General features: G+C 37.9%; 6 protein-coding genes across 6 annotated transcripts; 4 read left to right on the top strand and 2 right to left on the bottom strand.

The window, feature by feature from the left end:
• Positions 1 to 7,785: 7,785 nt before the first annotated feature.
• LOC139734000 (polyamine-transporting ATPase 13A3-like) lies at positions 7,786 to 53,287 on the bottom strand. The gene is made up of 29 exons (XM_071644807.1): positions 52,985 to 53,287; positions 50,959 to 51,060; positions 48,892 to 49,059; positions 47,742 to 47,824; positions 41,248 to 41,506; positions 38,682 to 38,839; positions 37,499 to 37,568; positions 36,879 to 37,013; positions 34,298 to 34,364; positions 33,522 to 33,650; positions 32,338 to 32,514; positions 31,327 to 31,437; positions 28,757 to 28,806; positions 27,862 to 28,050; positions 27,135 to 27,341; positions 26,793 to 26,900; positions 26,148 to 26,301; positions 24,207 to 24,327; positions 23,442 to 23,566; positions 21,485 to 21,660; positions 19,237 to 19,335; positions 16,615 to 16,694; positions 15,558 to 15,710; positions 14,069 to 14,165; positions 13,359 to 13,431; positions 11,850 to 12,000; positions 10,630 to 10,781; positions 8,410 to 8,594; positions 7,786 to 7,965 (listed from the first exon to the last, which is right to left on the bottom strand). Exons 2-29 carry the CDS (start codon positions 51,016 to 51,018, stop codon positions 7,786 to 7,788), a joined length of 3,717 nt encoding a protein of 1,238 aa, XP_071500908.1. The 5' UTR covers positions 51,019 to 51,060; positions 52,985 to 53,287.
• A 2,510-nt stretch (positions 53,288 to 55,797) lies between these two features.
• Positions 55,798 to 66,107, top strand: LOC139733959 (RNA polymerase II subunit A C-terminal domain phosphatase SSU72-like). Its single transcript, XM_071644772.1, has 5 exons — positions 55,798 to 55,893; positions 59,633 to 59,776; positions 61,494 to 61,633; positions 62,838 to 62,956; positions 66,006 to 66,107. Exons 1-5 carry the CDS (start codon positions 55,814 to 55,816, stop codon positions 66,105 to 66,107), a joined length of 585 nt encoding a protein of 194 aa, XP_071500873.1. The 5' UTR covers positions 55,798 to 55,813.
• Positions 66,108 to 74,676: 8,569 nt separating this feature from the next.
• LOC139733960 (echinolectin 1-like) lies at positions 74,677 to 86,083 on the bottom strand. Its single transcript, XM_071644773.1, has 6 exons — positions 85,704 to 86,083; positions 81,987 to 82,178; positions 80,118 to 80,278; positions 78,729 to 78,919; positions 77,518 to 77,645; positions 74,677 to 75,178 (listed from the first exon to the last, which is right to left on the bottom strand). The coding sequence occupies exons 1-6, from the start codon at positions 85,987 to 85,989 to the stop codon at positions 74,964 to 74,966; spliced, it is 1,173 nt and encodes a 390-aa protein (XP_071500874.1). The 5' UTR covers positions 85,990 to 86,083; the 3' UTR covers positions 74,677 to 74,963.
• Positions 86,084 to 108,222: 22,139 nt separating this feature from the next.
• On the top strand, positions 108,223 to 111,998 carry LOC139734001 (echinolectin 1-like). Its single transcript, XM_071644808.1, has 4 exons — positions 108,223 to 108,383; positions 109,809 to 109,930; positions 110,733 to 111,054; positions 111,784 to 111,998. Exons 1-4 carry the CDS (start codon positions 108,284 to 108,286, stop codon positions 111,996 to 111,998), a joined length of 759 nt encoding a protein of 252 aa, XP_071500909.1. The 5' UTR covers positions 108,223 to 108,283.
• A 12,013-nt stretch (positions 111,999 to 124,011) lies between these two features.
• On the top strand, positions 124,012 to 127,937 carry LOC139734002 (echinolectin 1-like). The gene is made up of 4 exons (XM_071644809.1): positions 124,012 to 124,096; positions 124,587 to 124,708; positions 126,747 to 127,068; positions 127,726 to 127,937. The coding sequence occupies exons 1-4, from the start codon at positions 124,012 to 124,014 to the stop codon at positions 127,935 to 127,937; spliced, it is 741 nt and encodes a 246-aa protein (XP_071500910.1).
• A 4,606-nt stretch (positions 127,938 to 132,543) lies between these two features.
• Positions 132,544 to 137,299, top strand: LOC139733962 (echinolectin 1-like). Its single transcript, XM_071644774.1, has 5 exons — positions 132,544 to 132,587; positions 134,955 to 135,058; positions 135,761 to 135,882; positions 136,375 to 136,696; positions 137,047 to 137,299. Exons 2-5 carry the CDS (start codon positions 134,968 to 134,970, stop codon positions 137,259 to 137,261), a joined length of 750 nt encoding a protein of 249 aa, XP_071500875.1. The 5' UTR covers positions 132,544 to 132,587; positions 134,955 to 134,967; the 3' UTR covers positions 137,262 to 137,299.
• The last annotated feature ends 1,045 nt before the right edge of the window (positions 137,300 to 138,344 follow it).

Raw genomic sequence — 138,344 nt, forward strand, 5'->3', positions numbered from 1 at the left:
TCCAATATCAGTCAAATGTCATATTAACCATCATGCTAAGAAGGTTTTCTTTGTGAAATTTGGAGGTCAGTGAAATTCAAAAATTAAACATCCGTTAGCCATTGGAAGAAGTTGAGTGCAAATTCAGACCTCAGGCTTAGTGCTCAGATGTTATCCTATTTGATTTGATCTGTCTTACTGTGCACACTAAGATACATACTGGAATGGTTATTTCTTATTTATTAAAATAATTATAGTAGCATATTTGGTTACTAGCTGTCTCTAAGCATTTTCGAATTTGGGCTGCAAAGAGATCCACTACCTTTAAGTTAGAAGAGAGATAAGTAACTAATGATAAAATAAACAAACAAAAAAGAATGAGTTTCTTTTGTAATACTATCTGACAAACTTTTTACTTTACCATTTTACTTCATAGCTCAGCACTTTCCATTCTCTCTCATACCCTCTTACCCATTACATTTAAATGAAATACAACTAAAATGAGTTTGCGTGCCTGCATAATACTCTTTGGAAATTATAAGTGAGAATGTTCTTAGGTTTTGGCTCACTTCAAAATGAGAACCAATCGAACTGTCACAACATGAGAAAATGTATAACTAATAGAGAACTGGAGTAAGACAGGCCTTTCATTTTGTTTTGTCTCTCCTGATCGTTCGTAAGAAATGCTAATTCATGACCACCTTTTCACAATTTGATTGGAGCATGCATTCATAATGGAAAATAGTTGACATAATAATCTATCCCCAGGCATTATCATGCCAACATGTACTTATATGTACATGTACTATATCTTTGTGAGACGTAGATATAAAATGTTTCAGGTTTTCGATTATAGTAATTTCGAGGAAATTTCTTTAATTTTTATCATATGTGACCGTGCACCTCAAAACGAACATAAAGTCGCACACACTGATTTTGCGTGAGGACTGAAAATAAGTGAAGTGGGTCAACCTAACCGAACTTGACTTTTTCATATTTTCTGAAAGAGAGGGTCTTCCTTTACATTATGCTAAAATTTGGTATCATAAAATGGGCAGGAATTACTGTGTTTTTTAGCAGTTTATCTCGAACATCTTTTGGTAGAATAGTGTGGTTAGGTGTGTCTTTAGAATCCCTTTTTCATTTCTGAAAAACCTTGTCCACACTCTTCACTTTCAACTGATAACTTTTGAAAAGATAGTGTTACCGCTTTGAAAGTTGGCATTGATTATGGACAGAATGTGTTAATGAGGCATGCTTAATTTCAGTTTAATCTGATAATCCCTTCATTGTTGTTACTCTGGTGGTTTACTTCCTGTTTTTTTGTCTCATTCATTGCACAGCCAGCACGGTTTGGTAAAGATTAAAGGGACTGTACAGTACTGGTTGAGGTAGGGATTCATGTTTTGAACATTCCTAAGTGAGATAATGAAAAGCCTCTTATGAAATATGAAAGAGCATGTAATTTCAAGAAGGATTCAACGTTTATTTGAGGAAAATTGGTTTTCAAATGGCTGAGATATCCCAAAAAGTGCTAATAATAAAAGGCGACATGCCACAACTTTATTAGGATCTCTTTGTTTCACCTTGTTTTTGGATATCTCAGCCATTTCAAAACCGATTTTCATCGAATAAACTTTTGATACCCCTTAGAACTGCATTCCCCCTTACATCTCATAGAGTGGTTTCTGAATATCTCACAAAATGTTAAAAGCTAAATCTACACCTCGACCAGAACTGTACACACCCTTTAAGCGCTTGAATAGACACTGTACTTTAATAAGAGCCTCTTTTCTCAGTTCACACTTTTCTTGAGTTTGTGCTTTCTTTCCAATATTTAGATAGGTTAGGAGAGTCCATTTGATTTGAGTTATACATCATTTTAAAGCTTAAAGTGTGCTCTTTCAGAATATGGTCTTAACTAAAAATTCATGTCTGGCGACTTTTTGTTTGTTTTGAGGTGCAGGGTCACATTATATGTAAACTTGAGGCTATTAGATTTTCATCCACTTACCTCTGTTCCTGTGAAAAAATGCAAGTGTCAACCTTAATGTCATCCACGAATCGCACGTACTCGGGCGGCCAGTGGAAAAAAAAAAACACCGGTCACACGCGCCAAGGGCCATGGCATGCAGTGCCAATATAATAATAGCTCGCACAAATTGATACATAACATTTGTGTTTGTGTGCATGGGGACGATCCGATGGTTCATACAACAAAAGGGTTTCGTACAATTATTTTTAACATTGTTAAACGTACTCTTCCACATTTACGTAGCATATAATGTGTCTTTATATTTATTTGGATTGTTATCTTGAGAATTGCTAAAAACCGTTATTATGAAAAAGTGGACCTTTCAGAATTTTTTTTTTTTTTTTGGGGGGGGGGGGTGCGTACGCACCCGACGCACCCCCCCCCCCCCCCCCCCCCCGGCTACGGGCCTGTCTTGTATGCCTAAATATGAATAAATCAGGGTCTAACCACTTGGACCCCACTTTTTCTCTTCTTCTTTTTTTGATACCCCGGAAGCAGCACAAGAAAAATGTGGTTTAAAAGACGTAGGCCTACCCCTTCAATTCTTCTTCTTTCTTTTTTTTACTCTTGTTATTGCTGTGAAGCTGATTAACCCTGAGATTGCAGGCCTATAGGACCCTACTAGGCCTACAAAATTGCCGCCCGCCAAAGGACTGGCTTGTTTTTCGGATCTTTTGTTATTGTTTGTCAAAAAAAAACTTTTTTTTTCTTCTTGTCTGGTGATGAAACCCGCAAGTGGCAGCCAAAAGTGAAGGTAATTTTAGCACCTTTTTTTTTTTTTTTTTAATTTTGTTACCGGCACTTTTTTGGCCTGTTGGTAATAATGGATTTTTTTTTTGCCAGTCAGCTGATATGAAACCCGGAAGAGGCACCAACCATGTAAACTGGGTAAGCGTACTGGTAAACAGGTAGGTTCTCCGCCCTTTTCTGCGTATAGTGGAAATAAGTGGAGGTACAGCAATATTTTTTTCTATGAAAGTATGACTTCATTAACTCCTCAAATACCCATTACCGGTATTGAAAATTATGTGTGTCATGGATTTACAAAATTACAAAACACTGCCCTATTATGAAAAAAAAAAAAAAATCTACGTGTTGTGTTGTTTAACTTGCATTAAAAAAAAAACAAAAATTGCTTTGATTTACACTGTCGTTTGAATGCCTGTGCAATATACAATGTAGTTTTACCAGCTGATACATTTAGGCTCTACCATAGTTCATCGACCCATTTTATAAAACAAATAATGCACAGGTTTAACTCCGTGATGTTAGTGGAAATGAAGAACACTTTCAGTATTAATAAGGTTATGCATGTTGCACCATTGTAAATATCCTCGAACATGATAACATTTCCACTAACGCACTGTAATTTCGAATAGCCAAGACTATTATGTTATTACAACTGAATAGTTTTAATCCACCCCTTCACCTACTAGTGACCCCTAACTATGAGATAAGTTGTCACAATATCTTTGATATTGATGTACATGTTGATCTTGCTGTAACAAGAATAACCTACTCACCTTTATACATGTAGTTGGTCTGTCTTTCGCACAACACTGAAATGGGCAATTTCCATCATTTTTTTTCCAGTTTATTCAAACCAAATCAAACATAACAAAAGTACAAGACATAACTGCAAAAACTCAGAATGATAGGTTTGGGACCCCAGAGAAGCACAGCTTGTGGTCGGGGCCCTTTACACAATACACTACAGTATATGGCAAGGTGTAACATACCGGTACCGGGTATTATACATGGAGTACATGTACAAATTATACAACATAATAAATGCAGACAAGTACATGTATGCCACCTCCCCCATACACAACACAACACACACACACACAGACACAGACACACACAGACACACACACACACGCACACACGCACACACACCCCCACCCCCACACACACATAAGCACACACACATGCATGTAGGCTCCTACACTTCACACATGGCTACCTCATCTCATTTTGTTGTATAGATCAGTAAGAGGACTGAAGGAACACAAGAATACATCTGTGAACACCTGAAATCAGTAGAAAGTTAATGGTACTTTATTGCCAAGCACCTGAAAAGGATTGATTTGTTTTTTTATCTGCACAATACATGATGGCCAAGGAATACAGGAGAATCTAATGACAACAAGCTGCTTCCAGCCATTGAAATGTCCTCATTATATCAAGTATCTCGTTATATCAGCGATAAAAACAAAAGAATTCATAAGGAAAGGGACTTACAAAAATTATGTCACTAGATCAGGTACTTGGTATTAACTCGTTATCAATGAGGTTCCCGTGTATTGTGACACATCCTTATGAAAGGCTACAAGTGTTTCTCCGTGTACATCATACAAAATAGCAATTCTGCTCAGTAAGGAAATGTAAATCCGAGAAATTGATTGACGGAATCTGATTATCTTCGCACGGTCGCACCTGATCTGGATATTAAATTACATGTACATCATTTCTGAACACTGAAGCAGATATCTACTCCACATTCACCATGACTTTAGCAAATACAGATGTACACACAAAATAAATAGAACAAACATAACAACTGCAGTGCATTTGTTAATATGATGATATGTATCATTAATCAAGGCACAAATTTCATGTGCACATGCCACCTAGAGAGCAATTACACAAAACATTGATATTGCAAAGAACATGAAACATAAATCATCAAAATCAGTTTGCAACACCAGTACATGTACTAGCTCAAACCTCAAGATATATTGTAATTTCAATATGACACTTCACAGGTGCTTAACAATCTTCTCAGTTCTACAAACATCATTATATGCAATTGTTTTGATGATTACATTGAAATAAGAATGAAAGAAATGCAATTCTGATACCTACACAGAAGCATTGAACGTGATTTGTTTTTCCTCCAAAAATACACATATATTATTGATATAAAACATTACGTAGAAAATATCTGAATATAGTACATTAACATATAAATTTGAGATGCTAAAGATAAACATTCATCAACAAAATAAATATACAAGGCTTTGAATTTCCATTTATAAGACGTTATAAAGAATTCTTATGTACATCTACAAATAGATATATTTTTCATCTTTGTTTTCAATAATGACTACCCAGTAAATAAAGAGACTTTACTTCAAGGAGATATTTGTTTAAATATTTGTTGAAAGCAAAACAGTAAAATGACAGTGACTGATCAGTGAACACTTACAAATGCAAAAGATATTCATGTACTAGATTTCTGCTTCAACAGCTTCCATAGGGGTAAATTCTCCTCTACACACGTACTTTAGATGATGCGATAGACTTCATACATAGCAAGATATACAGACTTGTGAAATCAAATTGTGCTCAGCCTCTCGATAAGTTTAATGCATTTGTGAAGGGGGGGGGGGGGGCAGAGTTTAACTCTTTCTGTTCTAGGGACTTTGGACAGGGTGCACAACACTGTGGGGTTTTCTGTGCCAATCAGCACTTCAAGCTTGCAAAGGATTTTTTTAGCCACACCTGAATTGCAGGGTTGCAGAGTCACATAATAATGATGATGATGATGATGATGATGATGATGATAAAATAATAACAGTAATAATAATAATGATATTAAAGAACATTTATATCGCGCAGCTATTATAATAATATACAGTGCTGTACTATACTACGCATTACAAAGTAATAATCACAACATACATCATTCAAACACAGAATGCATTGTTCAAAAGATAAGTTTTTAACCTTACCTTACACTCATTAACATGCAGTGAGTGTAAGATTAAAGCATTTATTCAATTTCTTACAATCTCACTTCGAGAAAGTTCATGCTAAGGGGGGGGGGGGGGGGTCAAAAAGTGAACAGATATGGTAAATATAAAACTACTTAGAGCCTAAACTTTCTGTGTAACTACCCGTGAAGGAATAGGCCCTTTCATTGGCGTCTTTGTGCAATTCTGAAAGCCACAGGAATGAGTGTATAAGTCTACCCAAATGAAGTTTTATTGCAAAATGGATTAAGCAACATTTTCAAATAACCAAGAGTAAGTCCATCACCACATAGAGCAAAATAACACCTTTCAAGTGATACTCCACTTACTTCATAACAATATTCTTGAAGTTATAATGAAAAATATATCATATTTTGTTATCACTGTCATTGTTTTTGGCAGCTTTATACTCAAATATCTCAAATTAAAAAGAATGGAGTTACCACCTTTTGTAATAAAACTCTTCACATAAAGTCTCTCTAAAGTAGGGGGTGTTTCATAAAGCTGTTGGTAAAGTTACGAACAACTTACGAGCGACTGGTGATCAGTTCTGATGTGCTATACTTATCAGAATTTCCATAATTCAGCACAAGAACTGATCACCAGTCGCTCGTAAGTTGTTCGTAACTTTACCAACAGCTTTATGAAACAGGGCCCAGGTCTGATTGCACCATTCACGACAAAACATGCAGAAGCTCCTTAAAGGACAAGTTCACCTTCATAGACATGTGGACTGACTGAATGCAACAATATTAGTAAAAAACATACCAATGAGAGTTTGAGGAAAATCGGACAATCCGTTCAAAAGTTATGAATTCTTAAAAAATCTACGCAGTCATTGCTGGATGAACGACTTGTCCGATTTTCCTCAAACTCTCACTGATGTGTTCTACTAATATTGCTGTAGTCATTCAATCCACATGTCTATGAAGGTGAACTTGTCCTTTAACAACCCAATGGTGATCCATGACCGGCGCTTTCCCGGCAGCATCTCGCTTTTATCTCTCTTGACATGATTGCAGCTCTGCGTGTTGGTACATCAAACCTAAACACTGGGCGCAAGTCGTCAATGAAATACAAGTGCAAGAGAAAAATTCTACCTCAAACTCAAAATCAATAAATACTAATTCCTTCATTTGTTTGTTATGGCTGTTAAGTACAGAAATAAGCCACATATTTGGATGAGATTCATGACAGCACACGCAGTATTCAGAAAAGCCACATCACTAGCCCTTCCCACAAAAAGCAATACAAAACTTCTTTTTTCTCTTTTATTTTAATAAGTAGATATTGTGCATTGCAACTATTTTTTATTCAACTTCTTATAATCATATACCATTACTCAGTTTGGGTACTTTATGCAAAAAACATTCTATCATAGAGGTGATGATTCTCATTCTATCATGAGATTGCTTTAACTTTGTGTACATGTTGCACATTCAATACTCATGCTGACACATTTACTATCATGAAATCAGTGAATATATTCATATTATCATTATTACAATGTTATTACTATGATATTCATCATCACCGAATACCACATTCCCCTTGTATTGTATGAAACTGAGCTGGCTCCATTACAAAGCGACCAATTTGCTGGGACTTTTCAATGATGAACATAAGACTCTTAAAGGGTGCCTTTAGTTATGTCATGAAAATCCAACAAGTATAATTGTGACAAGAGACAGTTTCGCTGCTCATGTACAGTTTGGTCGCATTTGACTTACCCTTCTGTCCCCTCCCCGAAAAAGAAGTATATATGAAAATAATGCTACAAATCAATGTTTTTCAAACATAATCTTCAACAAAGACAATGAGATGTGTAATTCACATAAACAGGCCAATAATAATGATTAACACACTGGTGATTTCTTATATTTCTACACACAAATAATCTATCCACAGGTGACATGTATGGCAAGGCCATATAGTAACCTCTGTGTTGAGAAAGACAGTAAGACATAAAGATAAAACAATGCCCAATGTGAGCTGAATGTGCATCAACCTATTTCATGTATTGACACTGCCACTGAAAATTTTGCCGCTTGCTTCGGTGGTGTGCCCGACCGGTGGCCACGTGGGGTCACTTACAATGGCCCTTTCTACCAGCTTGTACCGGTTTTTAGGTTGCCGCTTGCAGCATAAGGGTCGAATGCACTTCTTAAAGGTGGTTGTGTCAAAGACAAAAGTCTGTGGAAGAGACGAAAAGATGAGGCAAAAATATTAAAGACTCATTATCCCAGAAATCTACCAGCTAGAACTTGCCAGAAATCGTAAAATATGTCTCTATGCCACTCTACAGGCATCTTGGGATATTCTGTTGTTATCTCCATGCTTTATTCAACTGTACACGCCAATGCTAGCAATTAGAATTAATCAAAAGATTAAGGCTCAAAGTAATCCATTAATTACCAAGTTGAAGAATGAAGATCAGGAAGAAAAATAAAAATAAAAGAAGAATGCATCATCAACAACAGGAGGACTAAAAGTATGGAAATATTCAAGAACATATCACCTAATCCATTTGTTTTTTATTCTAGTCTGGCACACTCATATCAAGGGGTAAGCTCATTGATGTGCATTCTGTAGGGGTGTTCTAAACTGACACTAAAGTGACTAAAGAGGATGGTGTACCTCAAATACGAAAGCGAAGAGGAAGTTGAAGAGCACGAGAGCAGCCAAGAAGAGGGTGAAGCTGAGGCTGACGGGGGCAATCTGTCGGAGCTGGATGTTGTTCTCCAGGAAACCCCAGTGGACCGGGAGGAACATCATCACTGACGTCATCAGCACCAGGATGATGAGAGCTACCACAAATAACACTGGGTGGGATGAGATAAAACACAGAACACCATGTCATTTTAATGGTAAACACAAGCACCTAAGAGCACGAAAAGCAGGATGATTAAAGACAACACATATAACACTGGGCAGGATGAGATAAAACACAGAACACCATGTCATTTTAATGGTAAACACAAGCACCTAAGAGCACGAAAAGCAGGATGATTAAAGACAACACATATAACACTGGGCAGGATGAGATAAAACACAGAACACCATGTCATTTTAATGGTAAACACAAGCACCTAAGAGCACGAAAAGCAGGATGATTAAAGGACAAGTTCACCTTCATAGACATGTGGGTTGAGTGAATGCAGCAATATTAGTAGAACACATCAGTGCGAGTTTGAGCAAAATCGGACGATCCGTTAAAAAGTTATGAATTTTTGAAGTTTCTGCTCAGTCACGGCTGGATGAAAAGACTACTATAGCTTGTGATGTCACATGAGTACAACGATATAAAGAAAGAATAAAGAAAATTCAACATATTTCCATTTTTCTAGCATAACAAAAGAACACTCGACATCTCTCTTTCAGAAGGCAGGGGAAATAATATTACCCTTAACATACGTTAGTAGCAAGTCGAAGAACTGTGCACTTTATTCAAAAAGTAAAGTTTTGTGAAATTCTCTTTTTATTTTCCTTATGTAGTTGTACGCATGTGACATCATACACTGTAGTAGTCTTCTCTTCCAGCAGTGACTGCGCAGATACTTAAAATATTCGTAATTTTTGAACGGATTGTCCAATTTTCCTCAAACTTTCACTGATGTGTTCTACTAATATTGCTGCATTCTCTCAATCCTTATGTATATGAAGGTGGACTTGTCCTTTAAAGACACCACATATCACACTGGGCAGGACGAGATAAAACACAGGACACCGTGTTCTCTATGGTAAACACAGACGCCTAAAGAGAACCAGTTACACATTCTTTACAGCAGGATGATTAAAGACAACACAAACAACACAGGGCAGGATGAGGTCAAACACAGAACACCAAGTGATTTATGGTTTGAAACACATACACCCAAAGAGAACAAATCATACATTCCTCAAATCAAACCTAACAGCTTTTTTCCAGCTCCTTTTCATCCTCTTTCCTTCTATTTTTTTCTTTTTGTATTTGATTCCCAATGCAGTATCATGATTTTGCAATTTTGTTTTACTTCTACATCAGAAATCTGCACAGAATACACCATTGCACACTTACAACATTACTCTCTGTCACAACTTCTAACTTATAATACTGTAGAGTTTCTCAATCATGATGACTGAACAACTGACATGCACACAAGAACAGTAAAAAAACGGACCCTCTGGAAAATTAATGTTTCAAAGAGGCACAAAATCATAGATTAACACATTGAGGGGACGGGCCGATTTTGCTACAACACACATTTCCAATAGACACTTGCCAGAGTATACTTGGGACTCGTCCTCAATGGGTTAATCTAAACTGTCGCCCCTTTGAAGAATGAAGTTAAAAAAGATACAAATATTTGAGTCTAGTACGTAGCGGTAGATATTCTTCATAAAGTTTAAATATATTTAATTCATCTTCCTATTTTCTCATACATGGCATACTTTATGAAGACTCGGCAGCATGGGGGATACCATATAAGGGAAAGGCTGGCCTGGTATAGACATATTCGAGAATCCTTGTGACGAATTGTGTACAGCTTCATCGAAGCATAGACACAGCTGAAGAATCTAAAATGGATTTGACCATTACCTATGATTGAATGCTCTGATGCATATTTTCACTAATGGATGCTATTTGTCGTTTTTTAGTGTATCTAGTGGGCAGCGAATTCAATCAGGCCACCCGTGTGTTCCCATGGTACCAGGTTTTGAGCATTTTTTCTCATTTTTTTTTTTTTTAAGTGAAGGGCAGGGGACCCTGCAGCATTTCCACTCTTGTCATCTGTCCATTACTTGAGAACTTATTCTAAAAAGAAGTGTTCAATGGACACTTTTGCTGGCACTTTTGTCACCAGATTCCAGACTCACCATTGGACCAAATTGGAAGACGATAGGGGGCGCCCTTGGAGAAGGCCGCAGCCAGTATGATGTACTGGAAGGAGGAGACGAGGAACACGACGGAGTTCTCGTAGCAGAAGATGTTCTTGTCGGGGTCGGAGTGATGCTCCAAGGGGGTGAACCTGAGAAAGGAGACAGAGATTCATGTTTGTTTGTTTGTTCATTTTCCATCTGAGAAGATGGCTGGATAGCCTATATTCAGCTATGTAAGCTGGTCTTCCATGGGGTCCAGTTGGGTGTGAGGCGGGACCACTTCATAGGATTAAACACCCTGCTCTTTGCGATGAATGAATGAAGCGAGATCTTTTACATGCATGAGATGTGACTCTCTCACACACGGGATCTCCATTTTACGTCCTATCCGAGGGACAGAGTGTTTTGCCTCTTGCTAGAGGGGACGGTATGATTACAAACAACATTACTCAGTCCAGACTCGGGTTCGAACCTGGGTTGCATGGGTCAGAGCCAGACGTGCTACCGACTGAGCCAACTCACCGCCCTGAGGCGACACAGCAGAAAGAAAGTAAATGATGTGGTACTATCAATATTTCAACACGTCTTTTGAACTCTGAGCTCCACTACGTCTTACACACAGACATCTCCACGATTTGGTGACCCTTGTTTCAGACATTGTCATTAAAGGAATGGTAAATTTTCGTTGAGATGGGGATTCAGATTTTAATATTTGGCAAGATAATTAGAAACCACTTACATGAAATATTAAAAATTCTACGAGGAATGAAAGAATTATTTGATGAAAATCGGTTTTGAAATGGATGACATATCCAAAAACGATGAAAAACAATGTGGTCCTTTACCCACCTTTTATTTAGGACTTGTTTGTTTCCGGATATCTCAGTTATTTCAAAACCTATTTTCATCAAATAAACTTTTAATTGCTCTTAGACTTGCATGCTCTTTCAGATTTCATAACAGGTTTCTCATTATCTCACAAAAAGTTGGAAACCTAAAGCCCCATCTCAACTGAATCTATACCATCCCTTTCACATTTGACCTTTGAGCTTAATCCCATTTCCTAAATTGACTCACCCTGTAACAGAACTTCCCTATATCTTGAAGACTATGCAGCAAAAGGCAAAATGAAAGTAAAAATGAAGAACTTACAAAGAAAAGACAAGCCGCAACTATAACTAAAATCAAAATCTAGAAAAAGATAGCATATATCTTACCATGGCTGAGAAAAGAGGAGAAAGTATGCGGTGGTCTGAACGGCACACACCATCGCCATCTCACAAATGATAGAGAGGAGGATGGTTGGATTCGTGATGCTCCCTGGAGGGCGCTGTTTAACAAGCTTCGGGGAGGCCTTGTTCCGTCCCACTGAAAGGTACATCAAACAAAATGGAGTGTTTTAGTTGTAGCAGCTAACAACTGCAACAAAAATTGCAGCTTCAAGAATTAACTGTTAGTTCAAATTATACATGTACAAAAGTTGCCCTAATTCAGTGAGTTAGTAAGAATTGGTGAGTGTGTGTTTGCTATAAGTTTTCTCTGCAATGTTCTTGACTTTTATCTTCAGAATTGCACAGATTTATTCAGCAATTTATAATGAAATATCTCCAGTTATCTTTCTCTCTCTCTCTCTAACATATGGGGGATTTTGTACAGCCAATTAGAACAGGATTGTTCCGCTACAAATAGAACCCGTTCTATTCTTCATCTGTGTTTTATTTCTATGAGATAAGGGAACATTCAGAGCTATACATGTTAAACTAGTAGGATTTGTTTTTTTAATTTGAAGACCTACACAGGGCAAGTTGTCAAAGGGGGAATACTCCCATCACGAATGAACCAACATGTATGCATACACAACATATACAATTTGTACATTCATACAGACTGTAAAAGCTGTGATTTTTTAGTACAGATATTTTTGTGAATGAGGTGATAGACATTTTCTTGAGATGTTGTTTTTGTGATTTGACAACGAGGCTAACGTACGTAAGTGCGGTGTGAGTAATACTAAGTAATACGAACTATGCCATGTTTGTGTAGTATTTCCCACAAGAGCCAACACAATATACATTCACAGAAACTACTAGTAGTGCAAACCCATTTATACTCACAGCATGCACACCCAGCAACCTTGATTACTGCACTCTCTCATGCTTAAGGTTTGTCACTAAAGAGGGATGCGCGTAACATTAGACCTACTAGCATGCACGTTTCTGGCCAACCGTGGCCATGGTTTTGCCCCAGCCCACAAGGTGCCAAATGCCCGCAAAATGGGCTCACTGATATTGTCCTGTCCCAAATTTAATGCAATCAAGATCAGGAGTTGATATTTTCATGTGTTGTTACATTTTTGGCCCAACAGTGAATCGCAAAATTTGAAAAAAATTAAACCCAGGCAAAAATACAGCTTTCACAGTATAAACTCACACATATACATACACACATACAAACGAAATCAGGGGTACTATCGATTATACACCACATATTTAGAGAGTCTAATTTTTCGCGAATCAGAACTTCTAACAACTTTGTGAGTGGTTAAATTTGCGATTGTGGAGGACAGTACTGAACGGAGAAGTGTATGCAGGCACATGACATTCATGTCGGGATCAGAGTTAACTTTCGTGCGTGTTTGAATTTGCGAATAGTATCCGACTCGTAAAATTCACGAAAAAATAAAAACCTCGTGAAATATTCGGTGGATACAAAAAACTCAAACTCACTCAGGATGGCCACTGTAGTTGTAATAACAAGGTCCACGTATAAGAACTGCCAGTCACCGAGGTTGGAGTCAATCTGAGTTTAAAACAATATCAAGTGCATTACACGTTATCTTTCAAACTCTCCCTAAAAGATATATATTTTTACAAAAATTTTGAACCAGCTCAAGACAGTGAGGAATTTCAGAAAGATGGAAAGCATGACAGATTATAGTAAAAAAAAAAATGCATATTACAGACTGAAAGTACTACCTACAATACCCATAGTAACAACACAATGGTAATCCTACGTGTTTACTAGAAGCTGCTTTCATTTACATGAAAATGTACGCATGTACCAACGTAAATTTCATAAAACTTGATATCGATAATTCACATACTTGGAGGGATGCCAAAGTTTCTCAAACATTATCATTATCATGATAGCACTGCCCTTAACAAAAGAAAAAATACACTTCCCTATATAGCCCAGTGCTATTTCTTTTCTACAATTTTTCTACTTTTCTTCTATAATTTTGCATACAAGGTAAATGTGTGGCCTGAGAAAGCAAGTCCTTGAACATTACCTACTTCACACTTTTGACCCAACAAAAAATGGTCTGAACGTTTTGACATCAGCACTGATGCAATATGAGACAAGATGGCTGTATGTGCTCATCTTAAACAGACAAACCAACCAACAAACAAAACAACAGACAGACAAACAAACTCACCCAGTAGAGGATCATGACGGATACAAACTGAATGACGCTGTAAAGAGCCATGTACTTAAACACTCCGAAGGATGTCATGAGGGCAGCTCGACCCTCCCTGGTAAAAAGACAATGTTAAAACATAACAAAATATGGTACAATTAAAGAGACATCACTTTTGTTTATGATGTACTCACATACCCCAGGAGGGTGTTCAATAAACTAAACTAAACTAATCTACACAAAATGTCAAACTAATTTAAAAGCCGATATGAGCAATTTCAACATCTAGATCAAACAAAACTGTTGCATCCTTGAACACCCTATATCCAGATATATGTTGACATATAAATGCAAGTTCTGACTTTCACAAGAGAATTCTGGACAGCATAAAAATATACTTATTTCTGTGTTTGCGTCAAATAACACATCACAAGATTTCTGTTTCTTTGTCTGCTCTGTATATGAAATACATATCCTGTCAAAGGTGAGCTGAAAATAGACAAGTACTTAACATCAATCATGTGATGGATTCTAAAACACAAAACACAAAACAAACAAACAAAACAATCTCTTCTACCAAGGAATGACGGGAGGTACTAGGAGATGTCACATCCTTATAACAGTCAAATTTGTTCACATAGACATTACAGTATTTTGAGCATCATGTTTCGGTCAACAATTTTGCAATTACAAGCCCCTTTGCCCTACAGAGTCATTGCTGTAAAGTTACTACAAGTCTGTAATCACATGATGCAAAGGCTATGATCTGCCTTTTCTTTTCCAAAGAGAAAATTTGCTGAAGAACCTTGCACAGGTCAAGGAAAGAATTGTGAAGCAATAACCGCATCCAAGGTTAAAGGGATTGTATTGTTCTGGTTGAGACCTAATTTCAGGTTTCTAACATTTTTTGGTGAGATAATGAGAAACCTCCTATAAAATATGAAAGAGCATGTCGTTCCATGAGGAATTCAACTTTTATTTGATGAAAATTGGTTTTTAAATGGCTGAGATATCCAAAACGGAGCGATTCTAATAAAGTGTGGGACCCACACTTTATTACGGTTGCTTTGTTTTACTTTGTTTTTAGATGTTTCAGTCATTCCAAACCTGATTTTCTTAAAATAAACTTTGAATTCCTCTTAAAATGGTATGCTCTGTACTATTTCATAAAGGTTTTCTTGGTATCTCGCAAAAAGTTAAAAGCCCAATTTTCATCTCCACCAATACTGTACTATCCCTTTAACCCTTTGTGCGTTTAGAGTCCTGACTGGCACAGAAAACCCCATAGCATTGTACACACTGTCCAAAGACCCTGGCACAGAAAGGGTTAAGATGTAATCCTTACTAATGCTGCCATTTGTGAAGCTTTGCGAAACTTTGCAATTCTATTACTTTCCAACTTTATATAGTGACTCCCCATTGTTCCAGTTGTAAGATATTACTTCAAGTCACACGGAGCATGGAGTAACATTTTAAATGTTAGACAATGATGCCAGTGCAAGCTCACCTGATGACGGTGGGCACACACGATATGTCGGGAACCATGGAAGTGAAAGGTGATGCCACCGAAGCTTCTGCCTCAGAAAGAGAGATGCCGGCATGGGCCGTCTTCAGAGCCCCGCAGTCATTGGCCCCATCCCCACACATACCCACACAGTACCTGCAATAAGTGATCAATCAAAACAGCCGTTTCATGCACTCACACCAACACTCATATACAAATCATGTAAGCACCGTCTATAGGAAAATAAACCCCATTATATGTGTAGCAAGTCATTTTTTATTATGAAGACTAGAATTCAGTTTCTGAATGAGCATCACAATGCGCATGTAAATATTTAAAACTGAAGCCCATATGAACAGGGCTCTCATCATAATGGACACAGCATTATAATTCAGGCCCACATTAGACTTACATGCATATCAGCTGATTGGATTTCAGATAGTCCATGCTTGTATTTAAAGCATTCAAAGATCTGCATATCAATTTTCTTCTAACTACAGTTGAACCTCTATTATCCGGCCTCCCTTTATCCGGATCTCTCTATTATCCGGACGCAATCTCGCCGTGATTTTTAAAAAATAATTACGGGAAGAAAGGGGGATTCCCAACTCCTTGAGAACACCTACCCAAACACACATGAATTACATACAAGCTGTATTACTTCCAATATGATTAACATACATTGCATCAAATTTCCTTCCAAATTGCTTACCTTCAGACATTTCAACATCCCGAAACATCCCCAAATGTAACAATGAAAAGGTTGCAGTATACACATTACTACATGTGGTACTACAATGGGCTACATCAGTACATGTGTATGTATAATGTACATGTATAAAGCATTGAGTCTCCCGTATCCGGCCAAATCCCTTATCCGGATGAGCCCCGGTCCCGACTTGTCCGGATACGAGAGGTTCAACTGTATTTGTTGTTTTCTTCAAAACACTCACAACAAAGACAAAGCAATACTGGGACATTTGCTTATCCACAAGTAGAACACATGAAATAAGAAGGAAACTAAACACAGAGTATGCCTTCCTCTGCTTGGTGTTCTCACCCTAAATTCTGCAGCGCCTCGACGAGTTGTGTTTTCTGATCAGGTGACATCCGTGCATACACCGTCCCTCTCTGGACAATCTTAAAGAAACCATAGTACCAGGAGCAAAGATGATTAAAATCACTGGTTCCAAGACAGGATAATTCCCAATGCATTGCAACATACAATTGTATAACATGTCAGGACTGCATGTGCAAAAGCTTGTTTGGTCATCCAAGGAATAATTTTCCAACTCAAATTTGATTAGCAATTTCAGCTGATGAACAATATTTCAAACAGTATCCTGCACACTTCTATGGAAGAAAACTGCTACACAAAAGTTAGTTTGTATAGCAGTGGTGTAAAAATGCATAGCAAATTGCGATGCGATACCAAGAAAATTATTCCTTATCATCAATCAATCCTTTACTACAATGACTGGCTATGGTGTCTTAAACCCGCCGCACACTATACTATATGTGACCCGCGACAACGGTTTCACGCAAAAGTCGCAAGAGCAAATTCCCTCCTAGGCGAGGTACAAAGATTTTGACCATTATTTTTGTCGATTTAGGTTATTTGCAGAAATCGAATCTTTGATATGTTTTCTACATCTACACTAAATTTCATAGCATAAGACTAAGTTTTTCCTATCGAAAATGGAATTTTAAGCACCCTATGTTGGATCGCAGTCGTCAGTTTCGAGCTTTTTTCGAACGCCGCGCCAATATCCTCAGCGTTGCTACGGCGCAGGGTCTCGCATGCGATTGGCTGGTGCGTCGCATACATTTACATAATTCGGCTTTCGGAGACACCAGTTGCAGCGTTTGGGGAATGCTTTGTCCACGCGTGCACGATTACATGCTCCATGTTCTTGCTATAGTGGTTTACATACGCTCGCTCTGTAGTGCGTGCTCTTCGTTTGGCTTTCTATCCAAACTATTCTACCGCAATCGTTCAACAACGGAAGTGAAACAAAAATCATGTAGCATGACATAATCGTGTGAAAAGAAAACTAAATATACTCAAATTTGTCTACTTGTACATGTAGTAAAAATTATGACAGCAGACTGACTCAATGGAAGGTAGATGAGAGGAAAGGAGCGGTCACATGTAACCAATTATATTCAAATACTACACGTCAAGATCGCACCAAACTAACGAGTCGTGTTTGTTTGTTTGTTTGTTTTAATTTAATTAGCACCACCGAACAAAGCAACATATGCATGTCTTGTAAAAGCAAAACAAATAGGAAGCGTGACCCTTGCCAGCACTAGCAATCTTATGCCTTCAAAAGGCACCACAATGAAAACGCGATTTGTTAATGTATGGATTCGCCACCGCTCCTGTTACATGCACACGGCCATGGCATGTGGATGCCATTGCGTAATGCGTGCACCATACACATGTACACTGTACATGTACACCATACGTGCAATTATCGTATTCGCCATCTTGAAAGACGTACTGGTAAACAAACCCGAGCGAAATGCATTGTTTTTCGGCTCCATACGCTGAGCTCCAGGGAAGGTGCCCGGGAAATTTGACTCTCTCAGTGAGCCAATCAGAAGGCGATGTGGTTGCTAGAGGCGGAGCTTAACATCGATTGGCACCATCGTATGGATGGGTGATTCTCCCCTCTCATCGCCGCTCAGACATTGTCTTTGAGAAAGAGGTGAATCTTCAAAGCCTGTTTTCTCGCAATTTTGTCAGGCTAACAACTTAAAAAGTGCATTTTATTTCTCTTTCTATGCCCACTTATGGTGCCGAAGAATACAAGTGTTTTATATCAATGCAAAGCTTGGGAAATGGGCAATGAGATTCAGTGAAAAAATGAATTTTCAAAATTCCCGACTATTGCCTGAAACCGTTGTCGCCGGTCACATATGTAGTAAGTATTCTATTTAACCCCCAAAAGGCTTGGATTTTTTTAGATGGAAGGGGGAGGGAGGGTTATCTTTGGATCTTTTAAAATGTTGGTTCTGGCAAATGTATGGAGGGGTTGATACATGAGGAATATGATTAGGATTGTTTTCTTTTTATGCTATAATTACACAATGGGTAGTTTGTTAGATATCAATTTGTCATTATGTAATCTGCAAGTTTTTGTAAAATTGCTAAAAATTTTACATCGTGACCTACGACTGCCAGTGTCAATTGTTCTACTTCACAAATTAAAGGGATCGTATAGTTTTGGTTGAGACCTAATTTCAGGTTTCTAACATTTTTTTGGTGAGATAATGAGAAACTTCTTATGAAATATGAAAGAGCATGTAATTCCATGAGGAATTCAACCTTTATTTGATGAAAATTGGTTTTGAAATGGCTGAGATATCCAAACCAGAGCGATTGTAATAAAGTGTGAGACCCACATTTTATTACGATCGCTTTGTTTCATTTTGTATTTGGATGTTTCAGTCATTCCAAACCTGATTTTCATCAAATAAACTTTGAATTCTTCTTAAAATGGTATGCTCTGTACTATTTCCTAAGTGTTTTCTTGGAATCTCACAAAAAAGTTAAAAGCCCAATTCTCTTCTCCACCAATACTGTACCATCCATTTATGATAAGATTTTTCCATGGCAAGATGAGTACTGACTTTCCCCCAAGACTCCATTATTGAAAAGAAAAGCAACACTTACCTTGTCCATGAGGTGAGGGAAGTGAGTCCTGAGAACAGCAAAGGACTTCCCGGAGACGGCAAAGTGGAAGTTCTCTGCCTCGATAGAGACATTAATCTCCTAGCGAAGAAAGAAAGAAGAGGAAGAGGTGCTTCAGACAAGGCTAGTAATATCTCATAGTTGTTGGGGTGACAAAACTTTGTATCTCAAACTTCAGCGAAAATCACTTTTGTGGACTAATTGTCAAATTATCAGTTCAGTGATGTCCTGTCCAAATCCTAGCTGTCTTTCCCTCCAAAATGAAGCCACCATGGCATATTAAAGGAAAGGCCATCCCATTTGCTACAGTGCTCTGGCTGTCATATTTTTTCGCTCTCCAGAACACTTGACAAATTTGAGATATGAGGTTTTGGCACTCCAACAGCAATATTGCTGCTGGGGTGACAAAACTTCATATCTCAAATTTTGGCAATAATCACTTTTTTGGATAAATTGTCAGATGATCAATTCAGTGATGTCCTGTCCAAATTCTAGCTGTCTAATCAGAAAAATGAAGCCACTTTGGCATGTCAAAGGAAAGGCAATCCCATTTGTTACCATGCTCTGGCTGTCATGTTTTTTAGCTCTCCAGAACATTTGACATTTTTGAGATACAAGGTTTTGTCACTCCAGTAGCAATATCGTCGCTGGGGTGAAAAGACCTCGTTTCTCAAATTTTGGTGAAAATGACTTTTTTTGTTTGTATTATGGTCATTTTAATAATAATCAGTCAAGTGATGTCCTGTTCAGATCCGAGCTATCTTACCCCCCAAAGAGGAGCCAACTACAGCCTGTCAAGTCAAAGGCAATCCCATTTGCTATAGTGCTATGGCTGTCACATTTTTGTTTTACTCTCCTGAATATTTGACACTTCCAAGATACAAGATTTTATGGCCCAAACAGCGATATGTGTGTCAATGCATCATATCTTAGGCATGAGATGGCCTCTAGATACAGCAAGCCCTATGAATTTTAGCCAAAACAGTAAAGACTTGCTGCATATGCTACACACATCTTCAGTGGTTTCATTTTCACAAATTTAGCGAGTCAACTGACAACATGAAAAACACAGCAGAATATTACCCCTCCCATTGGATAAAAACATGTAGATCATCTGCAACTTGAGATATTGCTAGCTTTACTTCATAAAATGCGATGATGCATATTTTTTATCCCATTGCATGCTGCAGTTCTTGAAAGTGAAAATTATAATTATTAATTATTAAAGGGGATGGCTAGTAACTGATCAGTGGGAATCAGTGGAGAATGCTGGGGGATGATTGTTCCAATCCTTGTGGGAGTCATTTAAGAGTGCATTATATATCTATTGTGTGAAAATTATTTGCTTCAGAACGATCTCATATTCAAGTAATGTGCAGTTTAATCGCCCCGTCACTGTACAGGCATGCTAACTTGGAAACATTAAACTGCACATTACTTGAATATGAGACCATTCTGAAGAAAATAATTTTCACACAACAGTAGATACATAATATACTCTTAAATGAATCCCACAAGGATTGGAACAATCATCCCCCATGCAGCATTCCCACCGAGCAGTTACTAGCCATCCCCTTTAAGTCGGGATTCACCCAATATCATGTTTGTGACATACATGGTATAAATGGTAATCAAAACTTTTTTAAAGGTTGCTGGTTACAACATGTTACTCCCAGACTGCCTGGACATCCCATTGTGCTGGAGTGACCAGATTAGAAGTAGGAATACAGGATGCTGAGGAACTGGCCAGGGAATAGAGACACATGGAGGAGGGTCACCAAAAGGAGCGCATGGGGACACCACGTCCTGTGCAATTAAGGCCCGACGCACACTATACGATCCGTCCAGTCGTACGACTGGAAGTGTGAGGTCACCAGTCTTGCCAGTTTGCAGTAGTACGACTGGGTCTTAGCACCAGTCGTAGAAATTTGACATATTTAATTTCTATGACCAGTCATCGGGTTTCAGCCAGTCACCATACAGTATTATGCAAAGAGTATAGAAGTGCATGTAATGCGCACTGCATGCGCTTCTATACTCATTGGTAACCTACTGAAGCCAGGATGGTCGTAAGACTAGTTTTAAGGTCAGGTCGTATATTGTGCGTTGCCAGGTCGCACGACCTGGTCGTATGGTTTTAAGGCCGTATAGTTGTGAGTCATACAGTGGGCGGCGGGCTTTAGTCAAGTAATTCAAGGTTACAACATAAAACTTTGAGGAGCTAATTCACCTCCGAGCCAGATGTGACACACTCAGTGCTTGCATCGGGGAGCGTGTCATAGGACCACTCGATGCGAGCTGGCAGCTCGCTCTGGGGCGGGAGGGCATTAATGACAATGACCTTTGACATGGGAGCCACCATCTTGCAGTCCCTGGCCACACTGACGGCTGTAAGCATGTTGTCACCTGCAGGGAGTTAAAATCATCATTACCAGTTGTGAGAAATGAGAAATAATTGGTAAAATTTGCATGACAGAGAATACATGCTTGGTGAGGCAGAGAAAGGTCAATCTTTCACAATGAACCAAACACACACACACACACACACTGTCAAAGTCTTGGGGCAGTAATCTTAAGTTTGCACTCATATCTGTACAGGTGGGACTACTCTTGGAGTGATTGTACCAGGTAGCTTTACAATTTTCTTTACAGTCAACATTAATGGGACTGTACAGTATTGGTTGAGGTGGGAATTCATGTTTTGAACATTCCTAAGTGAGATAATGAGAAACCTCTTATGAAATATGAAAGAGCATAATTGGTTCCAAGACAGGATAACTCACAATACATCGTGATACACAGCATGTCAGGACTGCTTGGCAATGCCATGATACACTGGCTGGCTCTGGTGTCCTAGACTGAAAATTGGTTTTCAAATGGCTGAGATATCCAAAAAAGTGAAAATAATAAAAGGCGACAGACCACGCCTTTTATTAGGATCTCTTAGTTTCACCTTGTTTTTAGATATCTCAGCCATTTCAAAACCGATTTTCATCCAAAAAAAAACTTTTGATACCCCTTAGAATTGCATGCTCTTTGAAATCTCTAATAGAGTGGTTTCTGAATATCTCGCAAAACGTTAAAAGTTAAATCCTCACCTTGACCAGAAGTGTACACACCCTTTAACACCATTTTTTGAAAGTCAGTGATTTTTACTGTGGAAAATTTTAGCCTACTGGCTTCAGCAGACCACTTGCTGAAACATTGCGGACAGGGCAGTGGAAGTCTTGCAGTACTTTTACAATCATTCTTCAAAATGCTGCAACTACTATTTCCCAAATCTTTTCCAAAACACTTTATCCCTTAATAATATCTCAAAGAATATTAAAAAGATATTCTCTCTTTTTTTTCACACTGTCACATCCAAGATCAATCAGTCCCACAGCAACAAGCTCACAAATGCAGCACACATGATGCAACAGTGCAAAAAGCTGGTTTGTAATCAGCTCATGAGCATATCTCCCAAATAACCTTTCTTTTTTCTCAGTTGTTTAGGCACTTCACTTGTTTTCAAAGCAACATAATGCATAAAGCTTTCCTGTCGAAGCAATCTGCAGAATTCATGCTCTAAACAAAGAATGAACTTGCATGGACCATGAAACCAGAACAATCTCACAATTAAAACTTTGGGAAGCATCCATTTCAATGTTTTGCAATGAATGCATTGACACACTTCATCTATATACTCATATTGCCAAATCCTAGACTTTAATGAACACTTTGTCACTGCAAGATGGGTGTACTGGCAATTACCATTTACAAGCATTACAATATGCATGAATAGTCATTACATCAAAGATATTTACCTCGGTGACTTTAAATAGCAATGTGGTTGTTATCACCAGTAACCTTTTTCTGCTCATGTGCAAAGTACAACTACAAACTAGTTTATAGGAGAAACTTTTTTTGTTAAAAATTTTCCTCTATCTCTCCCAGTTTATGATATACACAGCCTTGAAGCTACGGATCTATGAACTACCCTCCAACTGGAGTTGAACTGAATTGAATCCTGATCCCTTTTACATGGCTCTACAATGGAAACAATGGATGTCTGAACACAAGCAACCACAAAACTGACAATACTAAGTTCAATACATGGGACTTCACAAGACATCTACAGAGTCATTGTAATGGTTTTGTTCTATGCATAAGGACCAAACATACAGCACACCAATCCCGCTACTCACCAGTTACCATGACGGTACGGATGTTGGCATTGTTGAGTTGTTTGATGATTTTGGTGGTGACTGGTTTTAGTGCGTTCTGCATGATCAGCAAGCCAAGGAATTGGAGCTGCTTCTCTAGTTCCGTCCTACCGCAAAAAAAGAAAAGAAAAGAAAGACTTTAAAGGGATGGTGTAATTTGGTTGAGACCTGGCTATTGTTTGTTTTTTGGATTTTTTTTTTTTGGAAGGGGGTGACAAAATGAGAAACCTCTTATGAAATATGAAAACGAATGCACGAGGAATTCAACATTAATTTGATGAAAATTGTTTTTGAAATGGCCCAGATATCCAAGACAAAGTGATACTAATAAAAGCCACCTTTTTATTAGGATCGCCTTGTTTTACTTTGTTTTTGGATATCTCAGCCATTTCAGAATCAATTTTCATCAAATAAATTTTGAATTCCTCCAAAAGTGGTATGCTCTATAACTTTTCAAAGGTAGTTTGTTAGCATCTTGCAAAAAAGTTACAAATTAAATCCTCATCTTCACCAATACTAGACCACCTATTCAAAAAATTTCTTATAGAATTGTCTTGTATCCTGACACTACATTAAATGCATCTACGACTAAGTACAATTTTTTTCGAGAACATTTTAAAATTGAAGTTATTTCATAACTCAACTGATGCATCTTGAATTGATCTGGACCCAAAAAATTTGGCACTGATCTTTAATTTGGAACAAGAAGTGGGCTTTTGTAGAGAACCACAGATCTAGTAGACGTACCTCTGAATCTTCTGTGCGTGATGCCAGGAGAGCTTAGGGTCAAGGGGTTTCCAGGCCACAGCGAGAACCCTGAAACCCTGCTGGGTGTACTGCTGTAGAGCCTCCTGGAAGTCTGTAGGGACTACAGACAGACAGACAAAGAGACAGATGGAGACATGCATACATACATATATACATACATACATACATACATACATACATACATGCATACATACAAACATACATACATATATATACATACATATATACATACATACAAACAGACAGACATACAGAGAGGCAGGCAGACAGTAAAATATAGACAGACATAAAGACACATATACATACATACGGAGACACAGAGACATACAGAGATATAGACATACAGAGATATAGACATACAGACAGACACACAGACAGGGAGGTAGGCAGACACACACACACACACACACACACACACACAGAAAGAAAAGTAGACAGTCAGGGAAAGGAAAAAGACAACAAAGTAAAGCAACAGAAAGACAAACGGACAAAGATGAATAGGAGACCAGTCCAGAGCAGACAAAGAATGCATCAAAACATAAGAAGGGATGAAATATAATAGAGAAAGAGTAAATAGAAAGACAGAAGAAGACAAAGGAGGACACAAAGAAACAGACAGAGACGATAAGACAAACATGACAGATGACAGACAGACATTCAAACAGAGAGACAGAGAGACAGAATGAGATCGCTTTTTCAGAAGTTCAGACACTTGCTGAGTTTTGACTTCATTCTTTTGCCTTATTTTCATCTTAAAGGGAACGCAAACCCAAAGAGCACTGTGGATTAAGTGAAAGCAGCAACACTAGTAAAACACATCAGTGAAAGTTTGAAGAAAATCAGACAATTGATGCAAAAGTTACACATTTTTAAAGTTTTGGTGTTGGAACCGCTGGATGAGGAGACTTCTAGAGGTTATGACGTATGAGTGGACAACAATACCAAGAAAATATAAAGGAAATTCCACAAAAAATCATTTTTCGTAAAAATTACAAATTCCATCAACTTGATGCTGACATATGTTAAGGGTAGCAATTATTCCCCCTGCTTTCTGAAAGCGGTTAGTCAAGTGCTCTTTCATAATGCTAGAAAAGTAAATTTTTGTTGAATTTTCTTTACATTTTCTTTGTATTGTTGTCCACTCATACGTTATAACCTCTAGTAATCTCCTCACCCAGCGGTTCCAACACTAAAACTTTAAAAATTCATAACTTTTGCATCGATTGTCCGATTTTCCTCAAACTTTCACTGATGTGTGCTACTAATATTGCTGCTTTCACTCAATCCACATTGCTCTTTGGGTTTGCGTTCCCTTTAATAACCAACCTGTAAAAGTCAGATGAAACTACATTGAAACAACAACAATTTAGAATAATGTTGCGGTGCAGCCTTCACAAATTTTCAACGACTTTTTGTCATTCAAGACATAGCACATCATCATTTGCAAAAGGGTACTAAAACTAACAAATGAAAAGGTACTTGCTTGGAGTTTTGTAAAAAAGCAAACAGATATAAATTCACAGGAAAAGTGATTAATTGCTCAATACACATGCTACGCATATTTATATAAATTCTCTTTATTCACATTTGCTGTATACATACTGTATACATCATATATTCTGCTGATTGGGATTTGCACAATAGACATTTTTGTGAGTGGTTGAATTTGCGAACAAAAGCCCCACTGACAGATTGAGAAAAAGGTATTATCCCTTTTCAAGAGAAAATTCAGTCATTTCCCAACTTGGAGACAATAAATGAAGTGCATTTGTGTTTCTAGGGATGGCAACATTTTCGTGAGCTGTCAATTTCCAGAATATCAACTGACTCTTGCGAATTTGTGAAAATAAAAACACTGAAATATACATCATATACAGTATATTCACATCAACAATTGATATACAGCTTTCACGAGCTTACTTGTAGTTGGATCTGATAACGATGCTACCATCTCTGGCGCCCCCTTCACGTAGACGTCCATGTGTCTCTTGCCCAACGTGCGCGTGATGACGCACATGCGCTGGAGACTGGACGAGAACGGGAACTGGCGAACCACACCGATTTCATACGCCTCCTGAGCGGGGACAAACCACACCAAGAAACTCATGGATTTCAACATCACTGACTTTCACGACGACATTAAAATTCTAGTACACGTTGTAGCACTGGGTATACTATTGTAGAAAAAAAAAACAAAATCTGCTCTGCGTAATAAAGATACACAATAAACATTTATATTAATACAATCATGCATTTGCTTTGGCATTACTATATCTATCAAAAGAGCATTGTGATAAAGCATAATTACGTAGAAATTTTTGTGCATTTCGTGCAACAAGAAATTAATGCAAAAATAGAAGGACACAATTTTCTTTTGTTTTGTTCGTTATATGTAAGACCATTTTATGTTTTGATTCTACGGAATTATATGTAAGACCATTTTATGTTTTGATTCTATGGAATTAAAAACACATGAAATTCATCGTTCCCGGCTGAGCACGAACAATTACTTGCGCGAAAGTGTCGGCTTTTGCAGTATTTTGCAACATGGGCAGAGGTACTCACCTCTCCTTCGATGGTGGCCACTGGAACAGCCTCGTTAGTCTTCGGCTTCACTATGGTGGGGATCAGGGTGTCAAAGCGACTCGTGTCAGGACCTGGCTCTTCTAGTTCCTGCCATGTGGCAAAGATAGGACAAAGAAACAATCAATCAAGTAGGCAAGCAATCCACTCACTGTAATAGCCGTTATTTTCACGAGGGTTTAATTTTCACGAATTTTGCGAATCACTGTTGGGCTGCGACTCTAACACAGAGAATACAAAGACCCTATGAAAGATGAGCAAATGTTTCAGTTAAACTAAAGAATATGACAACTTAAAGGACTTGCGTAGGGGACAAAATCTCACCCATTCCGTTGCTTCAAACATCTTAAGGTCCAGCGGGTCTCCTACCAGCTCTCCCTCGATGCGGGTTAGGGAGTGGCACGTTGCCATGGCGGCAAGGAATGGACCCCGTGGTAAGGTGGAAGCGGTCTTGACCGGTGGGAGAAACATCTTCTCTTCCACAGGCACTACGCCCCACATGTCCAGCGAGTCCTCTGTTAGGGTGCCGGTCTACAGGAGAAAGATAAGATGTTAACTTTTACAAGCTCCACCTGCTCTTAAGTCATGATCATCACATTCTCCTTCTTCATCCTCATGAAATCATCCAAATCATCATTTCATACGCATCATCACATCCCTTGTATAATTCACTTAAACATCATCATTCTTTGAAGTCATTCTCTCGATTCCACAACTTTGATACGCACGGATACATGGTATGAAAGTTATCATTTCATGGTTACGGCTTTAATAGTAAAGCCAAACCTGTCAATAGTGACCACATGATATACGGCATCTATAACAAGTTCCCCCCGAGAGAAAAGCCACGCAACAGACCCAGTCTATAGTGGCCACATGTCTATAATGGCCACTTTTTTTTCTCCCTTGGCTGTTATAGACAGGTTCAACTGTATGCATACACTAGAATTTGGCCACCTGGTGATAGTCGGAGCTGTGAGCAGCGTAAGGGACTTTGATAAAGGCTTATGGCGAGGAAAGCTAAAGGCAATAACCAGAGGACGGGGGCTACCTTGTCGAAACAGACGAGCTTGACCTTCCCACAGATGTTGATCCTCTCGGGGCTGATGCAGAAAACTTTAGCCTTCTTGAGGCGGTGCTGGGCATAGGCTGTTCCCACGGTCATGGCCGCCGGTAGGGAAGGCGGGACCGTCACAGTGATGATGTCCAGGGCCTTGTAGATGATGTCAGATATCTCCGTCTACGCCATCACAACGTTGAGGTAGGCAAAGTTAAAAATTTTGTTAGAAATACAAGCGTAAAGTTCATTTTTCTGGTATTGTAAAAGACTCACCACCTCCTGAAAACTGGAGAAATAATGATGCCCATGACATATGTCAGTAAAAAGTCAAATGAAATGTACTTTTGATAAAACAGAACAAAACATGAAATCTTCCTACTGTTGTGCTATTGTAACATCAAAGAGTGTTGTAGCCTTCTCATGCACCAATGACTTGCACTGCAGCAAAGCAGTCATTTAATTTGGCATCATATTTTTCAATCGCATTATATCATCCTCAAAATTTAACTTCCTAGTTTTTCTTGTGTCATCGATGCTTTTGTTTCAGAATCCATGATTAATGATGTGTTACTCATAAAAGATATAAAATACTGAGATTTCAAGCATAAATTAATGGATAGCTCAACATGATTTAAGAGAGTTGCATATGATACAGAGTCAGGAAGAAATCAAGAAATCAATTCATGTGACCCAAAACCAGACAGATATTTTACTTCCTTTCAATATGTTAATAGAATGAAGATGGTAATGTGTCTGATGAAAAATACTGCCATGACACAATGCTGTATAGAAATAAACTCTATGCTACAGAAGAATCACAAACTAATTTAATATTTTCCCTCTCTGTCAGAGAAAAGTATCGATGGATCTGACGAATCATACTCACGTTCGGGAAGCGGGAAAGGACAATGACAGTGTAGACAATCCCGACGACTCCTGTTGGAAGATGAAGGTCAAAGGTCATGGTAGCAATTATTTGGCACGAGACACAAAATGGTACAAACAGACATTAAAAATGAGAAATGTTGCTATGGCAACTGGCGTGCCTCCGCTGTATCGCATCCTCCTCCCAATAGTTCTACAATACATCTTGCCAATGTAAAGAGGACAGTTTTGCATAATTGGCAAATCATCACTACCTATGTAGTAATACACATACAATAGTTTTTGTGACAATACTTTGCAAAATTTTCAAAATATGGGGAGAAGTGGAATTTTATCATTTTCACCAGACCTCTGACCCCACAGCCCAATCTTTCTCTACAGAATTATTGTGTTGTAATGCATGTCTAATAAAAGTCTAATTAACTGAATACATTAGGTTGTTTACAAGGAAGGGAGAAAAGAGAGTATTTCAGCAATAAAAAGAGTAATTTTAGCATTCTAACCTGACATCTGACCCTTGATCTTTGACCTCATGACCCAAAACTTTCCAAGAGAATCACTGATGGACATACATACATATGTACTAACTTTCATGAAGACATCTTGAGCCACTTCCAAGATATGTCAGACACTTCTCAAATTTATCAATCTAATGGAACTTTGAAATGAATTAATAAAAAATGCAAGGAATTGAATTAAAAGGTTCAGGCATGGTTGACAGAGAAAAACAAAACAAAACTAAATTTGATCACCAAAATTCATGTGAAAGGCCACAACGTTCAGTCAATTTGAGTGAAAACTGAATCAAACACAAACTGAAACTCAGCTTTAAAATCAAACACAAATGCAATCTCAAACTCACACTCAAACTTAGTCAGGTCAAAATACACGCCACATGGCTTTTACAGGATGAGGAAACCAAAACCTACCCACACATGCACAAACAGACACACACACACACACACATACACATGCACACACACACACACACACACACACACACACACACACACATGCACACACACACACACATACACATACACATACACACACACACACACCACACACACATAAACATACACACACACATACACATACACACACACACACACACATGCACACACACACACACATACACATACACATGCACACACACACACACACACACACACATGCACACACACACACACATACACATACACATACACACACACACACACCACACACACATAAATATACACACACACACACACCACACACACACACACACACATGCACACACACACACACACACACACAGACACACACACACACAGACACACACACACACAGACACACACACACACAGACACACACATACACATACACTGAATCAGCAGAAGACAGAGGTTATTGTTCTGGGCTCAAAGCAAATGCTCGGCAAAGTTGACATGAAGGACTTTGGCATCCACGGTGGCGATAACGTCGTCTACCCATCCCCCCAGACTCGCAATTTAGGCGTTATCTTCGATGTCAATATGTCTTTCAATGCCCATGTTTCTCACATATCAAGATCCATAAGATACCAACTCCGCAACCTTAGCTTCATTCGTAGTTATCTGACCAGAAGTGCAACCGAACAGCTTGTCCACGCCCTCATCTCTTCTCGCCTTGACTTTTGTAACTCTCTCCTCCTCAGCCTTTCCCAACGACAGCTCTCCAAACTTCAACGCCTCCAAAACTCTGCAGCTCGACTTGTCACCCTCACTATTAAATCCTGTCACATAACTCCCGTTCTTCAGTCCCTTCACTGGTTACAAGTTGAAAAGCGTATCATCTTCAAAGTTCTCTTACTGGTCTACCACACAGTCCATGGATCCTCGCCACTCTACCTCCAGAACTCCATACATTTATATCAACCCCCTCGTAGACTCCGTTCAGCTGGTACCTCACTTCTCCATGTTCGTCGATCCTCTCACTCTTGGGGAGACCACAGCTTTTCCCACGCCGGTCCTTCTCTCTGGAACAATCTTCCCCTTTCTCTTCGTCAGGCTTCCTCAACCAATTCCTTTAAGCAACTCCTTAAAACACATCTGTTTAATTCCCAATCGTGAATGAACGTGATTGTTATAATTTGAGTCGTTTTGTACACGGTATAAGTTACTGTATAATTTGTACATGAAGGGTTTTTCTTATGTTCTGAGATTGATTTCGTTATGTATAGTAAGCATCTTGTTTTTGTTTGTATTTCATTTGCTATTTCATATGTGAGAGCGCCATGAGCATCATTATTGATGGACTTTCAGCTATTCATAAGAGGCCACTATTATTATTATTATTATTACACACACACACACACACACACACACACACACACACACACACACACACACACAAGGAGTGAATGATGATGATCCCAAGTGGTTCAGATTAGGTGACTAGCAATGGTCAGTAAACAGTATCAACCAGGCACATTGCGCAACACAAGAAGCGGGAGGAAATCATAATGAGAAAGGATCGGTAGAAGAGGAGGTAACACAGTGTCAGGGCTAATATAACAATCATGGATGCTCGGTAACTGTTAAAACTCACCCAGCATGCTTAGAATTCCGATGAATTTCAGTGAGTCTTGATAGAATTTGAATCCAACTGGTTTGGGATACAGAATGGACCGCACGAGGTCACCTTTGAGAGTTGCAAAGCCTGTGAGATGGTAAAAATAAAAAGTAAAGAAAAGAAAAGAAAAGAAAAGAAAAGTTTGATGCAATCTTTACAATGTACAGTTTTCAGTGTAATAAGGTGCATAGCACAACGCAAACAGAGTGTAGTAATCCAACCTTCAGACTATGGTTAAATGAAGGAACTGTCATGGATGTTTTGTTAATGATTTGTTAGATGAAGAAGGAAATGTATTATCATTTACTGCCTTTAAGAGGAAATATGATGTTGAAGTAAGAGAATGGATTAATATTAACACGGGGTTAGAAATAACATTAACGATGGAAAATAAATTATTTGGTTTTGGGGGTATTAACAATTCGGCATTGAATTGTATTACCATGCTTGTGAGATATGAAATTTATGTTTGTAAAATAAGAAAAATAATACCTCGTTTTGATTTATGTAAATATAGTATAAGGGAATATTATGATAGAGAGAAATTTATCGCAAGAAATAATCATAAGTTGCAAGTGTTTCAGAAAAAATGGTGTCTTTTTAGACACCTTTTTTCTTGATGTATATTGTATTGAATTCGAAAAAAAAGCATGATGTTATTTGAAATATGTTGTAATATGTGTATAGATGAAAGAGAATAATAAATATCCCAGTGAGTGAAAAAAAATGAAAAAAAAACAAAAAACTGTCATGGATGTTGATTATATATGGCCATATACCAATATGTGCATTGATTATCAATCTGCATTCCTTACATATCATTTGTGAAGTGATAGTTTTTGTTTATGTCTATCAAACCACCAGTTTATCTTTAATCTTCAGCTGCGAACATGTCAACTGATTATCTGTAATCTTCAGCTGTATACATATCAATTGATCTATCAGTATATCATCATCTTCTTATCTTTCTCTCTTTCTATTCCTCACCTGTCCTAACGACGACGGCTCGGACCCGCTCTGATCCGTAATACCTGGTCTGAATGATCTTGGTGCCACAGAAGAGCGTATGTCTCTTGTGGTCATCCGGGCTGTAGTACTGTGGTTTCTCCCCTTCCATAGGAGGGGGGTGTGGGAGGGGCGTCTTGGTGACTGGCACACTCTCCCCTGGTTAACAGCAATCAACACACAAAAATAAAAATACCAATGATTAATGAAGATTAAAAGACAAGTTCATCCAAATATTTGTGTGACAATCTATTCAAAAGGTATAAATTGCTAATTTTTCCAAGAAAAGCAGATATTATCTCGACTTGTTTCTGACACATGCTAAGGGTAATATTGTAATACTGTTCCCCCTGCTATCTGACGGAAGTAAGTCATGTGCTCTTTAATTCTGCTTGAAATATGAAAACATGCCCAATACCAAAAAATAACAAAGAACTATTTGGCTGAAAATGAAACTGCACATGCCTATAAAATGACCTGAGCGTGACCAGGGGAACCATAGTATGGTGAATTGCATAATGGGACTAAACAAAACTGATGGTTTCTTCACTTGCCATTCATACATGCCATGCGGGGAAAAATCATTGCGATGGATTCCCCCCCCCCAAAAAAAAAACCAACAACAACAAACAGACAAACAAACAAACAAACAAACAAACAAACAAACAAACAAACAAACAAACAAACATCGGGATGGACAGATTTTCACATCGCAAAGCATTATCGGTGATTTGAATAAATATGCAGTACCCCCTGCATGCTATAAGGATAAGAACCAGCACTGGCACTTGGGAGGAAGCTCAGTGGTCTAGTGGACATGATGCTGGTCCTGTAATCAAGAGATCGCTTCCAATCTATTCTGAGTACGTATGCCCATGATTTTTTCTTATTATGGCCACTACTAAAACACTGAATGATCGCTGCTTATTTACGTCAATGATGGACAATTTGTCAATCGGTTGCAATATGAACAAAAAAATAAATAAAGAATTTATTCATGTTATCGTTAGAGTTAACAATCTTTTTTTTGTGCATGTGTCCCCAAAACAAGAATTCACAAGTTTTGCATTGTTTCAAAAATTGATTTTCAAAATTCAAAACTCAAATTTGTCAAACTTGATTTTGGGTGCATGTGAACTGGACCTCTGGCAGTGGGTAACACCTACCTGTCAGCATGCTCTCATTGACGATGCAGTTTCCGCTGATGAGAGCCGCGTCGCAGCTCATGATGCAGCCGTGAGGAGGGATGATAATCACATCGCCGGGAACAACTTCACTCGAATTGATTGCCTCTTCTGACATTACAAAGAAAGAGAGAGAAAAGAAGAATTGATAAAAATCAAAAAGGATCAAACAAAAGGAGAGGAAAGCACGCGGATAATGGGGGAAGTGTGACGAACAAAAATATGGGCATTACAAGAATCAGCTGTAAATTTGAACGATTTGTATATTGTGTTGAGGTTTAAAATCATATTTACCAACTTTTACAATCAAAAAGAACGCCCAATATCAAAAATTGCTTCTTCCTATGAGTGTTTGTATATTGCGTGACAAATCTATGACTATTTTTCTTTCAAATGACCAGTAGCTACATTAGTATAGAGCCATGACTTTTGCATACAAAACAGTGGCATAAATTTATGAGCATAGTAGCAAATTCTCTAGGAAATACTGCTTCTTAGTCAATCATCGCATAAAATGCACGCACACATGTGACAAGATTAGACTCGCGAAACGCTTTCAATGTACTGTGGCATTTGGCATTTACATGTATGAATCGTTTTGGGCGGGTTTGTGCATTTGAGCAGAATGTGTGAACTTGGCACACCGTCCACTTCAGTCGGCGTGCGAATGTGGCATATAAAGAGTTAATGGAACTATTTTGATGACGATAATGAATAGAAAGAGAAAAAAATATTGTCATGAAAAGAAATTCTCTTACCCCCATAAACTCTGCACACTGTGACCGTCGACTCGTGAGAGACCATGTCATGTAAATCCTGAGCTTGCTGCAAATTTGACAAACAAATAGGATCACAATATGTGCAGGCAAAGGGAAACGAACATATCTATGCTTGCAAATAATAAAATATAGCATTAGGGAATGCTGTATGCAACAAACATACATTAATCTACTCATACAATGTACATTCAAACATGGCACACACGGCATTCCACTTTGATTGGTACATGTAGGCACAGTGCTAATTTCATGTTATGATGCTAAAACGCACTTAAACCAAAATCAAATCTGCCAAATGATTATTTCCAATAACTGGTGACTTCTGCAAAAGCGCATTTGTAACATATTGTGACTATGAATTGTACTGGTACACAGTAGTAGTAGTAGTAGTAGTAGTAGTAGTAGTAGTAGTAGTAGTAGTAGTAGAAGTAGTAGTAGTAGTAGTAGTAGTAGTAGTAGTAGTAGAAGGGGCGGATCCAGGACTTCCGTAAAGGGGGGGGGGGAGCGCAAACAATATTTCTGACGCTACTTCTGAGTTTTATCTCATTTTTTTTTATTTCTTTTGTTTTAACAATAAATAAGTGGTAGTTTTAGTAGAACTGACTGAGTAGTGTCTTTATTTCAGGCACCCACTTGTGGGATGGGAACTTGGATGACATTTGCTCCCGTGACAGTTGCTCCAATGAAATATCTACATGCTGAGCCAAACATAAATTCTACCCACAAACATAAGTTTAAAGATCCTGTCTACCTTTTGGAGCAGTGATTTCAAAAATGTTCAAGATATCACTTTTGATCCATATGTGTATGTCAGTTGTATTACAAAATATCCTACCACAAAATTTTTGCAATGAAGCCTAAAATATTAGGAGATATCACATTTTTTTTTGCTCATTAAACTATAACTGTACACGGTTTAGTCTGGAAATATTTTTATTATATTTATAACTATCGTTCACATTTTGCATATTTAACAATAGTTACCATTGATTATACTGGTTCAAATTTTTACAGTGGTTGTTTCTATCCCTAACTCACATTTTAGAACAATTTTAAAACACCAATGCTGGGTTTTTGTTTCATCTACAAATAGTAAATTATGCCTTTAACCCTAATCCTGATTCTCACATCAAACTAGAAATATCACTGAAGGTGATTAATACCCCCGCCCCGTGACGACAGTCTTACCCAAGGAATGATCTTTCCTTGATCTTCTGCCATTTAAATGCCATTACCATGGCAACGCAGCTTCCGACACGTCCGAAAAATATGTCTTCCACATCTTCCCACCAAGACTATTGTGTGTGCCACATTTCATAAGCTTTTGTCAAAAACTGAGGAAGTAGTTCAATCCACAAGATCTTTCCTTGATCTTCTGCCATTAATATGCCGTTACCATGGCAACGCAGCTTCTGACACGTCCAAAAAATATGTCTTGCACATCTTCCCACCAAGACCAATGTGTGTGCCACATTTCATGAGCTTCAGTCGAATACAGAGGAAGTAGTTCAATCCGCAAGATCTTTCCTTGATCTTCTGCCATTTATATGCCGTTACCATGGCAACGCAGCTTCCGACACGTCCGAAAAATATGTCTTCCACATCTTCCCACCAAGATCAAGGTGTGTGCCACATTTCATAAGCTTTGGTCAAAAAACTGAGGAAGTAGTTAAATCCGCAAGATCTTTCCTTGATCTTCTGCCATTAATATGCCGTTACCATGGCAACATACTTTCGGGTACTGTCACAAAATGCGTCTTGCACATCTACAACCAAAGGCACACATCTGTACCAAGTTTCATGGAAATTGGGCAAAAACTGAGGAAGTAGTTTGCAACACAAAATTTTCCATCATTTTGGCTCATAATATGTGAGCTGTTACCATGGCAACATACTTTTTGTCACTGTCAAGAAATGTGTCATGCTGACCTATATCCTAAGACAAACATTCAATATGAATTCCATGAGAATTGGAAGAACACTGATGAAGCAGTTTTGCCATGAAGCATTTTGCCCTATATTTTACCAATAACATGCCGTTACCATGGCAACGCACTTTTTGCCACTGCGGAAATATGTGTCTGCACATTAACATATTCAGATGAACATCTGTACCTAATTTCATAAAAATTGATCAAAAACTGTGGGAGGAGTTCGCGACGCAAGATTTGTACCCATTTTTGCCCATAATATGCCGTTACCATGGCAACGTACTTTTGGGTACTGTCAAAAAATATGTCTTGCACATCTACAACCCAAGGCACACATCTGTGCCAAGTTTTATGGGAATCAGTTGAAAACTGAGGAAGTAGTTCGCGACGCAAGATTTGCAACGGACCGACCGCCCAACCGCCCGACCGCCCGACCGACCGCCCGACCGACCGCCCGACCGTCCGCTGATTCCTATATACCCCCTTCAAACTTCGTTTGGCGGGGGTATAACTAAGCCTAAAACCCTATCACAAACATAACCCTAAGTCCTTTGAGAAAATAACATCGGAATGACTGTCGCAGGAGCAAATGTTGTGTCATCGTGAATACAGTACATGGTATAACTCACCTTCTTTGTTTCATGAAGTGACACGCCCAGCGATATGACTATAATAAACAGAATACATCCTCCGTACACATAGTAAACCTCGAGAATCCAGAGAATAATACTGAAGATCTGGAACAGGTAGAATGGATGCAGGAGCTGTGAAGGGGAGGAAAAAGGACGAGTCTTAATATTCCCGTATAATCTCATAATGCCTAGTTTGTTACATTCTTGCCTCCTGTTGTGGGAAGTATCCCCCAAGTTTGAGGCTATTTTTTTTTTTTTTTTTTTTACTTGCTCTATCGAAATATTAAATGTATCACACAATACACATAAAAAACAACATTACTGCATATTGTGAGCCTCCTATGTCATTATCTTTGTTCAGCATACCATGTTTTTCATTTTTTCAGAGTATTGGTTTATTTGCTCAAGGACCACAATGAATTCCACAAACCTGTACATGGCACTATCAATTTATGCACTAACTGACGTAAACTTATACAGCTGTACACAGTTTGTTACAGGGATTCTCCAATATATCCAAGCCTGGCTAGCTTTCCCACTCCATGGGATCCCCATGCAACCAGATCTTTAATTTGCAATTTTACTGGTAACTTTGATGGTCAATCTGCATCACTTACCTCTTTAATGAGAAGTTTGAGGTATGATGGCACGGCAATTTCAATCTCATTCTTGCCATAGATGGTTTGTCTGTGGGAGAGATTGAGAAAGAATGATCAGCTTTTCAATCTTCAATGCACAATATATAGGTGGACATGTCAAAGGGCAATTCTGGACCATTCAAAGGTTAGTCTGACAAGAAAAAGTAAACTATAAGTAAAGTTTTATAAGCACAACAGTGAACATTTTATCAAAATTGGATCAAAATTAAGGAAGATATGAAATTGTAATGTTTCAATAATTTTCATAAAACAGTTCTTGAACTGACAATATGGCTGTGCAAATGAATAAGACAATGTCATCACCTCACAACTTGATATATATGGTGGTTTGTACAAAAGTTTTGAAAATGCCAGTTCATTTGTTCAAATGCAAATATATGCCCCAGTCTTAAATCCTGACGTATTTGGCTTATCATTACTTGTAGTTACTCAGTCAGGAATAACATTATGTTTTACACTTTTATAGCAAACACATTAAAAATTACCATTTTTTTTTTTCTTTTGGAGAAAGTCAATGGAAATTGGCGAGGTATTGACATCATCAGTTCACTCATTTGTATTTTAATATCAACTGTTCAAGAACTGACTTGCACAAAATACCAAAACTTATTTTTATCTGATTTTGATCAAATTTTAAACCTGGTGCGTATACATGTCATTATTTTTTTTTTGGGCACACAGACTTTGAAGTGGTCATGCTCATGTTCTTAAATTCACTGATATCTTATCCCAATTTACTTCATGTTTAACTAACATGCAGCGCTGCCATTATCCCCCAATCAAATCCTGGGAGAATTCAAAAAGCAATCCAGAAGATACTTGTGTAGAACATGGCTCTGAATAGGCAAAATGATTTCTACATCAGGAATATCTTTACATAACATTCTCTTTAATCTAGAGATGAAGAGGTACTGAAGGTTTCTCTTGTGGTCTTACAAAGGATGCAATACAACTATTGAGCGTGTTGCAAACATTCAAGTCATGAATATCACAAAAATCACATATTTTTTCTGTATTCAAGAATATGCACGCTTGACATTCTAATAACCTCTTTTCTTGCAGTTTAACTATTCAATCTGTTGCAGCCAGATGCCAGCATTGAGAGATGTAGGGGCAGATGCCACAATTTGCATTCACTTACTTTTGGCACTGCTGGTCTCGACTGTAACCATGGAAACCGTAAATGGCCGAACAGGTGGTGTTTTGGTCCAACCCATATAGCCTGGTGTATTGACAAGACTGGGAATCCCATATGTAGGTCAACTTCCGATGTTCAAAGAAGTGCAGACAATTATCACTCTGGAAGACAAATAATACAGAAAAGAAAAGATGGCAAGAGATGAAAAACACACAATTTTTTTGTTTAACACAAACACAAGCACTCACAAACAAAGAATCACAAACATATGTCATCACATACAATTGATACTCTTTTCATTCCTTTTGTTGTGACCATTAGCAATTTTGAATTTAGGGCATTTATACAACAATCTTGGAGCATTTAATCCATTGGGTCCTGGGGTAATTTTGCCCATCGATCGATCGATCAATCAATCAATCAATCAATCAATCAATCAATCAATCAATCAATCAATCAATCAATCAATCAATCAATCAATAAATCAATAAATCAATCAATCCATCAATCGATCAATCCATCCATCCATCAATCAATTAATAATTTTATTGGCTAATCGCTGAAGCCATAGAGCCACCATCTTACCACGCACATCACCATACACAAGTGTGGAGCTCACGATATCACATCTTCTTGGTGGCAATCTCTGTTGGAAAATGTGTGGTAACATGGCGCCATGGCCTCTTCAATTATTTGTACAGCAAGAATGGGCCAATGAGATATTTTGCTGTAGAGAAAAGTGGATTCACTTATTTTAGAGATGATCTGAAACCTAAAGCCCGCCACACACTACTGTAAAAGTGGAAATTTTCGCAGTGTTCAAATTTTCGCGCATTTCGCGCGACCAGAAACTAGCGCGAAAACAAAAGCACGCGAATATTTTTGCTTGCCATATCTGCCTGTGCGTGATGTCTTGATTCCGCGGAATTAAAAACACGCGATACTCTGCCAACCCGGCCAAGCGCGAAAAATTAGTCACGCGAAAATATCCACTTTTACAGTACATGACTCACGACTATACGACTTAAGACCAAAAGATCCAGTCGTACAACCTGCCAACACACACTATACGACCTAACCTTACGAGTAGGTCTGTCTTTAGTGGTACCAATGAGTATCAAAGCGCATGCAGTACGCACTGTGTGCGCTTGCCGCTTGCATTTTACTGCATCTTGATTGACTGAAAGCCCATGACCGGTCGTGGAAATTCAACATGTCAAATCTCTACGACTGGCACTAAAGACCCAGACGTATGACTGGACTAGAAATGTCGCTTTGGCGACTGGTATGCCTCCGCCATAATGCATGATTCTCCTAATAGGTCTAGATAGTACATATGGAGAATGTGTAATTACATTTTCACAAAACTGGCAAAATAATGAAATGACAAGTTTGTCACAAATGTGTTGAATGTTCACCTTCCTTGACCTTGGTTTAATTGGATGAATAGGAGAGCATGTATTTGGGGATTTAAGGACTTAACTTGACTTTGACCCATTCATACATTTATGCATTCAGTAATTTTCATGGTACCGGTATGGAGAAAAAGTGCAATTTCTGTACTGAATAGTAAATTGTTACCATGTTCATCTGGCCTTTGACCCTAAAATTCATAAGATAATCACGTTCAGGTAGAACATGCATAAATATGCAGTAAGTTCCACGATAAATTGAGCCACTTCCGAGATATGGAGGAAAAAGTTGGTTCAGCACTTTCACTTGATCTTTGACCTTTTGACCTTTGAGGCAAAAAAAGAAAAAGAAAAAGAAAAAAAAAAACTCTCCAGAGAATTTCTTTTAGGTTACACATGCATACACCAAGTGTAAAAAAAAAAATAATCCTGCTGGCATTGTATGAACATGAGGGAAATAGTCAAATTTTGAAGTGTTGCACTTGACCTTTGACCCCTGACCTTTGACCCCATGAACCCTACATTCTCTAGATAATCACTGCCAGTCAGTACATGTATATACTATGTTCCATGAAGATACCTTGAACAATTTTCCAATTTACAGAGAAAAAAAAGAAGTTTTAATACTTTTACTCGACCTTTTGACCTTTGACCTTTGACATCATGACCCAAACTTTCACCAGAGAATCTAAATTGGGTAATACATGTATACACTAAGTTTGAAGAAAATATCTTCAGGCATTGCATAAATGTGGTGGAAATAGTGAAATTTTATGTATTTGACCTTGACCTTTTGACCTTTGACCTTGAGCACGTGCACCCAAAAGTTGATAGGCACAACTTCACCCCCTAATACACATACATGCCAAGTTTCATTCGGATACCTCAACAGGTTTTGATAGTTACCTTGTCCACAAAATTCATTACGGACGGACGGAAAGACGGACGGACGGACGGAAGGACGGACGGACGGACGGACGGACGGACAACCCGAAAACATAATGCCTCCGGCACCACTTCGTGGCGGAGGCATAAAAATGGCAAGGCTGGTGATGTCACACTTCCGGTCTTACAGCCGTACGACCGGTCGGATGGTATAGTGTGCAGTGGGCTCAAGGGCTGCTAGTTTTCTCAAAGTAATCTAGTCTGTGACTCACCTCCTTCTGCTTAACCCTCAGGAGAGCTCTGGTGTCATCCATCTCATCTTCTGAATCCCAACTGGAGTGTGACCACAGGTGGGCGTGGCGTCCGTTCTTGTTCCCTTCACCATTCCCGACGACAGCGGCGGCGGTGGTGGCCTCGGGCGCCGTGACGGGCTCCGCGCCGCGCTCTGTGCTGGTGCTATAGAAAACGCTGAGTTCGTTTGTGCCTGGCACAACAGTCTCTGGTGGGTTGGGAGTGGGCTGAGACATGGCACTGTGTGTGTGTGTGTGTGAGCATGTGAGTGTGTGTGTGTGTTTTGTGTGATGGGGATGCAGTTGCCGGGTGTGGGGGGTGTGGGCATGCAGTTGCCAGGTGTGGGGGGTGTGTGGGGGTGGAAGATGCGGGCAGGGGAAACCCAGTTGGTATACAGTGCAAAGTGATGCGGAGAGATGGATGAGTAAGGCAGTGTGTCATAAAATGAATAAAATATCAATAGGTTATGTTTAGACAGATTGGAAACATAGAAAATGACAAAACATCACACATGCAGTAAGAGTTGCACGTAAAGTGTAAAGGATGAAGTGATGAAATGAAATCATTTAGGGTAATGTAACAACAAAAAATACATCACAAAGAAAGAAATCCAACAGGATTTTTAGAGTAGAAGGCATGAAATTAAGGTTCAATAATGTGTGCATATTTATTGAGCCACAATTTCATTGCAAGCATGCAAATGCATCAAAGATAAACAGCAGAGAAATAACAACAACACAAGGAGGAAAACAGTCATAAACACGTATGTGCACACAACATAAATTTTTTATCATGGTGTTACATTTGTACGTTGGTCCAAAGGTATATAGGCAAGATGTTTATTTTTGTTTGTGTAGATCATAGGAATTTTCCACAAGGGAGTGCATGGTGCAGTAATACCCAGCAGGTATCGCAGATTGTAGCAGCAAAGCAGCGAAGCGATGATTCCAAACATTGTAGTCAGACAGCCATGCAGAATAAGATAGAAAATAAATGTGGGGAAAACAGGAAGAATTTGCAAATGAGCAAATGGATTGTACATCAAGCAAGATTTAAAATAAAATAAAAGCAATCGTGATGGAAAAATGTAGAATATTGCACCAAATTCACAAAACACATAACATTAAAATCAGGAGCATATATCAAGTTTTGCGGGTATAAAATAAATTTTGACCAAAGGGTTGGGGGGGGGGAAGGGAGATAAAATATAAGGGGAAGCAAGGGAATCGTGGGTAAAGGAAATGAGAAATGGAAAGCAAAACTAAACATTAATCCTTGCGAAGATATCATGTAATATCATAAAGCCACATAAATTAATATTGCATGTGATTGACATCAATGCAGTCCATAATAGTGCAAGCTGTACTTCTAGACACAAAAGACCAGCGTGAGGTGCAAGAGCCATGGCATACAAATAATGAATGTTTATGAGTGCAATGGACGGAATATTTCATGAGCGGAAAGAGGAAATGATCCATTTAACGAGGCTGCACCTCGTTGAATGGATCAAATATTTCATCTCTCATCAAATGAAATATTCTGTTCATTGCACAAATGAAAATAAATTATTATTTGTTTTATATAACATCTACATGTAAAATAGATCCTTGTCATTAACATTTGATGTTTTATGAATTTTGAAACAAGGGTGAACGTGCGGGATCTGAGATCGAGAGAGTGATCATTGAACGCTTTATGCTAGCGCGCTGTCTCGCATACACACTGCAAACGCAAGCATTTTACATTCATAGTGTACTGGGCTCTTGGTGTGCGTGCAATGGAGCAAATCGTATGGATCCAAAATTGCATGGTAAATGGAGCCACAATTGCACGGATGATGACGTCACAGTGGAATGGGACGAATGATCAATGTCAAACAACCAATCAAATGACAAGGATCTATTTAGGTGTTATATAATGAACTATATGTGACCCGCTACAACAAAAGGATCCTAAAGTCGCTGACGGCCGAGCCGAGAAAATCGAGTTTGAAGTCACATCATCAAAATTGGTCAAAACAATCAGATTTCTATTTTTTGCAATATTTTGTAGTCTGTTTTGCTCATCATCTGCCGAAATTTCGAAGCTAAATGATCAAAGGAAAGGCAAGAAATCAGCGTTTTCCTGGGTCATGATTTTCCGACTTTCAATGTAAGAGAAACGTGTCCGAAGATTTGGATTTAGCGCTGCAGGTAGACTCCGCCCCTAGCAACGAGGGAGTGATCTTATTGGTCAGTGCGTGGCATCCTGATTACCGATTGGTCGTTCATGGACCGCTGGTGCTAAGCTTGAATGAACATGGCGGACGTCGCTAGGAGCGTGCCTTCTATTGTCAAGTGGTGAAAACACTCTCGCCTCCCCTTGACCATGAGAGCATTGGAAGGACAACTTTGAAGGCGTTTTTCTCGAAACTCTGATTTCCTCAACCATTGATACCTCCGCAACCAAGTACTTTTATGACTTGTGCTACATGTATGTATGAAATTAAAGAAGAAGAGTATGGGAATAATGTCATGCCATTTTCAGAAAATTGTCCTCCCCCGACTTTCGGATCCTTTTGTTGTAGCGGGTCACATATGCTATCAGAGCAAAATCCATCTTGTGCTCGGGTCGACTGCCACAGAGTGCAACCAAACAAATCTAATCAGTGACAATGTCATAAAATTAAACAGCAACAAAGAAAGCATTTCCTTCCTACTGATTCACATGTTTCCCACATCAGAGGTCAAAATAAAAGATAGAGTTTAGCTGCCACAATTTCAGAGCATCAGAATTTTCCAAATTCTATGCTGCATAAAAATCTTCTTTAAATTTTGGAGGTTTTGGGGGGTTAGTTGTTGTTGTTGTTTTGGCATATTTTTGGCTACAGATTCCCATGTTTTCCAAGATCAGCGGTCAAAATAAAAAAATACAGATTAGCTGGAACAAAATCTCACAGCATCATAATTTTCTATGTTGCATAAAAATCTTCACTGAATTTTGTGTTTTTTGTTTTGTTGTTTTGCTTTGGCATAAACAGAGAAGGAAAACTATATCGTCCACAAATATTTTGGAGGATCAAGGTTAAAATGATAACTTAAAACGGGAGGGCCAGGAGTATATCAAGTCATTGAATTATTGATTAAAAAAGAGCAATTCCTTCAATCTCTCTGTGTAAAAACCAATAGGAAGGGTGTGAGGCGCAGTGATATCATGACCATTTAGAATTCAAACATTTAAAAAGTATCAATGACAAGCATAAATATGCCAGACAGTCAACTTCTGTAACTTTCCACTTTATGCCCAATTTTACGTTAACTCATTCTCCTATCAACTTGACTTTATGTCATCATTTTTGTATCTATTTACTTATTCATTCATTTATTTATTTGTTTGGTGCTCACAATGTTGCATGTTTTTGAAGGATGTTGGGCAAATATTTTCGCATATATCTATTGCTGTGGATCACCATGAGTGCTATGGATATTATGGAATTTCATGAATGAGTAATTGGCAATGAGATCACGACCGGCAAAACTACTTTCATATCAAAGTCTGGTATCAATGTTACAAGGGACAAGTGTAAGAGTCTGTGCGATAACCACCATGTACTAACCCCTTGTGCCCAGGCACCGAGCTACGGTACCACTTGCCCCGCTACTTATCCAACAGCAATAAGTTTAATACAGTAATCCCTCAAAATTTGGTCTAAAGGTATCTAAGGTAGCCAGCCCACTCTGGCGTAGCAATAGGTGGGTCTTCATCAGCTGGAGTTTGAAGAATAGTCCACTATTTCTGATCCACAGAATTAGCCAGATCAGAAAACAGCCCCTAATTTTGCATTGAAGACCGAAATAGCGCGCTATTCAGATTGGAAAATAAACCATCAAATCCTGGACTTCTTTGCAGAATAGCCAGCTAATTAGCAAAATAGCGTGCTAATCTTGACGCGTCTTCATCAGCTCAAGCTTTAAAGGCGCATAGTCCCGTTAGTGTAGAAGGCGCTGTTGATGATACTGCTGATCACCGTTAGCATTGATACGAAGATTGCCGAAGTTGAGCTGTCATCAAGAGTAAAGCGCGTAGGTGTTGCTACAACATTGCCTTCATTGTCTTCTCTGCACATCACGCAGTCTGAGGTAATGCCAGGGTGCGTGCATACATGTATGTGCCTCTTATTATGACATCACAAAAGAAGTTTGCTAAAGCTGTCATCCCCCTCAGCCGAATCATGAACCGAACTGTGATCGGACCACTAACTACAGAGGATCGGACTTCTTCGGACTCGGGGAAATGGGTCACAGCGTAAGCGCTATAGAGGAGTCGATAGTGTAGGTCTCTAAAGGAAACTTGCACAAGTGCCCGTGTACGCATTTGACTAAACCACCGGGACCATGTGCCTTTAAACATCGGCACTGCACGCGTTGCGCACCACGCAGGAATGTAGGCAGTCGGGACGGAGTGTGTTTGTGCAGGTACTGTTCGTCTAAAGTGCGCATGTGCCAGCATCGGGCTTATAAACCTGACAGTGCTTGAAGCTCGAGCTAGTGAAGACGCGGTTGCACATTTCGGCTGACTTTGGGCTTATTTCTCTGATCCCCCATAAGCGAGCTATTCTTCAAGCTCGAGCTGATGAAGACCCACCTAATGCCCCAGTCCAACAGGAAGACTGCGATGGCAGAACAGGGATAAGAGGGATTATGTAATCTCTATTCACTGACATTTAATCTATAGCAGACATCTGTTCTAGTCGGGGTTAAAGCGCTCCAGTAGGCCCAGGAAGGATTACAGAACCACCTTCTTTGATAAAAACAACTGTTTGCTGCAATGTGTTTTCTTTCTTTGTTGTTGTTGCTCTTTGTCTCAGTTTGTTTTTAATGCCGGTAGCTATGGATGCGCGCACTCTGTAATATATTTGAAAGTAGATATGTATATCTTTTATCTTTGGGTTTGCTTAACCCTTACTGCGCCATAATAAGTACACTTGACTCTATAGTATTACCCTACACATCCAATTCCACCGCACTATTTTACTTATTTGAGGTAGAGTTTTGATGAAAATGACTTGACATTGCACTATAAGCTGCTCCACATTTGGTTTCTAATTTTGTGTAAATTTGAGAAGAAATCTATCACACCAGGTGCGGCTGGTTCTGAGGGGAAACTATGCTAGAGGCACCATGGGGAAAAAAAAAATAGAAGCAAAAACAAAAGCACCCCACCCTCCCCTCCCCCCCCCCCAAAAAAAAAGATTTTCAATACACAGAGGAACAGTTGGGGAATACAGGAATTGCACAGCTGTCGAAAGGTACACAAGGCACGAGCGACATGAGATGAAAGTTGTCAAACATGGAAACAAAATTAATTGCAAAACTGCACTGCACTTTTGGGGTAAGGTAGACAAATTAAATAAACAGCTGTTGCATTTCTACAGCATCACAGTTTTGCTTTATACTGTCCTTTTTTGCCTATTCCTGCTACCACAGGATTTTTCCTCTTAAATTTCTATCAAATCAATCTAGAGGCATGAAATACAGGAATATCACTATCCAAGAACAACAGTGCCATTGAGAACTCTACCCCAAGTAAAACACTATCTGTAATTTTTATCATCGTATCTTCTTTTTTTTAATGTTGTTGTTGTTGTTGTAAAGATTTTAATAACATGAGTCAAGAATGTGTCAATCTATTTTTATATGTGAACAGGTATGATTATAATTTAGATTATTTCCAGTAGGTACTGCAGCTTGTCTAAATGCTTTCAATGTATTGCAATATCAAATCAAACACTATCTTCACAGGTACTCTACATATGAAATTACCAAGACATCTTCATACAATTATAATGAACCAAAATCAACTTCCAACTAAAACAGGCTGTATGAGGTTAAGCCGCTTAGCCATCTTTAGAGGGAGAAAAATATTGCGTTCGTTGAATTAAGCTAAAACCATATCATATGATTTTGAATACTCCATGGAGGCATGACATATCATCAAGAGGGATATGTTGGTATTGACTGTGCTTTAAAATATTTTGAAATGAGTGCATATGATTGGACGGCAGGTAGTTTGAGTCGATCATTGTGATTATGTATCATGCTACGACTTTGGAAGCAATGGCAGTCAGCCTACAATGTATATCCATCCATGCATACTATACACATGTGCTACACATGGAACAATGCTAGAATACAAGCCCACTCTATGAATAGTGTGATTTGGTGACAAAATATGAGGAATGCAACACACATTGTGCCTGACTAAAAGCGCAAGGTACACAAGCGTGATTGAATATTTTGTATGAATGTACATGTACACTTTCTGGAGCATTTTATTGGACAGTGAATGCATCAGATGAACTTTGACACAAAATCATTATCTTTAGATATAGCCATACATAGTGTACATACATCATGTGTTTTTCAGAAATACAGACTCAGACCAAAGTATTTTAGAAATGACAAAAATGTTTTGAAATTGTGACTTTTTGACATACCTTGTTGGATAAAGGCACTGCAGCATGTCGTCACACATGGGGCGAGATTTGACCTCTGCTACCTCACACTGGCCGTATTGATTCTATGTGTCAAAAGAGGGAGAGATGGGGGGGGGGTGAGAAAGAAATACAGCTGTACTGTAAAATGAGGAATGTTCACGTGCATTTTAATTTCGCGAGAGCCAAGATTCGCGAAATTAAAATGCACACAAATTCCTGTCTACACTATATACATTGAATGTTAGAGACAACTTGCAAAATTTTCGTGCCGCAAAAAAGGCCGTCGGCTCCAATTTGCAAAAATTTCATACGGCCAAAATATTGTTTTACAGTGTATACACATAGTTTGTAACATTCACACAGACACAGATAGGGAGGGCAGGAAAAGGGAAGAATATGATGAGGGTGGTTTGGGGTAAAGTGTGTGAATCACATACTAATTCCCATAATCTATGCAAAACTGGTTTGCATAATTGCCATGTCATTCATCTGTATGAAGGAATATTCATGAGCAGTGAGCACCTCATTTGAATTCTGATTTGTTTACAGTGAGTACCAGAAGGTTGATAAGTTTACGGACATGAATTCTATTAAACCTGCAAAATAAGACATCACTGGTTTGGGCCACCAGATTGAAATCAGTTAACTCAGCATCTTGTACCAAGTGTTGATCACTGTCTACTTTTGATATTTTGTATACATATGTTCCTCGGAACTGTTCGTCTTTGATTGGCTATGCTTGAAGCAGCTTTCGCTCGGGATAAGATATTATGGCAAGCTTCAACGCCATACTGGCATCATATTTAGCATGTGGGCACGAGAAGGTTGTCTCTACCAACCAAGCAACTGAATGCCCTTTTATGAATTCACTTCACACTTTCCTGACAATCACCATCTTTGAATCAAGATCGACAAGATTGTCATGCCGGGCAATATGAAGAGATATTCATACACTAGTCTTAAGCATTATTTCTGACTTGTAAATCTGTGAATTTATCCTTCAAAAATACTACAAAACATCAAGTATTAACTAAACATAAAAAATAAATGTGACAATGCATGAGTGATGCATAATTGTGTTTAGACATTTTTTGTGGCACATCATGAAGTGAGCATCTTTGGTCTAGTGGTAAATTTTCTTGGAGCTTACAGTGAGAAGCACTTTGGTGGCGCTAGAAAGATCACATGGGGATGATGTACACCACAGACCCCACTCTGGTTTCCAGTAGAAGATGAGCTGAAGGACTCCGACAGACAAGATGGACAGAAGAACAGACAAGGCCACTTTGGGGATGCTGCGTTTGAATCCTTGGCATTGCTATCACAGAGAAATTTGAAGCAATTCAATTAGAAAGGGCGGAATATGAAAAATAACATAAAAAGAAGACATTTTAGATATATAATATGAAAATTGATTTATTGTTCATTTTAACTGAGATTTAAACAAACAAATGTTTGATTGAATGAATTATTGAAGTTCAGAGGTATCTGTAGTATGTCAGTAGCTTGTGTACTGATTGATACAAGTGAGTTTTATCTCTTCCTGACACAAGGAGACAGACAAGACAAGCTTGATTTATGTCAAAAGACAAATTGTATCCTATGGCCTGAAACATCATATAAATACAGTGTATTTGTACAGTACACTTGTATGTCCCCCCAAAAAAACTTACAATCAGATTTTCGCATTGATAACACCCAATATGATTAAATTGTCTAAATGCTACTTCAGGGTCTTAGAATATAACATTTTAGCTCTATTTTGCAGAAAACCCCATTCGATTTGGTTAAGCGGTCACAGAGAAATGTGGATTGTTGTAAAGCGTGTCATGAGTCTGATTCTTCCAAGTTTAGCACTTTGATCATCTTGTGTGTGAATACAATAGACAGAACTTGGAGGTAAGAGATTCCTGACATCCTCTACAAAATTCCTCTTTTCTCTTTGACCACTGAAGCAAATCGAATGGGGTTTTCTGTAAGATGTGGGCAATGAGTTTTTTTTTTTTTTAATTTGTATAATGTTTTATTAAATCATACCACAAACATAATCAAATTATTTACAAACGATCTGTAATGATTAGAAAAACTATGAATAAAACACACACAAAAAAGAAAAAAGGTGACAAGACGTTGAAAATACACTGTAACCCCCAATATCGAGTAAGTAATACACGTGTACCAAGCCACCGACACAATAAATAGACTACATACATAAACTTAAACAAATATATTATTATCACAAAAAGGGGTTCTTCAAACTGACACTGGACTGGCAGCCCTGAATTTGTATTTAGATTGATTCACTATTTTTAAAGATATCATTGCGGAGGGTCCCGTTGTAATTTCTTTTTAGACATACGTGTATGGTACAATGCTTTATTATAAAATCATAAAGAAAGAAACATTGCATTCATGGGGGGGGGGGGGGGGGAGGGGCAATACTTCTGTCTGTTCCCCTGCCCCATTTATGATGAAACTGAATACCCTACCACTTGCCAAATGTGAATGTGTGCATCCGCACATGAGCTAACAAGGGTAGGCTAGTGTTGAAATGTATTTATTGGAAAATGGAGAAGGGTACATCAATTAAGAAAGTCTTTCCTGTTCAACTAGTTAGAGGTGGTCTCAATGAAACAGGGAAAATATGGGAAAAAATAATAATAGAGAGACTCTTTATATAAAGCACACATTCTACCTTAAAAAGATACTCATGGTACTGTGGAACAAAATATTACATAACAGAGTATCATTCATAGAATATTATAAGAACAACAAGCAAACAAACAATATACGTACTTGTACATACATGAACAAACATGTTTAAACAATTGTCAAAACTGTTAGCCAGTGTTGAGGTTGTTTTTGAAAGCGTCAATAGAACATGCTTGCCGTAGAGATATTGGAAGGTTGTTCCAAAGTTTTGGGCTCATGTTATGAGAAAGCACAATTCCCCCCCCCCCCCATGTTTGATTTGAGGTACTTGTAATTTTTGTGAGTTCAGTGAGCAAAAGAAAAAAAAAAATAACCAATGTAAAATTAGCACAACTTCTCAACAAGTTTACTAAATCATGACAACAATTTGTTTTTATGACTGTCAGAAATAATCAGAAGCAAAAAAAAAAAAAAAAGAACCAAACAGACATTTACTCTTGTTGTTCGATGATGATGAGATTGTCTTTTATTTCATCATATATTCACATCTTAGCAGCAAACTTACCAATTCATCTTCTGTTCCTTGATTCAGGATGTTAACTTGCTGAGCACTGGGCTTTGGCATCTTGCACTTTGCAGCCTTGTGACTGAGGTGAGGATTCGCTATCTGTAACGTGGCACAAGCCAGACAAAGTTTCTAGGTTGGATGATTCAAAAAGCTACTTCTACTGTACGAAACAGATCTGAACAAATACAAGGGTTGTGAATCAAAAGATCTACATGTGTAACGTTACATGAATCAATCAGCATGAACAGGATAGGATCTAACGTTACTTAGACTGAAATCTAGCAAGAGTTTAGAATCTAGTCAAGCTCAAATCAAACATGTCAGATATAAATATCATCATCATCACCACTCGTATTACTTGTATTGTAGGGTTAGGCTAGTAATGTAACGTTAGATTTCTAGACTAATTATTTACCTACCAGTAAATATTTTGGCAAGAGTTCCTTTTGCGTTGGGACAGCCACCAAAACTATACTGTAAAACGAGGAATGTTCGCGTGCATTTTAATTTTACTAATTTCGCGAGCGCCAAGATTCGCGAAATTTCTCATATCTACAAAATACACTATGCATTGTACGCAACTGGCAATTCGCGAAAATTTCTTGCCACAAAAAAGGCCGTCAGCTCAAATTCGCGAAAATTTCGTGCCGCGAATATATGTTTTACATACAGTCAGTAGGCCTAAATGAGTGCTCGCATCCGCATGATCCGTGCGTATCGCAAAGGTTAGACTAGAGTTGTGTAGATCTGCACTGACCCACTGTTGTAATGTTTGTTAGTGTACCGGTAATTTATCTAATTGGGGTGGCTGTCCCAAAATGAACTCTTTCCAATATTTTACCACATTCTAAATACAGTAAATGTACGCCCCCTATGCTGTCTACAATGTAAATTTATAGGACTGTAGTGACCTTGCTTGCACTTTTGTATCATTTGTACATGTAGTTATTACATAGATCACTATTGGGTCAGTGACCGCAGGTTATTGAACCAGGAGCCGACCTACCTCCTTTGTTTCCATTGCTGGTGTTTAATACGCGCGTAGTAGACGCACGCTGTGATCTTAATTGCCATTAGCAAGTGCCAACATTCATCGTTTTATGTGTTCGCCACACCTTCACTAAGATCGTGGACCAATCAGTAATCAGCATATTTTTACGTTAACCAATTAACATTGTTTTTCTGCAGTGGTCACCAATTGTTGAGGTCGCGATCGTGTTGTCATTTTTGGATATCCCTCACTCTACTTGTTTACTCTTGTTTTAGTGCTCAGCTCAGTCTCGTGGAGTCGTATCACATATTTCTCAAGTCGCGATATGGGAGTTTAGTCATCGTATCTAGATTATATTTCGGGAACCTGTTTACTTTCCTCTTTCGTGGATGTCTAATTGGATATCTTGCAAGTTGTTCTAGTGTTTCGGAATATTCATTGGATTACCTTTTTTCTATGCAAAAGGAAACGCGTTATTCTTCTTTGTTTATACCGGGAGTGTGCAATAACTCTGGACGTAACCATCGCGGTTATATTCGGCTAACGCGTGTTGACACTGTAAAACTGTAGCATAACCACGCTCGCTAATCTAGTGGTGACGTCTTGTTTTCGCCCGGGATCTTCGGCAGCCATCCTTCGATCCTTCGTCCGTGTCGTCAGTCCTGTCTACTCACACAGTCATCTAACGCTAGAACCGCCACGGTGAGTAGTACTAGTAGAGTGTATGTTAGACATTAACTCAATATAATCAACCGATAATCAACCGTTACTACAGGACAGAGCCCTAACATTAACAAAGTTAATTATTATACATGATGTACATACAGGTCTTCTGGTTACTAAATTTACATTGTAAAAACTTAACAACAGTCACACGTTAGAATAGAAGAAGTTTAGAACTCTAACGTTATAAATTATGTAGGATATGCTATCTATCAGTATCAGTCACGAATGACGGAATGATTTTCAGATGCATAACACAGATTTTATCATTTATAATAAAAAAAAAATTGATGCGATGTGGTGTGTTACCTGATCGGAGGCTCGTTATAGAAGTCTACGATGTCGAATTTCATGGTATCACTGTCACCTCCTCATTGTGGATGACAGTGGACGAAAATGACAGTTTTCCTCGTCTGTTCCGTGGTTCGCCTCACTTCTATTTACCTCTCTACTCAAACTGAATCGCTAACCCGTTAACCTGTTAGATCTACCGTCTTTAGTCATGTGCCTTCCGTTTGAGTCCGATACTAAAAGTAGATCTTTCGGGAAATATTCCGGTTCAAGAGACGGCTGACTGAGTTCGCGTTGCACTCATTCAGTCAGTACGCTGGCGAATGGGCCATGTCATGCAGCTCGTCTACGTACCTAATGAATCGAGTCGGTAACCGTGAACCAACTCGGGCCTGAATCGACACGAATGCGCTGTCTCGTACGACTCTACACGCACGCTGGCCACAACGGCCACATCCACCCGGACAGCACATCCCATCCACTACACACATACACACACATACACACACGCACATAAAAACACAAACGCACACACAGAAGAGTGCAGGACAACTCGACCTTTGTACAGATCGACATACAATGTACGATTCATTTTGTGTTTTATAAACTTCCAGATTTACTGTGTTCTTGTGCTTTTATAACAATTTAAGGTTTTGAACAATAAAGAAACTTGAAACTTGAAAAACTTGTACCAAACGCAAAGTTTACAGATACAAACCTCTTTGTAATGTAGCCGTATATTTATGTGTGTGCGTATGTTGTTTTGTTTTTTACTGTTTGGGTTCAAGGGCGATGCATGCTTGTACTGTATTACTAGTATGCCGAAAGCTCGAGACCCTAATCTCTATCAAAACTTGCTCGTATTGGTGCTACAAGTGAAATTAGTGTTCGAAAAAAAAAAAGAATTCTCTCATATTCAATTCTTTGATTTTTTAATTAGATCGTTAATTCTTAGTCTTCTCTCTATAATGTGACATCAGGGGCGGATCCAGGAATTCCGTAAAGAGGGGGCGTGTTTACAAAATTAAAGGGGGGGGGGGCGCACGCACCCCTCCCCCACCCCATTTTTTCTTTTTATTTCTTTTGTTTCAACAAAAAATAAAGGAGGGGCATGCGCCGGTTGCGGTCCTCCCTGGATCAGCCCCTGGACATGAACTCTTGCCAATTCAGGAATAGCTCAGAGTTACAGGCCCTAATGAAAATATTCATTTTGTGATATTTATAATCTTTAAAATATTCATGTTATGTGTGTCTTACGTGAGGCAAAACCAAAGAGTAAGGAAGCTAGCGCTGAATTATGCTATTTGGGTATAAAACTAAATGCAAAACTTAATAGATTTTTACTTTTCTACTATAGACCTAACTATGACTCATATGTCAACTTTCCTTGTACTCTGGTTCGTTCTTTTTAGTTTAATACGAATGCCTTTATCATTCTGTTTGAATATTATGCCATGTAGGCCTACTAATGTTTCCTGTTTCGACACACTTTCTTTTCCCTCCTCCTCCTCCTCGATCCTCCTCCTCCTTTTCTTCTTCTTCTTCTTCTTCTTCTTCTTCTTCTTCTTCTTCTTCTTCTTCTTCTGTACGCCATAACCTGGCCAAATAAGGATATCTGAGTTAATCATGAATATATACCCACTGAAAACAACAATTAGTTCTCAATATCATAGTTATACAAACTTTCTGCGAACAAGCTGACTGCAGCACTGTTGTAAAAACCTCCTTTAGTTGTCATGATAATGTAATCATGCCGACAACAAATGCAGTCATCAATTACTGTTATACTTCATCTGATTCGCATTTAACACATCGACTTTACCCCATGGAAATTGTGAACCACTCGCGGTGTATTAAAATGCAAAAAAAAAAAAAATGAAAAGTTCGAGGGCGAATATGTACCCCCTCTTTTAAAATATTTTGTATGTAAACACTATATTCACTGTGTGCAAGAGTGATGTAAATAAAGTACCATTTTGAAAAGTCCAAAAGTCTTCTTCTTCTTCTTCTTCTTCTTCTTCTTCTTCTTCTTCTTCTTCTTCTTCCTCTTCTTCTTCTTCTTCTTCTTCTTCTTCTTCCTCTTCTTCTTCTTCTTCTTCTTCTTCTTCTTTTTCTTCTTCTTCTTCTTCTTCTTCTTCTTCTTCTTCTTCTTCTTCTTCTTCTTCTTCTTCTTCACTCCGCTCTTATACTGTCTAGGGTTAGGGTTAGGGTTAGGTCGTTTTCATAAATTTTATTCATTGATTTTATTCAGAAATCAATTGGACCAATCAATGAATTATGGGGACACAAGTGATTTCGTTTTCTTTTTTTTTTAATCATTGGCGTACCTTCATGGACGAATCTAAGTTGCTAAAGAAACCCACTTTCTACTGTTTATATTTCACTCACTGACCTTAGCTCTCAGACTTTTATTGTTGATGGTTGTTTTGGTTTTTGGCGTGTTTCTCGTTGTTAACTGTCAGTCTTTGTGCCAGACTTTATGACATCTGTATTCCTTTCTTTTTTTTCTATGCAATACCTTGTCTTGTAATTTTCCTTTCCATCCTCTCTTATTCCTCGTCTCTTCCATATTATTTTTTAGCTACGTGTACTCCCTTTCTAGAGTATCTGAAAATTTTATTTGCTATAGATCTCCAGTGATAAGGAGCTGAATGAAGACTAAATAGGCAACCTCAGCGCCACATTTCGCTTGTTGCTTGATTCATGTGTTTTCGTTTGTTGTACTCCGATCCAGGGAGGTGAGTGTCTCACCTCCCTGTCCGATCCGAGCTCCCCTTATAGCTAGCTAGCCGAGTACGCGCTGCTGAAATTTAGTCTTAAATATTCTGTATTCCTACTCGCGAAAAAATGTCTAAAATGCCGCTGAAATTTGCCGTAGTGTGTTCAAGTAATCAGAATCGCAGTATGGAAGCCCATGCTATTCTCGGGTGAGTAAAACATCATCAGTGTCTGTTATCAGTACCACTAAATTGCACTAGATTTTAAATGCAAACCACTGACTACACGTGTACTACTACTAGCACTAGCACCAAGCACACATCTCGCTCCCCTCCCGGGCCGGGCGGGCTCGGGCGCTCCGTTCGCGTTCGGGCCAGAGCGACGGCTCTGGAGTCTGGAGCCTGTGCCTTGAGGGTGTTTCACAAAGAATTTAAATCGATCTTTTCTATATTAAGTTTTTCTATATTAAGCACCATGCCCCACCTGGGGGGCCCCAGGGGTCCCCCCTCCTGTAAGGAATCTTTACAGATTTTCTCTAGGTCTGGAGAGACTGGAAGTGATTGAGCTAATAATGAGTCAGTATATTGATGACTGTTGTTTCAAGTTTGATCATGGGAGAATCAGGGGTGCCCTCCCTACTTCCACCCCCTTGGGACCCAAGGAAGCGGGATGGAATGGGGGGTCCAAATGCGGGCCTAAAGTTTCATCTTTTTGCTGAAAACAACATAATGGATTTTCACCAAAGTAGCATTCCCATAGGGATAAGATCTCAAAGTGTTTGAATGGGCACCATGCTTTCCTTGGGGGCCCCAGGGGGTCCAAATCTCCTAAATTAATGAATTCATATTAAATAATAGTTTTCTCTGGTTCTAATCAAAAGTGATAGGGCTTTAAGTCTTTTTTCCCAAGCTGCATAATCCAACATTCTAAAGTACAGTGTACTTGGCAGGTATTTTTACCAGTGTGATGGAATATGTAAAATGGATGCCATGCCCCCATTCTCAAAGCTACCCCCACCATAAGTTTCCAATGTTCTCAGGTAAGAGTCTGCAAGAATGCATGGAAGGTGAACTTGCGATACTCGGGTGAGCGTGTGATTCGCGGGTCTCTTGTATTCTTTCACCCTACCCTTGTCTAATAACCACATTTTTCACAATCTTCTTTCATTCACACACATACACCCTCATACATATACGCAAGTGCGTGCGCTCACCCACCACAAACAACACGAACAACCCCAATCCTCAATCGCTCCCGCGACTCGGTACAAGCCAAGAGAAAGGCGGAAAAAGTATTATCTTTTCAAAGATATCATAGAAGAACTTACTGGTTGCTATGAGATAGCTACGTGTACTGTGTAGACCATGCTACAATCTATATTCAGATCAATCGCGGCGCTCACTGCTGTGAATGTGTGTACGGTGCTGTGCTGTCTGCTCCTGCCTGTGCAACACAGTTATCGCAGGGTGAACTGTATAGTGTAGCTGCGATCGACATAATTCGACAAGTGTAAAAGTGTCAAAACGGTAAAAATTCCTTTTTATACTGGCCTTGAATCTCACTCAGATGCAAATATTTGAGGCTTTTGATGGGTTGGACATTAAGAGTGAGTTTGTGCATGTTTGGAGATCATTTGACAAACACTGAAACAGGTGTGAAAGTACACTAGCGCCGTAATTTCCATGGTTCCATGGAATTCTTTATAATGAGGTTCCATTATGTAACAAAGCAATCATGACAATTGAATAACTATGATCATGATGATTACAACAACCAACAACAAGTAACGACAACAAAAAGAAATAAATGAAAAAGGGGAAAATACAAAATTATTACAATGTATCAAATCTATCCTATGTCCTGTTTCAGTGTTTGTTATGAGGAGTTGAATCTATTAATTGGGAATACATAGAGAATAAATCTGCACTTTAATTAATAAATTCTTTACCTCTTGCTTGAAAAAGTCTCTTAAATTTGAACGTGGATGGATTTTTCAGTTTTAATCAACAATTTCCTTTTAACAAGCTCTGAATCATAGGCATCACATTCTCTCCTGTCGTACAACATTTTTCTTGCATTTTTCACAAGTTCTCATGCAGTTCAAGGAGTAGGGGCTAGGGGCATATAACTGCCAGAAACAACTGGGAGTTTGCTGAAGTTTCTGCATCTAGATCTAGTGAAAGTATCATTGTCAGGTTTGGGGACAAAATGTTCAGATATTTTTCATAACACATATCATCCTTAAATATCCTATAATTTATGCAACTGCTTGAGTTTTTCTAAATGAGATTCCAAACATCACATGGCCAATGTCCCCAAACACAGATGAAACCTGTATGGTCATGCCTATATTGGGATCAGAACTCAAATCATTGATTTTCGAAAAGATCGGATCACCTAATTTGTCAGTGTTGACAAATTCCAAGTCTAATTGTGTTTGAATCCAGAGCATTTTTGTGTAATGATGTATTATTTGATAATGATTGTATCTGTTTTACATTCATATAGCTGATTCCGGGTGCATGCACTGGTCGGGGAGGAAGGTCTCGAGCCTCGGTGATTAAGTTTGCTTTTTCCTCCCCTGACAACCAGCAGCATGCACCTGGAACCACCACAATTTTTATATCATGTATTTACGATTTTGTGTTTGTATTTTATGTCAGCTTGTATTGTATATTGTATATTGAATTGCCGAATAAATAATAATAATAATAATAATAATAATAATAATAATAATAATAATAATAATAATAATAATAGTAATAATAATAATAATAATAATAGTTATTTAAATCAAAATTCCACCCAAATTCATTTTTCATAAAAGATTACATACATCTATACATCTGTATTCCATCACCTTGATGCTGACATACAAGTAGGCTGTACATACATGTTAAGGGTAGCAATTATTCCCCTTGCTTTCTGAGAGCAGTCCGTCAAGTGCTCTTTCATTATGCTTGAAAAATGAATTTTTGTGGAATTCCCTTTATATTTTCTCTATATTGTTGTCCACGCATGACATCATTTAACCTAACCTCTAGTAGTCTCCTTATCCAGCAGTTCCAACACCAAAACTTTAAGAATGCATAACTTTTGCATCGATTGTCCGATTTTCCTTAAACTTTCACTGATGTGTTCTACTAATGTTGCTGGCACTTCCATTCAATCCACATTTCTCTGGGTTTTGGTTTCCTTCGATTGAAAATAATACAGTAAGGAACAAAGGACTTTTTTCTGTAAATTTTGATAACAATTTGAGGTGGATTCTGAAAACGTGAGATAAGATTGAAAAGAGAAACCAATGGCATACCATAATTTCAAGTCAATCTTGCAATTGTGCTGTATTGCCAAATGCAAGGCAATGAAAGATTTGATATCACATTTCTTAATTCTGTATATTCATATTGCATTTTAAGTATGAAAACCATCTTTCCTTGTCATAATATTAGAACAGATGTAATTGTTAAAAGATTTTTTTTTTTTTAACAAGTCATCATATCCTCAGCAAAAACAATGCCAGACTTTGTTCAGATTTGAGTATGTTTTGTGCATTTGGTGTTTGTTTGTTTGTTTGTTTGTTTTTTCCACAGCTGCAAATGTCAGGTAAAATTGTTTGCTGATTTGAAACTTGTTTTTGTACATTTTGCAGACTTTCCAATTTCTTTGGTCCGGCATTAATTGTATCTGTAGACAGCAAATGATATGATCATTTGTTCATTTTTGTGCTTTGTAAGTTCTGTTGAAGTCTGGATGATTTGTAGATCGAACAGAGGCACCACATTTTGTAGGAATTTGGAAATTTGCATAATTTTGTAAAATGTCATATTCGTAAACAATTTTGTCTAGCAATGACAATAGTTGTTTATTCCTTGCATTTAAATAATTTGAACACTGTGTTATTTATAGTTCAGTTATTTGTTTGTTTATTTGTGTTTTTAACTGTAGGAAAAAAGGGTTGAATGTGAAATCCTTTGGAACAGGTGCTACAGTAAAACTTCCGGGACCAGCGCCCGACAAACCAAACATCTATGACTTCAAAACGACGTATGAAGACATGTATCAGGACTTAAAACGCAAGGACAGAGACTTGTATCCTCTTTACACTGATGGGATGCTTAGTGGATGGTTTTGTTTGGTCTTATACAGTGAAACTCCCACTTCAATGCAGATGTGTTCATTAACCAAAGTTGCATTGTATGCAGAACTAAACAATTCGGAACAACACAATTAATTCAAAAGTGATTCTGAATGATATGACCCACAATGATTTGCACTTTGGTTTCCTTTCGCAATGTTCTCAAGGTGTCATGTTCTGTAATGATCCCTGTAAGTATAAATAGAAACCAATTTATTTACTGCATCCTCAAGTTTATCTCAGTCTTTGAAAGCTGTGGTACTTGTTAGTCTAGTGGATATGTCACCTGTCTAGCAATTTGGAGGTCGTTGGTTAAGTCCAACGCAAGAATACTGTGTCCATTATTTTTGTTGTGGCTACTCCTAAAACACTGAATAATCGGTGCTTGAAGGGCATCGATGAAGGGCAATCATTAATCAGTTGCAATGAAAAATGACTGGATGCAAGAATATGAATTTAACCCGTTGAGGACGGTTTCATTTTGCTACGACATGCATTTCCCAGAGGCACTTGCCCGAGTATACTCAGGATTTGTCCTCAGTGGGTTAAGACCAGTCTGATAGTCCCATGGACATGTATGTTAAAACATTATGCAGCAAAGAGCATATTTTCTTGGTGGTATCTGTGACCAATATCAATATTTGATATGAATTTCTTACACTCTTCCCTTCCATTATTTTTTGGTTATAATTTTGCAGTACTAAATTATAACATAGGGAAGGGTATGTACATTGTAGGTGCTTTGTCTATTTTATGATAGTATTGCTCTCACAATAAAATCCAATGACAGCAGTGATACTAGAATGGTCTTTCAGAACAGACAAATCTCCCATGTTGAATGTTACAGAAAAAAAGTGTTTTGAATTAGCACACATTTTTGTGCAGAAACAGAATGCTTATCCCATCATACTTTCTCATTTATGCTGAAGATACAGTATGTAGCTTTTTGTTGTCTGAAGTCTCCAGAAGGTACAACAGCGGCTGCCATGGCATCGCATTTCTTGTGGGCCCTCTAGCCTCTACCAGCTTCATTTTCTTACAGATTTCATTCCAATTTGCTGGGGAGGTGTTTAGCATGGTACATTTGGCTATTGTTTTGGTGACAGCGCCCTCAGTGTTCTGACTCTGGTAAGCCAAAAGGTGAATTGATGGAATCTCAAGACTTTAAATAGCTTTCATTTTATTCCTTAGGTATGGTATGTAGATATATTCTAAAGTGGACTTTGATAGTAATTGTTTTGTTTCTCTTTAGGTACTTTGGATACTGTTTTGTAGATGACAAGGAATTACAGTCAGCTCTTACTGAGCACAACTTGAGTTGCACATATCAAATATTTTGCCCAGGGTCAAAGCTTGTACTTGAGTCCCAATAGATGAGGTTCCATTACGCATACATGTCTGCCTATCACGGGGCATGGGATGTAACGCTTACATGCTTGCCCAAGTGTATGGGGGCCTCCATAGGCAGTTTTTGCCCCACAGCATGGCTTGAAGACATCATTGGAACCTCAATACGGAACGCTCATATAGTTAACTGTTTGATTGTATTCTTTTTCTTCAGTGGCTGTTTTTGAATACTGAAGGATGTATGCTGACTGTTGTCCAATTTCTTGAGAATGTTTTGAATCCTTAATTTGTTTATTTCTTCTGCATGGTGATTGGTGGAACCAGATACACCCAGAACGGTATTTTGCATATGTTAGACCGGAACAGGAGATTGAAACCAAAACCGGAGAGATTCCAGAGCAGCAAGGAAAAGTTTGACATCATCTTGACTGCAGAAGAGAGAGTATATGACCAAGTGCTGGAAGGTGGGAAAAATCAAATATAAAGGTTTTATGACATACAAATGCATGTTGATTTGTGTTGATTTGTGATACCCTCTAAGATCACTTTTGTGGTGGAACGAATATCTACAAATAATCCATAAAGTATTTAATTATTTCTTCTATTTTTCTTTAGATTACTTGGATAAGCCCACACAAAAACTTCCAAACCAAGATTCTGATAGTGACCTCATCTGTCAATCAATGCTGAAGTACTAATATGATTAACAAAAGACATTGGAATGCACCGTCCACGAGGCCGAGCATAGCTTGCATGTTCCCTCGCCATGTCTTTTGTTAGTCACATTAATATCACAGAAACATGCAACTTATGCCAAGTCGAAAAAAAAATTGCCAGGAAATTCTGATTTGAGAAAATTTACAGTGACACGACATTCGCTCCTGTGATGATTACTCCGGTCATATTTTCTCCAAGGACTTAGGGTTAGGGTTGTGATTGGGTTTTAGGTTTAGTTTAATGTGAGGAATAGGATTAGGATTAGGAGTAGGGTTAGTGTTATGATTGTGTACATAGAATTTATGTTTGGCTTTAGTGTGCAGATATTTCATTGGAGCAATTGTCACAGGAGCAAATGTCATGGAACTGCTACACACACTGTTTATGACATAATACTCTCATACCCGCTGGCCATAGTGTCAGTGTGTGAATGGGGTGTTACATAAACTGTACCCTAGTATGCTTGTCTGAAAGTATTAGCTTGTGAATGGGAAGTTATACTCAAATGTACACTGGTCTTAGGAAAGCAAGTGTCATAATATGTCAAGTAACAAAGTAAGATGACATTCCCTCAATTTGTCGCTGTTATGGTAAGGGTTATATCATTCCCCCTACTTTTTGAAATACAGTTCTTGTAGGTATTCAGCCAGGTGCTCTTTCACAATGCTAGAAAATTGAAAATATGTTGAATTTTCTTAATATATTCTTATATAATATTTCAGACATGACATCACAAACTGTACAAGTAGTAGTCTTCTCGTGATGATGGCGGTGCCAAAACTTCATTCTTCTAAAAATTCATAACCTTTGAACAGATTGTCTAGATTTTCCTCAAACTTTCACTGATATTTTCTTCTAATATTGCTGCATTCACTCAATCAACATGCATTTATTTGCTTTTCATTCTCCTTTAATTGCAATGATCTCCATCTCCGCCTTCTTGCCACCAAGATTTTGATACCAGAGAAGAAGAGACCCAAGTTCCCGTGCACGTCATCAACATTGACATCCAGGACAACCACGAGGAAGCAACGATCGGGGCATTCAGATTTAGTAGTCTCGCCATGAAGGTACATTGTAAATGAGTCTTAAAGGGATGGTACAGTTTCAGTTGAGATGGGGTTTTCAGTTTTCAACGCTTTATGATGATGATTTTTTTCAGATAATGACAAACCCCTTATGTAATTTTAAGTAGCCTATAATTCTAAGAGGAATTCAAAAATTGTTTGGTGAAAATTGGTATTGAAATGGCTGAGATATCAAAATGATAATAAAGGGATCCAAATAAAAGGTTGGACCCACCTTATATTCGGATCCCTATGTTTTACTTTGTTTTTGGATATCTAAGGCATTTCAAAACTGATTTTCATCAAATAAATTTTGAATTCCTCTTAGAATTGTATGCTTTTTAACATTTTATGAAGTGGTTTCAAAGTACACATATCTCACAGAAAGTTAAAAGCTGAATACTCACGTCAACCAATACTATACCATCCCTTTATGCCGCCGCACACTATACGACTGACAGACGTTAGATCCAAAATAAATCACAATAGCCTCTGAATAAAAACGCTTGTTTTAAATTTCAGATCCAAAGTCTGTCAATCGCATTGTCGTGAGTTGTATAATATGCGGCGGGGTTTAGGCTCTGACTAAACCTAACTGTACTTTGTTCACCTTCTCAAATGGCACAGTGTGTCTGGTTGATACAATGGACTCCCGTTATGACAAAGTGTTCGGGACCGGCAGTTTTCTTTCGTTATGAGGTTATATATTGAAATTTTGTTATAATCAAACAAAGAAACACTAAAAAACAAAGTGCGGATAATGTTGTGGTCTGAAGTTTTACTTCATTGTAAATTGAATTTCCTTATAACCATGTGCGTTATAATGAAATTCTTGTTGCAACGGAGTAAAAATTCATGTTCCAAAATTATCATCTAGATCTCTTTACATATTGTTTTGTTTGGCTTTAACAAAATTTCAATATAACAAAGGAAAATTGCCAGTCGCGAGGACTTCGTTAGAGTGGGAGTTGCCTGTACGGAAAATATCAGGAAAATAAAAAGAAATATCATTTCTTACAAGAAGTACACATTTCCTCCTCTTGACGCTGACACAAAATAACTCTACCTGACTACCTCTACTTGTTTTTTGAAAGAGGTAAGCCAAGCGCTTTTTCATCATGCTAGAAAAATGGCAATGACAATGATAATGCATCGTTGGTAGTCCACCAGCATGCTGATCCCACCGTGTCCAAACATTAACCAGCCACATTTATCAAGGCAAGGGACTGCACAGTACTAGTTGAGGTGAGGATTCAGGTTTATAATTTTTTTTTTCATGAGATAATGAGAAGCCTCTTATGAAATATGAAAACCATGTAATTTAAAGAAGGATTCAACATCTATTTGATTAAAAAAAGGCCTTGAAATGGCTGAGATATGAAAAAAAAAACACTTTCCTAACAAATATGACAGGCCACAATTTTTATTAGGATCTCATTGTTTTTCCTTGTTTTTAGATATCTCAGTTATTTCTAAACCGATTTTCATCAAATAAACTTTTGATTTCCCATAGAATTGTATGCTCTTTAGCATTTCATAGAGTGGTTTCTAAATATCTTGCAAATTATCTCAAGCTGAATCCTCACCTCAACCAGTACTGTACAGTCCCTTTAACGATTTGCACTCTAAAGCTAGAACTATTCTCTTCGGAAAATGCATACTATATATGTGCATATAACATGCATGCATATTAGGCACCCAAGTGTGTGTGAGTTACAGTGCCATGTGAAGACCAATCTACTGACTTTTGTGAATTATACTTGGGACTCCAGACATAAGGAAGTTCTTGATAACTTCAGTTTTCTTTTGTTGCATTGAACTTTTGCTATAGGCAAATGTTAGTAAGTATGTTAAGGTATAAATAAAAATATATGTGTAACTGAGTTATTACTTTGTTGTAACAAGAAGTTTGTAATGACTGTGTTTGTTATAATGGGAGTACACTGTACAGATGACTGTATGTCTGGCCTTTAATTGTATCCAGATAGTTGCTTTTGTAGTCGGGACAAAGGTATTACTGTAAAACACGATATACTCGCGGCATGAAAATTTTGCGAATTGGAGCCGACGGCCTTTCTGGCAGCATGAAATATTCGCGACTTGCCACTGGCATCCAATGCATAGTGTGTAGACAAAAACTTTGGCGTGCATTTTAATTTCGCGTATGTTACAGCTCGCAAAATTCGCGAAATTGAAATGCTGGCGAACTTTCCTCGTTTTACAGTACCCTGGATGTGTCCCAATCAAGAGGTGGCTACTGTTATTGTGTTTCATTGAGCCTCATATGATATTCTGGGGACATGTTAAGCCAGGCACAGAAAAGTGAAGGCACTTGACATTGAATCATGTGGTCCACATCAATCAAGGAGTCGCGTATAGTTAACAAAGTGCCACCAGCAGCAGTATTTGAAATTCAATGCTGACTCTTCATGTCTATTGAGATTAATTCTGGAGCCAGATAGCTTACATACTTCAATCTAGCAGATATACTGAGCTGTATATTAACCAGTATGAGTAAGAGATGCAGCCTATCTTTCAATACTATGCAGACCTAAAGATTTCAAAGATTTAACCATATGAAAGGATTTGATCTGGAATAGACTGCCCATTCAAGGATTTGAAGCACAACAAGCATTAACCCGTTGAGGACGAGTCCCGAGTTTACTCAGGCAGGTGTCTATGGGAAATACATGTTGTAGCAAAATCAGTCTGTCCTCAACAGGTTAAGTGCTCATACATATATTTATATTTGATGATAAAATCTTTTGAATTACATTGATTTGATATAAGAGTCAAAACCTGATGGTGTTGATGATTACTGTCTAAGTTGAATGAAAGTTTGTGTAACATTAGAATTTGCACAATGTCCCCAGTGGGAAAAGTGAAATAATGATAATGAAAACAGCATCTTTAACGCAACCTTGATAAAGTTGCCAATTTTGAGCACAGGGGAATATACATTGTAATTTGAATGAGGTGCTAATGAATGTTACTTTGAAAATTACCATTACCACTCAAATTTTCACCACCTTTTTCTTTCTAATTCACCCAGCTGGAAAGTGCAGAGGATCTGGAGAATGAAATTGACGAGTTAATACAGTCCTTTGAGCATGAGATGAATATAACTGTCCTTCACACTGTGTGCTTCTACTGAAACCTGTCGCGCCTTTCAACAGAAGGATTTGAGCTGAGTGTGAAATGGACTGTAGTGATGTGTCAGCCGGAGCCCGCCTCTCCCTTGTCCGTAGCGACATCTTCACCCATGTCTCACGTGGCACCACCCGCTGTTTCGTGGAAAAGGTTATGGCATCGGTCGTCCGGCAGGATCACGCTTTTTTTTTGGCTCTCATTGTGCTTTGAGGAGCATGGCCAGGACAGACCAAAGACAAGAAGGAGAAGAAGAAGAAGAAGAAGGCTTATTTGTCTCTCAGGTCTTGGTTTTGCAGCAGTGTGATGCTGGAACGGTTGCTGTATTAGATAATGTGCTTAGTAAAAACTGACAGACTGACATTCCATCAGAGTGTCTGTACTTTGAGGTAACCCAGAAGCCATGGACTACCTCAGAACTATTCTGACAGATTACTTTGCTGGACTTTTTATCAGTTTATACACCCAACAACATTTTCTCTACAGCATTTTATGTTGTGGATGATATCTCAATAAGACATTACGAATGAATGGTTGTCGTGTTTTTGTGTACACTCATAGAAACTATCATATGGTATAATGCACTTTCAAGAACTGAATATTAATGGAGGTTGTATCATATGGGAGAATGTCCATCATTGGTCAGGTATTGATGCTCTTATTAAAGGGGATGGCTAGTAACCGATCAGTGGGAATCAGTGGGAATGATGAGGGATGATTGTTCCAATCCTTGTGGGATTCATTTAAGAGTACATTATGTATCTATTGTTGTGTGAAAATTATTTGCTTCAGAATGGTCTCATATTCAAGTAATGTGCAGATTAATGCCCTGTCACTGACCAGGCACGCTAACCTGGAAACATTAAACTGCACATTACTTGAATATGAGACCATTCTGAAGCAAATAATTTTCACACAACAATAGATATATAATGTACTCTTAAATGATCCCACAAGGATTGGAACAATCATCCCTCAGCATTCCCACTGATTCCCACTGATCAGTTACTAGCCATCCCCTTTAAAGTTTTGGTGATACATTTTGTATATTGTCTCGTAGTTATCACATGATTGGGTGAACCAGTTCATATATTCATTGATCAAACGAAGATGAAAGCAATCACAGGTCAAAGAACCCTGAGAGGAGATCGAAAGATGAAAATCACTTCAGCAAATTGCACGCAAAGTGGAGAGGTCACGCTGGCTGTATGGAAAACATGACTTAAATTCATGGCTCCACCATGCAGGATACAGCATACTATCTACCTATTCAGACACATGTTTTGTAGGAGAGAGTGTGACTGATTCATTGGCTTTGATTGACAGATGCTTCCACTCCTGCATTAAATTCATAATTTCCCATTTGGGCAATTCCGTGGTTAGTAACGTTACATTTAAAGAAATTTAGATATCTTTTTTACTATTAAATCACCATTTATTAATTTCAAGTCAAAATCATGTTAAAAACATGTTCATCCTTCCCAGGTTTATGATACAGAAAAGAATGAGTACAATCCAATAAATATTAGAATTGCTATGGCAACTAAAAGGGCTGGTTAGTAACGTTACAAAAAAAGGACATGACAAAAAAATCAATGTCTTGTAACAAAAAGTGTGCAAAAATTCAAGTTACTTCAAACAAAGTGTTGCATTAATTTCAATTACCCCTGGTATTGCATTATGACAAATGTTCACGCAAATATTTTTAGCAGTTCGACCGATAATTTATTAGCTAGACCCCCAAATGCATGGTTAGTAACGTTACGGTTTAATAGTAACGTTACATTTGTCCGGAGTAATTCCGCAGGTCATTTCACCCTTTTGTAATTGACATAATGTCACATGACTTCTGGAGTATTTAAATGTATTCATCTTTTACCTTTTAGCAAAATTTTGGGAAAAATTTTCAAAGCAACCCACTGTAATTTGCATTTAAGTGAATTTCAGCGTCCCCAGTCCCACATGTACATTTTAAATGATAGTTTTAGATCTCGCAAAATCAATAAATACGAAAAATAAAATCTACTGAATTTGAAAGACCTTAGTGATTGGTGAACATCCATGGCATTAGTTGGAGTAAGATAAAGAGGCACATTTCTTTTATCCATGTCATGTCCACCTAACTGCGGAATATTGTCCATTTGCAGATGAAACAAAAGCCCAGCTTTAATGCTTCAAAATAGTTCTAGAATGTAAGGAATAGAAACATCCAATGTAAAAATGTTAATCAGTATAATCAATGTTAAGTATTGTTAAATATAAAAAATGTGAACAATGAATATGATAAGACTCTTTCTAGACTAAACCATTTACAGTTATGGTTTACTGAGAAAAATAGTGATATCTCTGTATATTTTAGGCTTTATTGCAAAATTTGTATATGGTAGGATGTTTTGTGATACAACTGACCTACACATATGCATCAAATGTGATAACTCGGAACATTTTTTGAAGGCGCATGGTCCCAGTAGTGTAGAGGGCGCTGTTGATGATACTGTCGATCACCGTCAGCATTGTACAAAGATTGCCGAAGTTGAGCTGTCATCAAGAGTAAAGCGCATAGGTGTTGCTAGGTAGCATTGCCTTCCTTGTCTTCTCTGGGCATCACACAGTCTGTAGTAATGTCAGGGTGCATGCATTATCCTTCTTAGTATGACATCACAAAAGAAGTTTGTTAAAGCTGTCATCCCCCTCTGCCGAATCAAGAGCGGAACTGTGATCGGACACTGACCACAGTGGATCGGACTTCTTCGGACTCGGGGGAAATGGGTCAAAGCGTAAGCGCTAAAGAGGAGTCGATAGCCTAGGTCTCTATAGGAAACTTGTGCCGTGTGCCCGTGTACGCATTCGATTAAACCACCGGGACCATGTGCCTTTATTAATAAGTCACTGCTCCTAATGATAAGCAGTACCTTTAAGATGGTGTAGGAGTCCATTGAAAGTAGAGCATTCTCTCCCCCCCCCCCCCCCATCTCTCTTTACACAATGTACACACTCACAGACTTAAAAATAAATTGAATATTTTTACTGAATATATTTAGTGTGGTTTATTCAGTGAGATAATTTACAAATGCATGTACTACAATGTATTTGCATATATATATATATGTGTATATATATATATATTTATATATATATATATATATTTATATATATATATATATATATATATATATTATTATCATTTTTTTTTTTAATCTCCATCTTTGACAATATCATGCACTGGCAACAATTTGGCTTTTGAGCTAACAAAAAGAAACTTGAATTGATTTGCAAAAATAAATGTATGATCGCTATAATTTCTTTGTTCCTCAAAGATAGACAAAGGCTGAAAAAAATGGAGGAATATGAAGAATCTTCTCTCAAATCCAAATTCAAATGACGACAGAAAAGGAGTCATTCGAACAAAAATATTTCAATTATGTTTTATCAAATTGGAAAAATTTGAAATAATATTTGTCCTTGAATTTGTTTCATGAATTCTTGTACATGTATTTTTAAAGTAAAAGAATAAAATAAAGGAACTGTCCATTTAATAATCTTTGTGGTATAACTTCATATGCCATATGAAGTTGGAATTGACAGAAAATACACTAATTTTCCTGTGTTTCCCACTTTGTTTTTGTTTGAGGCGAAACAAATATAAGAGGACAAAAACTATTTTTTTATTTAATTCTTATTTCTCATTGTGTCAAATTGGTTTTAAGTTATCATTGTTATCTTGGAGAGCATTTGCAAATGTATTACAACATGTCAATTTTGTAGTTTCTCTTTGTGCCCTTTGAGGACAAAAACAGATGTGATCACTCATGCGCATAAAGTTTCCCTTTATACAAATGACCTACCAGTTTGATAGCCAATAAGCCAATTCGTCGTAATTAGCTTATGTACAAATTGGTACAAATGACCTTTCCTTTTTCTCAGTTGGTTACACACTTCACTCGTTTTCAAAGTGGCATAATACATAAGCGTGCCCGATGTAATCATTTATGGAATTCGTTTTCAAGCAAAGAATGAATATGCGTTTAGACCAGATGACCAAAATGGTCCCTCAGCTGTCATTTTAGCAGGCATCTGTTTCATTGCTGTTGTTTTTGATGCAATATAATCTTTTTCTTTTGAGTTTGCCAAATACAGTACCAGGCTTTCTGACTGGTTGATGTAATGTCTAGCGCCTTTTTGATAAGGATCATATGAATAATCATCACATCACAGATGCTTACTAGTATCTTGATGAATAAGCAAACCAAAATGCCTACAGGTACAAATGACTTTTTTCTGCCCAAGCGCAAAGTGGAATTACCAATTGGTCTACTGAATTACCTTTAATATCGTATATAAATGATTGACTTTCATAAAAATCTTCCATGAAAAATATGAACTGGAAAAAGTATTCACTTTATTTTTTTTTAAATCTAACTGATTGTATACAGTACAGTATGTAAATGCAGGTAGACGGACGCCATATACGATGTACATGCAGTACTGTATGGCATATGAAATAGCTCCCTCTTGCAGTGTTAGCACTTAGACATTCAGAAAGGACATTTCCCCATACACGACATTCCAACTCCGATTTTCAGCTTGACTGTAAATACACTGTACTAAAATTATAGGATCACACAACGAAGAAGGTTGTTTCGTAACAATCGAAGGTATGGCAAAAATATATAATTTGTACAGAGAATTCAAATGTTTCACGTACATGTATTTTCACGTAGCAGATGCAAATCGCAAGCATGAGTAGGTGCTCAACGGCGGTGGTGCATTGAATAATTATCATGCCCTTGTTGAACTCGTACCGTGATTTGTATTGAAATAAAGAGCACATTTTTGGTCGGTATGATAATGCACCAAACTCAATCTAATTTCCCTTCGTTACAGCAATTCATCAGTAATCTTACGCGAAACAACTATCCTCTTTATTTGCGCACAATATTCGACTGTATACGGGTGTGTGTGTGTGTTTCTGTGTATGTGTGTGTTTCTGTGTGTGTGTGCGTGTGTGTGTGTGTGTGATGGAATGTTTTCCTTCTATAACTTGGCAGCTATACAAACCAATTTCCTTTAAAGTCTCCATTTGTAGATTATTACACTTCTCCAGTAACTTGATAAGGATGGATGTTATCCGTTTTTCAATATTATTCTATAAGCAGTGTTCCCAGCCAGCCGAGTTATAGTGCCGAGCTTTGGCGAGTTGTGGCAAGTTGCCTCAAAGGGCACTCGCGATAACTCGCGTAAAGCTCTTCATGTAAACTCGGGATAACTCGCGACAAGTCAGCACGACTCGGCGTAACTCGTGAATCAAAATTTTTGAACATGTTCGAAAATTTTCCCTAACTCGAAGTAACTCGTGCTGAACTCGTTTAAACTCGTAATATACTCGTGCTACTCGTAACAAACTCTCAAGACTCGTACGAAGCTCGTGATAAACTCTTCGTAACTCGCCACCTTCAAGTATTACGCGAGTTCTGCTCGAGTGTTGAAGAGTGCGATACGAGCACTACGACTCTACTACCGGTATGTGTTAAGGGGGGATTGCCCTCGAGCTAAGCGCGAGTTTAGATCGAGCTCTGCGACTTACGAGTTTTGTATTAGCTTATTCAGAGTGCATTGCACTGACCCATATTAATATGGAATTATTCACATTTTCCCAGCGTTTTCAAGACAGAAGACATTCATTCAACCCTTAACGCACGTGCAAGTGCACAAATAGGTCGTTGCCATTACATTTCTAGAACTACGTAAGAATTAAGACAAAAAGCATGCCTCGGCTCAAGAAATCCAAGAAAAAACCGGAGAAGGAAATGGAGATCAATCAAGCAATGGTAGAAGTAGAGGTAGAAGAGCAGGAAGAGAGTAGAAACTGAAGAGATTATCCGTGATGAGCTACAGAGGCAGTCAGAAGACCAAGCCTCTAGAAACAAGACCCACAAGACCAGGTCCCAGTAGAAGAAAATGGAAGAGACCCCAATGAAGGCCAAACCGAACAGCAGGGATTGCGCGAACTCATAACGGGCTCGTAACGGGCTCGTAACAAGCTTTTTATAACCCGATGAAAGCTCGGTTAAAGTCGTACACAGGTCATCACAACTCACATCAAGATCGGTGTTACTCGTATCACGCTCGGATCACTCGTACAGCTATCGTAGTAAATTCGATGTTGCCTCGTAGATCACTCATGCGCAGCTCATTAAAATTGACAACTTTCACGCGAGTTCACGCGAGTTCAAGCGAGTTCAAGCTCGCGCAGCTCGGCACAACTCGAGACTCCAACTCGGCGAAGTGGGAACCTTGCTACACAACTGTACATCTGAATGGAAATGCACGTACACCTGTATTTTTGATAGGAATGTTTGCCAGTCAATGGAGTCTTATGAGCTGATGATGTCATCACTTTAAATCTACGTGTGTGGTTGTGACCAATAATTATCACTGATGAAATAATTCTGAATGTCAAATCTTTCCTCTTTCATTTTTACCCTACTGTACAGTTTGTTTTTATAAAATGGAGTGGCGGTAGCGTTGGGATTCGTGAGTGGCCCGACCTAATCAATCTTTATTCGCTGTCCACCAGGGTACATTCGAAAACCACGAATAGCGCCCATTAGCGAAATAATTATGTGCATAGCAGTGGCTGATCCAGGAGGGGACGCACCGGGCACCCCCTTTTATTTTGTTAAAAAACAACAGACAAAACAAAAACAAAAAAAATGCATGGGGGGGGGGGGCGAGTAAGCCCCCCTTTAACAAAGGCGCCCCTCTTTTACGGAATTCCTGGATCCGCCCCTGCATAGAATGAAATGTACGCTCATCGGTAACGGTCGACTCCAGTCGCATGATGTTTTTTCGTGCGTGTGAACCTACGGAGATCAGCGACCAAGCTGTATCCACAATTCGTCACTAGGATTCTAGAATATAATATATCCCAGCTGAGCCAGATCTTCCCACCCCATGGTATCTCCACGCTACAGTGGACTCTCGTTTAAACGAAGTCCTCGGGACCGGCAGTTTTTGTTTTTTTTTCGTTACATCGGAATTTCCTTATAACCGAACAAATAAATAATAAAAAAGACATAGAGCGGATAATGCTATGGCCTAAATCTTTACCTCGTTGTAACCGGAGTTTCGTTATAACCGTGTTCTTTATAACGGGAGTGCACTGTACTGAGCCATTTTATTGAACATTTCCTTGCAGTAACAATAATCTCTGTTTTGATACAACTTCATCACACAGTTTTCATCGGAGACACTGACAACTTGAGTGTTGATAATCACACACTAGACATATTACAATCATGTACACCACATATACACACAGATGCAGAAACTGATTCAGGAAGCATTTTCACTATGAAGCGAAACAGTTTCCTTTCCAAACATTTTATTTACAAAAGCACCAGATTCTTTCATGCATATTATGATGACGACAGTGTAAAGAGTAGCGTCATGGTTATTTTTGTTTCCTTTTTGTGTGTGAAAATCCGAGTCATTTTGCGCAGCATGGAACTACATTGTACAGAAAAGCAGGAGGATGCGTTAGTTTCTATTGACCCCTCACTAATTAGTGTGGTGTTCTCTGTCATGCATACTGCTGAAGTGTTAATTTCTTCACTTTTTTCTTTTTTTTAAAGAGAAACGCCTGACGAAACTTCGATACAGTGGACTCCCGTTATAACGAAGTCATCGGGACCGGCAGTTTTCTTTCTTTAGGCCTATATCGAAATTAAGTTACAGCTGTATAACCGAACAAATAAACAATTAAAAGCAAAAACCAAAAAACAGAGACCCGATAATTTTGCGATCTGGATTTTTAATTCGTTGTAACCGGAATTACGTTATCACCGTGTTCGTTATAACGGGAGTGCACTGTATAGCGAGAGAAAATTGCCAGTCGATAGGACTTCGTTATATTGAGAGTCGCCTGTATGTTGTGTATAGGACTTGTTACATAATCACATTACCATCAATATATCAGAGGAGAGGTACATGTAGAAGACTCATTACAACAATCTCCTTGGAACGAAAAAGTTTGCTAGTTACATCGGATTTTGTTAAAGGAGATAAAAACAACTGCATGAATAAGTTATTTAACGACTTTGAGACAAAACAATACTACTTCGAAACGAGATTTCGTTGTCAGTATCAGTGTTCATTATTTCGAAAATCTAGAGTATTAAGCAAAATCTGGGACTAAGTCATATACTCGCCAACTATACTAATATGCATTTCATCGCAGTTTGAAATCTCCTATAAGCTAATCTTAACGAGGTCCAAAGAATCGCGTTTCTTTTTTGAGCATGAAGGAGGTGGGTAAGAAGCCTCAAGTTTTCTCAGAATCCCGAAATATCCTAATATAGACAGTTTTAGGTATCTATCAGTGCTGAGAGTAGAGAGTAATATTTGTGGTTTACAGTATCAGAATCGAGTATCAGAAATATTTTCACCATGGATTCATTTCAGAAGAATACATTGATCGAGTTATGCTGTGGTAGATAGGGGAATATTATGCTGTTTCAGTGCATTGATCTGGGAACTGTACAATCTCGGCACCGCAGCTAAATCTCCTGCTTGTTTTGATATAGGCCTACTATGCGCAGTACATACAACATTGTACATGACATAATATGCAGATAACTTTAAAAGCGTTTGCTTTTTTCACATCCTTTCTTTTCTTTTCTTTTTTCTTCTCGGAAGTGGTTGTGACTGTGCCCGACACCGAACAGCAAACGTCACCTCATAACAGATTAGTGACAACTGCTAACTGACAACTGACTGTCGACCTTTATGGCAAATGAGCACACTGTGATGTTCTGTCCTTCTTTAACGAGCCAAATCTTTAACAACCACTGCAGCAGCCGATTTACATGGCGTAGACGTAGTAGTAGGTTCCTTGCCACGTAAAGCGATTGGCCTGCCAGTCCTCCCGATACACGCTCGCTCCGCTCGCCGTCGCACGAGGCCCGAAGTAGACGGACTCGACTAGGATCTGGTCGGACTCTTCGTTGGGCTTTGGTACTCTCCCGTAGCCACACTTGTGTGACGTTCCCGGTGTGATACGACATGTTATCCGATTCCCTGTGCATTACGGATGAGAGATGAGTAACGTAAGTCATCACTCTCTCCATGTTGGTCGCAACAAAAGCAACATTCAAAAGAAAAAGACAAACAACCATAATACAATAACATGTTCACACATGAAAAAAAATCCTATTACAAAGTGCTACACAAGCTTCAAAGCACTTCGGAAAAGAAAATGAGCATTACAGGTTTATAGCATTATATATTTACAATCACGCCAAATCTTGTTTGAAAAGGCAAACAAAATGATGTGGTGCTTCAACAAGACCGGTGTTGTGATTTTTTTTCTAATTATGTATACTTTAAATAAAATTTCGTAAAATTAGCTGTCTTCTATATCAGCACACCCCATACATATGTCATTCAAGTTTTCTCAGAAAAGATATATTCTTGGAGTTCTAGCTTAGGATCCTATAAGCCAGTTCGGAGTTCCACTTTGCGCATGAGCAGAAACAAGGTCATTCGGACCAACAGGCATGTTGGTTTTTAAATTTACTGGGATAAGCATCTGTCATGTAATGGTTATTCATGTAATCCTTATAAATGCCGCTTGCCAGCACATCCACCTGACAGCAAAAGTGGTATTTGGCAATATCAATAGAAAGAGATTGTCAATACATTCAATGCGAAATAATGAAATGGATGCTTTCTCAAGTGTGAATTGGCGGATCGTTCTGCTCATCTGGTCTACGCAAGTTTATTCTTTGTTTGAACGGGATTGATGAATCCCATAAATTGTTACGTAAAGCTTATGCATTATGTCGCTCTGAAAACGAGTGAAGTGCCCCTAACCAACTGAGACAAAAGAAAGGTCATTCGTACCAATGTGCCCATGAGCTAACTCCGAACTGGCTTATTAACATTTAGCGAAAAAGGAAATATTAAAGACAACGTTGAAATATACCGTGTAAATGTTTCAAAGTAAGTTGCCGAAATGAATATTAGTGCATTAATGTACTCTCAATGATATGACACAGCGAGCATTTTATTTGCACCTGCTGTAAGGTATGAATTTGCATGAATCCCAGGGGCGGATCCAGGAATTTCTTCAGGGGGAGGGGGGTCTTTACAAAATTAAAGGGGGCGCACTCATCCCTCCATGTTTTTTTCTTTTCATTTCCTTTGGTTCAACAAAAAAATAGGGGGCGCCCCTCGGTGCGCCCCATCCTGGACCCGCCACTGAATCCCGCATCTTTCTCATCTTTTCAGGCTTTTGAACATGTGTTAAATTTGGCAGCAAATCTCGGTTACCGGAGGTTTAATCCTGGCATCGAGTTATTCGAAATCCAAACACAATAATCTATAGAGTGCCGTTCGATTTGTTCGCTGCACCCGGGGGAACTTTCGAAACCCACGAATAGCACCGGTCAGCGAATTATGTTCATCGAAGCGTATGCTCTTCGGTAACGGTCGACTCCAAAGAGTATTGGGCTGTTTGTGTTCTTCCACAAAGATCAGTGATTATAATACTCAATTCGTAAATCAATGGGATTCTCAAATATCTATTATCTGAGCCGGGCAGATTTTGCCACTTCATGGCATCCCCAGCGCACAAATCTTCTAGCCCTGCATGGAGCGAAATAAACTGACAAGAATTACTATAAAAATAGACAATGTGCTTGTCACTTACAAAGGACATAACTATGTTTTGAAAATCTACAGTCTGACGGTCCGACCTCTCCTATCCGGACATGTCCGGACCCGGCGCTCATCCGGATAAAGTATCTGGCCAGATATGGGAGACTCAATGTTTAATACACATAGCTGCCTACCCAATTGTGCTTTACATGACGTATATTGTAACCTTTTGCAGGTGGCGTACACTGCGGTGATTTGGGGATAGTGGATGTCTGAGTGCATATTATCATTTTAATGAAAATTTTATGTGAATGTATATTTAAATTATTATCTTGGAAATAATACGTAATCGTTTTCTTGTGTTTTGTTTGTTTATTTTGTTTCTCTGTTATCACTTGTATTGTTTTGCAAATGCCGAATAAATAATGATGATATAATAGTAATTCATGTAAGTTTGTGTAGGAATTTTGTTTGAATGTGAAATCCCCCCTTTTCCCGTAGGCCTAATCATTGGATTGAAAAAAAAAAAAAAAATCACGCCGAGATTGCATCCGGATTTATAACAGAGAGAAAGAGATCCGGATAAAAAGAGACCGGATAGGAGAGGTCGGACTGTATTCAAAATAAATTACATGATCCAATTATACAGCAAAAATATTTTGCATACAGAAACAGAAGGTGATCTGTGATCTCACACGGATCATCTTACTAATAAGATGCTTGTTGCCTCGAAAAAGAGGGAAAAAGAGTGTCCATACCTCCGGCAATGAATTCCAGACGCGTGAAGTTTTCGCCATACCCTTCTATGAAATACGCTGCTCTGTGGAACCATGGGAGGATGCGAGCGTTGACTCGCGAAGGGTTGGTGCTGTCGTCAGCTTGCAAACTTCGGAAGTGAAACAAGTTACAGTGTTTGGTGTGATATCACCATATCATTACGGAAGCTTACAATAATGTACTTTCACTATCTACACTGCAAAAACATTGGTGTTAGATTTAACACCACGGGTGTTAAATCTAACACCGATCAAGTGTCAAAGAGGACCACACCCACAGGTGTATAAAGCATGTTGTGATGGTGTTGCAGTTCTTGATCGTCTTGTTGACGTTCAAAATCAACAAGAAGAATAGTAATAAAGAAACTATGAAAAAGAAAACAATTTTATATTTTGAAATGACACCCAGAGGTGTTAATCTAACACCATAAATGTTGCATGGACGCATCTGCAATATTTAGAACGGCAGAGTAAACGTAATTTGAACGGTTAGTGTGTCGTGGATTGAGTGAATGCAGCAATTATATGCACAACACATCAGTAAAAGTTTGAGGAAAATCAGACAATTCGTTAAAAAGTTATGCATTTTTGAAGTTTCTGCTCAGTCCCTGTTGAATAAGAAGAAGACTACTATACCTTGTAATGTCACAATAGTATAGAACGCTATGAAGAATTTATAAAGAAAATTCAACATCTTTCTCTCATAATAAAAACAACAACACTTGACTTGCCTCTCTCAGAAGGCAGGGGGAATAATATTACCCTCAATATAAATACGTCAGTGACAAGTCAAGGAAATGTGCATTTTTTTTTAAAATACAATTTGTGAAATTATGTTTATATTTCCCTTTACGTATCGTTCTGCGCATGTGACATAATACACTGTAGTAGTCTTCACATCCAGCATGCGACTGTGCAGAAACTTCAAAAATTCATAACTTTTTAAAGGATTGTCCGACTTCCCCCAAACTTTCACTGATGTGTTTGCGAAAATTGTTGCATTCACTCAATTTACATGTATATGAAGGTGCAGGACTTGTCCTTTAACTATACTACATCGTAGTACCTTCGTGAACTCGGGGCAACTATTAATCATCGAGCACACACGCGCGCGCGCAAAACAACAACATTAACAACAACAACAACGACAACGACGACAACAACAGCAACAACAAGCACACAGGTATTCTTACCTGAATCTGACATCGGTGTGTACTTGGAATGTATTGTAACTCATGTCGATCATCTCCTTGATATCCCGTGGGTCGATGATTTCCAGGTTGACCTCGATCATGTCTTCGTCCACAAAGTTCCACTGGCTCTGCATTCCACCTTTACCGTACCGCGCCCAACCACCACCAAATAGCTCCATCTCACAGTAGACCTATTATGTCCCCCCCCCCAAAAAAAAACAAAAACAAAAACAAAACAAAAACAAAAACAAAAACAAAAACAAAACAAAACAAAAAAAAAGGTCGGATTTTCGCATTGATAACACTCAATATTATTAACCCATCTAAATATACACCAGGCTCTTAAAATATAATATCTTAGTTATATTTTGCAAAAAAACCCATTCAATTTGATCAAGCGGTCGCAGAGAAATGTAGATTGTTGTAGAGCATGTCATAAGTCTGATTCTTCCCAACTTATGTACTTGGATGCTCTTGGAATTGCATAATGTGTGAACATAATGGACAGAACTTGGAGGAAAGGGATTCCTGACATGCTCTACAAAACTCCTCATTTCTTTTTGACCACTGAAGCAAATCGGATGGGATTTTCAGTAAGATGTGGGTAATAATTTATAGTTTCACACCCTGAAATTGCATTTGGATAGATTCACTATTTCTAAAGTTAAAAATTGCGGAGGTCCCGTTGTAATTTTTTTTTTACATACGGTATATTACACATTAAATCTATATTCACAGTCATTTTAATTGCGGAGAACATTGTGGTAGTAGATGAGACAGATACGATTATAGAGCATTATCTACACCACGAAATTATTTATGACATGGCCTATCTGACAGTGTACAAAACAATTTATATATACATATATAATCTATACTTTATACAGTAACATTATACAGAGAGAGAGATAGAATTAGAAACAAAAGTTAGTTAAAGGGATGGAACAGTTCCGTTTAAGATGGAGCTCCAGGTTTCTGGTTTTTTTATGATTCTATTTTAGATAATGAGAAACCTCTTATGAAATCTGAAAAGCATATGATTCTAAGAAAAAAGTTTTTTGATGAAAAGTAGTTTTGAAATGGCTGAGATATCCAAAACAAAGTGATCCTAATAAAAGGTGGGACCCACCTTTTATGAGGTTCACTTTGTTTTACTTTCTTTTTGAATGTCTCAGCCATCTCAAAACTAATTTTCATCAAGTAAACTATGAATTCCCTTAGAATTGTATGCTCTTTAGCATTTCATAAATTGGTTTCTCAGTGACTCATGAAAAGTTAAAAGCTGAATCCTCACCTCAGCCAAGACTAAACCATCCCTCTAAAGATAGAAATAGACAGAGATAATCATAGAGACAATCATATCAGGTTATTATTTTTCTTTTAACTGACCTTGGTGAAGTAACCGTTATTTATGAAATACGTTCCCGACGGTCTGTTGCAAGCTAGCTTCAGATGGCGACACGAAGATGCCGGAGCAGCTGGGGTGCCCAGCTGATCACAGAGACCGGAAGTTGGCTGAGCAGGAGGGGACAGAGTCAGGGCAGGGAAACCTGCAGAATGAAGAATTTCATCGCATGCGCCATTAAAATAATAATAATAATAATAATAATAATAATAATAATAATAATAATAATAATGTAAGACTCATTCCATTATCAAAAAGAGAAAAATAAAATCTTTCAAGTTCAATTTAGATTTCAATTTTTCTTTCATATTTCTCGATGAAAAAATACATCAAATATATAACAAAATAAATAACATATGATATCCACCTATAAAGAGGCATAATATTACAAAATGAAAATAACACATAATATCCATCTACGAGGCATTATAGAATATTGCAAACATATAGAACATAGTGGCTGATCTACGAAAGTTTGAATCTGAGAATGAATGCTAAAGACATATGATGGAACCTGTACTTAGAAGCAAGCTTGTAAAGCGTAGGTCCCAGTGATATACCTCACTTGTTACATAACAAAATAGTTTATTACAGGTTACGCACTCGCTAATTCTAATTTTCTCCTCTAATAAGGTACGATATATTTCTTACTTTGGTATATTGTTATTTTTGTATCTGAACGAATTTGTCATACCGGAAATGATAATAAAAAAGATATGATTTGATTTGAATAATAAATAGTTCAAATGACTCTAACTTAAGTGACAACGACAAACAACAAAAGTGCGATTTTCGAGAAGAGCATGGGTTTCCTTTCTTAAAGGGATCGATAGTTTTGGTTGAGACCTAATTTCAGGTTTCTAACTTTTTTTGAGAGAGAGATAATGAGAAACCTCTTATGAAATGTGAAAAAGCATGTACTGTAATTCAAAGAGGAATTCAATGTTTTATTTGATGAAAATTGGTGTTGAAATGGCTGAGATATTCAAAACAGAGCGATCCTATAATAAACGGCGGGACCCAACTTTTATTACGCCGGATCGCTTTGTTTTATACTTTGTTTTGGATAACTCAGCCATTGCAAAACCAATCTTCATCAAATGAACTTTTAATTCCTCTTAAAATGGTATGCTTTGTAACATTCCATAATATGTGACTTCTAAGTAGGCCTATCTCGCAAAAAGTTAAAGCTCAAGTCTCATCTCCATGCACTAATACATCTTATACAATCACTTTAAAAGCCCAATCTTTATCTCCACCAATACGATGCCAACCCTTTAAACTACACACTGTAAAAACATCGGTGTTAGATTTAACACCATGGGTGTTAAATCTAATACCGATCAAGTGTCAATAGAGGACCACATCCACAAGACTAGTGTAGAAAATGTATCGTGATGGTGTTGAAAAGTGTTCACTTGGCATTTTGTGGTGTTGATTGGACACTGTTCAAAGCTGGTAATATTTTTGACACTACGCTGGTGTTAATTCAATAATGACACCGCATGGCGTTGATTTGATATTGCTGGTGTTAATGTCAATGATATATCACCAGTCCAGCTTCAGTAGGAGACCACACCAACTGGTGTTACTGTGGTGTAAATGTGTTTACACATGTTTTTTTTTTTTCAAATATCAAGTACTTTTTCTGGAAATTCTTGATCGTCTTGTTGAAGTTCAAAATCAACAAGAAGTGCAGTAACTAAGAAACTGTTCAAAAAACAATTTTATATTTTGAAATGACTATAACTATACCGGAGGTGTTAATCTAACACCATAAATTAGCACCGAAAATTTAACACCAGCTTGGTGTTTTATATCAAACACCGGACTTCTTGCAGTGTAGGCCCTACCTTTAATAAGATTCTGTATTCCAAGGTGCCCGGCTTCTTCACACGCCTCGCCTTCATCTGCCAGCGCCACGCTCATGGCTGCTAGGGCAAGTTTCTTCAGCTTGTTGTTCGATCTTTCCATCTCGGCCACGCGGGATTCCAAGCCGACGACCTTGGCGTGCACATCGTCCAAGTTTACGCCCCCGTCGGCTGCTGCGGTTGAGGGAAGTTTAATGAAAGTAACACCTGTTGCATGTGGTTGACCTCGCACTCTCCTAGGCGCTCGAAATGAACTGTAACGACTTGAAATTGTAACAGCACTGACTGGAAAATAGTGATCTATCACTTGGTCTACTCCCACTTTGTCTAACAGCCAGAGTCTCACCTATGGTCTAATCCTGTTTCGTCTACAACCAGTAGTGTTCGTCCAGTCCAAAACTGCCACTTATAACCAGTTGGTCTACTTCCAGATGGGCTATTCTCACTTCGTCCAATTCCCATAATTTTAGACCAAATGATTGGAAAAAGTCCAAGGAGACAAAACTACAGTTAGACCATCTGGCCATTAGACGAAACGATAAGTAACCGAACTGGGTATTAGACCAAGTGAGAAGTAGACCAAACGGGCATTAGACGAAAACTCATAGTAGACCAAGTGAATTTAGCCGTAGTTTTTTAGACGAACTAGGAAGTAGACCACCTGATAGTAGACCAAGTGGTGATAAATCATTTCTCCTTCTTGTTAATACAGTGTATAATATCCCCACACTCGATTGCTTTCATTCCAGCATCACATGCATTCCACGTAGCTCTTTATCAGGTTTTATCAAGTTGCAATATTTCCTTGCTAGGCGTGAAAAGCCTCGGAGAAAGGAGATGTAAAAATCCTTTCAAAAAGAAATAAGTATGATGCATTTTTAACATGTGTGAAAATGAAATATGTTTGAATGCAAGCATCGTTAAGTGTAACATCAGTCCTAACTTTTATAATACTATCTTGTCTTTTTTGTGTGAAAGTCACTTTGGATTTGATTTTCCCTTTTTGGTGCAAATAAAAATCCTATCAAAAGTAAAGATATATGTATGGTCCTACTGCTGTTACTTCTTCATATAAAATAAAAGGCATGCTGCCAAACTTACGATTCGACAAAATTTCTTCTAAGAAATCAAAATGACAAGTTTCATCAAATCTGACGAAAGTGTAAAAGTCGTGATTTTGTTTTTTAGTTTAACATGTTCATTGTTCCAATCACAAAAACATACAAGTCATAAAATAATAAACCATGATAATGCAATCGTTTCTTACCTCCCCAATTACCGTAAATATAAGTAAAATCTTTCTTAAAGTCCATAATTTGATATTTATAGTTATAACTTTCTCTCTTTCATGACTCGTGAGTCATCATCATACCGTCGTAAATTTCTTCAGATGTAGAACAACTTGGGGTAGGCCCTGTTTTCCTTCGGAATTTTATATGTTTGTAGCTGTCTAATTTTCCTCAAAATTTCACTGTTTTGTGTGTTTGATGTCAATATGAATCAATGTATAGGCCTAAATATATTGGGTCTCCAAAGCCGATTACAGAGCATCAGATTTTCATTTTACTGTTTTGTGTGCTTATAATATCAGTAATATTTAGTTACAATATGCTGATCATCCAAAGTCGATTCCAGCACGTCAGATTTTCACTTTAGATGTGTAATACATACAGTCAGCATTAGCACAATTACAGCTTTATTGAGAAAAGTAAACATAACAACATAATCCCGCGTGAATCAACCATTAAAGGCCGACTAAAAGAAAAATCGGTAAACTTAATAGAGCGACTCAAGAAATTTATATGTGAAGAGAGATTATACACACACCATGTGCCTATGCAGAGCGATGCAACAAGTTTTTTCGCCATTCCGTTCTTTCAGCAATTTCATCCGCAAGACTGATAAGATGGTTTCATGACACATTAATATAAATATATATATATATATATATATATATATGGGCCGTGACGCGAGAAAAGGGCCCTTAGAGCCGCTGCGCGCAAACGCCACATTTAGCAATACGCGCAAAAAGGGATCAAATAGCTAACTGTGCGCACATGCATAGACGCATCAAAAAGTGACAGGATTTGGACAAAACATCCCTTTTTTAATGTCGTAATTGGGGTATTTAGGAGTGGAATTTTCAAAAAAGGCCTGCATATCTACATACGTCTGAGTTCCTTCTACAATGTGGAGGTGAAAAATCATTTTCAGCATTGAATGCTCTAAGGGCCCTTTTCTCGCGTCACGGCCCATATATATATATATATATATATATATATATATATTGTATATGAAATTGTTTATTATTTATTTATTTTTTACTGATCCTTAACTATGAAGAATGCACTTCTACAGAAGAACACCTGCAATAGCATTCCCAACACGCATTAGTCCAACGATTACATGTAATTATATACAGCCAACAATCACTGACAGTGGCGAATCCAGAGGGGGCAGCGGGCGCGAGCCCCCTCATTATTTTTCTTTTCTATTCAATTCAATTCAAACTTTATTTTATGTTTCGGATGAAAAGAACATAAACATTCCACTTTCTTAACAGTTGCATAATCAAAACAAAGTAAGTTGAGAAAAATATACTGGAATTGTGGAACCTTGGAGTAACAAATACGTCGTCATGGAAATTGACTGACTGAAGTGATAAGGACAAAACAATACGCAAAACATCGAAAAATGGAGGGACCCACTAAAAAGGCAAATTGCTTGTAGAATGTGGGCGCCTCAGGTATAGAACGTCAAATAGAAAAAATGAACTGATGCAAAAAAGGGGGAAAAGGCTGGGAAAAAAAGTCATTAAAAAAAGTCCGGAAGCCCACGAAGAAGACAGAGTTACCAACAGACAAACACACACATTTAAGCAATTAAACATTAAACGAGACTGGGACGAAGAAACTAATAAAGGGAGACTAAGAGACAATTAAGACAGGATGAGACAAGACTAAATATAACAGGAAGACAATACAACGGACAGAAAGGCATAGCAGATTCTGTCAAAACAAAAGAAATAAAAACAAAAAAAAATGTCGAGGGGGTGCGCCCCCTTTATTTTTGTAATGGCGCATCCACTTCACAAAATTCTTGGATCCGAATCTTAAAGGGACTGTACAGTACTGGTTGAGGTGGGGATTCATGTTTTGAACAGTGCTAAGTGAGATATTCATATAATGAGAAACCTCCAATAAAATATGAAAGAGCATGTAATTTAAAGAAGGATTCGACGTTTATTTGATGAAAATTGGTTTTCAAATGGCTGAGAAATCCAAAAAAGTGATAATAATAAAAGGCGGCAGGCCACGCCTTTTATTAGGATCTTTTTGTTTCACCTTGTTTGTGTATATCTCAGCCATTTCAAAACCAATTTTCATCTTTTCAACCTTTGATACCCCTTACAAGTGCATGTTCTTTGACATCTCATGGAGTGGTTTCTTATCTCGCAAAACGTTAAAAACTAAATCCTCACCTCAACCAGAACTGTACACACCCTTTAAAAGGAACTCAAACTGGTAGGTGCTCTATTCCACTCCCCCAATTATTTGAAACAGCATTCCTCCTATATGCTACACAGCACATCCGACGTGGAATAATCTCAGAGCCTCACAAAATGGAAGATTTTTAAGGTGAGATGAATGCTCTCCTAACAGAATGGGCTGATACACGGATCCACGATAAGATTCTCACCTTCACCGGGGGCTTGGTCACAGTCACACTGCAATGTTGCCTTGGCCGCCGGGTACGGGTCGGGTGTGGTATCCTGGTGGTGCTCCTCGTAGGAACTGGGTTGGAAGAAACTCGCCAGGTACTCATCCGTCGGTGAAGGATCCAGCACTCCTTTCCCAGCAGCATCGTTCACCAGACACAACAAGCTGGCAGCTAGCACGGCGAGTAAGGACACATACGATTTATGATCCCATTGAAACTTTTGCACTGAAAAAGTCCGTACAGCTATACGATCTTTACCTGCCATTTTCCCCCTTCGGTTTTCCTTCGACTTACTTGAAAGATACAAATGGATATGGAATTACAGGTCTTCCTCGCTGGTTCAAGTTTGTTACGCTTGTCCCTCCGTATAGTACTTATAAACCGCTGTCAGCAACAGCTAAAATCCAAAAAGATGGGAAGATACAAGCTCCTCGCAACAACAAAGGGAAACCTTATTATGAACGTCTGTGCCCATGGAGAACTGACTCGATCCCAATAAAGTCCCAGACGATAGTGACTCAGAGGATTGAAATGCCATCATCACTTCTTTCCCAGAAGTTTGGCGGGTTACGGGGGGGGGGGGGGGGAGTGCAGCGTTCAAAACTGCGTTTCGTGTGTCTGAACGAGATTGTCCCCTATAATCCCTGTCATGTTTCAATTTTATTTGGAGGGGGGTCGGTCGGGGTGAATTGATAGTCAGGTGTAAACGCTGATTCATTCATTTTTCCCTGATTCCCTCGCACCCTTTCACACAGCTATGACTGACCAGGGATCCGGTCTTCCACCTTCCTGGGCTGACAGATACGAGCACTCGGAAATTGGCGAAATATGTTTCCCCCTCCCCTCCGCCCCCCCCCCCAAAAAAAAAGATGTGGACAATGACTTTCACACCCTGAAATTGTATTTGAATTGATTCACTATTTTCAAAGTTATCATTGCAGAGGGTTCCGTTGTAATTTTTTGGGGGACATACTGTAGGTGTGTTGCCTGACCGCCATTGTCGATACACGACTCATCACGGTTACCATGGAGATGAATAAATGGAAGAATTCTCGGCACCTAACGCTAAGAGATGACATTATGAGGAGTCTTCTCATGTCACACACAGACTACGTTCTTCAGCATTTTCGAGCAGTGAGATAACCCGCCAGCTTGAATGTATATAGAATCGAGATCAAATCTTGGATCATTGAGAGAGAAAAGTAGCCTAACGAGTTCCTATTCTTTCTGAACACTATTGGGATAAGAAACGTAAATTTGCATCGATTGTGCGCTGAATGTTGAAGGGGTGGGGGGGGGGGGAGCGAAAGAGAGAAAGAGGTGATTTGGAAATCATGTCAGTGGAGGATAGAAAAAAAAAATCTTGCGAATTGATGGCCATGTGGTGACTCATTCCAATGTGATTACACTGCGCCATCCAAACTCATTTTCACCCACCTGTTCAAAAGTCATGACTTTTGACATCTCTCTTTATCTGCTAACTTGGCAGTAGTAGTTATGTGCACACATAATTATTATGGTACATGGAGGGACCACGGAGGTTGGCACCTTCTTTTAGGGACGCTCGAGATTCTCCACTCGGCGCAGATATAAGATTTTATCACCACAATGTCTATCCCTGGTACAGTGTCACTGCCCGGAAAGCAGTAGACGACATGTTTGTTAACTTACAGACTCAACAGTTGCGATCTTACAAATGTAATTTGTAGAGGGAGACAAATTGAAGAAAATTTACACCTCTACTTCTTAATTTTCTCTTGCTTACTTTGAGTATTATTGCGGGGTATTGGGATGGGGTTGAAGGAGGAGAAGTGGAGGGCTAAGGAGGGAAAAAGAGAAAAACAAAGAAAAAAAGATTAGAAAGAAGTTGAATTTGAACATGTTAAAGGAAAAGTAGTGACATATGCACAGGTAATAATAATCATTTGTGATATTGAAAATAGCTGTGTTAGTAAAAGAATAGAATATACATTGAAACTGATATTGTTATGTTTGTTGTTAATCCATAATACTAGTGTAATCCATAGTATAAAATTCATTGCTTTAATGAAAGTTTTTTTTTTATTTTGTTATATTTGTATAAAATAAGTAGAAACAGCAGCTCCAATTTCATTTTGTAGTAACGGTCTTTTTGTAATGTAATATTGAAGATGGATATTTATTAAAATATTTGACTCTGGGGATGTGTGCCTGTGCACGTTTCAAAGTTTAAACAGGTTTAATGTAAAATTGTTTGCAGTTTTGCCTGGGGCCGATACCAGGGATGTTCTTCAATCAATATGCCTACCTTTGCGATTCAATTTAATTCAATAGTCATGTAGAGCCAGATTCATCAACCCAAAAACTCGCGAAGGCATTACTGACTACGCCCATTATGTAACAGGAAATGAAATGAAAACAAGGTAGGTTTTATGCGGCCCTTGACTGTATATATATATATATATATATATATATATATATATATCTTGATTTCAATTAAAAATCCTAATTTTCGGGGGTCCTCCCCTTGGTCAGGGATGACAGTGCGAATCAACCCAAACCGGGTGATGTTCGCACTGTCATCCCTGACGAAGGGCGAGGACCCCCGAAAATTCGGATTTTTAATTATAATCAAGATTGGCATTTAATGCATTTCTCTGTTGTGACGTTATTATTGCTATTTCTAGTACTGCCAATACGCGGAGCAACTACAATATGTATAATCTTATATATATGGGTTTTTTTTAAATATTAATACTGAATGTACAGTATTCAACTGCATTGCATAATCTGTCATTAGTGCATTTGATATTTTCCCAGTACTGAAATACGATAAGCATGATTATACGGTATAAGTCACTTGAGTTCAGTTATTTCTTATTGTGAGCAAACCGTATGCCAGAACGGGTGATGTTCTTTATTCCGAAAGTCTGAAAATGAAAGGAGGTTGTGTACCAGCGAACCTTTGGAATCACGACCGAATTTACGAAATGAATTGAATTATGAAATTATTTCGTTTTCGGATTAAAGAGCCTTCTAAATAACACTTTTTTTTCAGATTAACCAGAGAGGTGGAAGATCCACCTCCCTGGATTAGCGAACCTTCGGAATAGCGAACCTTTTCAGTTTTGAATCGACGAACCTTTGAAATAACAATACTTAGATCAATTCCGGAATTACGAACCTTTAAAGCTGACTGAAATGAAAACTTTAAGAATCTATGATAATGAATACTACCCATTTGACTGGATTAGAAACTCTCTGAATCAAACACTTCATCAATATGATTGATTGATTGATTGATTGATAGATTGATTGATTGATTTTTTCTGCCTTTTCCCAAATCACACATAACAAAAGAATACGCATATTTAGAAATTAACGTTACACGACATTTAAGCAAGCATATACTGTCTTGCAAATTAATTCAAGGTACATATACACACACACACTATGAACATGACAGTATTTGATGTATAAGACGTGTATCATTCACACACAAAAAAAAAATGTTCAGAGGCCAATCGTTAAATCAACACTTGTAGATTATGTATATAATTGATTATTCATTCAGAGTATATCACGTCGTTTCATTAAACGAATTTTAGAAAAAAGAATGTAACAGAGGGGATTTGAATAAATTGATTTTTGAAATTAAACATTTTTGGTTATTATGATAACAGAAAAGCAGGAGACCGCGATCCTAAGCAGCAGCTTGATATGATTCGAGGCCTCGGGGTAAAATTCAAGACTTAAAATCGGTTTACATATCTGTATAACGGACGTGTCTACAAAAATAGAATCAATAGTCAAATCCAAAATATTGTAATAATTTATGAAATCAAAAGTAAAGGGGGAATTCAAAATAGTTTTCGTTTATGTGATATCAATAGGCATTTTTTTACCATAATACTGTGCTGAGGTGAGTGCTGTGCTGTGCTGTGCTGAGCTGTGCATGCGATGAAATACAATTTTGTTAATTAAATGTTTGGATATAATATACCTGATTAAGTTGATTCTGGTTTATTCTTTGTGTCACATGTCTGTCTTCTACATACTTCTGTATACAATATCAACAATTTTGATGCGCAGCAAAGTACTAAAACTGATACCATATCAATATAAACTGTGAGTGAACGTAAAAACCCCAAAACTTCTTATCACTCATACATCATTATATTTCGATAAAAGATATTTTTCATAAGTGCCTTAAAAGAATAGAATTTGGTGGTTGTCTTAATTTGCTCAGGGAGATTATTCCAAACGTCAGGTCCATGGTGTCTAATTGACTTGTGAGCTATCATTATAGTGGGATTGTGGAGGTGATGATCTTTAGAATGCCGAGTTGGGTAAGCGTGGACGCTGGAGTTCACAGTGAATAGGTTGTGGAACGAGGAAGGGAGGGTGTGGGATTTGTATTTGTACATGAATATTGCGCATTGTAATGTATGAATATCGTTGATTTTCAGAGTTTTCAATTTAAAAAATAATGGTTCAGAATTTGCAAGATAATGCGAGTTGGTACAAATGCGGAGTGCTCTTTTTTGGAGAAGATGAACTGATTGAATTTTTGTCTTGCTGGAAGTTGCCCATACCATATTGCAGTATTAGATGTGATGTATGGTAAAATCAGTGCATTGAAATAAAAAGAGACCATTCTATCAAAATATCTTTCAGTTTGAACAATATACCTATGTTTCTTGATATAATACTACTTATATTATTTACATGTTCATTCCAGATAAGATTAGCGTCAATAATTACACCAAGAAATTTAGTAGACTTTTTGTCTACAAGGGGTAACCCATCAATATATAAATTACATTCAATATCAGAAGAATGAACATTTTTGAAATGTATAAAACTAGTTTTATCAATATCTAAAGATAATTTATTGCATTTGAACCAGGAAGAAACTTTACCTAATTCAAAATTAAGTGTGCGGATAAGTATCTGTGGATCTTTACGTGAATAGAATATATTTGTACATGTATCATCTGCAAACAAAATGTAAGTTAATATTGGTGAAACATTAATTATATCATTAACATAAATAAGAAATAACAGAAAGCCTAAGATAGACCCTTGTGGTACTCCACAATTGATTTTTAACCTCCTGGAGGAACATGAATCAAATTCAACATATTGCTCACGGTTAGATAATAATCGGTGAACCATAAAAGAGGTATTCCTCGAATTCCATAATGTTTTAATTTGCGAATAAGAATTTTGTGATCAATAGTATCAAATGCCTTACTCAGGTCCATAAAAACTCCAACAATTATTTGTTCCTTATTAGTAAAAGCTTTAATTATCTTATCACAAAGTTGAGTAATAGCGTAATCTGTAGAATGATTTTTCCTAAATCCGAATTGATTCGGAACAAGAATTTCATTTTCATTTAAAAAGGAAAATAGTCTTTTATAAACAATTTTCTCTATAATTTTTGATATGCTTGGGAGAAGGGATATTGGGCGGTAGTTTGTTAGTTGTGTGTGATCGTCTTTTTTATGGATGGGAATCACTTTTGCGGTTTTCAGTGAGTTTGGGCAGCGGCCAGAACTGAGAGATATGTTGAATATGTGTACTAGTAGGGGTGCGATAAAATGAATAATCTGTTGAAGGAGATAAATACTTAAACCATCATAACCCAAAGACTTACTAGATTTAAGGTCTTTAACAATGTTAACTATTTCATGGTATGAAGTTGGTGAGAAAAAAAGAGAAATATCAAATGATTCAGAAAAATACTGCATAAAATCAGTATCGGTTTCATTTATGGAAGATGCTAAATTTGATCCTATATTAATAAAATACTCATTAAAAGAATGAATAATATCACTTGGATCCGTAATTTCATATCCATTTTCAATAATTTTAGAACAAATAACTTTTTTATTTCCCAAAAGATCCTTAAGTATCTTCGAAATTGAGTTTGTATTGGATCCTTTAGATTCAAAATTTGTTTAATAATAAAATTTACGTGACAATATTTGTTAATATATTTCTGTACTTTTTATAATCTATCAAAATCAGGATCTAATCGCGTGTGTAACGCTTTCTTATATAAATTATTGCGTGTTTTTATCGATAACAAAATACCCTTAGTCTTCCGTGGTCTGCGAGGCTTTCTCTTGTTTTTTCTCTTTCGTACAAGGGGTATATTCCTGTTATACAAAAAAAAAACCTTATTTATAAATAGTTCATATGAGCTGTTAACATCGGATTCACCGAAAACATCATCCCAAGGCTCAACTGCCAATTCAGCAATTAGTCTATCAATATTTTGTTGACTTTCTCTTTTAATATATTCACGTTTATACTTATTCCTGATACTATCAACCTTATTCTGAGAAATAACAAAAATAGGGAGATGGTCAGATACATCAAAATATGAAATACCATTAAAATTTTCTAACTCATTAACATTAGAAAATACATTATCTATTAAAGTTTCAGGATTATTAATTATTCTGGTCGCTTTATTGATATGAGGGTATAAACTATACATTGAAAATGTATTCAATAACTTTAAGCTATTATTATCTAATTTAGAGGGTAAAATATCAATATTATAGTCGCCCATAAGATAAATATATTCATTTTCACGTGCCAATTTGTTAAGAATATATTCTAATGTTTCTAAAAACAAATCAATTGAGCTGCTAGTGGGTCTATAAACTACTCCGATAATCATATTTTTTGAAGTATTGCTTGTAAACTCTACGAATATATTTTCAGTTCCTTCGATGTATATATCATTTTTGTTTTTGAAAGTGAGAGAATCATGAATATATAAGGCGGCACCTCCTCGTCTGAATCTGCGATCATTTCGTAAAATTTTATAATTCTCTATATCAAATACGGGGGCAAAGTTTTTATGTAACCAATTTTCTGTTATTCCTATTACTGAAAATTAAAAATTATTATTCGAAGACAATAATAAATAAAAAAAATCAAAATTTTTGTTCATACTTCTGGCATTTAAGTGAAGCAGATTGAAATGATGTTTGATATTGTTGTAATGAAGATCAAAATCGTTATCATTATCAATATTACATTTTTCATTGAATTCTTCAACCGTATAATAGTCAGAATGATAAACAGCTATATCTCTGTCAATATCGGATTCAATATCCATAATTAATGAAATTCTTTTTTCCTATAAGTATTGATTAAGGGTCTGTAAATCAAGACTGCTGCACAAGTTCGCTGTTAACAAAACGTGAGTACATGTAGTATGTGTTTGGCCGTGGGGTTGGGTGCAGTGAACGAAAATAATAGGTGCGCGAATAGGTGCTAAAGCCCCCGTTCCACTATCACGATTTGGACCCCGATCTGTCCCGATCTAGCTGAGCAGATCGGGAGAGAGCGGCAAAAGCGTACGGGGATCGGAAGCATCGTAGCAGCAGCGTGTGGATGTCGGGGTTGGAGCGGGCATTTTTTTCAGATCGGGAAGAAATTTTGAACCGGTTCAAAATTTCTTCCCGATCTCCCCGATCAAAATTGACATATTTCTAATCGTACGGCAAGCGGGGAGAGCGTAGTGACAGCGTAAACGCAGCGGGGAGAGCGTAGTGACGGCGTAAACGGAGCGGGATGAGCGTAACAAGGTCTTTCTGAGCGTAGTAACATCGGCACAAGAACGGGAAGTGATTTTAGCTGTAATTTTCGAAGGAAAGAAGAGGAGATGAAGAGATGAAGAAAAAGAAGAGAAGAAAGCATCGAAGCAGCTACCCAAAAGGCGAAGAAAGAGAGACTGCACGTGATGCTGAAAGAGGAGGAAGAGGACATAGCAGAATTTTGAAGAATATGAAATCATCTACAACTGGAGGAAGACGGACTATAAAAGCAACGACATCAAGAAAAAGCCTTGGAAAATCAGCACGTCTTTGTTTATAAATGCATTGCTGCAAAAGAACCGTGAGTTGAGGAGCCTCTTCGAGGTCCACAGTATATTTCTTCGGTTCTGCATGCCAATAAGTTGACTGACTGCAGACCGACAGTCGAATCGGGGTACATCGGGGCACATCGGGCACTTTTCAGCTCTCTGATCGGGGTAACAGCGTGATAAGATCGTATAGATCGTTCAGAGCGTAGATACAGCGTGCATCGATCGGATAACATCGGCAACATCGCACTGACAGCGTAGCTACATCGTTCTAAAGCGTACCGGCAGCGGCAGAGATCGTAATGTCTCATTCCCAATCATCGTAGTAAGAGCGTAGCAAGCACTTGGTAGTCGTAACTGCAGCGTACTTAGAGCGTTCTAACATCGTACTGTGTCCAGATCGGCTCAGGTTTTACCCGATCCTTCCCGACCTGAGAAAATTGTCAAATCGTAGCGAGAACGGCGTAGTGGAACGGGGGCTTAAGATACAGAGAAACTGAATAATAAAATACATTTTATGCATACATGTTGCACGTGTGGGCGGATCTGGTATCCGACCATCGACCGCTTGGTGGGAAAGGGTGGGGGGGGGGGGGGGGTTAAAACAGGGAACAGAAAATTGCAGTGGGAGAAATGAGTAGTAGATTTAAAAAAAAATTGTAAACAAACAAGGCGAAAGAGCACTGTACTGCTAACAAATCATTGCTTTCAAATTCGTAGATCATTAACCTCAATCCTTTAATAAACAATAAACTATTTTACTTTTGATATTGAAAAGGGTTCGCGGGAAAATTTCGGCGCGAAATAAGACATAAACAAACATGTGGTTGATACACATACAAAAACATCATTTAGGTATTTATGGGAAGAGGATAAGGAGAGCACTTAATACCTCCAGCAGAACAACTAAACGCGTTAATTGCTTTCAAAATTTTAGATCATGGAACTGAACCAACAATGAGGTGACTCATTATATTTAAATACCAGTTATTGAAGAGGGTTTCAAGAGAGATTTTCTGCGCGGAAAAAAACACAAAGTAAACATTTGGCTGATACACATACGAAGACATCGTTTAGGTAAGAATGGGACAGGAATTTGAATTCCGTCTGGTAGGATCCCAATTGTTGAATGGGGTTTTGCGGGCGAGTTTTGGCGCGAAGTAAAACAAATAGTATGGTCGTTTATAGGTAAGTGAAAAACGGGAAAGGAATTCAGAACTTGGCATGTTATAGTGCCAGTTATTGAGGAGAGTTCAAATAAAGGTGGGCATTTAGGTAAGTGATAAACAAAACATACATTGGATTTAAACTTGGTGTGTTGGAATGCCAGCGATAGCAGAGGTGAGCAAACAAAAGTGGGCGTTTCGGTAGGTGATAATTACAAAGCATACATTAGATTTAAACTTCGTGGGCTGGAATGCCAGCGATAGCAGGAAAAGATTTCGCGGGAGAATGAAACAAAAGCAGGGATCTAATTGCAACGGCTTGTGCCGAAAGGGTGGGTTGGGTGGTGGCGCGTCGCGTTAATGGGAATACCACCCTTCGTCCAAAGCCACCCCCCCTCCCCGCCCCCCCCCCCCCCCCGGTTTTGCCGAAAGGGTGCGTTGGGAGCGTTGGGTCGCATCGCGTTGACTGGAACCCCACCCTTCGTCCAAACCCCCCCCCCCCCCCGGTTTTGCCGAAAGGGTGCGTTGGTATTTGTAATAAAAAATTTTGTAATCGTTGGATCCATGGCGTACTTGAGACTCTTTCTTCTAATATATATATATATATATATATATATATATATATATATGTATATATATAGATGAAAGATTTATATTGACTGTATATAGTCAACGGTCTCGTTTTCTACTTCACGTCTGTTTGTTTATGATCGGTATGTATATGATTGTTATATACAATTTGTAAAATCAGTCTTGCGTAGTACTTCAGACAACTCGTATAATTATACCCCATGCAGCTCCCAACATTTCTTTCACAGTTCATGTTCTCACTATTCTGCGATGGGGTGACGATCGCTATTACAAAGGTTCGTATAAAATAATCAAAAGGTGCGTATAGGCCGTTAGGAATTACAAGTGTATATGTATGTATATATATATATATATATATATATATATATATATATATATTGAGAGGCTTTTTGATCAATACGGATAGATCACTTAAAATTAATTTCTTCATGATGAGAATAAAGGGATAAGATAGGAGAAAACGAACTTACTTCTCAGATTCAGCCTTACAATATGTCAGAGTTTAAAGCAGTCATAATGTGTGTGATGTCCGTGTGTGATAGCCAGCATAAAATTTTGTGAACAGAGTGTATATATATATATATATGTATATATATATATATATATATATATGTATACATTATAATCCTATGGACAAATGTCAATAAATTGACGAATTAATTTTTCTAGAGGCGATAATCGATAGGTTGCATGTCTGGGATCTTGTGAACAGGATTTCCTTTATTGGCTGAAAATGTTATTTGATATCAGAATACAATTGTTTGAGGGTGTTTTTTAGACAAAGTACAAAATATTATCATGAGATATCCAGGGCAGCCGGATGTTGCAGCACTTGTCTTCAAGAGAGCGCCAGTCACTTTCAATTTCCGAGGACGGGCTGATACAGGCCTGTACATCTGAACGAGAAGAGAAAGCAAATTCTGGTCGCTGTATACCAGTCGTATAATATATAATTAACCATTTGGCCCGAATTCACGAAGGTGGTACAAATGAAACCATGGTTTAAACCATGGACAAATACCATGGAGCGCCAAGTGTCGCAAGGAATATTTTCTTACGAAATCAGTCATTTCATCGATGAAATGACCGTTTCGTTAACAAAATTATCATTTCGTGGACAAAATGACCATTTAGTTACAAAATATTGTCATTTCGTTACAAATTAATCATTTCGTTGACGAAATGACTGATTTCGTAAAGAAATGTTCCATGCGACACTTGGCGCTCCATGGTTTTTGTCCATGGTTTAAACCATGGTTTCATTTGTACCACCTTCGTGAATTCGGGCCTTTGTGTTCTTTGAGTGCTGATTGGCACAGAAAACTCAATAGCGTTATAAAAAGTCCAGTGTCCATGGCACCGAAAGGGTTAAAGCACAGATTCCACGCTATGATTCAGTTGGCTTTAGCAGATTGAGATAAATCACATAAAGTTAGCAGAGGAAGTTTCAAAGGGATTAGACATAGAGTAACGAAGTGATTGGATATTGAAGTACATCTATGTCTTTGTTTACTTATGACGATATGATCATGCAATGTCACCATCTTTCTGTTATGTTTTGTAATTAGGAACAATGCTGTTACGGAATTGGCAATACCTTTATTGATTTGAATTTCTTTTTTTTTTGCGTAATTTGAATTAATTTGTCATTAAATTTTGGGGATACGGAGTAATACGGAGAATACGGAGAAAAAAAATAAGCCAAACCATCTAAAACTTTCATGTATTCTAGGAATAAGTGCTCTTTCCGATGTCTGTATGGTAATTTCAGTATCTGCTTGTTCGTGTGTTTTGCGTGCATAAAAGTGTACGTCTATGCATGTGGGAATGGATACCCTATACCGATTTGGTACAAGTGTCTTTTTCTGATTGGTTGAAGCAGTTTGATAGTCTTCTCAATTTGCATATCAGTATTTGCTGTTTACAATTACAAGTCTGTAATATTGATATAGTGGAGATAACGATTTCGAGCCATCAGAAAGAACATTGATTCTCTTCAGCTGTGAGGGACCGCTGGTGAGTAGTGTTTGCCCTATTTTCGCTAGCAGGCACGCAACCGAGCAAATTGCAAATCGGAAAATTTCATTTCATTTATTTCATTTATTTCCACATTAAAAACAACAATCATTACATTTCAAGTCATAGTATAAACATATTCATTGTGGGGGACCAATTAAAGCCTTTCAGGCTTGTTGGGAATAGGCCCCAAAGTAAATACAAGACTTTCTCAACTTACAATATATAGATACAAAATATATAGAACACAAATGGTGCACAATCAAAGCAGGATGAAGAAGGAAAAAGAAGAGAGTAAAATACTGGCAGAATATACAAAACCATGTTGCTATTACATACGGAAAGTGCGTCTAAAATTGTTTCTGAACTGCTGTAATGATTTGTAGGTTTTCAGTTCTTTTGGTAAAGTATTCCACAAAATGGGACCTTGATAAAAAATTGTTGACTTGGCTAATTCGGTTCGATAAAGGGGAGGATGAAAATTGTGTTGGTTTCTTGTATTATAAGAATGGATACTGCTGTTGAGATGAAAACATGGTTGTAAGGGGGCTGGTAATGCACCAAATAAATACTGTTGCATAAAAATTCCTGTTTGGAAGGAGATTATATCTTGAATTGGTAATATATTCATTTTTTTTTGAATAATGCAGAAGTTTGTGACAAATAATGTGAATGAGTTATGATACGAATAGCTTTCTTTTGCAACAAATGAATACGTTTCACATTCTTTTTAGTTGAATGGCCCCAGATGAGAGTACAATAACTCAAGTGAGATGAAATGAAAGAATGATATAACAATTTCAACACATGCTTAGGTAAAAATTTCAGTTTTCGCAATATACCAATATTTCTCGACAGTGTGTTGCAGAGCATATTGACATGACTATTCCAAGACAGTTTATCATCCAGCATAACACCCAGAAACTTTATATTTGTTACACGTTTAATCATATCACTATTATAATATAAAACAAAATTATCAGTACACTCACGAGTCCCAAATATCATAAAATTAGTTTTTCCTGCATTCAAAATTAACTTATTTGCCTGCATCCATGTATCTAATTTCTTCAATTCTGTATTCATATTGTCAAATAATAATGACAGATCATTGTTACGCATAAAAATATTTGTATCGTCAGCAAACAATATATAATTTAACAATTGAGAACAGTTTGGTAAATCATTTATGTAAATCAAAAAGAGAAGAGGGCCAAGAATGGAACCTTGAGGGACTCCACATTTTACAACCTTATAATCCGATTTGAAACCTTCTATTACAGTATATTGCTGTCGATTATATAAATAACTTTCGAACCACTTAAAAGCCACACCCCGTATACCATAATGACTAAGCTTATGCAATAAAATATCATGATCAATAGAGTCAAAGGCTTTTGACAGGTCAATGAAGACAGATAAAGTAAATTCTTTGTTTTCAATCCCTTGGATGATATTTTGCATAAATTCTAATACTGCGGAACAAGTGGAGTGCCCGTTTCTGAAACCATACTGATTTGGAATGAGTGTATTGGAATCTTGAAGAAATGTGGTAACTCTATTGTAAATACATCTTTCGAATATCTTAGCAAATGTATTAAGAATAGATATGGGACGATAATTACTCATAATACTTCTATCACCTTTTTTATATATTGGGATTACACGTGCTATTTTCATATTATTTGGGACTATACCAGTTGATAAACTTATATTGAAAATGTCACACAATGTTCTCACAATAAATGGTATAACTTGTTTCACAACCCGGATACTTATGAAATCAGATCCTGCACTAGTGTTATTTTTCATCTCAGAAACAATAGACAAAATTTCACCACATGTGATAGGCTTAAAGAATATTGATGAATACACAGGGGTGCTTAAGAAGGGTATAAACTCACCATCATCTTTAAAACCTTGATTCAATGACAAATTATGACCAATGGTTGAAAAATAATCATTGAACACGTTTGAGATTTCAGCTTTATCTGTGACGAACTCATTATCTATTTTTATTCCGTGTGAACTTAAATTTCTATTCTCATTATTTTTTAAGAGCGCATTTACACATTGCCATATTTTCCGAATATCATTCTTCACAATATCGAATTTATCAGAATAATATTTACATTTTGCTTTTTTCAACTCATTCGTAACATAATTTCTAAATTGCTTGTAAACATTTCTACGGTATTGAGTTGGGTTTCTCAAATACTTTTTATACAAAGCAGATCTTTTCCGACATAACTTCTGCAAATGAAAAGTCATCCAAACTTTCTTATTCTTCCTTTTACATTTATGTTCCTTTAATGGAAAACACTTATTATATATATCTGTTATCTCTTGCACATAGTTATCATAAGATTCATTCACATCATTTGTGATTTCTACTGATATACTCTGACTTTCAACACAAAATTTATGAAGAGTTTCATTATTGATGGATCTTGTGCTAAAACAAATTTCAGAGTGATCCTTTGAAGGTAACAATTCAGCCATAATGACAAAGACCGGCAGGTGGTCACTAACGTCACAAACAAGTATACCAGGTGTATAATAAGTATCTGTATTGAGGAATATATTGTCTAAAGTAGTTCTACTTTTGTTTGTAATACGAGTTGGGGAGCTTATGACTGGATAAAATGAAAAACATGACATACAATCAAAAAAGGCATCAACACTTGGATTTTGAGTAATTTGAGATAGGTCAATATTGAAATCTCCCAAAATACAGCAATCAAACTTATGAATATCAATTTCATCAAACACTTGCATTATTTCTTCAACAAAACCATGAATGGAAGCATGTGGTGGACGATAAATTATTCCAATTAACCTGTTCTTGCCTTTACGTGGTATTTCTATGAATAAACATTCAAAATTATTGTACTCTCTCGTCAAATCTAATCTCACAACATATCGAACAGATTTGAGGATATACACTCCTGTTCCACCTCCTCGTCCATGAATTCTATCATTATTTTCAAAAACATAGTCTTGCAGTTGATACATTTGTAGAGGAGATGACTTTGTTAACCATGTTTCTGTCAATCCTATTATTTCAAATTTATATTTCAAAGTATTAATATATGACTCAAAACTCTCAAAATTTTTTGCAATACTACGGCAATTGAAGTGAACAAAAGAGTGATGCTGATATAACTGATCAAATTTATGATTAAATTCATTCATAGTATAATACTGTTTAAATGCATTTTCATCCAAATCTTCATTTTTCAATAATTCTAACACCTCAGAATTGTGAGTGTTATACTGTTTGTAATCACTTACGACATCATAATACTCTTCATTTTCTGCGGTATGATTAAATGGAAAAATATTACCAACACAATTAATGCAAATTAATCTTTCTTTACTTTTATCACACGAAAATTCAGATAAGCTCAGATTCAACAATCCTTCATCACAAAATGAATCGCAGTTATAACATAAAAAGGTTGTCATAGTGGAGGTTCCATATCCTTATACGGAATAATCTGATCCCACACAAATACATGTATCATATGTGTACCGTGGCGCACAAAGAAATGGTAGAATGTACTATATGTGCCAGAGTATAGAGAAGAAGTAGGGACAGGACAATGAGATATATCAACGGAGACATCAAGATTCATACCAGAAATTAAAATACCACAAAACAGTAAACATTTGTACATAGGCGTACCCAGGATTTTTTAGAGGGGGGTGTTCAGTGGCGTACCGTGGGTCAAGACATGGGGGGGGGGGGCGCACCTCATGGCCGGAAGCAACATCAGAATTGCATAATTGTACAATGATTAAATGCGAGCGAGCGGAGCGAGCGAGCTTGAAAATTTTGATATTTTACAGTCCCCAAACTGCCGTTTGTAGCTATGTATAATAATATATGTATATATATATATATATTTGCTTTGGAAATTAAGGGGGTTGCACCGGGTGCAACTGCTGGCAGTTGCTGGCAGTAACATCAGGAGAATGGCATAACGATTAAATGCGAGCGAGCGAAGCGAGCGAGCTTGAAAATTTTGACATTTCAAGTCCCCAAACTGCCGTTGGCAGCTATATTTTTTCGCTTTAGAAATTAAGGGGAGGGGGCGCACCGGGCACAACTGCTGGTAATTACTGACAGCAACATAAGGAGAATTGCATAATGATTAAATGAGAGCGAGCGAAGCGAGCGAGCTTGAAAATTTTGACATTTTACAGTCCCAAAACTGCCGTTTGTCGCTATATTTTTTCGCCTTAGAAATTAAGGGGAGGGGGCGCACCGGGCGCAATTGCTGGCAATTTGATAGCAACATCAGGAGAATTGCATAACGATAAAATGCGAGCGAGCAAAGCGAGCGAGCTTGAAAATTTTGACATTTTACATTCCCAAAACTGCCGTTTGTAGCTATATTTTTTCGCTTTGGAAATTAAGGGGAGGGGGCGCACCGGGCGCAACTGCTGGCAATTACTGACAGCAACATCAGGAGAATTGCATAACGATTAAATGCGAGCGAGCGAAGCGAGCGAGCTTGAAAATTTTGACATTTTTACAGTCCCCAAACTGCCGTTTGTAGCTATATTTTTTCGCTTTGGAAATTCGGGGGGGGGGGGGGGCGGGGGCGCACCGGGCGCAACTGCTGGCAATTACTGGCAGTAACATCAGGAGAATGGAATATAACGGTTAAACGCGAGCGAGGGAAGCGAGCGAGCTTTAAAATTTTGACATTTTACCGTCCAAAAACTGTCGTTTGTGGCTACATGTGTTTCGCATTGGAGGGAGGGGGCGCCCGGTGCGCCCCCTGGATCCGCCACTGGTCGTCAAGGGTGTCGGTTTATGTTCATGATTGGGGGAGGTATGACCAGCGAGCTTGAAAATTTTGACATTTTACAGTCCCCAAACTGCCGTTTGTAGCTATGTATAATAATATATGTATATATATATATATATATATATATATATATATATATTTGCTTTGGAAATTAAGGGGGTTGCACCGGGTGCAACTGCTGGCAGTTGCTGGCAGTAACATCAGGAGAATGGCATAACGATTAAATGCGAGCGAGCGAAGCGAGCGAGCTTGAAAATTTTGACATTTTAAGTCCCCAAACTGCCGTTGGCAGCTATATTTTTTCGCTTTAGAAATTAAGGGGAGGGGGCGCACCGGGTGCAACTGCTGGCAGTTGCTGGCAGTAACATCAGGAGAATGGCATAACGATTAAATGCGAGCGAAAGTCCACTTGATATGCTTTTTCGAGCACTTAAAAGGTTTTTTTTTTTGAGGGTGATATAAAATCTGATAAATCTAAGAGGGGTCTTTTGAGGGTGATTTAAATGTATAAATAGGCAACCCTAAATTTTGATTTTGGCGAGCGAGCGCAGCAAGCGAGCCGAAAATTTTTATATTTCAGCTTTATATACATAACATGGAATTCTTGTCATTTTTGGTTGTTAAATCTTCAAATTACAATTCTAATCATAGTGACGGCCTTATAGATAACGATTTGTTCCAACAGTGTCCAACCCCATCCCGGTAGGGACTTAAAAAAAGTCCACATGATGTGCTTTTTCAAGTACTTATAGAAGGGGTCTTTTTGAGGGTGTTTTAAATGTAATAGATATTGAAGAATTTTGGCGAGCGAGTGCAGCGAGCGAGCCGAAAATTTTTGTATTTCAGCTTACAAAACATGGAATTCTTGTCATTTTTGGTTATTAAATCTTCGAATGACAATTCTAATCAAGATATAGTGACGGTCTTATAGATAACGATTTATACCAACAGTGTTCAACCCCAATCCCATCCCGGCAGGGACTTTAAAAAAGTCCACTTGATGTGCTTTTTCGAGCACTTAAAAGGTTTTTTTTTTGAGGGTGATATAAAATCTGATAAATTTTGATAAATTTTGGCGAGCGAGCGCAGCGAGCGAGCCGACAATTTTTGTATTTCACCTTACAAAACATGGAATTCTTGTCATTTTTGGTTATTAAATCTTCGAATGACAATTCTAATCAAGATATAGTGACGGTCTTTTAGATGACGATTTATACCAACAGTGTTCAACCCCAATCCCATCCCGGTAGGGACTTTAAAAAAGTCCACTTGATGTGCTTTTTCGAGCACTTAAAAGGTTTTTTTTTTTGAGGGTGATATAAAATCTGATAAATTTTGATAAATTTTGGCGAGCGAGCGCAGCGAGCGAGCCGACAATTTTTGTATTTCACCTTACAAAACATGGAATTCTTGTCATTTTTTGGTTATTAAATCTTACAATTCTAATCAAGATGGGATAGTGACGGCTTCATAGATAACGATTTATGCCAACAAACTAAGGACTTGGAAAAATACTCTAAATTACTACGAGTGAGTGACCCGAAATTTTTATATTTCCACGTCATCATTACGTTTTGTTCTTCTTTTTTTTTTTGGATAAATTTTGGCGAGCGGGCGCAGCGAGCGAGCCGAAAATTTGTATATTTCAGCGTTACAAAACATGGAATTCATGTTTTGTTTTTATCTTGTTTGATTTGGTTTTCTGTTTGCGCGTCAGCTTCGCGCGCGGTGCAGTAACGTAGTATTAACACGTACTGTACACGAGTTCTTTAGTGCGTATGATATTATGTAACTCCATAATGTATCATCATCCACACAAACATTAAAACAAGGAAGAGAGAAAGAAAAAAAATGAACGCAAAAGAAAGGAAATGCGGAATTCAAAACGGAAATAAAAGCGGTAAAGACAGCTTTTGTTTCATTTGTCAACATCTAAGCATTGCTGAAGAGGGGTGTTGAATAGCTCAAACACCTCCCTCTTGCCCAAGGGGGGTGTTTGAACACCTTAAACACCCCCCCTTTTGGCAAAGGGGGGTGTTTGAACACCCAAAACACCCCCCCTCGGTACGCCCTTGCATTTGTACAATACGGGTGAGGAGATAGCATTGAAAAGCAACATTGCAATCAAAATAGCATTTGGTTTTGGTTGTTGAAGGAACATACATTTCCAGGGTAACATAATTATCGCATATAATGAATGTGTAAGCACAAAGCTTACAACATTCAAACATTATATCAACACAGTTTCTTCTCTTATAAACTAAGGTATCATAATTGTGATAATATCAGACAAACATACATGGATTACAATTTACGCAAGTCTTCTTCACTGTTGATCACTCTTGTGATGGACTTCCCCCCAGTTGCCGGCAGTAATGCAATGACACGTCCATTCGAGGTCCATGCTTGAGAGACTTTTGGATGCCCACGCGTCTGTTTGAAGAGTCTTTGGTTTTTCAGAGTAAGGTCCTCCACGATGATGATTCCCGACCCCTTGAGCACTTTTCGTTTTCGGAGGATTTCACTGCGCTTTCTGTAGGATGCGAGCTTGGCGATTATAGGGCGAGGTGCGGTTGGTCGAGGCTGGTTTGGGCGGGTTGTTGTATGTTGAGAGGGTGTAGATTGTCTTCCTGTCCTGTGAGACCTGTCGATATCGTTGACATCGAAGGTGATACCCAGTTTGGCTGACATTACATTGCAAATCACAGCGTCTGTGTCTTCATCTCTTTTTTCCTCGATTCCTAGTACTCTGATACAAGATCTGCGAGAGTATTGCTCCATTTTGTTGAGGTCATTTTCAAGAGCAATGATGGCATTGTTTTGTGAAGATGTGATTTGAGACAGTTTGACTATTTCTCGATCCTTTTTCTCCACCTCAGATTGCAGGTCAAGGATTTTACCCTCCATGTTTTCAACTTGCTGCACGAGGGCAGACATCTTGTTTTCAACAGCTTTGCTTACAACAGCTGAGACAAGTTGAGTGAATTCATCATTCTTGAATAGCTCTTTTATCACTTGAGCTGTTACATTAGCTGTCAGCCTTGTTTGCAGTCCTACTGTACCTGTTGATGCATTCGACATTGTCCAAAGATGTGGTACTTAGAATGCAGTGTAAACAGATGAAATAAGCTTGCACAGACAGACAAAGTAGTCAAGGGCAGTGAACCTCAGCCGAGATCAAAGAGTATACAGGCAGCTGGTAACAACAAAGAGGTGTTGGAATGCAGGCTGTCCGAAATGATACATCACCTGGATATGGAGGGTAGGGTGTTCCTCGGTGGTGACGGTGGTTCTCATGGAGAGAGCTTACTCCCGCAAAATTCCATGTGTTGGACTAAGAGGGACAAGATGTGCATCGAAGTCATCTCTGTTCAAAAACTGTTCCTGGAAAGTTGCTCCTACAACGACGGCTCCATGGATCCTACATGATTCACATCATCAGGAAGTGCACAGTGCTCATTTCTACAGTGTTAAATGAACGCTGGATGTTGAATTCATGTAGAACAACTGGAGTCTAACAGAGCTCTGACAAATGTGCACCTTCTTCACGCTGCCCTTATAAGTATTTCTTCTTATTTTCAATAGTATTTCTTCTTATTTTCAAATCGAGATTTGAATATCATACCTACCACTGATATAAATTTCAAAATCTTAAAAAAAAAATATTTTGAAACGTACAACTTTGCTATTCAAAAAGAAAAATTATCACTTTGATGATTAAGTGTAATAAAATGTTTCTAAGCGCTTAATCTCATATAAAATCTTGCTTGGAGATGTACTGTGTCGATCTGGTGACTATGATTCTTACCTCTTTACCTCTTTCATACTTGGTATCTGATAATAAAGTGGAGCAAATTATATATATATATATATATATATATATATATATATATATATATATATATACCGGGTGTCCCAAAAAAAGCGGAACGGTAGATTTTCAGTACCTTGCGGTCTAAAAGTTATATATCTTTTGACATCATTAGAAAGAGCATCTTCCGCAGAAGACTATGATACCAAAATCATTAAATTTGGTGCAGTACTTTTTATTCTACACCAATTTCTGAAAATGCAGTCATTGTCAAATTTCACCGGATTTTTGCGACTTATGAGATAATGATTTGAGTGCGACACGCGATCCATACGCTGAATATTGTGTAAGCTCGGTGATCCATGTCAACAAAGATACAGCTTTCACATTGGGCACTGGCCAGGAAAAAACAGTGTGTGTGTGTGTGTGTGCGTGTGTGTGCGCGCTCCCAATATGGAAGCGTTCTCTTTTGTTGACATGGATCAACGAGCTCACACAATTCACCGTATGGAACGCGTGTCGCACCAAAATTATTATCTCATAAGTCGCAAAAAATTGAAAATGACTGCATTTACAGAAATTGGCGTAGAATAAAAAGTACTGAACCAAATTTAATAATTTTGGTATCATGGTCTTCTGCGGAAGATGCTCTTTCTGATGATGTCAGAAAATATATCACTTTTAGAACGAAAGGTACTGAAAATCCACCGTTCCGCTTTTTTTGGGACACCCGGTATATATATATATCATATATTATATCATATTAATTATACATTGGAAGCTTAGTGTCTATGTATAATTTGTGTTAAATCTCAAAACATGAAAATCTAGATTTACAGCAATTCTAGCTAGCTTCAATACAATATCGCTGTTTGGTGTTTTTATTTCATTCATTTGTACACGAAAAAAAAAAATGTCATATCAATATCAAAACTTAAGCGCTATGAAGGATAGTTTGTACTAGACAACTTATTTTTCTTCTGCAATATAGTATAGGCCTAATATTTTTTTTCTGCAAATATCTACTGTATTATACTGAATATCCTCATGAAACGTAGGCCGCTGCATATTTTGAAGTATGGATGGTATATTTCATTCATTCAAATTTATTTTATATCTAAATTATTTTCAAATTCCTTGTTATGTTGAACAATTAGGTGTCACGGTATGTGATGATGACCTTTGTTTAAAATAGCACTTAGCCCATTTTGTGTTAACTCTTCAAATCATGAATGGCAGTAGCGGTCGGGTGCACGTCACGAGTTCGGCACCCACGAATCATACAGTTTGAGAGTTCGACACAGGGAAAAAAAACACCAAGCGACGGACGCGTGTTATCAGCCTGGTTATGTCGGACTCGCGCTCTGTTTTACTCAATCATGGGCCTTATTTGCCTAGTGTCGAACTCGTAGACTGTATGACTTATGGACAATTTTTCAGTGTCGAACTCGTGGGCTGTATGACTCATGGGTGTCGGTCTCGTGGGATGACCCCTACAGGTCGTGGCAAGAGAAGCACACAGATATGGCGCTAGTCTAGCTTCTGGACACTTTTTACTCGTAGGGGTGATTCAGTGTACGCGACAAGCCGTATGATGGCGTGACACCCGAGGATTGCGATACGCCGAGAACTGCGATACCCGAGAAGGGCTCACACGGGTAAATAATTCCCCATAGAGACGTGTGTTAAAATTCAAATTTCAAAAAATTCTGTAAAATAGCTGGGAGAAATGAGGTGTTTCATCTTCACTAACCTGAATAAGTGAGATATTACCTTTCATCCATCAGATTTCCAGGGTGGGTTGTTCTGCTCTAATTCTGTCCAGGGGTCCGAAAAGCCAGACTACGAGTTCTTGTCACTCAAAAAACCACCTATTTTCCGTACACGTACCCAATGAAATATAGTCCCCTCAAATTCCATCAGAAAAGCTTTCATCTACCAACCAAAATGCAGTTTGTAGAGGAATTCATACTCAATATCTACAGCTATTCAGTTTTTTGCCAAACTACATCATTGATTTTTAATTAATTTTTTTCTTCATTTATTTTGGTATCTTTGGTACGAATTTGTGAAGGGGTCTGGGACAGTCCATTTTATTTACAGGTGTGAGCCCAGAAACGTTGGGCGCGCAGTCTCTCGATTATCGCAATCAGAAAATTTGCGCCCTCTCTTGGTTTATCGCACCAAGGAAAAGGGGACGAAGCCCAGACTAATATGGCGCATGAAAGGTGCTTAAAATCCTTCTGACCTTAACATTTCCTCTTCGTCCCAGCTTCACGTTCAACATGGCATCCACAGTCAACAAGTGTCTATTTGTGGTTATCGGCCTCGTGGTCATTCTCCTACCCTTCATTCATGGTCAAGTGGATGCTGACCATGCTCACGGTGAGGAACCTTAAAAGCAAACAATTTTAGCTTAATTCACCATATACATTGCAGCTGAAGATAATGGGATTGTGTGTGGTTGACTCTCAAATGCGAGTAAGAGTAACTTCCGGCAGATTTTTACTGAACGTGTCGTGTTGTACCGGAAGAGCACTCAGATTCACCCATTTTCGAAAATGCCCGCATTACCAATTCGATTTTTGCATCCCATTCCGTCCAGAAAACATTCCTTCCTGTTTGCAGTTAGATCCTTGTAACACATCCCTTTGATCGAATATCACTCGTTTCATTCATGCCACATCAGCGTCAGAAGCTGTCAAAAAGATTGCTAAAGAAAGAATTAAAGGAAACCTCCGGATGATTTTCAGATTTTTACATTTGAACAACTATGAATTAGTTACCCTGAGTACAGAGTTTCAGGATTTATAATGATCAGGATGAAGAATAAGAATGTTTTCAAAATTTATAACGAATTGCAATGAACGAGGATGTTGACATTGCAGGCGCACCATAAGAATGCATTAGTCAGGGCTCAAGGAAGCAGAACAACAGAAGAAGGCATGCATAGATTATACAAGGGTGAACTTGCAAGCTAGCGGTATTGTAATGGAAATACACTGCTACATTTCTGAAATGTGTGAGGCTCCTATGTCATCATCATTGTTCAGTGTAATTTGTTGTCAAAGTATTGTTTCTCTGCTCAAAGACCAGGATAAATTCCATAAATATGGTGCTGTCGATTTATGTAGTACATGATGTGAAATCATGAAACTCGTCTAGAATGCCCCTTTAACCTATGTCACGTGATATATCGTAAGCTGATAGATACAGCTACTTTTTAACTCGCCCTAATTCGAAATGCAGAGATTTTGTGTACCGCACTACAGTGCCTTAAAAAGGTACCCATCAAAAATGACAAACTAAAGAAAAAAACACCCGGAAAATATCCTGAACCTGAATAATGATTAAACAGGGCATGAAAACATAATGCTTGAATGACAAATGCTAACAGGTATACTTATTCCAGGGAGGTGAAAAGATATATTTTCCCCTACCCCACCATGCTTATACGTTGCATTCATTCCTCAGGTCAACGAGATTAGACAATAAGCAATAACCTCAAGAGAAGTTGAATCAGATCGAAGAGTTCGTAAGTGCTTCTATATCATTTGTCAAGAGTGACCTCGGAAGGTACATCATTCTAAAGAAGAGTTACTTGAGGATGATGATATTACTTGTAAAATTATCATGATTTGAGATTCTAGGGAAAACAGAGGTAATAGCTTGGATGCTAAAACATATTCATAAGTATTTATGAGGTATTTATAAATGATTGTACTTCTTATGATCACATATGACATATCAATAAAAACATCAAAAACCTGCAAACTTGGTATAATTTATACATGAATATGTTTGGAATAGATGGCTGTTCATCCTATCTTGGAAGCCCGGATAATCCTGCCTTGTCTTGTCAACATATTCTGAATGTCGGCTATAAACCAAGCGGATATTACTTCATAACTGCTGCTGGAGTCTACACCAAGGTTAGAACAAACCAGGACAACTGCACCCATCCTCAAACCCTTTCATGCACTTCGATCCTCGTGATTTACTCTTAAAGGGGATTATTCTTTTCTTAATATATTGGTTTAACACATAGCATGGCCGGCGCCACATTTTCAAAAGTGTGTGTGTGTGGGGGGGGGGGGGGGCACTTCAGACTTCTGGTGCCACTTCCGGGTTTCATCAGCTTACAAGGAAAAAAAAAGGGGGGGGGGGGTCTTCAGCGCAAAAACAAAAGTCCTTACCGCGCTCACATTTCAAGGTTTCTATCTATACTTTTCTTGTGCCACTTATGCACTTCTGGGGTTAGAAACAAAAGTGTGTGTGTGAGGGGGAGGGGGCAAAGTGGTGACACCTTATGTATTCCTTTGTATGGAATACATAGAGTGGGGTGGGGGCCAAGACCCCCTCCCCCGTTCCGCCTGCCCTGAATAGGCCTATTCGTGACGTTTGAGGAAAATCAAACAATCCGTTTCACCAAGTAAATCAGTCAACAATAATCAATCAACAAATAAATCGAACGACCAATAAATCAATCAACACTTAAGAAATCTCACAGTTTCGATAAATCTATGTGCCGTCATTGCTGGATAACAAGGCTAATGATTCAAGATGTTCTTCACAATAAATTCATCAGTTGACAAATACCATGCCAAACGTTAGTAATCTCGACACAAACCACTGTGAAAATTCCATTGACACTGTGTGCAAATGAAATCCCGATGGTAATGAAAGGCTTGTAAACAGATGATACATTTGTAATATCAAATGCATTTTTGACAGGTGTACTGTGAAATGGACCTAAATGGAGGGGGCTGGGTTCGTTACGGTAAGTCCGGCATGGGAAGTGTCTGGCACTACGTCGACGAGAACGAGGCGGAGGTCGACTTGGAGATCATCCCTCCGTCCAGCATCAAACAAATGATTGAGTTGAAATTCACCGAGTTCTTCGTGCAGACCGACGTCTTCTTCCAGATGGTTGGGGATGACAGCGTGAATCCATCGAGTTTGACAACGCGGACAATACCGTGGTTGGAAGAAAGGAAGGTGTACATCGACGGATACGCCAACGACCACACCCGGCTGCAGTTCCAGTCAAACAGCGGTAACAAGATTATTTCGTACCCAGTAAAACTGATATTAATATGATTATTCAGTACTCGAATCTTTAAGTTTCACCACTTTCATGACTTTACCTTACATTTGGAACTACTCTTTAATTTTCATCGAATTTTGAATTTCCTGTGCGGATATTGTCCTACGTAATGACGTCCGGATCCAGGGGGTAGTTCTCCGGGAGGTAGTTATCTGGGTGGTAGTTATCCGGGGGGTAGTTATCTAGGGGGTAATTTTCCGGGGGGTAATTATTTGGGTGGTAGTTATCCGGGTGGTAGTTATCCGGGGGGTAGTTAACCGGGGGGTAATTATCCGGTGGGAAGCTGTCCTTGGGGGAATTGCCCTAAGGGGTGATTGCCGTAAGAGGGTAGTTGTCCGGGGGGTAGTTGCCCTAGGGGGTAATTGCCCTGGAGGGTAATTGCCCTGGAGGGTAATTGCCCTAGGAGGGTAGTTGTCCGGGTGGTAGTTGCCCTAGGGGGAATAGCCCTTAGGGATAATTATCCTTGTGGTAGTTATCCGGAGGGTAGTTGCCCAGGGGGTAAGTGCCCGGATACGAAACATATTTCATGATTTAAAAAAATTACAATGAAAGTTGACCACCAACAAAGCACTGTCTTTACGTAAGCAAGAAGGTGGCCAGTGTTACTATCTGTGTTGTAATCATACATCATATGCCTCCCTATCATATTTCGTTATTTGCATTCTTTGTTCATCACAGTCGAGATCATGACATGTATCCCTGGAAGTACCAGCAAGTGCGGACAAGGTGGGACGCCCTCAGCCAACGGAGAGTCTAAACCTTTCTTCTTTGAGTCCCTCTACTTCGGGCCGCGGGCAGCAGGCGCAGAGCTGAGCTCTACTCTTGCTGGTCAGTGGCATCGCAACAAATACTCCTGGAACGGGACGTACTATTTCGTGTATGCCAGAAATTAGAAGCACTGAGCATAGCGACAAATTTTAATCATGAGACACCATATGTAACATAGACATTAGGGTTATTACACTTTGTCCTAAAAAGTGAGACGGGGGGGGGGGGGAGGGGATTAGGCCTATAAAATGAACCAGCAATGTAATCAATGAAGAAGAAATCAGAGCAATTTCACTTTTCCAAGTGAATTCTAAAAAAAAGGTTAGAAATTCTTTTCACCACAATTCACAGAGCGCATATCTTTGGCGTCATTTTGGAGGCCCTAGGTCAGCACACGTTACCATTACTTGGGAAGGGCGGGGGACGGGGGTGCTCTCTCTAAGAACACGGTTGTTGCGAGAAATTTGTAGAATGCGATACAGAATGGACGTAAACCATGGCGCCCCCTTTATTATCATTTTTTTTTTGTAAAACAAAAGGAAAAAATGTAAAAAGGCGCGTGCCCCCCTTTACTTTCTTCAAGAAACCAGAATTGCGCTGGCCTTTTTTTTTTTTTTTTTTTTTTTTTTTTTTGCTTGTCAGCCGATGAAACCCTTAAAGGGGTCCTGAAATCCAAATGCATGCTGATTTGTGTTGACTTATGATACCCTCAACATCACTTTTGCGGTGAAACGAATATCTAGAAACATTCCATATTATATTTTTAACGATATTTTTCTTCTATTTTTCTTCAGATTACTCGGAAACATACAGTAACTTGCATGTTTCCTCGCCATATCTTTTGTTAGTCACATTAATATCACAGAAACATGCAAGTTATGCTGATTCGAGGGGAAGGTGCATTCCAATGTCTTTTGTTAAACATTTCAGTACTTTAGCAATGACTGACAGATGAAGTCATCTGAGGAATATTGGTTTGGAAGAAGTTTTTGTGGGCGGTCCCAAGTAATCTGAAGAAAAATAGAAGAAAAAAAAATCGTTGAAAATATATGGAATGTTTCTAGTAGTTTCACCGCAAAAGTAATGTTGAGGGTATCATAAATCAACACAAATCAACATCCATTTTTTATTTCAGGGGCCCTTTAAGTGGCGCGAAATATATTGCGCTGAAAGCGTTTTGTTTGTTTGTTTATTTGTTTTTGTTTTTGTTTTTTGTCAGCCCGGCAGTGGGATGAGAAACAGAAAAATTGCGCTCTAAAGCGGTTTTTGTTTTTGTTTTGCTTGTCAGCCGATGAAACCTGGAAGTGGCAGTAGAAATATTTTTTTTTGCGCCTCCCCCCACCCTTTACGGAATCAAAATTCTTCGATCCGCCCCTGCACAAGGTACGTTAAATCTACTAAAAACAAACCAGTGTCAATAGAGGCCACACCGACATATTGTGTAAAAAGTATGTTGTGATGGTGTTGAAAAGTCTTCAGCTGACACTTCGTGGTGTTAATTTGACACTGTAGCTGGTGATATTTTTGACACTGATACTTGTGTTAATTCAACAATGACACTACGAGGTTTTAACCGTATCCGGGCAATTATCCCCAGAGGGCAATTACAATCTATGAAGATTATTATAAATACAAAGTAATGGACACATTTTTTAATCGCAATTATATCATGTTTTCGCTCTTTCTGTCAACAAGCTAGCATTTTTGTTTATTCAGTTCATTTTTATTTGAGTGCCCGACCAAAATTGGTAGTAGGTTTGATCTCATTTTGAACAAGGCTGAATGAATCGAATGATTAAGAGTCTGACCAGATATCCAGTTGAAGCGTTAAATGCTTGTCCGGACACACGCAAAACATGTTTACACAAACATACTTTTGCTATACATTGCATTGCGTTACCCTGTAAAGTGACTGGAAACTATCGACGCTAAAAATCAATAAAGAATAATCTTAAGATCATGTTGCTCTGTCTGTCTTGCTGTCTGTCTCTCTAATGAAATAATATAAATATATATATATATATATATATATATATATATATATATATATAATGGTATTATTATCCGCGTCTTGGAATAAAAGCATGAAGACGATGAAGACAAACAAGTTGACATAATGCATTAGAATCCAACTTCATTTATTTGTAAACCAAATTTTCGACCCTTGCACGGATCTTCCTTAGGGTAACAGTGATATTTGTATTTGAAGCTCAGCACAGAAAAATGATAATAATAATATTTATTATTTATTATATGTAACATTTTTTTTATTATAATCATGTGACCGTGCATCACAAAACGAACAAAAAGTCGCACGCAGTGAATTTGTGCGAGGACTGAAAATAGATGAAATGTGTCAACCTAGCCAATCTTGAGTTTTTCATATTTCCTGAAAGAGCAAGTCTTCTACATTATGTTAAAGTTTGGGATTATAAAACAAACAGAAAACTCTGTTTTTAGCAGTTTTTCTCAAACACTTTATAGTATGATAGCACAGTGTGATTAGATGTTTCTAATAGAGTCCACTTTTCATTTCTTAAAAATCCTGTACACACTCTTCACTTTCAACTCTGATAATTTTTGAAAGGATAATGCTACTTTTTTGAAAGTTGTCATCAATCATGGACAAAATGTGTTAATAAGGCACACCTAATGTAAGCTTAATCTTATAATCCCTTCATTGCTATCGCTCCGGTGTTTAGCAACCCGTTTTTTGTCCCTTTCATGGCATAGCTATCGTGGCTTGGAAAAGATTAAGCGCTTGAATAGACTCTTTATTTCAGAGCCTCTTTTCTCAGTTCACACTTTTCCAGAGTGTGTGCTTTCTTTCCAACATTTAGATAGGTTAGCAGAGTCCATTTGAATTGAGTTATACATCATTTTAAAGCTTAGAGTCTGTTCTTTTAGAATCTGCCCCTAACTAAAAATCCATGCCTGGCGACTTCTTGTTTGTGCTGTGGTGCAGGGTCACATATTGTAACTTAGCATCCTTAATCAAGACATTTACACATCGCCTTTGTGCATGATACATCTTCTTGTGAATCTCCAGTTTTTTTTTAACTTGACTTTCACCGTCTGCGAAGCAGTTTGCTTGGCTATTTCTGGGGTATACCATTCAGTATTGGGGTGGATTGTGACCTTGATTCGTTTCTCAGGTGCCATCTTATCAAGGGTAGCAGTGAGTAAGGTGTTATACAAATTCACCTCATCACATGAGATCCAGCTGATATAAGAGACTTAACATGAGTATCAGCAACAAACATATTCGGCATTTTAATTTTTTGATCTCTTTATTCATATTCACTTTGGGGCATTGGGTTACCTTTAACCTCATTCAAATTAAAACTTTTTTCAACTGAAATTCGTAAGACAAGCACAATTTCGCAAATCAGTCATTTAATGTAGAATGATATAGTCACGAATTCAAATTAATTTTTGGGCATCCAATGTAACATGTACTGCAGTCAATTTAGTAGACATGTTTATAATTTTATTCTTTTTTTTTTCTTCCATCACAGTTATTGTTTTGTATAAGCATTATAACATTCCATATTTTCGTATTCATTCTTTATTCTTATATCATCTTGGCAACAGTTCTTTTAATATGTCATCTTGAGATAAAAGCCTGTATCTAACTTGTGCTGTCATGACTGTAAGAAGACGGAGTTAATCTGTAGCACTGGTACATGTTGGCCTATAATGACTTGTATGAAAGAAGAGAGGCGTTACAGAACAAGAAACTCGAGTTATTTAGGGTCAAAGATATGATACTTTTACTATCTAACAGAGTGTGGATGAAACAAAAAGTCATATCTAATTCAAAATGTTTAGATGTTCTCACCTTTTCAAAATTGAAAAAACGTGATGTTAAATCTGAATGAATATGTTTGGAATTTGACTACCCATTCGCGAAATTGAATGATCGAAATACAGTGCTGGCGAATTTGAATGAATCTAGAGCATTTGTCAATTTGAGTACCATTTTTACAACTTCGAAAGACACATGTGCAAATTTCAATGATCAAGATGCTAAATTGAAAGTAAAAGTTGCAATTTTGAAAGACAAAATGTGCGATAACTAGGTTTTTGCTAAATTGAATAAATTTTTTGGCCCATTTTTTTTTTTTTTTTTTTTTTTTTTTTTTTAGGCGTTGGAGCAAAACACGTGCGAGGGTGACACTACAGAAGCTTCACCCGCTTTCACCCGCTGCAGCAGGATATTTTCATATCTTGGTAATCCCAGTATCTGTCCACATACTTCCTCTTTATGCGTGTGCGACTGTGCGTGTGTGTGTGTGTGTGTGTGTGTGTGTGTGTGTTGGGGTGGATGTGGTGGAAACCGGAAAACACACGCACACGCACACAGACACACACAATGAATAAGCACAATTCGTCGAAAATCATGTAAACGCTTAGATACATCCGCCCTTACTTGCGTCTATCACTCTTCATTCACAGTTTGAAGTACAAGTTGTAATGTTTTACTTACGAGCTATTATAAGTATTGTTCTTCAACAAACCATCTTAGCGAATGGATAAAAAATTGAACGATTGAATTATCAGCTTATCACAATATTACACATGGATGATAGGTGAATCAGTCTGTCTGTCATCTTATAGGGCCTTTCATGGTCACACAGAGACTTATAGCCAACATCCAGCAACCAACAATTTCTGGCGACCATTCACAACCAATCCGCGACCAATCCCCAAATTTTTGATCGGTTGCTTACCGTTGGCAAACCATTTGACGTCCGGTTGGAGAGGTCTTTGCGAACATTTTGCGAACAGCAAAAACAAAAATGATGATGAACAGTCGACTGCTGGAAGAAAGGTTTGCAAATGGTCGGCCAATGATCGGCGACTTAATGAAAACCACTAGAAATTGACTGTCGATTAGTTGCTGATTTTCGTTTGGGGCTCGGCAACAATTACTACAGGATTACAATTAATGCGTATACAATATGCACGTAGACTCAGACACTCTAGAAAAAAGAAGGTTCTCAGTATTGATTGTTATACATGTAATCTGGTCGGCAACCACTTGGCAAAATGGTCAGCGATCAGTCTTTATTTGGTCAGCAATTGGTAAAATATTCAAGGGCCAAGGGCCAAAAAATCACAGCAGATAAGTCGGGTCTAGGGCAATCACCCGCTGGGCAATTACCCCGGGCCCTAAAGCCTAATCCTAATCCTGAACCTAATCCTAACCCTTACCCAAACTCCTAACCCTAAACCTAACCCTAACCCTAATCTTTACTCTGACCTTACCACTGACCAGCATTTAGCAGGGGAGTAATTGCCCTGGGGAGAGAGAGAGAGAGAGAGAGAGAGAGGGGGGGGGGGGTATTGGCCCTGATACGGATCAGTCCTATAGACGTTAGCAACCAGTCGGCGACCGATTGCTGACCGATTTACAACCAAGGGATGGTACTGTATTGGTGGAGATGAGATTTGGGCTTTTAACTTTTTGCGAGATACCAAGAAACCACTTATGAAACAGTAGAGAGCATACTATTTTAAGAGGAATTCAAAGATTAATTTGATGAAAATCGGTTTTGGAATTGCTGAGACATCCAAAAACAAAGTAAAACAAAGCGATCGTAATAAAATGTGGGTCCCACATTTTATCATGATTACTCTATTTTGGATATCTCAGCCATTTCAAAACCAATTTTCATCAATAAACATTGAATTCCTCTTGGAATGACATGCTCTTTCACATTTTATAAGAGGTTTCTTCATTATCTCACCAAAAATGTTAGAAACCTAAAGTTAGGTCTCAACTAAAACTATACGATCCCTTTGAAGACCAAGAACCTTTTGCCGACCAGTTTGGTTGGCTATATATCCGCCCTGAGATGATTGCAGTGCAGAGCATTCCGCTGCAAATCTGAAATCAAACACTTTGGTATACAATGCACAATACGATGTTGGAAACAGTTGCCCATTCCTAGAACCAAAACATGAAATAGTTTTTTTTTTTTCTTTCAGAAACATAAGTTTCAATGCAGAATAAGTCCTTGACGTAATCCACTCATTTGTCGATTGGTTGACGATATTATCACAATCATAACTTCAACGGTTACCATGGTTACACGCTTGCATTGTGTTTCGATGACGCTTGACCGAATAGTGTTATCCCCATTCCATAGATCATCGGTCACTCGTCGGAAGCATATATATATATATATATATATATATATATATATATATATATTCATATGATGAGAGGATATATATATATATATATATTCATATGATGAGAGGATATATATATATATATATTCATATGATGAGAGGCTGACAACTTTCATGAAACGGTACCCAGATGAACCCCCGATGGTCAGTGGAATGGGGGCTTAAATTCATACAGACAGAAGGAATTGACTCCTTGTCAATGAGTCACCTCATGCCACAACCAGTGAGCACAGGTGAAGGATTAATCGGGCATGTAGAGTTTGGCAAACCGTGGTAGCTGATATCCCCATTCCATGCACAGAGATTTTTTCTCATCAGGAAGCAAAGTTTGTTGCTTCCGCCATCCAATGAAGGTATGTTGGATCGCAGTCTGATGAATCCGACTTGTGTTGGTCGCCTATCAGGTCAGTGTCAGACATGTCGCCTATGATCCTCATTTGACGATCCTGCCTCATCGGATCACCGCCCGACCTGTCGACCTGAGAGTCGACAAAGACAGGTCGGATTCATCAGACTGTGATCCGATACACCTCGGTTGGTGGCTAGAAGCAAATAGCTTTGCTTCTTACGAGTGACCAATGAGAGAAAAAAAAACCCTCAGTGGAACGAGGATTTAATGACTTTGAAAAGTCATTTATGCAATAGCAGCAGAGCGCAACGAAATCATCCCTACAATGGTCGCATGCAGGGAAGGTCAAAGAGGCATTGAATATAATGAATTCATTTTATGACAAGTTAGTGTCAGTTTAATGTGTTCATTAAGGTCATCATCATTTTGCCGTGGAAGAGAAGCTCGGCTTCCTGCTTAAGAAGAAAAAAAAATTATCATCTCCGTCACCGAACAGGAAATGTTTCAGCCCCATAATATATGATAATCGCAACTTGATAATGGAGAAAACGTACTGGACTCCTGACATGTGATGCTGAGCACGATATCCTGCCCGGCTCGAACTTCCCTTAGCACGTCGTTTTTGTTTGATAGATACTTTATTTCCTGCAAATCAATAAATCAATCAGCAAATCAATATACATAAATTACATAATCATGAACATGTGGGAAATATACAAAGTAAATTTAAAACAGAGTCGTTTGACTTCCATAAACAGCGATATAAAAGGAAATTAATGATATGATATACAGTACGCATGTTTATGCAGCAGGGATTACAATAACAATATTGTAGTTAAGAAGCGATTATGTGGAGGGCCGCCATTGTAAGCATTGCTTGAAAAGATGGCCGGCCTGAGGAAAAAGTAGGGACGTACTTGATTCGTAATAATACAAATTCTGCTGCGAAGATAGTAGGGGAAAATAAACTCTGATGTGTGATGGTGGTGAAGGTTTGACCATCTTTGTTTACATCTCTTGATGTAGATTGACACCTCACAATGCTCGAGTGAAGACAAGGCGAACCTTTACCGTAAGCCCTTCTCCTCATCTATAATATATCACTATGAAAACTTTCAATCAATTACACACAACTAAAACTCATTCTTTTGCTTTGTATCTTTTCGTATTGTATTATCTGTGTGTATACCTGTATTTTGGATATACACGTCTGTATGTGCAAGTGGGAATGTGCCCTAAAACTATTTTGCTACGTATGCCTTTCTCTGATTGGTTGCAGCACTTTTACAGTCTCCTAATTTGCATATCACTATACTGTTGGTAATGTTTATTAAATCTGTCATATATATAGTGAAGGCAACGATTTCGAAACCATCAGAACGAACATTGATTCTCTTCAGCTGTAAAGACCTCTGGTGAGTAGTACTTACCCTATTTTATTGGCACTTTATCTGGCAGACATGCAGGCGATATAGATTGTGATATAGGGAAAGTTTCTTTTTATTTTCAAATCGAAAGTTGAGTATTACATCTAGTGCCGATCTGAATTTGAAAGTCTAAAAAGAAAGATATATATTTTGAAATGTGAAGCTTTGCTTCATCATCAAGCATTATCAAGCACAGTGGCTGCGAAACATTTTTCAGTGTGAGGGGGCTGCGGGGGGGGGGGGATGTCAAGATCAATGCTCCCCCACCCCCCCCCCCCCTCCTTAGACAGGAAGAATCTAACGGCGGAATATTTGGAAATTGAGATTCATGGGTCTTTGGATTTTCTAGAATTTTTATGTAATTTTGGGGGTGTGCTTTTTTGGTTGGAATAGCAAAATATTTGTGTTTGTGTGTGTGTGTGTGTGTGTTCGCGAAGCTATGATTTCAAATGTAAGATGGTCGTACACCAAGCATGACTCTCCATGGGACCTTATGCTGTGAACTTTCCTTTTTATTAATGTTTCTTACATTTGGAATAGGGGAGAGGGTAGACCAGTACAAATCTCTTGTGCTGTACTGAGATTGGCGTAATGATAATCGGTTGATGATGAACTTTGTAGAAATTGCTCCGCGAGACTCTTGCACAACATCGCGGAGGAATTTGAAAGACATGAGTTCAAAATCTTTTCATCATGCCAGCATTGGAATTGTGAAGTATGGCTTTCTTTTGGACCAGAAGACAGCATCATTCTTTTTGTCTGGGAACTAGTAACTCATTAGGCATTCCATATCAGATGTATGATATAACTGCGCTTGCAGTTCCGCGGCCCCTGTATCACTATGATATTTTAAATTAACCTGATGTGTCGATGTTTTAATATCATGGATGGTTGTTTGCAACGTCTGTACTGTGTCGATCTAGTGACTGGCTTTCTTCTATTTTTCATGGTAGGTTGTTTTTCTTTTGATAAAGTGGAACAAATCATACATGTGAATTTTAGAAAACATTGTGTCCACACACACAAAAAAAAACCGTGTTAAACACCGAATGAGAAAAGTCGAGCTGTAGCGACTTTAACTTGACACTCTCGTCCTGACGAGTTACAATAAGTTTAGGGTTTTTATTTATTTATACAGAAATTCATTTGTACGTATGTCATACCACAAGCAAAGATCAAAAGATTTTTAAACAGTTTGCACACACCTTTTAAGTTTCTTTTAGCTCTTCTATTTTTGCAAGTTTTCTTATGTTACATAATATCACCAGAAAGCGTATATGTATTTTGCATTTATCTGAAATTCATCTGGTATCATGAGTCCGTCTTATTCATAATTGAGATTAATAATACATCAATCATAATTAAGATAAAAAGCAAGTCTAAGAATGAGTATGTTTGTGGTAAGGTTGTTGAAATACTATAGACAGTAGTTTATAATAGATTATCAAGATTTTATTTCGGCTGCCTTGGTGTACTGTGACAGTGTGAAAATCCACCGTGACTACGCAACTTTGCCTTATGATGCCAGTATACTCTAGGAAACAGAACAACACAGACTTTACTAAATCTTACAAAACAACTATGAGTCAGGGAGGGGTTATGATAAATGTTGATATAATGTCTGAAATTATAATCAGACACATTTTCTGACAAGCCAAAGAGTCTTGAGGCGATACATCGTCTTGCCTAAAGGGATCGTACACTGTGAAAACATCGGTGTTAGATTATCACCATGGGTGTTAAATCTAACATCGATCAAGTGTCAACAGAGGACCATACCCACAGGTGTAGAAAATATGTCGTAATGTTGTGGAAAAGTGTTCACCTGCCACTTCGTGGTGTTAATTTGACACTGCAGATGGTGATATTTTTGACACTGCGCTGTTGTTTATTCAACAATAACACCACAAGGTGTTGATTCGATATTGCTGGTGTTAATGTCAATGGTATAACACTCGCCCAGCTTCAATAGTAGACCAATTCAACTGGTGTTATTGTGGTGTAAATGTGTTCACACTTTTTTTTTCGAAAATTAAGTACTTTAACGGAAAATTCTTAATTGTCTTGTTGAAGTTTAAAATCAACAAGTGGAACAGTGACTAAGAAACTATTCAACAAACAATTTTATATTTTGAAGTGGCACTCAGAGGTGTTAATCCAACACCACAAATAAGCACCAGAAATTTAACACCAGCACGGTGTTTCATATTTAAACCGGAATTTTTGTAGTGTATAGTGTCGGTTGAAAACTAACCTCGGGTTTCTAGCATTTTGGGGTGAAATTACGAGAAACCTGTAATGAAATATGGAAGAGCATGTGATTCCAAAATGAATTCTACGTTTATTTGATGAAAATTGGTTTTGAAATGGCCAAGATACCGAAACAGAGCAGTTCTGATAAAATGTGGGACCCACCTTTTATTATGATTGCTTTGTTTTACTTTATTTTTGGATGTCTCAGCCATTCCAAACCCGATTTTCATCAAATAAACTTTGAATTCCTCTCAGAAAGGTACACTCTGTACTATTTTGCAAACGGTTTCTTAATATCTCGCAAAAAGTTAAAAGCCCAATTCTCGCCTCTACCAATCTTGCATATATAGTTGGGTTGTGACCGAAATTACACAAGTTAGTGTCATGTGAATATCCACAAATTTCTAGTTTTTCGAACGTAAATTGTACGTGTCCAGAGTTATTTCCACTTTAAAAGTAGGATTGAACAAGAGGTATCCAGATTTTCTATTTGATGTGGTGCATGTTCCTTGTTGAGTTCATGTAGGCCTATCTGTTCTAAATTCGAGCACATATCAATATCTGCATCTTTAAATTAACTTTACATGATAACCTGATTCCAAATAAGTGATTTTTGTGCGATGCTCTACGTCATATATATATATATATTTTTTTATATATACATATGTATATACACCTACAGACTCTCTCCCTCTCTCTCTCTCTCTCTCTCTCACTCATTTTACAAAAATGTTTTATTGAGATTGCATTCAAATCAGAATTGAATCATCATAATGTCGAAATTCACTCAGAGTCATGTGTTCGACTTAATTAAGATAAAGTCCCAAAAAACCCAGAACACATACATAATCATAATATGAAAGTAATTTTCTTAAACTGTCATTAAATAGATAACTGATATGGATCATTGACAATATCAGCACTTATAACACAAGTGATTAATTTCGATAAAAATCTTGATTTTTGTACTTCCCTAACACCCCACATCCTCTCTTAAATCGCACATACCATAGTATGCATGTGCATGCACTCATACACACACACACGCACACACACCCAACCAGCTCATTGCACGCTTCCAGCCTTTCATGTTTGAGTTCCTATTCACAATATTGAATAAATCTGGCCTTGGTATAATTACCATCTTTACTTCCTGGCAGTAATGATGAAAGTGAAAGAAAGAAATGGAATCTACACACACACAGACACACACAGACACGCACACATACGCACACACAGACAGACACACACACACACACACCCAACCAGCTCATTGCACGCTTAACCACCCTTTCATGTTTCAGTTTTTATTTACAATATTGAATAAATCTGGCCTTGGTATAATTACCGTCTGTACTTCCTGGCAATAATTGTGAAAGTGAAAGAAAGAAATGGAATCTACACACACAGACACACACACACACACACACACACACACACATCCAACCAGCTCATTGCACGCTTAACCACCCTTTCATGTTTCAGTTTTTATTCACAATATTGAATAAATCTGGCCTTGGTATAATTAACATCTGTACTTCCTGGCAGTAATTGTGAAAGTGAAAGAAAGAAATGGAATCTACACACACAGACACACACACACACACACACACACACAAACACACTTTCCAACTAAAAGCTCCACCTGTGTTGTACTTTCACATGATTACCACGAGGACACGTCAGCAGTTGCGTACTCCGTTTATTTGTGTTCTGCACAATAAAAGTGTTATTTTGTAATTTTACCACAAAAAAAAAAGAGGAAACTTCCCGTATATCATGAATCGCAGTCGAGGTCATGGCTGGAAAATGAAATTGATTTTGCAGTCGCGAGGGGTGCTTAAAATGCTGGTAAATATAAAAGAATGTGTATAATCATTTCCCCTTCTTTCCAGCTTGGCTTTCAATATGGCATCGACCAGTAGCAAGTGCATTCTTGTGGTCATCGGCGTCGTGGTCACTCTTCTTGTTCATGGTCAAGTGGATGCTTATGGTAAGGGATTAAAGGGATCGTATAGTTGTGGTCAAGACTTAACTTCAGGTTTTTATCTTTCTTTTTTTTTTGGTAAGATAGTGAGAAACCTCTTATGAAATACGAAAGAGCATGTAATTCCATGAGGATTTCAACGTTTATTTGATGAAAATTGATTTTGAAATGGCTGAGATGTTCAAAACAGAGTGATCGTAATAGTAAAGTGTGGGACCCATATTTTGATTCGATAATTTTGTTTTACTGAATTGTTTTTTGATGTTTCAGCTATTCCAAACCCGTATTGCATGCAATGGAATATCAATGAGATTCTGGGGAAAAAAAAACCCAGAGGAAACAGCTTGGTTACTGCAACACCTATTTATCAGTATTTATATCGTTGTTAGAAATCATTGTTCTTCTTATGATAATATGATATATATTAATATAAATAATATCATCAAGAACACGTATACTTGGAAGTATGATGTATAAGCTTTTGTATTTCTGATAGGTGGCTGTTCATCCTCTCTTGGTACCCCGGATAATCCTGCCTTCTCTTGTCAACATATACTGGATGTCTGCTATAAACCGAGTGGATATTACTACATAATTGCTGCTGGAGTCTACATCAAGGTTAGAACAAAACAGGACAAGTGCACCCATCCAAAAACCCTTTGATACACCTCGATCCTGGTTATTTATCCTAAATGTATATGTGCATTCAGCATATATCAGTGAAGTTTGAGGAAAATCTGACAATCCGTTCAACAAATAAAATAGAACAATCAATCGATCGATCAATCAATCAATCAATCAATCAATCAATCAATCAATCAATCAATCAATCAATCAATCAATCAATCAATCAATCAATCAACACTTAAGAAATCTTAAAGTTTGGTTAAATCCATGTGCCGTCATTGCTGGATAAGAAGATTACAACAACATACGTGTTGTTACGGTAAGGTAACGATATAAAAAGATATTTCAAAATTTTTCATTTTTATTGAAAAATACACATTCTGTGGACTTGTTTCTGACATGCATAAAGGATATTACTTCCCCCTGCCTGCTGAATGTGGTATAAGTCAAGTGTGCTTTCATCATGCTAGAAATATAAGCAGATCCAATCTTAGCAAAATACATATCAAAATGTCACCACCCATCTCTGCAGATTTTCATATGGGCGGCACTTAACCCGTCCTGTACGGGAATCTGGTGGCTGCATGTTGAGTCTATGGGCATTTCAGAATTCAGTATGGAACGGGTTGATTAACGTAAACACTGCGAAGTAGTTTTTAGCCTCACATTAGTATTCCTCTGACATTTGGACTCTGAAATATTGATTTCTAAAAGATTATGGTGGTCATCCAGGATGCGAAAGTCACGGAAGGGCTCAAATTTTCATTTCAGGTCATTTATTATAACAAGTTTTATGAAACGGGACCCTGGGTTATACATAAACCACCAAATTACAAAGCTGAGATATTTTAGATAATTTTGATGAATATCTACATAGATTAACACAAGAAAACAAGGAAATTTTCATTTTGCACGTTATGGGTGTTATAATATTGATAATATATGAAGAAAGTGGATATTTTAGCCTGATAAAAGTCCAACTATTCTTTTGTCGTACGTTTTTCATTTCCATATTGATAATCTCACAAGAATATCCCGAACATCTAAAACCCAAATGGAAAAGAAAAACATAGATGTAATTTCAGTAAATATGTATATTTTCATTTTAAAAAAAAAACACTTTATTTTGCACTCCTCCGGGTGGGGAGGAAATATTGACATGATTGAAGATTGCTGAAAGCCTGAAATGGAGTAGGTCGAGTGGTTATGATGATATAAGTGTCTGGGTATTGAAGAAAATAGTACCATATATTTTTAGTCTTTCTCTGTGTTCAGGGATCTGTCCAAACTCTCTTAAAATAGCGAAAGCAGTTCCCGTTTTTAAAAAGGATGACCCTTAAAGGAATCGTATAGTTTTGGTTGAGCCTTAACTTCAGGTTTTTATTATTCTTTGGTGAGATAGTGAGAAACCTCTTATAGAATATGAAAGAGCATGTAATTCCAAGAGGGATTCAATGCTTATTTGATGAACATTGGTTTTGAAATGGCCGAGATATCCAAAACAGAGTGATCCTAATCAAGTGTGGGACCCACAGTATTGTTTGGGGAAACTGTGTCTCAACCAAAATAAATTCTTTTGTTGCTATCCAGTAGCCTATTGTGCGATTAATCACAAACTCTCATCCCCCTTTTTATCTCTTACTTAATGTATCAACTTGAAATATTGAAAATCAGTGATATTCATATTCAGACATATTCAGACTGCTGCTTTTATGTTGAAATACGTTGTTGTTGAAATAATTTCAATTATGATAATACGTCTTTTTCGTATTGTATACCACAACAAAATGTATGTCATTCGTACATACAAAGATGCCGCCACTTTTTAAGTTCTTGTATCACTGTATTGACAATGGAATGTAGAAATAGACTTGAACTGAACCGAACACCATGGTGAGACGGTAAACTTTAACTATCTTAACACAAATACATGTACTTTCAAAATGTCATTGATACTATGTACAAATAGGAGGCCAATGATAAAGAAAGGATTAAAGCAGATGATGTTAACAAACTCATCATTTGACAGGTGTACTGTGAAATGGACCTGAACGGAGGGGGCTGGGTCCGTTACGGTAAGTCCAGCATGGGAAGTGTCTGGCACTACGTCGACGAGAACAAGGCGGAGGCCGACTTGGAGATCATCCCTCCGTCCAGTATCAAACAGATGAGCGAGCTGAAATTTGCAGAGTTCTTTGTGGAGACCGACGTCGTCTTCCAGATGTTCGGGGACAATAGCGTGAATCCGTCTAATTTGACAACGCGGACGATACCGTGGTTGGAACAAAGGAAGGTGTACATCGACGGATATGCAGACGACCTCACCCGGCTGCAATTCCAGTTAAACAGTGGTAACAAGATTATTTCGTACGCAGTGAAGCTAAGAGAATTGAGCAGTTCTTTTTCATCTATATCTCAAGGTTTAAATCTTTATCATTTGTTCACAACCACATTTACAGGGGACATGAAATCAGATAAAGAATACTAAACGATTTTATAACTTTGATTTTTTTTTCAAAGTGAAACATGTATTTCTGCTTTCCATATTTATGTCACTTTAATGTATTTGTATTCCATTTCTAAGACTAGACTTCATGACTCGTTTGAGGATTTTTAGCGAAACGGGGGGGGGGGGCAGTGAGACCTTTTCTTTATCGAGTAGTAGGTCCTACCTAAATAGTTGTTTAAATGATATTACTAGTGATAACACTGCAACAATGATAATTATAATCAAAATATTCACTTCTAAGCTTGCGGAAATGGATTTTATTTCCTGATATACATACGAAAACCATAAATCATATAGGCCTACATGATAATATACATACACTGTAAATTTCTTTCGACTACACTGAAAAACAGAACAAATCAAAACAGAGTTAAGGTTGGTTTTGTCTTTAATCATGCTTTAACTATAAGATAAAATGGCAGTTGTTATCACTTTGCTTATAGTATAAGTCCTCTTAGGACTTCGTAACATTCTTCGCTATTTGTATCCTTTTTTTCAGTTGAGATCATGACGTGTATCCCTGGAAGTTCCAGCAAGTGTGGACAAGGTGGGACGCCCTCAGCCAACGGAGAATCTAAACCTTTCTTCTTTGAGTCCGTCCACTTCGGTCCGCGGGCAAAAGGTGCACAACTGCCGAGTCATTCTCGTCGATGGCATCGTAACAGATACTCCTGGAACGGCACCTACTATTTCGTATATGCCAGACATTAGAAGCAATACGCGTAGCGACAATCATAAATATGAATTCCTATTATAGTGTTTACAGGAAAATAAGCATAGGTATATTGATATTAGTGTTAGTGATTTGAATTGGTTTATTTGTCTTTAAATGGCATATCACTTTACAATTCCTTATTTTCTTTTCATGCAATATCATTAAACATAATATGTACATGTATCGTACTATATGCACACTATAGATATTTCCCACAATTTTTACAATTTTCATTAGACATACATCTGGGACATAATTATATACGTTTTGAAATACCATGACAGAACGGTCACATCGACTTAACGTTGGAAAATGAGGAAACAACAACTGCAGAGCATACATAGTTCATGATTGTACATCGCCCTACCAGGGCGTGTAGAAGAGCATATATTGCCCGACATACCAAGAATAAGAAGCAACAGAGACAAAATCTTATTCCACTTTATCCTATAAAACGAGACCGCTGGGGGAAGACGAACCAACAATAGAATTTAAAAGTTTGGTAGTTAGTCAAATAGATACTACATATGCTTATGTTTGATTCAGTTCCTGTAATGATTATGCTTAGATTTCTATGGCAAAGTCGGGTAGAAAAAGTAAGAAGGCATGAAGTTATCAAATAGTATTCAAATGGTGGATTAAAATGGTGGATGTGGAAAAGCTGGTGTTAAATTTTAGGTTAAGGTGGATTGGGAGGATGGTTGATGACACGACAGCCATTTTGTGGAAAACCCTTGCTCATTATTGGTTTAACCGTTTTCGAGGTTTAGATTTGTTTTTGAATTGTGATTTTCAAGTGTATAATGTTATGTCCATTTTTGGTTAAAACACGCCTTCGTTTTATAGTGAAATGATGCGCGCCTGGTCCTTGATAGACAAAGAGATATTGGGAAAGAAGCCCCATGTCATGCCTGTGGAAAAGAACGTTTTATGGCACAACCAAAATATAGCTTTCAAAAAGAAGCCTCTGTTTTACAAAGAACGGTTTGAGAGTGGTATTAACCGATTAGAAGACATTTTGTTGGGAGGGAGATACAAAACGGTGGAAGAATTCCAACTCATGTCATTACTGAAATTTAGAAATAGTAAAAGAAGGGCAATGTTTGATTATTCGAAACTGCGGAAAGCTATACCGAAAATCTGGTTGACTCAAACATCTATGGACAGAGAGCAGAATATTTCATTAATATGTGCCCCACATTTAGAAATTTGAAAAAAAAAATGTAAAGAGATTATGTGATGTAACATCGAAGTATTTTCATAATCAATCGATCAACAAGAAGGAGTATACACCAGGTGTTGTTGTTGTTTTTTTCGGAAAGCGTATAGGGGATGAAGATAATTTGGAATTATTGTTTTGTACGTAATTTGGTTAAAGTAAAAGATAAGAATTTGATTTTAAAGTGTTATATGATTTATTACCAGTGAAGATGAATTTGTTTAAGTGGAATATAAGTAATAATTTTAAGTGTGATGTTTGTCAGCTAGATGAGGATATAACACATGCTTTTATTACATGTAAACTGAACAGAAGTTTCTGGAATTATATTTCTTGGTTAATTCAGCAAATTTTCATGTTTCTGTTGACATTGATATTGCATTTTTGTTAAACAACAATGTAGAAGAGGAGGTAGATGGTCTTATGAATATAGCTTTTTGGAGTATTACAGAGTTGTTGATAATAAAGAACGTAGATTGCGATATATGTTTCTATCAGAATTACGGAAAAGACTTGAAATAAACAAAACACGTTGTGGCAGACCTTTGTTTAATCTTCCAGATGATTTATTTGATTTTGTTTTAATTTCTAATTTATTCATATAAATGAAATTTTTAGTGTTATCCTTGTTGTTTGAAATATGAATAAACGTTATTTGAAAAAATCGATGAAGAAAAAATCAGAGCAATATCAGTTTTTCAGGTGAATTCTTTAAAAAAAAGTTAGGAATTCTTTTCACCACAATCCACTGAGCGCAGATCTATGGCGTCATTTTTGAGGCCCTTAGGCCAGCACACGGTACCATTACTTGGGAAGGGCGGGGGACGGAGGCGCTCCCTCTACGCACACGGTTGCTGCGAGAAATCCGTAGAATGCGATAAAGGATGAACGTAAACCATATAACAAGAAAAGTCAAAGCATCCCGAAGATTATAACGACTATAAAGGGATGGACGCATGTAATTGCAGTTATATCATGTTTTTGCTTTTCCTATCCACAAGCTACCCACATTTTTGCTTCCATTTTATTCAGTTCCTTTTTATTTGAGTTTATAACAAAAATTGGTACTAGGTTTGATCTCGTTTTGAACAAGGCTGAGTGAATCGAATGATTATACAGAGTCTGACCACTTATCCAGTTGTAGCGTTAAAAGTTAAATTACCCCGCTCTAAATTAATAAAGACGAATCTGACTATCACGACTATCATGCATCTCTGCCCCCTGTCTGTCTGTCTGTCTCTCCCAATCCTACAGCGTGTCCCACAAAAAATGCTAATGGCACATTAAATGAGTATAATTTGAAAATTACCAAGTCATATTGTATGTAATTTCATAATCCTAAACTAAATTTTGTGCAACTGGCTTAAATTTTATGCCATATGGTCATTGAACACAGAGAAATGTGCCTTCTTTCAGCACCCATCAGAAAACTTCTCAATCCAAGTTTTGTTATTACGTTGAATAAAGTACATAGTCCAATTACGTGTGGGACGCTATTTCTCCCGCTACTTTGTCGAGGTTCTTGAATGAGGCTTTGCCTCATGTGGTCCATGTCAATGTTTTCTCGTATTCGAACTGTTACTCTTCTCCCGATCTGCCCTTATTAAGGTTTTTTCCCATTTCCCTGTATTTGAGCACATTTCTGAGTATTGTCGCCTTGCATGGAGCTCATTGATTGAGTTCTGCCTCGAATTCACTTTGTACCCTGTTCAAATTTCGATCAGATTTCGTCATGTTTCGCTGAACGCACAGTCGTAAATATGCAAGAATTTCTATTCATCAGAGAGGGATGAATAGATGTTGCACCACTTGAATAGATAGCAAATCTTGTTAGCTGAATCTGAGTACACATATACGTACTGACTACAAAACTTGAATGGAGAGGCTTCCTGATCTGTAATGAAAAAATACTCATCTTTGTGCTTATTGGACCATTTATCTCATGAAATTTCATCCCGTTGTAGAAAATGAATTGCAGTATACGGGTGTGAAGACATAAACAATATAATGTTGTAATTTTAATATTATACCCATCTAGAGTGTCATTAGCATTTTTGTGGGACACGCTGTATATATATATATATATATATATATATATATAAATATATATATATATATCTTTATATGATATATGTAGGCTATCTATGTATATGTATGCATATATATATATATATATATACATATATATATATATATATATATTGTATTTGGTCCGCGTATTGACAGTACTAGAAATAGCAATAATTATGCCATAATAGAGGAATGCATTAAATGCCAGTTGCCTTGATTTTAATTCAAAATCCGAATTTTTTGGGGCCTCCCCCTTCGTCAGGGATGAAAGTGCCAATGAATTTTCACAGTGATATTAACAGTTAGTAACTGTTAATATCACAGTGAAAATTCATCTATATGAGACAGTGTGTTGATCCATTTTATTCTTTTTCTGATTGTTTCTCCTCTTGGTCTATATTTTGCCATCAACTTTAACCTCTTGATTGATTTCTTTACTCTTCTGGCCTTTTCAATTTTGAGTGACTAGATGGAAAAAAAAAACCGGTAATGCCTGAAACAAATCTTTGTGAGTATCAATTTCGTCGTAGATTCAGAAAACACGTGAATTTTTTTAGTTATAAAACCGTAGTCTTTCTTATAGGGACCTCCGAGCGGAGTTTCAGCAAGAAAAATCATTTTGCAAATTTCAGGACTTCAGTGAAATAATTTCCTCTACCTCGTTATCAAACTCGAAAGACGCCGAATATTTTGTGCATTTCATTTTTTTTTTTACTTTCCAATTTTTAACACATGTCAATGGTAATGATAAAAAAAAATAATGGTGTTTTCTAAATGTGCCGTGTCTGTAAGACAGTGATATTCCTGGTGCAGAAAAACGAGACCTCTTTTTGACATAGCCTCAATAGGAAAGAGCTACGATTGAAAGAAACACAAGAGAATCGAAAATACTGTGTAAACATGTGAGACCTATCAGGAAATTGCAGGGAGGTGGATCTCTTCCACCTCCCTGGAATATGTAGCTCTGGAATCTTTTGTACAGGATTTCCCGTCACTTAGTGAACAAGACATCCTGATATCTCGGTACCGGGACACTTTACTTTTTTTATTTTAAAAGTAATGATATGGTTTTACTATCAACCAAGACCAAGGGGGGTGGGGGTGGAGGGCATTTCCTGAAGCGTTTTGTCAGAAAGTGAATCTGATTGGCTGAGAGCAAGTTTGTCGGACAAAACGCTTCAGGAAATGCCCCCCCCCCCCCCCCCCACCTCAGGATAGCCTCTCTATATGCTGATAGCACTGGTCTTCCAGAAATCGCGCCACTATCATAATCCCAAGGCAGATGGATACATAACTATTTTCAACATCTGACCTAGGGCACGCAGGAAGCAAACTCCATCGGCTCTTAATTAACTTGGTGAGTTGTGACTGTCTCATTTTTGTAAACCGCTATTTCTTTATTGGCAGACGTGCTACAGGGCAAACTCTAGGATTTGGTGATAGCTTTTACACCTTTTAATAGAAAGTTGATAGCTGCTCTACGGCGGCGGATCTGAACGTCAAAGTCTAAAATAATTTCTATTTTGAGACGTACATCTTGTTTTTGTTTTGAAGAAGTAGAATTATTAGTATAATGATTTAATTTTATATAATGATTCTAAGCGCTTAATCTCATACTTTCTTGTTTGCAACTAATGCACTGCATCTAATGGCTTCAAATTTTGGTAATAAAGTGGAATGAATTATGTCTATATACATATGTATTTATAAATGTACATACATTGGGAAGCTTGGTGTCTAAAGAAGTGTATTAACACCGAAAAGAGCAGGAAAATTGAGAATTAGCAACTTTACCAAGCTCCAGTCTTGACAGATTACAATACTTGTTTGGTGTTTTTATTTTATCAATTTTACAGGAATACGTGTCATATAACTATCAAAACTTAAACGTTTGAAGGATAACTTGTAGACGCCATTATTTTTCTTCTTGCTATGTGCTTTACTATCTTTTCGGCAAATATCTACTGTATTATCCTCAAAAGCATCATGCATGCAGCGTAAATATTTAGCACTTTGCATGTTATGCGGCCATTTTATCAAAGATTGAGTGTAATGTTACATCAAGCATAAACTTAACAATTAACACCTTCAGGGATGTATGCTTATGTTGTTAGTCGTAGAAAATGATACTACAGTAATTCTCTTCAGTTTGTTAAAGATTTAATTTCAGCTGTTTCGTACTCTCGCAGTGTGGAAATCAACAGGCAAAGTTGACATATACAATATTATAGATTCAAGTGAAAACAGAACAGCGAAAGTTTAATCAAGGCTTGATAAAGACCAATAGAAAAAGAAGGTTGTAGAAACTATTGCTAGTATTTCAATTATAGTCAAATGTATTTAACGACAAACTAATTGGAGCGGCATCGCGTGTCGTTTCATTTGCATATTAGTGAAAGTGGGGTGATGGTCGCTATTCCGAAGTTCGCTGATCCGAAAATAAAAAGACACTACGGAAGTGCGAACATTATTTCGTTTTCGGATCAGGGAGTTTCATAACAAACCACATTCATTTTCGGATTAACGTACCTTCGGGGTATTAAGAAACTTAACTTCATTTTCGGATTAACGAACCTTTGGAATAAGAACTTTATTTTGCTTTCGTATTACGAACCTTCGAAATAATGAACTGTAAATTCTACTGGTTACCGAAATCAGACGTGTTTGGTGCATGTTAAACTGTTAAGTCTATGATTTTGAGTTTTTTTCACACATTAATTACACATGACCTGAACTTCTTTATCTTTAAAAGCTCGATTGATCGCGGGGTACAGGGGCGGGTCCAGGAATTCCGTAAAGGGGAGGCGCCCTTGCAAAATTAAAGGGAGGGCACACGTCCCCCATTTCTTCTTTTTATTTCTTTTGTTCTGACAAAAATAAAGAGGGTACTATATTACAGAATTACTTTTAATCATAACTTCAAGAACATTTCCTGTTATGTTAAAAATAAGATATCATGATACAGCGTATCTGATGACGGACTTAAAGGGAACACAAACCCAAAGAGCAATGTGGATCGAGTAAAAGCAGTAACATTAGTAGAACACATCAGTGAAAGTTTGAAGAAAATCAGACAATCGATGCAAAAGTTATGAATTTTTAAAGTTTTGGTTTTGGAACCGCTGGATGAGGAGACTACTAGAGATTATGACGTATGAGTGGACAATAATATGAAGAAAATATAAAAGGAATTCCGCAAAAATTCACTTTTCTAGCAAAATGAAAGAGTACTTGACTAGCCGCTCTTAGAAAGCAGGGGGAATAAGTGCTACCTCTAACATATGTCAGTATCAAGTTGATGGAATATATTATTTTCGTGAAAAATGAATTTATATTGAATTCCCTTTATATTTTCTTTATATTTTAGTCCACTCATACGTAATAACCTCTAGTAGTCTCCTTACCCAGCAGTTCCAACACCAAAACTTTAAAAATTCATAACTTTTGCATCGATTGCCCAATTTTCCTCAAACTTTCACTGATGTGTTCTACTAATATTACTGCTTTCACTCAATCCATATTGCTCTTTGGGTTTACGTTCCCTTTAAGTTTAGAATGATTTGAAATGGCGCTCAGCCTATTTTGTGTTGAAACTCTTCATATACATGTATATATATTTCATTAAATCGCAGTAGAGTTCATGGAAAGAGAAGCAAATTGATATGGCCCATGAAGGGTGCTTAAGATCCTTATGAACTAAAACAAAAATTTCCCGTCATTCTAGCTTGAAGTTCAACATGGCATCGACATTCAACACGTGTCTATTTGTGGTCATTGGTGTCGTGGTCACTCTCCTACCCTTCAGTCATGGTCAAGTGGATACCAACGGTAAGGGATTAAAAACACAATTACAGCTTAGACCATCATACACGTTGTAGCAGGACATTTATTGATGGAGTTACCTGTTGTTGACTCTCAAGCGCGAGTAATTCCAGCGGATTAAAATATTGATGATCGTGCCGTATTGTACCGGATGAGCAAAGGTTCCGCTCCATTTCAGAAAATACATTACCACAACGGCTCGGCATCTCTAATTATCAAGTCGATATTTCCTCCTGTTTACCGTTACAGATTCTCGTAACATAATTCCCTTGATCGAATATAACAAGTTGTATCTGCTGTCAAAAACTAGCTGATGACGGAAAAACCAGTGCCTCGCGATGACTCCTGCCGATAATGATTAATGTACAGGTTAGACAGGGCAAATTGAAAGACTGGTCACATGATTGCTCTCAGCTAATCATTTGATAAGGATCGATATAACAATTTCATAAAGCCAGCTAGGGTTTTACTCGCACATTTTATTGTATTTTACTTAGCACACATTTGATTCAATATAAGTAGTGATATGCATTACTTACTAAGGAAATATCATGATTTGAGATTCTGCGAAAACAGAGGGAATGTAAGTTTTTATGAGGGATTCATAAATAATTGTGCTTCTTGTGATCACATGACATATCAATAAAAACATGAAAAACCCTGCAAACTTGGTATAATTTAAACATGAATGTGTTTGGAATACTTTAGGTGGCTGTTCATCCTCTCTTGGTAGCCCGGATAATCCTGCCTTGTCTTGTCAACATATTCTGGATGTCTGCTATAAACCGAGTGGATATTACTACATAGCTGCTGCTGGAGTTTACACCAAGGTAAGAACAATTAAAGCAGGACAACTGCGTCCATCCACAAACTCTTTTATTCACTTCGATCCTCTTGGTTTGCTCCGAACATGCCTAAAGGGGAATTCATTCCAAATAGATATGTGGGTTCAACACATATTAGTGAAGTCTGAGGGAAATCATCAAACAATCCGTTTCAACGAGTAAAATCAGTCAATCAATAATCAATCAATCATTCAATCTATCAATCGACCAATTAATCAATCAACACTTAAGTAATCTCAAAGTTTCGTTAAATCTACTGTATGTGATGTGCCGTCAATCCTGGATAAGAAGACTACTGTTTCGAGGTGTTCTTCAGGATACATTCTAAAGTTGGCAAACGGCATGCCAAACGTTCACAATCTCAACACAAACCACTGTGAAAATTCCATCGATACTCCCGCTGTGGATAAGTAGTTAGAGCCCGACGGTAATGAGAAGCTTGTAACAGGAGATGTTACCAAACGCATTATTTGACAGGTGTACTGTGAAATGGACTTGAATGGAGGGGGCTGGGTTCGTTACGGCAAGTCCGGCATGGGAAGTGACTGGCACTACGACGACGAAAACGAGGCGGAGGTCGAGTTGGAGATCATCCCTCCGTCCAGCATCAAACAGATGATTGAGTTGAAATTCACCGAGTTCTTCGTGCAGACCGACGTCGTCTTCCAGATGGTTGGGGACGACAGCGTGAACCCATCGAGTTTAACAACGCGGACGACACCGTGGTTGGAAGAAAGGAAGGTGTACATCGACGGATACGCCAATGACCACACCCGGCTGCAGTTCCAGTCAAATAGTGGTATTACAGCAAAATTATTTCTTACCCAGTAAAACTAATAGTAGTATAATTATTCATTACTCGCATCTTTAAGTTTCACCACTTTACCTTACATTTGGAACTATACACTTTTATTTTCATTAAATTTGGATTTCATGTGCGGATACTGTCCTACGTATTGACGTCCGTTATACAGATACAAACATTACACTTCATGATTTAAAAAAATAATAATCACAATGAAGGTTGGCTATCAACAAAACACTGTCTTTACGTACGCAAGATGGTGGCCAGTTTGCTATCTGTGTTGTAATTATACATCTTCTTATGCCTCCCTCATAGAGTTTTCGCTATTTGCATTCTTTGTTCAGTCGAGATCATGACGTGTATCGCTGGAAGTTCCAGCAAGTGCGGACAAGGTGGGACGCCCTCAGCCAACGGAGAGTCTAAACCTTTCTTCTTTGAATCTGTCTACTTCGGGCCGCGGGCAGCAGGATCACACCTTCCCTCAGGCCATTCTGGTCAGTGGCATCGTAACAGATACTCCTGGAACGGGACCTTCTATTTCGTGTATGCCAGACATTAGCAGCACTGCGCATAGCGACAAATTTGAATCATGAATGATATAGGAACTCCCGTGTTTGACACGATAAATAACATGGACATTAGTGTTATCCCACTTTATCCTAAAAAGTGAGACCACTGGATGGAGAGGGGATTAAGCCTATAAAATGAACCAACAATGTAATCAATGAAGAAGAAATCAGAGCAGTTCCAGCTTTCAAAGTAAATTCTGAAATAAAAAATTAACGAATTCTTTTCACCACAATTCCCAGAGCGCAGATCTTTGGCGTCATTTTGAGGCCCTATAGGTCAGCACACCGGACTTTGCCATTACTTGGGAAGGGCGGGGACGGGGGCGCTCTCTCTAGAACACGGTTGTTGCAAGAAATTCATAGAATTCGATACAGGATGAATGTAAACCATTATTTCATATAAAAAGAAAGGGCCAAAGCAACCAGAAGATTATATGAACGAATCTAAAGGCATGGACACATTAATTTTTTTCGCAGTTGTATCATGTTTTCGCTCTTCCTACCAACAACAAAACAAGGTGAGAGTTTTTGTTTCCATTTTAATCAGTTCCTTTTTATTCAAGTGTACGACCAAAATAGGTACTAGGTTTGATTTTGGTTGAACAAGACTGAGTGCATGAATCGAATGATTATGATTATTCAGTCTTACCAGTTACCAGCTGAAGCGCAAAAAGCTAAATTTCCACGCTATAAATCAATAAAATACGAATCTGAGTCAGGTTTGTCCCCGTCTGTCTGTTTGTGTCTCAATATATATATACATATATATATATATATATATATATATATATATATATATCATATAATATATTATGATGTATATAAATCATGAAAGGCGTGAGTACTAACGAGAGAGAGGGGGCAAGAGGGGGAGGGAGAGAGAGGGAGTTAGAAGAGGAGTATTGATCATAGGCATAAGACCCATAGGCTCTTTATTCTATCTATTTATTTTTTATTTTATTTATTTTTTTTTTTGGTGGGGGCTCAATTGTTTGGCATCGTCCGTTGCAAAACACGTGCGAGGGTGACATTAAATGAATCGTGTGTATGCATGGCGAGAAGATGCACATAGG

Source organism: Diadema antillarum, unplaced genomic scaffold, assembly GCF_040938485.1.
Source record: "Diadema antillarum isolate AM-2024a unplaced genomic scaffold, OU_Dant_1.0 seq00000507_RagTag, whole genome shotgun sequence".
Classification (NCBI taxonomy): domain Eukaryota; kingdom Metazoa; phylum Echinodermata; class Echinoidea; order Diadematoida; family Diadematidae; genus Diadema; species Diadema antillarum.

What these genes read in the sequence shown, in the direction of transcription:
- LOC139733962 (XM_071644774.1), top strand. Translation starts at nt 134,968, where the DNA reads ATGGCATCGACATTCAACACGTGTCTATTTGTGGTCATTGGTGTCGTG. An exon ending in CTGCTGGAGTTTACACCAAG is followed by an intron (nt 135,883 to 136,374) that starts GTAAGAACAATT and finishes ATTATTTGACAG; the next exon opens with GTGTACTGTGAAATGGACTT. An exon ending in GCAGTTCCAGTCAAATAGTG is followed by an intron (nt 136,697 to 137,046) that starts GTATTACAGCAA and finishes TTCTTTGTTCAG; the next exon opens with TCGAGATCATGACGTGTATC.
- LOC139733960 (XM_071644773.1), bottom strand. Translation starts at nt 85,989, where the DNA reads ATGGCAGGTAAAGATCGTATAGCTGTACGGACTTTTTCAGTGCAAAAG. An exon ending in AATACAGAATCTTATTAAAG is followed by an intron (nt 80,279 to 81,986) that starts GTAGGGCCTACA and finishes TTCATTCTGCAG; the next exon opens with GTTTCCCTGCCCTGACTCTG. An exon ending in TCTGGAATTCATTGCCGGAG is followed by an intron (nt 75,179 to 77,517) that starts GTATGGACACTC and finishes CGTAATGCACAG; the next exon opens with GGAATCGGATAACATGTCGT.
- LOC139734001 (XM_071644808.1), top strand. Translation starts at nt 108,284, where the DNA reads ATGGCATCCACAGTCAACAAGTGTCTATTTGTGGTTATCGGCCTCGTG. An exon ending in GGATGCTGACCATGCTCACG is followed by an intron (nt 108,384 to 109,808) that starts GTGAGGAACCTT and finishes TGTTTGGAATAG; the next exon opens with ATGGCTGTTCATCCTATCTT. An exon ending in CTGCTGGAGTCTACACCAAG is followed by an intron (nt 109,931 to 110,732) that starts GTTAGAACAAAC and finishes CATTTTTGACAG; the next exon opens with GTGTACTGTGAAATGGACCT.
- LOC139734000 (XM_071644807.1), bottom strand. Translation starts at nt 51,018, where the DNA reads ATGCCAAAGCCCAGTGCTCAGCAAGTTAACATCCTGAATCAAGGAACA. An exon ending in TCCTTTCCCGCTTCCCGAAC is followed by an intron (nt 28,051 to 28,756) that starts GTGAGTATGATT and finishes GTGATGGCGTAG; the next exon opens with ACGGAGATATCTGACATCAT. An exon ending in TCTTCCAATTTGGTCCAATG is followed by an intron (nt 8,595 to 10,629) that starts GTGAGTCTGGAA and finishes CATCCCACCCAG; the next exon opens with TGTTATTTGTGGTAGCTCTC.
- LOC139734002 (XM_071644809.1), top strand. Translation starts at nt 124,012, where the DNA reads ATGGCATCGACCAGTAGCAAGTGCATTCTTGTGGTCATCGGCGTCGTG. An exon ending in TGGTCAAGTGGATGCTTATG is followed by an intron (nt 124,097 to 124,586) that starts GTAAGGGATTAA and finishes TATTTCTGATAG; the next exon opens with GTGGCTGTTCATCCTCTCTT. An exon ending in GCAATTCCAGTTAAACAGTG is followed by an intron (nt 127,069 to 127,725) that starts GTAACAAGATTA and finishes CCTTTTTTTCAG; the next exon opens with TTGAGATCATGACGTGTATC.
- LOC139733959 (XM_071644772.1), top strand. Translation starts at nt 55,814, where the DNA reads ATGTCTAAAATGCCGCTGAAATTTGCCGTAGTGTGTTCAAGTAATCAG. An exon ending in GAAGCCCATGCTATTCTCGG is followed by an intron (nt 55,894 to 59,632) that starts GTGAGTAAAACA and finishes TTTTAACTGTAG; the next exon opens with GAAAAAAGGGTTGAATGTGA. An exon ending in ATATGACCAAGTGCTGGAAG is followed by an intron (nt 61,634 to 62,837) that starts GTGGGAAAAATC and finishes CTTGCCACCAAG; the next exon opens with ATTTTGATACCAGAGAAGAA.